Source organism: Dipodomys spectabilis, unplaced genomic scaffold (genome assembly GCF_019054845.1).
Source record: "Dipodomys spectabilis isolate Male_0828 unplaced genomic scaffold, ASM1905484v1 ptg000207l, whole genome shotgun sequence".
NCBI classification, from domain to species: Eukaryota; Metazoa; Chordata; class Mammalia; order Rodentia; family Heteromyidae; genus Dipodomys; species Dipodomys spectabilis.
In genome coordinates, this window is record NW_024870884.1 from 4,804,576 (window position 1) to 4,948,754 (window position 144,179).

Here is a 144,179-nt window from a genome sequence, read left to right on the forward strand (position 1 = left end):
TTACTCTGTAACTTATATGATTGCCTTCCTTTAGTTCATATCTTGTTTTTAGAATATGCTGAACACAGAGGTTCAACTTCATTTGTTTTGTTTACCATTTACTAACTATTCACTATGGGGGAAAATATTGTGCCCAGCAATCTCAGTGAAATCGGTTCTCATTTTCTAGAAGAATAAAGCACAGAGAGGTTGTGGATCTTTCCCCATGATAAATGCAATATGTCATGAGTGTATCCCTGTGATGAGGACCTTCATCAGTCATCCAAAAGATATATGTCTCATATTGGGATGCTATAAGATATGTCGGTTGGCATCCAAGCAGAATTCCTTATTGATCACCTGCAATGTCTCATAAATTTTGCTTTTGGGATTTGGGAACATATTTGGATTCCAAGAACTTAGTACTCCTTTCCATGGGCCACATAAAGGTAGCTCCTAATTCATCTTGAGTCTCCAGGGATCTCTGTTACAAAGATGTGCTCTGGAAACAGGGGACACTAGAGCAAATCTCTGGCCAGTTACTTTGTGTCCATTATTCTTGTTTACAGTGCATTCAAGTCTGTGGATGTGCAACTGTGTGATTAATTGGCTTTTACACAGGAATTATCTGTCCATAAATCATTCCCTTGTATTTTAGACAATATCTATAAATAACTGAAAAGCACCTGTACATTAACCTAGTTTAAAAAAAACACATAACACCACCATGTATCTAAATGTCTCAAGTAAAAATAGCCAGTGAGAAGCAATGTCAGTGAAGGGTGAATTTGCAACTTCCTCCAAGTGAAATTACATTGCTTCTCCATAGCATTGCTTTGTAGGACACCAAGTGTGCCACACAAGCATCTTCACTCACCTTTCTAATGTTAAATCTTTCCTGATGCACACATTACCTGCCTTTAATTGAAAATTCAAGAGAGCAACCTCCTTATGAGAAAATCAATTAAGTTGGGCTGAACACAACTCAGAGATCCTATCCGAAGGAACAAGCCAGGCATGGTGGTGCATGTCAGTAATCCAAGATATTGGGAGAACCACAGCTTAATGCTGGCATTAGCAGAGGGCACAAGAACCTATCTGAAAAATAACTAAAGCAAAAAGGACTCATGTGGTAGAACAGCTGTTTGTTGTGAGTTCAAAATCACTATCAAAACAAATATATCAACTCAGATACAAAGTTTGGTGATAATCTAATTTAGCACTCTGCAAAAGAATGTGGCTTAGACTTCTTAATTCAACTCCCATAGTTTTGGTCAGCATCCAATTAGGAGATCTGTCTGTCTGTCTGTCTACCTATCTGTCTTCTGTCCACCTTAAAAACTCTCAATTCAAGAAAAGACTGTTAAGCCTTCATCTTGAAGATAAGCATGCACTTAAAAATTACAAAAGATTTCAAGCTGAGGACTCAGTATCCCCCCCCTGACTAGCACAATTCATTCTATTTAGCCAATGTCATAGTGATGGAAAACTGAATTCTGCCAATGGCTATGCCAATAAAATCAACAGAAACATCGTAGGATCACTGACCTTTGGCATCTGAGCATGTATAATAAAAATATTTCAGTTCCTCTGTACCAGTAGGATTTTTGTTTTGTTTCCCCCCCATGTCAATTCAGGGGTCAATTCCAGACCCCCTAGGAGATACATAGGACCAGGAATTTCTATAGGTAAGACTACTGGCATGCCCAGGTGCCATAACTGAGGATACTCACCTTTAAAAGGTGTGGGAATGTGCTGCAAATCCCATTCTCTGCTTCATATGTCTTATTTCTTCTAGTGGTCAACCCCTTCCCAAGAGAGTACAGAGAAGTTATACAGAAAAGCTCCACCAGTAGATTTCATGACAGTCTTCTATTATCTCTGAAATTGTTTACAAATTTCCCCAGTCTTTCTCAGACTTCCTCTGAGTCTCCTAATCCGAACCTCTCAGTTGATCACTAGCAGAAAAGTCCATATCCTGACTGTACTCATTCCGCGAGGATCAGGGTGGGAAGGTGTTCCCCCTCCCCTTCACCAAGGTGGCATCCAGTCAAATGATGTAATTCTACTACCTAAGAGCAAAAAGCCACAAGCCTCATTGACCTCATGCCACTGAATTTTTGCAGACAATCAGAGATGACCATCATCCAAGCTGTTTTGTCACTGAGTACACACAGACAGGCTCCCATCACCCACGCCTCTCAGTGTTTGTAAGTTTTACAAATATTATTAAATTACTCACGCGATATGATGAAACAAAACTGGAGACATTTTGTAGCTAAACAATTTTATTGGCTTTTTTTTGTGAAATAAAAAACACGAAAACAAACCACCATAGTTAAAGGCCATAATCAGCATCAACCAAATGAACCAGCCACTTGGTTACAGTAGCTGATAACAACACTAGTGGATATTATTGCTTATACCCCACGTTCATTTATATGTCCATTGTATTTTGGCAAGATTACAATCAAATGGAAGCTTTGGTTGTATAAATTCAACTATGACTACTCATTGAAAACTCAACCTCTATCATGATAGATGCCAATTCTCCTTGAGTATTGACATATATCCTCTATTCTGTTTCCTCCTTCCATTAATGATTTACATTCTTATTGAAAAAAGTTTAGGTGGATGCATTTGTCACCATCTCTCTCCCACTGTTCCCTCCCCTTGCCACGAGAAAGTGATACATTTGTGGACTTCTCTAAGCCCTCCTATCTGGTATGTTTCCAGTGCCAGGAATAAACGTCCACCTGTAATACAGACAGATCTTCAAATGCATATGGCATTTGAAGTGGTGTCTTTTTCATCTTTTGGAAAGTTAGAAAACAAAAAACAAACAAAACAAAAATAGCCCTTAGCATCAGTAAGTTGACCTTCTTCCAACAGAATGAGACCCAGTGACAACCCACAACATCCTGTGGCAGGTATGGGGGGGAGGGCTCTGCCCTTTACAATGCTTTGTGTGTGTGTGTGTGTGTGTGTGTGTGTGTGTGTGTGTGTGTGTGTGTGTGTGTGTGGTGTGTATCCTGTAACATCTTAATGTTCAGAGAAGCAATGATCTAAACTGCCTCTTGAAACCTCACCCACTCTCTACTCTACTTTCTATTTTAACACTGAAAATTCAGGACAAAGGGTCAGTACTAACTCACAATAGCACCATTTCCTAAGCTCTTGGTATTAGATTTCTTTCTGGGTTGGAGAAGGCAGGGACCCAGCCTCTAGCTTTGTGCTTTCATAGGCCCTGCTGTATTTCAGCAGGAGTGGGTGGTCTGCCATGGCCTCTTTCTGCAGTGACATGAATTTTTCCCTGGAAAGAGTTAAAATATGCATCTTTGTAACGTTGACTGCAGGTCAGAGACTTGAGGAAGCCTGTTTCTGGTGGTGAGAGGTGATCAGCCTGTAGGATGGTGGGACAAGTTTGGGGACCTTGTCCCTTGCTCATCTCAGTTCAAGTCAATGCAAAGTCTGCATGCAGAAGCATAGCAGGACCAAGGAACATCGAGAGCTACAAACCTAACACAGCAATCCAGATACCAATGCGTTAGCTCTAGCATTTCTTATGTAGTCAGGCCCACCAGTGAGTTTGCCCTGGATAATGCTGGGATTTAATAAGCCCTTCTAATGATTATAAAGATTATCTTGAATCTAGACATGTTAAACAACAGAATATTTGCTATCACTATATTTTACATGGCACATAGAACCATATAATTACTAGCACTTACACAGCAAATATTGTAAATACACATTCTTTGAGTAGAGTTGGTAATTATACCGATGTTATCCAGCAGCACAAAGATTAAGCACTTTCAGTTTGCGCTCTGCGGGATTTCAATCCAACCCATTACATCACAAAAAAAAAAAGGATAACCTTCTAATTATGTAATGATGCTTAACAACTTCATGGTCAATTTGTGGCCTGTAAAATAAAGTAATACATAGTATTTTCATTTCAACAAAATACAAGAGACCATATAAAAATAGTTTCCAATTTGGAATCTGAAACATGAAAGCTGGATTTTTTTTTTTTTTTTGTATAAAAAGAAACAAAATAACGGATTAAAGTTTATTAAGCCTCCCTAACAGAAAAATATACCTATCAGATTAAGGAATGCAGTGAGAGTCAGTTTCCCTTTTTTTTTGTTTTGTTTTGTTTTGTTTTGTCCAGGCTCATTGATGGTGAGCTTGTGCTTTGATCCTAAGGAAGAGAAATGCACAAAAGTGGAGAAGGTCAGTGCCTGAAACCTGAACTACAGTCATATCTCTAATCAGAAGACTAATTTTACAGTAGTGCTTTTAAAAGTGGAGTATCACATTTACTGGGTGTCTTCTCTCTTCCTCTTCAGGCCACTGCTGGAGATGAATTCCAGAAGCACCACTTTCGTCTTGAGTGATGTTTATTCAATGCGATATCTTCCTTCTCCCGCTCCCTTTTTACTCGTTGGTAGTGGTCTTCCTCCTTCAGGTACCACACTGGGGGCCAGCGGTGCCGTTCGAAGTACTCCTGGTTTTCTGGCAAGGGAAAGAGACTGATGGTCATGTCTGTCCATCACTACCTGTTCTATGCGGGAGGCCTCAAGTTCTATGTCAGTCACACTGTCTCATGTGGTGTGGGATAACTAGAGTCACTTGCAGACTGTGACACTCAAGTTTGTTGAGAGGTAGAATTTCTTGCCTGTAAGTCATGTAGCCAGGCAGCAGAGACTCAGAACTCAGAGAGTCTAAACTTGCTCCTGGGCAAAATCTCTGCATGCAGGGATTCTCCACAAGTTGTCTGCTCAGCAGGCTCCTCCCTCTGCCTCTCCCCCACACCCAGGGCCACCAGGAGGGAGGGGGTAAATGCATCTGTCAGGGAGGAGGAGAATGGGACGAACGGGGATTCCAACACACAGTCTCACCTGCGGATTTAGATTTGATTTCTTTGCGGAACTTGGAGCACACACTGTTGTAGTTGGTGCAGATGTGGTGCAAACACCAGGCAGCCAATTGGTTAGCATTGTGAAACTGCAGAAAAGGGATCAAAGGCGTTAATGCCTTTTCTTCTCTCTCTTTTTTCCTTCTGATTCTGGGGCCTGAACTCAGGGCCCAGGTGCTGCTGTCTGTTTGCTTTTTTTTGTTTTGCTCAAGGCTGCTACTCTGCCAATTGACTCATACTTATGGCTTTTCAGTGGCTAACTGGAAATAACAGTCTCACAGACTTTCCTTACCAGGCAGTCTTCTCAGATCTCAGCCACATGAGTAACTAAGATTACTGGTGTGAGACACTGGTGCCTATCTACATTTTTTTTTTTAAACTGAGACTTAAACCATTGTAGGAGTGAAGAGAAATAGTTATAGAACCCATTCATTAAATCTCTTTTGACTTCGCAGTTTAACACTGGCCATAACAATCAAGGGTAGTACCTGGCATGACCTCCTCCCTCAGGATAACCCAAAATTATCATTGCATCTCATCGGGAGATTAACGGACACTGCACCCTCCCACCCTTCCCTGCCACCTGGCCTGCTAGTGATATGCCACCGGGTGCCCTCTGGAAGACACCAGGCAGTAACAGAAAGCAGCGATGTCATCTCTGTTTAAGGAAGCTTGGGCAATGGAATACTTCGGGTCACATGTCAGAGCTCAACTTGCTGGGGCCAAAGATGAGAAAGAGGAGACTGCAGAACACATGATGACTGTTCTATACCTGTCCTTTGGTTACATAAGAAGAGCTGGCTTAGGGGCAGGCTGGAAGGCATCCAAACACTCCACCCATCCTTTCTTGGCAGACAGAGGCTCAGAGACGTGGTAGTTAAGGTTGCTGTGATCAAAAAAAGACCCAGTGCTCCCCCCCCCCCCCCCAGACACGAGCCAACACCCCCTTCATTTTGAAAGATCTGGCAGGATGTGTCTTATGCCCTTCTCAGACATTTCTTAGGCCAGATGAAATCTTGGACCCTCCTATGTGGTTCCCCTGTGGCTGGCATCTCTCCTGTGAAAAGCTAGCAATGCCTGATGCTTCCGAAGCCCACTCAAGGGAGTTGTAAGGTCACAGCTCCGACATCTGGGCTAGTTTAAGGCTGATGCTTCCAATTCTTTCTGGGAAGGCTGGACCAGCCCCACAGAGCTTCCCCCCTCTTTCTTAACGCAGTGAATCCATATTGTTCAAACCAACCTTCGCAGTAGTATTTACACCACAGAGATTGGAAAATACAACAGGTCAGGTTCCCATATCATCCTCAGTGAACTGTTAAGAGCACATCCCTGAGTACTGGCTAACAAATGAGTGAGGACGTGAGAGACTACATCCGAGCTCTTCCTGTGAAGGCTTGTCAGGGCTTAAGCAAGTAATCACACTGCCTTCCAGGGTGTGGGTGTGGCGGGGGCAGTGTGGGAGGCTGGGACAGATGGGAACACAGAGTAAACAAACACAACTTCAAATCATCACCCCAAGTGAACTGGTACTATTTGCAATTGTGACTCAGTTCCCTTTTCTTTATGATGACGGATACTTATTGGGCAATGTCCAAGTCAAATTGTATGTGTGTGTGTGTGTGGGGGGGGGTGCTTCAAAAACTCCCAATTTTCTTCTTTTCATACTTTACTGAGTGAACCTTTCAACAATTGTTTAGATCTTTAGTCTCAGATATGGTAGATAATGCCCCCACATTTCAGACCATAGACCACTAGTGTTGGCCGGGGCTTGCTGATTCTACTGCAATAGGGTATCTGTCAGTTTTTACTGCAGTCTTTAGCAGACTGGTTTTCATATTGGGTGTTTAAGCATTTGGGTTTGTTTCTCTCACTGCTTATGTTGCCTCAAGGGCAGAGAATCCCATTTGTAGGTACATGTCTTCCACCCAGTACCAGGAAGGTAAGTAACAAATATTTATTGAATGTTGGGTCAGAGTGAATAAGCTGCTCCAAGTCCTCTTTCACCTTTTTCCCCTTTGAATCTGAGCCATCTCCTCTGGCCACAGTTGGATGGCCTGCCTGACACCTGCTGCGTTGCCACTTTCTTCACCCTGGAATAATCTGCATTGCCACTTTCTTCACCCTGGGATAATCTACTCCCCCTTGAGAATTACTGGTTTAAATTGCCTAAGAGTTAACCAAAGCCCTACTACAGAGAAAGAACCAAGAAAGCCAAACTCAAAAGCACAAAAAAGGACTGCAGAATTTATCCTCCTTTCTCACCATTCCTCTGTCATACCAAGGAGAGATCCTTTTGCAGGTGAACCTTGGACTATGAGAGGCTCTGCTCTTCAGGGCTCTTTCTTGAACATTCTTTCCTTTTTGTTTGTGCAAATGTTCTGCAAGGTCTCAGAGGTTGTGACTCAGTATCCTCATTTCTTATGGGTAGACACCAAGGCAGAGCTTAGCTTTGTGCCTTGACCAAGTTACTTGATAAAAGATGAGCTGGAGCTAGGAGCTTCTTTAGAAGACCCTATGTTAATGTCTTGGATTTATGGATGTTGGTATGAACAAAAACTAATATGGAAAATCTAGAAAAAGCTCCAGCAAAATGTCCATTAATATAGGAGGAGTACATTTCTGGGCTTTCATGGAATTCTAGAAATTGTCTGTTCTTGGCCAAATACATGTTCAAGAAGGAAGAGAGACACCACCTCCTTCTGTTTTACTCCAGAGGTTTTCCTGTGCTTGTAGTCAGCTCCTTAGGGAACAATGGGACTGGTGTGGGTGTGGGGGTCCTTGTATTTTCAAAGGAAGCCCAGCAGGGCAAATGGTGCCTGAAATGTAAAACTCTCAGATCTTCTCAGTATACACAGGGGGCCTCTGTGACTCAGTGGTGACATCTTTATTTAGACAGATGCAATGATGGAATGTTTTATTTAAATGAACTAGTTGAACACACTTCAGAGGTAAAGGGAAAACTGCTACAAACCTGGGCCAGTTCCAAGTAAGAGAGCACTTCGCCATCGATGCCCACACCACTCACTGCGGCCTTGGTCAGCTCCTGAACGGCATGCTGCTCTGGGAAGAGAAGGACAGGGGGCAGTTAAATAGCACTCCACAGGCTAGGACTCTTACCCAACGGGCTGGTCTGCAATTTCTTAAGAGAAAGACTATAAGGAACACGGACTGCTAAGGGCAGGTGCCTATACTGAATGTAGACTAGATTCTGATGGGGGGTGGGGGCTTTTTGTATGCTACTGCACCATCATCTTTGGGAACTCTTATCTGGGCTTCTGAAGTAGCCCATTTTCCCCAGATCTGCACTGCCCTTGGGCCAAAGAAGACTGCTTCAGATAATCAATGGTGGATGAAATTAAAGTTCAACTCCTCAGTGACACCAGGCACATTAATTACTCAAAAGTCCACATGTCTTCTACACTGGGTGATGCAGGTATGGAACTTTTATAACCATGCAAGATAGTTCTACTGGACAGTGTGGCTCCAGACTGTCCAGCAGCTTCCAGGAATTCTCTAGACATGTTCATGTTCAACAGTTTTGGTAATTATCTCTATTCAGTGAGTTAGATAGGTGAATGTATACATCTCAGTGAGTTAGATAGGTGAATGTATACCTCTGTATCAGCAGTGTATACCTCTGTATCAGAATGTATACCTCTGTATCAGGCATGGCATATTGTTCAACCTCTTAGGCTACAAAGGTGGGAGAGAGTTTCAATTAGATGTTACAAAAATCCAGTTGGGATAACTACGATTGCCGCTTGGGAATCTGTATCCAACTGTTGTAAGCTGAATGCAGAATTGTGGTTCTAAGGCTGAGATGTTTCTTGCCTGTGTTGGGGGTTGTCTCCTGCTTCTGGAATTGGCATGTATGTATCGACTCTTGATCCTGCATTTCTTTCTTTTTTCTTTTTTGCCAGTCCTGGGGCTTGAACTCAGGACCTGAGCTTCTTTTTGCTCAAGGCTAGCACTCTACTACTTGAGCCAAAGTGCCACTTCTGGCTTTTTCATGCATGCTGAGCAAACACTCTACCACTATGCCACATTCCTAGCCCAGTCTTGCATTTCTTGTTCCTCAATGCTGATGTCATCTCTAGCATAGGACTTGTTCTAATCTAATATTCACATGTTCCTCATTTTAGTGCACTTCACTGGATTGCACTTTGGAGATAATGGCAAGACTTTGTCAAGCAAGTCTGTTTGTGCCATTTTTCAATTTATGTCTTAGTTACACATGTTGGTACTTCTTGGAGTATTTCAAACACTTTCATCATTATATCACATCTGTTCTGGTGTAATTAACGTAATTGCTTTCAGGCACCAGAGACTGGACCCATGGAAGATGGTGAACTTTCATAGACACTTGTTGCATGTGTTCTAATTGCTCCACTGATGAGCTTATTTCTCTAAGTTTCTCTTCTTTCCTTATGCCTCTTTATGACATATAGCACTGAAATTAGGCTAATTAATAAGCCCCATGGATTATAAGTCTTCAAATGAAAGAAATTGTCATATATCTCTCACTGTCAGTCAAAAGCTAGAAATGATTGCTATTTAGTGGGAAAGCTATGTAAAAAGCTAGGACAGGTCTAAAGCTAGGCTTCTTCTACTACAGAGTTAAGTTATGATTGTGAAAGAGAAGTTCTTGAGAGAAATAAAAAGTGCCACTCCAGTGAGCAGCACACAAATATTAAGAAAGAGAAATAGCTGCTTTGGAGAAAGTTTTAGTGGCCTGAAATGATAATCAAACCAAGCACAATATTTCCTTAAGCCAAAGGCTATTCTAAAACAATACTCAATACCCTTTGGTTCCATGAAGGCTAAGAATGTTGAGGGAACTGTGGCTAAAAAGGTAGAAGCCAGCAGAGGCGGGTTCCTAAGGTTTAAGAAAACAGATAACTCCATAAAACGGATAAATGCTGGTGTAGAAGCTGCAGCAAGTTATCCAAAATATCTAGACAATACCCTTAGTGAATTAAAGGTAGCTATACACCACAGATTTTCAATGGAGACAAAGAGCCTGAAATGATGGGATACCATTAAGTACTTCCATAACTAGAGAGAAGTCTGTGCTTGGCTCTAAAGCTTCAATAGACAAGAAGAGTCTCTTGTTAAAAGGGCTAATATAGCTGGTAACTTTTAAGTTGAAGTCAGTACTCACTTTCTACTTGGAAAACTATTGGACCCTTAAGATCTACACTATTTGCTCTGCCTGTGCACTATGAACAGAATAGTAAAGTCTGGGTGACAGCATATCTATTTGCAACACAGCTTCCTGAGTGTTTTAAGTCTACTCTTGAGACTTACTTATCAGAGAAAAGCTACCTTTAAAAAATATATGTGCTTGCTTATTTGCAATGCACCTGGCCATCTAAGAGATCTAACAAAGACATACGATTTTAGAGGGATAATTTTACCTTTCAAATCTTATGATTTAAGAAATCTATGTAAGTAAGGCTATAGTTGTTGAAGGTAGTGATTCCTCTGATGGATCTGAGCAAAAGAAATTGAAACTTTCTGGAAAGCATTCACTCTACATGCCATTAAGAACACTTGTGAGTCATGGGGAGAGGCCAAAATATCAACCTTAAAGGCATTTGGAAGTCTTCCATGAGAACTTCCAGATGTCAGTGGGGGAAGCAACTGCAGACGTGGTGGAAATTGCAAGATAGATAGAATGAGGAGTGGGAGAACTGTCTAAGAGGACTAGAGCCTGAATTGCTTCCATCTTGGGATGCAACATTAACATATAATGTGTTGCTGCTTACTGATGAGCTAAGAAAGCAGTTGGTCCAGTCAGAAATTACTCTTGGATAAAACGCTGGAAACACTGGTGCAATGACATCATATCTGAATATTACATAAACTAAGTGTTAAAAAGGAGGCAGGGATTGGAGAAATGGGCTTCAGATTTTTTGTTTTTGTTTTTGAAAAAACAAGCTACAAGTAATCTTTTGTGAAAGGAAGGATCAATGTATGCGGCAAACTTCAGTGCCAACTTTTAAGAAATTGGCACGGCCACCGTAAACTTGGAACCACTTCTTTGCCTTGACCAGCCAGCAGGCATAAGGGAGACTCTCCGTTAGCAAAAAGATTACAACTAGTTGAGTGCTCACACAATTGTTCAGCATTTTAAAAGAGCAATCTTTATTTTATAATTGAGGTATATACTTTTATAGAAGATTCAATACACTGTCATGCTTAAGATTACAATATTATAGTGCAGATGTCACTTCAATATTTCCCATGAAACCAGAAAAAGTTCACAATTGACTTTAATGTGATATTTGCCTTTCCTTTTCTTTCTTTCTTTCTCTTTCTTTCTTTCTTTCTCCTTCCTTCCTTCCTTCCTTCCTTCCTTCCTTCCTTCCTTCCTTCCTTCCTTCCTTCCTTCCTTCCTTCCTTCCTTCCTTCCTTCCTTCCTTCCTTCCTTCCTTCCTTCCTTCCTTCCTTCCTTCCTTCCTTCCTTCCTTCCTTCCTTCCTTCCTTTTGCCAGTCTTGGGGCTTAAACTCAGGGTCTGGGCACTGTCTCTGAGCTTCTTTGGTTCATGGCTAGCACTCTACCACTTAAGCCACAGCCCTATTTCTGGACTTTTCTGTTTATGTGGTACTAAGGAATCGAACCCACGGCTTAATGCATGCTAGGCAAGCACTCTACCACTAAGCCACATTTCCAGCCCCAATAATTTTTTAGAATCCAGAGTACTGATTGCTACTTTCCTTCCTTTTTTTTGTCAATTGTGGGACTTGAACTCTGGACCTGGGCACTGTCTCTCAGCTCTTCAGCTCAAGATTAGCGCTCTACCACTTGAGTCACAGTGCCACTTCCAGTGATATTTGCTTTATTGCAAACTGAATGCTTTAGTTTTTTTTTTTCTTTTCTGTCAGTTGTGGGGCCTGAACTCTGGTCCTGGGTGCTGTCCTTCAGCTGTTCAGCTCAAGGCTAGAGCTCCACCACTTGAGCCACTTCTGGCTTTTTCTGTTTATGTGGCACTAAGGAATTGAACCCAGGGCCTCATGCATGCAAGGCAAGCACTCTACCACTGAGCCACCTTCCCAGCCCTGAATGTTCTAGTTTTATAAAACAGTTATTGTTTATGCAATACCTTGGAGGTAAGTTTGTATTGTTCAAATCAAGGCTACTTCTTGTTCTGGCTCTATGCACTTCTTAGTCTTATGTCTTCATCTGATTAGTCTGCATGGAAGCTAAAATGCTATGGTTCCTTTGCTATAACCCTCCTCAGCTGGACTGAAAACCATTTGAAACTCAATTTCCCAGAAAAGTTACCAGGGTTCTTTAATTTTAAGTAACTGCATCATCACTTGACGTTCATTTCACACTAGCTTCTAAAACGTTTTCTCTCCAGAAATTGAGGTTTAAATACTCCATAAAGATGTTCTAAATACTGTGCAGGAGACTGTGCAGTCAAATAATATAAATGATTCAAGGAATTTTCTTGGAAAGCTGTTTATTAAATAATCGTAATGGCAACAACATTTATAAAAGTAACAAAGAAACCTGGAGTTCACTCAAGAAGTTTCTTTGGGTCCGTTATTATTTTTTTTAATGGAGAACTCAATCCTATGTTATCCATGCCAGTTGTAATATTTAAGCAAAAAGTGGTACAAAACCATGACTGGTCAACAAATCCTGTTTGGCACACTTGTCAAAATTGCTTTTGGTCATTTCAAATTACCCTCAAAGGACAAACACTTGTAAAATCTGTGGATAGTTAGATGGGCTGGAACTCATACTTGGGGAAAATCTTCTAGAGTTAGTGTTTAAAACTTTGAGTAGTTTAAGTCACTTAGATCTAGGGTTCAGGTATATTGATTTAAAAGACCTAAAGAAATACAATAGTGATGCTTCAAATTTTTCTATTGAGGAAAAAGTAGGGTGAAGGACTTTGATTTCCAGTTGGTTAGTGAATAGTAGAAACCTGGAAGACAGGGGATTTCATTTTTATCTAAAATCTTGCCAGGCCATGAACTGTGCATGGGACGGGCTGGTCTGTACTATCCTTATTTCCATTTGCTTAGATATTCAGTTAGAATTTATGTAGGGAAACAAGGGAACAAGGCAGGAACTGTCTTGCTCTGCGGTCATAGTTACTAGGATCAATCCAATATAGTGAAAAACACCCACTTTGCCCATTGACCCCACTGAGGGATGAAGAGTTTATTTTTTGAAAAGATATTTAAATGCCCACCTTCTATATAGACTTGCTTCTGCTTAACCAACTGAACATATTTGGAATCACAGATAAGACTTTTGAAGTTAAGCCAAATCTTCCTTTTTCTCCTTTTTCCCCCCTCAAAATGAAGGTGACAGTGTGTCAGAACATTTTCTAAAACAGCTTTAAGCAAACCACTTACATAAGTGCTTATTATGTGCCAGACACTGTTCTCAGGGCTTTACATATAATTCATTTAATCTTCCTAAAAACTCTATGGCAGTTAATATGAGCCTCAATTTAAAACGGGGGAACCCTGAGATGCATGGCTCAGGTTAGCTAAAGACCAATGTCTTTGAATAGAAGGGTCAGATCTGGAAGCGGGCAATCTGGCTCTGTTCTAACCTAAGGCATCTCCTGGCTTAAATACCATGCCTATGTACACGTTTTGATGATACTGTTGACAGGATACTTTTATTGAAAACTCCCCAGTCCACCAATGATTTCACAGGATATAGCATGTGCCTCCAGGAGGGGGGTCTTATGTTATTCCCTTTTATATTTGCTTCACCAAACAGGGCCTGCTCCCAAATAGGTGCTTATGAATGCTGTGTTGGATTAGAGTCTGATAGATTTGATCAGCTTGTATCACCTATGTAAGACAGTTCCATTTGTGGGAGGAGGGGATGAAAACAAATTTTGCTTCCCTGGAAATCTTAGTTTTTGTTTACATGCTTTCCCCCCCCCCCTCTGATAAATGTGACAGTCAGACACTGCACAACCCAAGCCATCAGCCTTACCTGCGAGGGCAACCAAGTGTGGCAGGCAAAATCTGTTTGCCAAGGCAATTAGTTCCAGTGGATCCAGATCCAAGGTGGGGGACAACTGCTTGGTATAGAGATAATCCAACACTGCTTGCATTGACATCTTGTTTATGTTCGGGAGATATACCTGAAATATTATAGGCAAAGCTGAATTCTGCTGGAGAAAGTTTTAGACTCTGCTGCTTATAAATATCCCAACACTGTGAATCCATGCTGGCAAGTCTCAGATACCTGCTTTGAGACGACACATAGAAGCCACCCAATATTTATGGGTGTAAACACAACAGTTTGATTTGTAGATGACAATGGAGTGGCGCTGCCTGACAAAGCCTGATTTGGAATTTTTTAAATGGCTATCTGGATGTGTAAATCAGACAAATGGGTTGTAAATGTATGGTGACATTTCGGCCTTCCTTGCCAAGTAGCCGAGAACTCTCTATTGTGGAGAAAGAAATCTCCTAGCAACATGACAGGTGTTGGGGGAGCTGCAATCTGCTCTGTTGCCAACACAGGACGAAGCCTGGCTCTTTTAAGATGTCCAAATAGAGAAAGAACAACTGCTTCTGTAGCCATAGTGACTGGCTTGTTTTTGATGTCCTGTTAGTAATATTAATATCATATACACATTCTGTTATTTTGTTTTCCTGCAACCACATGGACTCAGAACTCCTGGAACATGATTAGGTCTCTGTGAATTCATAGTATCCAAAGGACATCTGGGGTTGGGTCGGTTGGTTGGGATGGTTCACCGTTTCTTATAGGATTCCTCAGGTCTTTTCCCTGAGTGTCTGGGGCACTATTGACATAAAGGTAATGGTAGGGGCAGGGAATGCCTGGGAAATTCAGTTCTAGATGGGTGGGCCTGGGTCAATTTGTGTGTACATTCTTTACTTTCCCTAATTAACCCTGTGAGACAGGCCTTGTGGTACTACAGAATAGTACCACTTGGCCTTTCTGTTGGAATGTGGATGACGACAAAAGTGAACCTTACTAGAAGACCTTCTCCACACCAGCCACTGTGCTGAGCTTTCCATATATCTCATTTGGTCCTTGTATCCACACTAGGAGGAAGGCTATTTTGATTTCACAGAAAAGGAAATTGAAGTTCAGGAACAGTAAGTCATATTTCAAAGGTCACAGAGCCAGGAAGTAGTGACTGGGATTTAAGCTCAGGAAATAAAATTCTGGTGTCTGTTCTGAGTTGCTGTGTAGTACCAGAAGTCCTTACTGGCAATGGTTTGGGTTATAGAACAATGAAGTATTGTTTCAGGAATGGTTTTTAACATTGAGACCTTTCTCCTCCCCTCTTCCTGTTCCCCCCTTCCCCCTCCCTCCCCTTCTCTCTTCCCTCTTCCCTCTTTTTCTCCCTTCTTTCCTTCCTCCAGTTTCTGGGTTTTGAAAGTTATCTGAATTTTTAGGATTGTTTGCTAAGAGTGTTTCCTAATTCATCCCTCAAAGAAAAAATAAATTCCCATTAGAAATACAAATGTGAAAATGGATATCTTAAGTGAAAAAGAAGTTATTTCTGGCAACAGGATTCCAGTGAGTGGTCCCATTCTAATACTGCCCGTGTCCTCAATGTTCTGATGTTTGTCACTACCCAAGAGACACTCTTTCCCTTTTTCCTTCATAAGTTTTTGAAAGGATGCTTCTGTTAGGCAAATAGTCGGGTACCATCAACAGTAACCATCACAGGAGAAGAATGGAAATGTCAACAGCGACTAGAATTCTTTGGGTACAACTGGCTGATGGAATTTCATGCTCAATTTTGTTACTTGGTCCTATGGGTTTCTCTTTTGAATGGCTTGAATCTTCATGCTGCAGGTCTACGAAGTGCATGACCTAGTCCTTATGAAGCAGGGATGTTGGAGCTGGCTGGTGCCATCTTGGCCATGTAGTGGATAGGGAATTGAGTTTAACTGGCACCAGCTTGTTTTCATGGTGGAAGAAGGGTAAGTCCCACCTCCCAGGTGAATTCCAAGAGGCAGGAGCAGACACTTGGACAATAGGTTACTGGGCCTGTCAGTCCTGTGCTTTGAACTCGAGAGACACTGGAATTTCCTGTGACCCTGCTCCCTGTCCTTGACTCTATGTAGGCCCCGAACAGCTCAGTTGGGATGCCATGTGCTAAGTCTCCTATATCTCCTGGCTTTCCTTTGGTCAACATGGCATCCCATTTAAGCTCTCCATTGGAGTTGATCTGATTTGTTGATATTGTTTTTCTGCTCTTTCTTTCCTCTCCTGCTCTCATGGCTCAGTTTTTTTTTTGGACAGTGTTAAGTGTATTTCCAGGGCTGCAGGTGACAAGAATCCATTTGCAGTCACCAGCTTTCTAATAAAGACTCCCAATTTGACCTCTCAAAATGTGGCTTCTGTTTTCTCTCGCTGTGCATCATTTCAGGATGGCACACTAACCAGGTGGCCACCTCTAGGAAGGTTAAAAAAAAAAAAACACACAAACACAAAATAAAAACATGTGTACGTTCACATTTGTTGCCAAGTTTTTGTTTTGGTCACCTCGAATGCGCAGTTTAATCTGGAGAAGATTACAGTCCATTCTGTGAAGGGATAAAGGCGATTAGTATTCGAGAGGTCAGTGCTGACAGTGTCTCTTTGTGCCTGGGTTCCTGACCTTGATCAACTTTGCTCTGCCCAGTTAACAGCAGGCTCTCCGCTGAACCATCAGCAGAGGCATTTCAGTATGCTGGAACATGACCAGGAGCTAGCTTCCCAGATCTTTGTCTCTGACAACTGCAGTCAATAAAATGGCAATTGGAGGAGGTTTTTACTAATCAGTGGTTACCACAAAATTTCCTCGGAAGTAAAAGGAAAGGAATATAATCCGCATCCACCATGACTGGTGGCAGGCACTCATTTACTTAAGGCTTAGAAGTGCTTGACAAGAACTGACTTGCACACTGCGTGGTATTACTGGGTCTTCCAGATGGAGATTGGAGCTCAGAAAGGTTAAGTCAGTTATCCGAGGCCATCAACTTGTAAGTGAAGGAGTTGTTATTTAAGTTCCGTAATGCTTAAGTAGTTACCCTCGCAGAGCCGGACCATCTAATAAAAGCCCTCAATCCCACTGACCACACGCGAGACTCAGCATAGTTACAAGTGAGAAGCTCCTGATTTATAGAGCTTGTCAGACACCAGAATTTGTCATTGGGATAATTCTAACATTTCTCCTCTAAAACAGCAGACAGCCTTGTGCTGGGAGCTGGCTTAGGAGAAGCTCAAGTTTGTTCTGGAAGCAGGAGGGTGCCCTAGTGACCTTCTCCACCCCAGCCATCCCAGGCTTGTGATTCTAGGATTGGTTCCCCACTTAGGGATGCAAATGCAGGGTCCCAGGTCACAATGGGACAGCTCAGATTTCCCATAAGCACCCCTTTTGAAAAGTTAGCTATTGTTTTCTGTATTTCTTTTGAAAGTTCAGAGAGATGCTGAGATAAGCAGAACAAGCTTCTTAGGACAATAAACTTGATGGGGTGTCCCCGTGCTTTCTTATTTTCTTATTTTTTAAAGAGGTTAAAAAATAGTTGCAAAACTCAACAAAAGTCCTTGTTGGCTCCTAGACTAAAGTTAGAAGTGCCTGAATACAATTGTTTTCCAACAGAGTTTAGAAAAAGATAAGGGCAGTGTTTCCGAGATACTGCTTGCTCTGTTCTAAGAGCACAAGTCCTTTTGGAACTTCTGTGGCCAAAGAACGCTTTACTTTTGTGAACTGGAAAATCATCATTGTCTCTTGTGTTCTGGACTTTTTTTTTTTTTTTGGTCAGTCGTGGGCCTTGAACTCTGGGCCTGGACGCTGTCCCTCAGCTCTTCAGCTCAAGGGTAGCGCTCTACCACTTGAGCCACAGCGCCACTTCCGGTTTTCTGGTGGTTTATTGGAGATAAGAGTTTCACGGTGTTTCCTTCCCGGGCTGGCTTTGAACTGTGATTCTCAGATCTCAGCCTCCTAAGTAACTAGGATTACAGGCGTGAGCCACCGGTGCCCGGCTCTGGATTTTTTTTTTTTTTTTTTGCACTAGGGATTGGTCTCAGAGCCTCACACTTTCAAGTACTCTACCACTTGAGTCATACCTTTGGTTCTTTTTGAGTTTTTATTTTGTTTGTTTTCTAGGCAGGGTTTTGAGCATTTGCTTAGGCCTTCCTCAGACTGAGATGCTTCTACATCTGCCTCCTGAGTAGTCAGTATTAAAGGGAGGTGTTACTATGCCCAGGTCATACATAATTTTGGTATCATATTGTGACCTTTTGTGAACAGTATAGCTGACCAGGCCTCATGGTTGAGAAAATATGTAAATATGAAAATATAAGTTGCATGTCAAGCACACATGTGCTCAATAGAATGACCAAGGAGAATATGTAGCTCCTTAAGCTACAGAATTATCCAAAGGAGATCTACAACTCAAAGATGGCTCGAGGAGCTATTTCACGGAAGTAGTTGAGAAATGAGATCAGCTGGATAAACACTTTTCCTAAGCAGACACACACATTAGTAAGGTTGCCACTAGTCATTTAATAAGACACCTACCTCACTTTTGGCACTTTCCACAAAGGATCCCCCAAACATGGCGGCCATCCACTCACAGCTACAGATCAGCAGTGGCTTGTGGGCACTGATGGCTCCATCATCCAAGGTAAATGTCACGTCTGCCAAAGAATCAACGAATGAGCCAGCTTTGCTGATAGTTCAAGCCATGACTTCTGCTCTACCCACATCCACTAACCTCTATCTGCCACTCTTCTGTATCTACTCACTGATGGTTTCAGCCTCCACTTTTGGCACAGCCATCTCTCACATTAAGAAACAGACATTTCAAATGCACTACAACCAAAATTCTCTGAACCAAATGTCACAGAGTAGGAAAAACTTCATACATGAAGAACAGTGGACCAGAAGTGTTTTGGGATTTTGAATTTGTTCAGACTTTGTTTTATCTGCATATACATAATAACATCCTATTGATGTGAAATGTTTAAATACAAAATTCACTTATGTGTCAGAGTCATGTAGCCCAAAGGCAATTAATTAGCCATTTAATTAATTTGATTGTACTAGGTTGGAAATCAGGGCCTTGTACTTGATAAGCAAGCACTCTACCACAGAGTACCATGGACTCAGCCTGTGAAGGTAATTTTAGACATTATTTTTTATGTATCTACATTTGACTGTGACCTATCAAATGAAGACACATGGAGAACTTTCCACTCTTTGCCTCTGGGAAGTTCTGGCCTTTGGTACATTTCTGATTTTGAATTTTCAGACTAGGGATATTCAGTCTATACAAGGATAGTTTATTTATCCGTTAGTAACATTTTGCAATGTTTGATTCTAGGTATATGTGTGTAGAGTTTTTAAGAGATAATATGACACTTCTAAGTACTTTATTATAAACTTTCTAAAAATAAGAATATTATCTAACATAATATAAATATATGGACATATAATTATTTCACCTAAGAAAACTGAACATAATTCCTTAATGTTATTCACTAGCTAGCTCAAATTCAAATTTCCCTAATCATCTTTAAAGTTTATTTCATTTTTTTTGTGTGTGTGCCAGTCCAAGGGCTTGAGTTCAGGGTTTGGGGGCTGTCCCTGAATTTCTTTTACTCTACTTTCTAGCACTCTAACATTTGAGCCACAGTTCCAGTTCTGGCTATTTCTGAGTAGTGTATTGGAGGTAAGAGTCTCACAGACTTTCCTGTCTGGGCTAGATTCAAACCACAATCCCAAGAGCTCAGCCTCCTGAGTAGCAAGGATTATAAGCATGAGGCACTGGCACCTGGTGCTGATTTCACATTAAAAAAATAGTACTGAGTTTCTAATCCCACATGAGTTTTTCTCTGCATTAAGGAGAGGATGATATATCCAACTAACTTAGTGAAAGTACACTGCTTAATTTCCTATAGGTTTGTACTATGTTCATTTGATTAACTTTCAAGACTGCTTCTATACCTCAATAGGAAATACTTTTAGTAAATATTACTCATAAGCTTTAAAATTAATGAAGAGATTTAGTAAGTAACCACTTACTAAATGTACCATGATGGGGATTGAATGATAAAGACAAAAATAGAAGTGTCCACATAAATAGAAGTCAGGAAGTTAATTTTTTGCAATGGCATTCACAATCACCCACACCCAGAGGACAAGTTTAGAACAAAAATACAGCAAGTGTATAAGACTGTACTGTCTCACAAGCCAGAATCAGTCACTCTGACTCTCAGTAGTCTACCAGTGTGCCTAAGCAGATGCAGAAGAGCATGTGATCGGTACATGCCATAGTTATCAAAGACAAAGGGCATAGAAACTATGGAGGAGCTGGGCCAAATTGTGGAGAACAGAAGAGGAGAGAGGTTGAAATGCACAAGGTAGTCTTCATGGGAAAGGAAGGCCAGGACTTCAGTAGCCTGAGGTCACTCTTGAAGAGCCAAAGGAGAAGAGAGCTGGTCATGAATGGACCCTGGAAGGGAGTTTTAAGGATCAAGCAGATTGGGGATGGGCTCAGGGATCTGATCTATTCCTGAGGAACAGCCATTGCGATTTTAGGGAACAGATTTCTGCAGCCACAAAAGCTTGGGTTCAACTTATTGCCTGTGTTACCATGCAGACATTAATCTCTTTGTATCTCAGCTTCTCCATATGCAAGATGGAGAGAGTAGCCTGAAGTAGGATGAAAATTAGATAAGATGGCATCTATGGCTTAGAAAGTTACATGGAGGGGGTGAGGGAAGGGCACTCCTAAGTGTTACCAGCAATATCCTTTCCTCTGCTCATTTTGGCAGTGTTTGATAAAATGCCCTTGGAAGGCTAGATGGCTCCCGCACTGGCCCTGCTCACCTGAGAAGGTCCCTTTGCTGAGACATTCTTTTATCCGGTTGGCTTTCCTGACATGAAAGGCTTTCGTAATCTCCTGGTTCATAAAGGCTTCCTTGTTCATGATGTTTTCCACCATCATCCTCAAGTCAAACATCTCTAGTACCTCTGCGATCTGGGCTAAACCCACCAAATCCTTTTCCTTTTCATCCAGTTGCCCTGTATATAAAAACTGGAGCAAGGTCCGGAAAGGGCCTGACTGTACAGACGAGTCCATCCGGACTATTGTCATGGTGCCCACACGTTTGGAGATGGGATTGACTTGCATTTCCTTGTGTATGCTGATGAACCCTTTACTCCAGTCTGACAAATTCTGCATCTCAGCAACTGTGCCTTCTGCTTCCAGTCCCAAACTGTCTGGCAAGTCCTTGCTGGAGAAGGTCCCTTCATCAGGCTGCGGTGTCCTTGGGGGGCCCTCCTGCCCTTCCTCATCTGGGTCAAGACTCAGCATCTGTTCCTGGAAATCCTTACTTTGCCTCTCTTGCTCACAAACTCCCTCACCCCAATTCGGGGATTCTTCACGTTCCATTAAAAAAAGATCGTAAAACTTGGAAGAAGAGGTAGCAAGGTAAATTCGATGCGCAAAGATGTGCTCCTGATCCTGAAGAATGAACAGGACATCAGCACACAGAGGATTGTCCAGTAAACAGGCGGCTTCATTCATCCCTGTGGAAGGACAGTCTGGAATTCTGATGACCGGTGGAGGGGCCTTTGGAGGTAGGAAAGGTGCCTGAAGTAAGGGCTTCTGGACTTTCTTTAAGTGGGATTTCCAGAACTGAAGGTGCCGGCGTGAAATTAGCGCTGCACGGATTGCATTGTCAAACACATCCTTGATTCCAAATTGGTCAAATACACTTGTCTCGTAGTATGGGATACCAAGTTCCTTGGCAACCTCTCGGCCTTTTTCTGGGGGCAAAATATCCCCTCTCTTTATGGGCCTGAAACAGAATATTTAAAAAATTATAATTGGCCTTATTTTACAAGAGAAAAAAAACTAGCCAGTACCTATCCAAGCACCTAGTTAAATTATGCATTTAAAGTCTTATTTAGACTTTAATAAGGCTCTTGAAGACGCTATTGTATTAATATAAGCAATTAAAGAAACCTATTGTGAATTACAGGTCTTCCAAATATAAATTTATAACCACAGGGGAAAAATGCTTTCAGTATTAACCACAGGAAGTTAAGTATAATCCTTTTATTGGCTCTTTGTTCTTCAGTAGTTTATCTAATGTCTTTGAGCTTTGGTTTTCCCATTTGTAAAACAGGTACAATAATAGTGAGTAGCTATACTTTAAAGAACTACTGAAAGATGTAAGTGAGAAAAAATACCTTGCCTAGTTACTTGGTCCACTGTGCTCTAATAATGATATCATCATTAATACTACCTTCACCATCATCTCCATCATTATCATCATCATCATCATCATCATCATCATCATCTTAGATTTAAACTACACCTTTTAACTTTAAAATCTCACATCTACTTATTTTATTTGAGCCTCTATACCTTATTATTTTCATTCTATACTTTGCAGAAGCAGGCAGGAAGTTAGAAGGGTTTGCTTAGAATCACATTTACAAATTATTGTAGATCTTTACTAAGCAATTTAGTGTAGATTTTCCTATACTTGATAAATGATCTATATCCAATAGCTTATTAGGTTTTTCTCTAGGGGGTTCATGAATTGGCTTTCAAATTTTTCACCTTATTTTCTTCTTCTACTTTCTTCATTAGGTTTTCATCATCTTTTGGGTAGAGTCGTGAAATTTTGCTCAAGAATACTCATTACTGCAAGAAATGTCCTTAAATAGCACAAGAATATACTGGCAATTCTGAATTAATTTCTTTTGATTTCACAAAGCCTGTTGTGGCCTTTCGTCTGATACACAATGACCGCATACCATCTCATCAAAGCCAGTAAAGCCAATACAATCAGTGTAGGGCTGGGGTTATAAAATAATCAGGTAAAGGGACAGACAGTATCCAGAGCACGGAAAAGATGTGATTTGTTATTACAACTCCTCAAAAAGCACATGCTTGATTCTGAGACATTGTCTTAGGTACTGATATTCTTAAATAAAATGTACTACCTGAAAGAGTAAGGCTTGAATAACCTGCTTCATAAAATTGTCTTAGAATTGCTATGTAGCGGAGCCTGTCTTGTTCACTCTCTTTACAGGTCTGTAATCTTCCTCCAGTCATCTACATACCCATGTGGCTTTTAATATGGATTTAAGAATAGAAAGATGGTGAAGACCGAACAAAAAATGCTTTCAGGAACTTTATTCAAAACATACTGAGAATGCTAGTGTGTTCTTTTCCACTAAGAGCATAGAAAATGGTGCCCCCAGAAAATTTTGTGACAAGTAGGCCAACATCAAAGCAAGGTATTAATATAAAAATTTTTGAAAAGTTATGTTCTCCAGAAAAAAAATATATATACACTTCGAAAAGACAAATCTGTTTTGCACAAAGGGAATTTGAGGCGCAGCAGGTTTCACAAACATTTATTTCTCCCACAAAATTAATATCCGCATTGTATAATAGCAAAACAAATCAATCTTCAAGTATTTTTTAAAACAGTATATAACACTTTATAATGACTGAAGACATTTGTTGGCTTTTTTTTGTGGAACTGTTAGGTCCAAAATGATTTTTGGATTAGACACTGTCCTCTTGCCATTGAATTTCTTTCACAGGTTAGGCTCATGAATATGAGGAAGTGCCTTGATTTTTCTTAAAGCCACACATGCCTGACTCACTGTGAGCATTAATTCACTTTATTATATTCGTGATGTCAAAATGACATTATTACAGACCGCTAACATTTTATGTACTATTTTATACATTAGAGAACATTTCTGTCACATAATTTCAAACCTAGAGGGTTCACTTAAGCACTGGCCAACCATATTACAAAGACGGATTCTGACGTGAGAAATGAAGGTGGGAATGCGAGGGGGTCAGGGTAATCGCTTCAGGTTTAACCACTTAACTGAAAGCATATGGCTGGTTGATGGGGGGGGGGGGGTCCCAGAACCAATGAAACACAGAGTGTGGGGATCCAGAGACCCTTGCTCTCTCTGATTCTTAATTTGAGCAACAAAGTATGAGCCCTTGGCTTACCTGGCTAATGGGCGTCTGGCTCGATTAACAGCCTCCAGATCAGCATAGCGGAGATCCAGCTGGCAGCCAACTAAGACAACAGGTGTGCGAGGGCAAAAGTGCTTGATTTCTTGATACCACATGGTTTTCACATGATTTAGGGAGTTGGGATTAGCGATGGAAAAACAGAGTACCACAACATCAGATCTAAAAGGAAACCACAAAAGAAGCTCGTGATGCCTTTTCTCACTTTTTTCTTTTACTATCATGGTATCTTTCCCCCCTCCCTCCATTCGCCTAATGCCAGCTCATGTCCCAGGAACCAAAAAAAAAAAAACCCAAACAAAAGGACCAGATATTCATTATTATTCATGCAAACAGCCGGATAAGCCCCCACATTCCAGCACCAACACAGCCTAATGGTCCATTTCCATATCACACAGCAAAATGCATATGCACTGAAGTTTTTTTTTTTTTTTTTTCCAGTGAAGTTACTTCTAGAAGAGATAGTTATACCAACTTAACTCAGTCCTGGAATCATGACATGCTGAACTATTTCTGCTCCCAAGAAATAGTTTCAAGAGGAAAGAAAAACAATTTAAAAAAAAACAAAAAAACGACCTTTTACTCATTTAAACACAAAAGGTGATGATGATTCAACCCGATGAGATAAAGCAAACACTTTCCACATTGCTGAAAATGTAATGAGTATTTGCTGCAAACAGTCAGCAAATACACAGAAGGATTTCTGCCCTTCTTCCCACGTACTCACACGTACAGAGCATAAGCACTCATCTGTTTCCAAAAAGAAAGGTCCTGAGTTTGCAGGAATTTTGACTTTTTACTAGGTATAAGGCAAGGAGGTAGTATTTACCAGAAGATCAGGTAAAAGAGTGATGGAAGGCTACGATGAGAAAATATTGGAAGCAGGTTTCTCAAATGTTATGTGTGATACATAGCAGGTAAAATGAGTGGAGAGAAACTGGGTCATAATCAGTTTTGACGTTAGGATCTTCTGATATTTACATAATAACAACATTCAAGAACCCAGAGAACTTTTCCATGAAACAGTTGTTTAGATACGGTGTTTGATGGACAGCTGTTAAGTAGGAATTATAAGCCATGTTTCTAGGTTAAGCTATACTGCATGATGACTTTCAAAGCAATGAGACAGATACACATTAAGATAGTTATATGCAAGAATTCAAAACGATCCTAGGGCTAAGTTCAGAAATAAACTCCTTTAATTTTTATTAGATGTTAATTTATTGCCTTTATAGTTAACGTAATGAGAAGGATCAGTGGAGGAATCAAAATACCTTCTTTTTAAATCATTTATGAGCTTTCCCTCCTACATATCAATGAAGACAAACAAATATATGCAGGCAACCATAAAATTTCTAAAAATAATCATTTGCAATGCAGAAAACTGCAGGGTGCTTACATTAAAAGTAACTCACAAGTCGAATCTTTAAATTTATACTCAAGAAAAATAACATCAGACCTCAGCAAATAAAGGGAAAGTCCTGAGTTTAAAATATTTCCAAATCATAAAGAAAACTGAGACTCTAAAGTCGATGAATATATTAGTTTGCATAGTTAAAATCTTCTGGATAAAAAGGTATTATCAAAGCTTCTTGGGTGTTGGGATAATATGTGTAAAAATATGCATAAATCTATAAATGAAAGGGGAATATGTCTTGTCTTCGGGATTCTGATGTAGCTAGTGGAAAATTCTATGTTCAGTCATCCTTCTAATCAGCATAAATAACAGTATCCAGTAAAGGCAAGAAGCTTTGAATTTTACATTTTTTTACAGGATGAGTTTCCTATTATTCAAAATTCAATTTATATTTGGTATCAGATGAAATTCTACTGAAGTCTTTGTCCTAATCATAAACAAAAGTCATCCTAAACTCTGACATAGTGAAAATAGTATGACAATAGGTGAGGTCCAATGTCACAGACAAAGAATAGAGGAAATGCATCTAGTACCTAAATATGCTATAACATGTATATTTAAAAATTTTTTGTCATCAGTGCCTTCTTTCTATTTCCATATTAAGGCACAGGATTATAAAGAAAGTCTTTTTTTAGAGCTTAATTTATACGACAGACATGCAGCTAAATGTCAATCATGCTATCGAATTTTATGATGTGACCATGTAAGGTTTTGAAATCAGAGCTGGTTTGGTTGCCAAGGTTACTGTGATAACATTCATGTCACTGAACCCAGGAGCTACTATCCAGATGACCTGTAAACAAGTACAGACAAGACCCTGGGGGTTGAAAAAGAAGAAGTCTTATGAGGATAGCAGTACAATGGCATCACACAATAGAAGTATGCAGGTCTGACCTCTAACTATGCATCAATACCTTCATGAATGAAATGCCAGAAAAAAGCTGGAAAAATAATTCAACGTTCTGTAAACACCTTGCCTCAAAACAATCATAAAGAAAACTGGAAGAAATACTATTTCTGAAGTGTAAAGAACTTACTAGTCAAAATTCTCTGTGTATTGTGCAATGATGTATATTTTGATTTTTTTTATTGTAGTTTCATCTGGTTCTTAGGAGGATATATTTCCCTTGTTTTACACAAAGGCAGTTAAAAAAATAAGATCGCATTTTAACTACCAACTAGTCTTTCATTTAATTCAGGTGTATCTAAATAAAAATGCAAGCCAAGGAAACTAGATTTGCAGATTACACACATAGTCTGCCATAGGAATATAATATCTGAAACGCAATTTCAACCTACAGGCTAAGAATCAATGGACAGAGATGGAGCTGTAGAAAGGTGTTGCTTTGATACAGTCCTTTTGTACATTCTTCCCTCACTACTTATCAGTATCCTTTCTGATATAAACACCTACACAATTAAGTACCTGTTTGAGAATGTCATTTATCCCCTCAAGATTTGAGCCATTTTTTTCCATCTAGTCACAGAAGGCACAAAACCTGCAGCTAAGAATATCTCCAGCTTTAGGCAGAATTCCAAGGAACTAGAGATATTAAATAACTTTTAATCAAAACATTCATTCCTGTGTGGAGACTGTTCAATGTCTGACATAAGCTCATGTTTTAAAATGCCATTCCTGGGACAGATAAAAAGGAAAGAGCAAGTTCTTACAATTCCCATTTCCATGGTTCTGTTACTTTCTTGTGTATGTATTTTAAAGAGTGAGTTTAACAATAATTGGGGAGGGTATGATGAGGACATTTTCACATATTAGGCAGAAGGAACAGTTTAGAAATGACCTCAGGGGTCCTATTTCAGCTGTAAAAAGATTGATAGGATTGAAATGGAATCCTACAGTTATTGGAGCAGAAAGCACAAGGATGTAAGAACAGAACGTAGCGCAGCGGCAGAGCACTGGGTGGAGACGACTCTGGACTGCAGGACTTGAATATTGAGAAGGGGGAGGAAGATGTTTAGAATGTTTATTTTACTGATTTTTACTTGGAAAAATTCACAACTGAGCTGCATGGCTTCATTAGAGAAGCACAAAGAACTAAGAGAGAGCATGGACCAATCGTGTGGACTAAATAAACATGAATTTTTTTTAAAAAAGGAAAAACAGAGGAGTTCTTGTTCCAAAGGGGGAACTATCAATATAATAGTTTCATTTCAGAACTAACATCAAATAATGCCCGTGAAATAATATTTTGATTACTTAACGAAATGATCCAAAGTAAATCAATGTGCTGGAACAATTGGGAATCTCCAGTTTCACAGGGCAACAGGAGGGAGATCAAAAAGAAACTATGTCATCCAAATATGCTGGTGCTGATAAAGCCAAGCTTGGTTGTGTCCATTTTTCTTTAGATATTAAACGAACCAAGAAAGCATTTTTAAAGTTATTTTTCAAGAGGGAACACTGGCCAAAGATAGCATGTGAATGATTGGCAAAGATACTTGGGTAACATAAGAGGGTGCATGCAAAATTGGGACTAATCTTCACTGGAGGATTAAGGAAAAAAAATACATTAGCTTGGCCTAAGCCAGACTTTGAATTGCAGATACCACATATTCTCAAAGCCTGCCTTTACAGTGTCTACAGCAAAGTACAATAAAAGTTGGTGGCAAAAGCAATCAGAAGCTAAACTGATTCTCTAGTGTGAAGCACTAGATTCATCTTTTCAAAAAAATTGATTGAGAAAAGGAAATTGTCATCACACTTTTATGGTTAGGAATGCATTTTCTAAGTTCTAGTAATGGAAATATTCTCTTCCCTTATCCAGGTCTATCTGTATTGTCTCGATTATCCAGCTGTGGGCCTTGGGTTTTCTTAACTGATTAATTGAAAGGATGCTTCTGAAATTATCCTTTATCTACGAGCATCGGATCAAGCCTGTGTGGTATGCAGTGCAAAGGGGAGCAGACTCCATCCAGCCCCCCAGAGAGTAAGAGTGGGCCAAATACCCTTCTTCAATATGCTCAGTTCTGACTGGCCTATGGCGAGACTAATATTTGGTGGTCAAGAATAAGCTAAAAGTTATACTTATTTGAGTTCTGCCTGGGATCCCCTCTTTTTTAACACATAAGTGTACTTTTAAGACTTTTTTTTTCCTCAGCAAGGCAACGCTTTACTTCTGCAGAAGAGTTTTTAAGACTTTTGTATGGTGGTAGGACTTCATTATTATGTACCTATTGCCTACTCTTAGGTTTTTAGGAAAGACTCTCACATCTGTTATATTGACAGAGATCACAGTAACATTTTCATGGGATTTTTTTCTTTGTTGATGGACAGACATTAAGTGTCCTCCTTTGGGGCTTCAAGTTCCTTCTCCTGGCTGATAACTGAGGTAGGTTCTTTACAGAAACATTTTCAAAGCCATTCATGTGGACAACACACTGTTTCATGCAGATAGTCTCTGACAGTGCTATGCAAACAGACACATCAAAACAGCACGGAACAGCTGGGGGTATGGCACAGAAAAGAAATGTATGACGTGTGGCTTGGGAAGGTTTTAGTAGGGGAGCAGCCCAGTGTGTATGAGATGCGGAGGGAGTTGTCAGTGATGGTGCACATGACTTCCTGGAGATGGATGGGTGTGTAAGCTCACACTCATGGAGGATGGAGAGGCCTGTCAGGGAGCACCTAGCAGGAGCTCAGGTTGAGCAGGGCAGAACCATGCAGTGCCCTAGGTTGTGAGCAGAGAAATCAAGTCAATACTTTACCAATAGCAGTGAGGCTTCTTAAGTACAGGTGTTATATGGGGAAAACTGTCAAAACACCCTGAAATATATCCAGATTTGGGAGTCATTAGCATGCACAACTATTTCTTCCAAGCTTGTAATTGCATTTTTAGTAGGAAGCAACATTTCATTTGATCCTGGGGCTTGAACCCGGGACCTAGGCACTGTCCCCAGGCTGCTTTTTTGCTCAAGGATAGTGCTCTACCACTTGAGCTACAGCTCCACTTACAACTTTTTTTTTATGGTAGTCTATTGGAGATAAGAGTCTCATAGGCTTTCTTGCCAGGGCTGGCTTCAAGCTGCAATCCCAGATCTCAACCTCCTAAGTAGTTAGGATTATAGAGTGAACTACTGGTGCCCAGCAATAGGAAGTAACGTTTTAAACCAATCTCCCCTCACCCTCCAAAATGGAGCCAAAGCAATGCATGCTCTTAAGTACAGGTAAGCTTCACCAACATCCCACAATGCCACCAAACTTGAAGGCAGACAATACTTGAACCTTAAAAGTGATTGCTTCTACTACCACATTTTGGCCCTACCAAAGAATATTGTGACATCAGGCTATTATCATGTAATAATACCATTAAAATCTTCCCATACCTTACACGGTCACCAGGACAAGCAGAAAATGAAGTTGGGTGAAACCCATTCAATTTCTTAAAATACTTTGAACTATCTCATTTAACTTCTGACCAAGGAACACAGGATGAATTAAAATTAAATGTTAACTAGTAGAGAGGTGAAATTGAGTGGTACTAAATTCTCTCCCAAATCTACCTTGTTCTCATTCCTCTAACTTTTCCTTCCTATGGAGCTGGTGTTCTCCAGAAAGCAGGACTAATTGCAGATAGAGAAAACCTCAATATTAGATAGAATGCCAGGTGGGAAGTCTCCAAAACCAGTCCTTCTCAATCTTATAAGAGCAAACTGTCAACCAACTAGACAATTTGATCACAATGAGAACAACTTTGCCCAGGCTCCTTAACAATGTCCTTGACTCTGTAAAGGTACCAGACTTGTCCCATTTCGTATTCAGTTTCAATCAACAGTCATCTAATCACTTCTTCCAGAAAGGAGTAAGTGATAAACCTCCACATATCAGACAAGGGGGACAGAGCTTTAATAGAAAACACAAACCATGGGTCCTCATCATGCCTACATTCTAATAGAAGACAGAAACAGCAGACAAGACACATAAAACAGGTAATACACTAGGTGTTGATAAGTGCCAAACAGGAAATAGAGCACAGGAAGTGGACAGACAAACTGGGAGGCAGAAGCTGCTGTTGAAAATAAGATCACTGGAGGGCTTCATTGAGAAGGTGTCATTTCTATAAGGCTCAGAAGGGAGATGACATACAGACATATGGAGGAAAAAAGAATATAACAACAACAACAGTGGAGAGAAAGAAGCAGCTAGTACTAAGGCTCTGGGGCCAAAGCCTGTTCAGGATATTTCCCTGATGGAGGACGGAGGTCAGGTTGCTGGAGTAGAGTGGTGAGAAAGAAAAAGGAAAATCGGAATTTATGTATAGGCATGCTGGACCTAGGAGGATAGGACTCATGGATATATGGCTTTTGCTTTGAGTGAGCTGGCAATGTGTTGGAAGTTTTGATATATTTCATGTTTTAAAAAGACTAATCCATTGGTCTCATGAGAACAGATTAAGCCGGTGAGTGGCCATGGGTCAAGGAGGAAGAAGCAGAATGAAGCAGGGGATCAGTAAGAGGTAAGGATCCCAAGAGAGGTGGTGATGCCTGTGTTTGGCCAGATTGGGTTACAAAGCTGCTGGCAAGTGCCTGTGTGTTATATGTATGTTGAAGCCACCAGAGCTTGCTGAAAGGTCATAAAGGATCTGACCAAGTAAAGTCAAGAATGATCTAAGACTTTTGACCTGAGAACTACTCTCCTCCAAGTTCCTGGAACCGATACCTTTTTGCTCAGCATTTTAAACAATGAGTCATGCTGAATTATGTTGTCGTCTTCCCCATTGTACTATGAATTCATTTTCAGGTACTTTTGTCCTGTATTTATTGGTTTTCTTGCCATGTCAAAATATAATTTGTAACAAAAGACAACTTCAATGAATACTTATCAAATAAAAGACCTTTTGAATATTAGAGGGTCAAGCTGCAGACACAAATATGCCTGCAGATGCAAGGTGTAATAGAAAGGAATTTAGACTTAAAATAAGTTGGGCAGGGATTCAGTGTGGGTTTTCACAAAGAATAAATATAGAAAGTGAGCCATTTTATTTTTTATTGCTGAGAAACTGCCATGTAATTACTCTGGTATATGACAATGGTTAACCAGTTAATGTTAGTTTCTTCTTTAGTTATTTGAATTTATCTAAAAATCCATTAACTCCCTTTTAATTGGGTATTCATATAGCACCAGAATATCAATAGATTAACAACTTCTTCCAGGAATTATATTATCTCTGGAAGCTAAGGAAATATAAAGGGACAGGCAAATTACATTGAGGATTATTTCTAGAAACTCACACAAGAATTAAACCTTAAGGAAGCTCTGGATTTCGCAGACCATCTTTTTTTTTTTTTTAACATACACTACAATCAAACAAAAGTCACTAAGGAGAGCCGGGGTGATAAATTTAAGAGAACATTCACCATTTTCTTCTTCTTTCTGCAATTCATTCTTCCGACTACACTCTCTAGGTTGGGGCAGAAAGCATTTCTGGGGGAAAAGTAAAGTGTGAGAATTCTGGAAATATAATAATAAGATAGTATTAAAATTACTGGTATGACTGCTGTGAAGATTTACTAAAAAATATCTATGGGGCTTATCTATGAACCACAAAGTACCAATTCTTGTCTAATATAATAAGTTCACATCCACCAAGAATATATCTTGTGTGTTATAATTAATGTAAATGGCAGAATGCCTTCATCAAGAGACCTTTTCCTCTCGACTGCCAGAGCCAGTGATCTAGTGAAAGAGAGGTAATAATTAATTATCCACTGAAGCTTTCAGAATTACTCAGTTTCTTTTTATCACCGAACTTAGAAGTGAAAACTATGTGTTGTAGTCTATATTTCTTCACCAGAAAGTTCCAGTATAGAAATACCACAAGCTGATGGTTTCTAATTTTAATTTATAAAGCCAATGGAGCTAAAATGTAACCCAACCTTTCAAACTTGCAGTTAAGAAGAAATAGAAAAACGAACACAGGACGTTAATGTCACGAACCATGTGCACATTCTTCATTCTCTTCACCAGGCTAGTGGGCTCTGTTCACACTCTTGCAGCCTCTGTCTGAGCTCCATCAATGCTTTTCCCACTAAAACCCTCCAAAATAATTTTTCTCATTTTCTAAACTATCTCCCTGGTAGCAGCCAAAACCTTACAGATCTTACAACATGAGTGAGTCACAGGTGTCTGTCAGGCCCTGATGCTACACCTCACTTGGCATTGCTATTCTCCAAAAACAGTTCCTTCTTGGGCACAGACGCTTGCTCAGGCAAGGGGTTCTTGGGTCTTAAGATGTTATCAATCTTACATCATTACAATTACATCTTACATCACATTTTTGCATTTTACATCTTACATGACAATTACACCTTACATGAAGGTGTTGTAATTTTCTAGTGAGAACCTGAGCTGTTCCATTGCCACAGAGGAGGGAAGGGGTGAGACAGCAGGCTGAGGGTGGCATGGATCACGGTTTGGGTAGAGTTTTGTTAGATGATCCATCCTTGCTGAAATCCTATGCTCAGAATCCACAGATTTCTACCACAGATGCAGTTTTTGGAATTATTGGTCAGTATCGGGAATTGAACTCAAGGCCTCACACTCACTAGGCAGATAACCATGTCTCCAGCTCTTATTTTTGAAATAATTTTTGAAATTATTTGTACATATTCAGTCATGGGGCTTAAACTCAGGGCCTGTGTGCTGTCCCTGAGCCTCTTTGTGCTCAAGAGGCTAGTGCTCTACCACTTGAGCCACAGCTCCGCTTGTGGTTTATGAGTCATTAATTGGAAGTAAGAGTCTCATGGGGACTTTTCGGCCCAGGCTGGCTTTGAACTGCTATCCTTAGATCTCAGCCTCCTGAGTAACCACCAGTGCCTGGCTAGTCTAATATATTTTTGTTTGTTTTGGAGTATGTATATAATGGTAATAATTCACTCCACATTCTACTATTTGATGCTCCTCTCTTTGGGCAATTTAATTTACACACACACACACACACACACATTTAAAAATTACTTTTATAAATGTCTTGGAAACGATACCGAGAGGGGGGAAATGCTATAATTGGAGAAAACATTATTACTAATACTAGTCATTCTCTCTTTAATAATATTCATTCAAACTATTACCTCTACAAATATTACAAATCCAAAAACTTGGGGTAGAAACATAGCTTTGAAGTTATGACTCAGTATAACTGTCTTCCTTTCATGCTCTTACAGCTCATCTTTCTATTTGCTAATGCATTAAGAAGTGTCCAGGCACCAGCATTTCCTATTATCGGCTCACTCAGGTTGGTACGTCCTTTGTGACTCTTACTATAAAAGTACACCTATAATTCAGTCTAATAAGATGACTTGGAATATTTTGTATGAATATTTCCTTGTTAGTACCTTAGAGGATCTTGTTCTATATAAATAGGTGATTTATCAATGGATTAATTCACTTTTCTAACTACCAAGTTTATTTTGTTATTTTTTATTTTTAATTCTGTCATGGGGCCTGAACTCGGGTCTGGGTGCTGTCCCTCAGCTCTTCAGATCAAGGCTAGTGCTCTACCACTTGAGCCACAGCACCACTTCTGGCTTTTTCTGCTTATGTGGTGCTGAGGAATAGAACCCAGGGCCTCATGCATGCATGGCAAGCACTCTAGCACTGAGCCACCTTCCCAGCCCCTGACTACCAAGTTTTAAGGCCAGACCTACGCAGGATCTGCCAGAGTGCTGTATGGGAACATAAAGAATAGATACCTCACCTGCGTTCTAAAGGTGACAAGAAAGACTAACAGAGTTCAGAGAGTTTCTGGGAGTATGTAACACTTATTCTCCTTCTTTGATGTTTGTAGTAATTAACTGGCTTAAGAATATAAAAGGTGGGGCATAACTTCTAGGTGAACAGAGTATATGTTTGTGGGTCTTCTTCACAGAACTCAGTCTTACGAACATTTCGCTGCATCTAGAGCAAGACCTGAGTCCGGAAAGGGAAGCTAGGGCCCAGTCCAGGGAGCAGAGTCTGATATACACAGTGTTACACACACTGGATTGCACCACACTCCTCACAATTCCCATTCAAGATAGCTGGGTACAAAGCGGATGTCACTTGAAAGCTTTATAGAGGTTTCTACTACATTCTAGAGAGTTTTAGAGTGCACAGCTATGAAAGACAAAATGGATACTATTTGGTGGAGAAACAGAAAGCTTTCACAGAACTTAGTGTTCTCTATTTGGCTGCCACAGAGTACTTGATGAAAGGAATCTTCTTAGAAAAAGATACAAACACAGTCATGGACAAAGGACAGGTCATATGATCTGACAATGACCCACTGAATTGAAGTCTCTTTCTCTGAGGGAAGAGTTTTTTTGTAATAATATGATAGTGTCTCCTCACTAGCTGGGAGATTTTATATATACCTACCCCAGTTCTCATCTTCAGCTAGTAAGGCTTTGCTTCCACTTATTTCCCCTGAGTTCCAGGATGATTTATGTTTTTAGTGAGAATTAACTTAAAGTTAAATAAATAATTGAAACACATAAAGTCTTCCATATAAACATTTCCTCATAATTTATAGATTACATTTTGTATGAAAATACTTCTCATCTTAAAATTTTTATTGGGATGCAGTTGAAATATATTAAACTTTGCATATTTAATGTCTTTAATTGGTTTAGTTTTGACATCTGTATTCCCACTGAAACTATCACTGCACTCAAGATAACAAATGCTTCCATTGTCCTCCAAAGTTTCCACATGTCCCTTTATACTTCATCCTTCTCTCCATCATCTGCTCTTATTATCTGAGGTTGTTATATTGCTATAGATTATGCTACATTTTTTAGAACTGTATATAAATAAGATGGCACAGTGTATGCTCTTTTTTTCTTAGTGGCCTTCATTCAGAAGATCTCAATGTAATCGTAATCTTCAAGGATGCCACCAGTGTAGTTTCAGTTTGGTTATACGCATCATAACGGTGTTGACCAGAGTGTGACTGAGCACTGTTGGCTTCATAATCATCTAGGTACTGGCTAAAATTGGCTGATTCATGTCTCTGGAAGTGTTATCACAAGCACTATGCATAAATGTACTCAGGTATGAGAACTAACTTAGTACAGCCTCCTAAAGAACCACTATTCCAGTTTCTTGGTCTAAGTAATGAGTCCTTTTATGTCTTTCTATTTTTTCAATAGCTTGAGCAACTTTTAGTTCTTTTTGTTTGGGGACTGAACATCTTTTTTTTTTTTTTTTTTTTTTTCATTCATGGGACTTCAACTCAGAGCCTGGACGCTGGCCCTCAGTTCTTCAGCTCAAGGCCAGTGCTTTAACGCTTGAGCCACAGTGCCACTTCTGGTTCTCTGGTGGTTTATTGGATATAAGAGTCTCACGGACTTTCCTGCCTGGGCTGGCTTTGACCGCAATCCTCAGATCTCAGCCCCCTGAGTAGCTAGGATTACAGGTGTGAGCCACCAGCTCCTGACTTGGCGACTGAATATCTTTAGGACACAACTTAATTAGTATTCACAGACCTGTGGGTACTAACACATTGAAAAGTGCAGTTTAGATTGCTTTCCCACAAAGTGCATGCACCACTGCTAATTTTCTTCCCTTTGCTATTTCCTATCCATTTACAAAGCCAACGGTCAGGCCTTGGGCTAGAGAGATAGTGGGAAAGTAGCAGTCTCAAGTGTAAAATGTAACAGGGACCAAAACACTCAGTAATCCAGACAAATAATGTATTTTAAAATATTAACATTAAGCCAAATATATTCATACCAAATAAAAATATCATCAACCTAAATAAAGTCAGGATCAGTAACAGTAACAAACTTAGCCTGGAGTAGAAGCAAACATGAAACAGCAATAATGATCTTGACTTTTAAAATTTGTTTTGATTTTTAAGTTCAAGGTGATAGACTCACTCATATTGCATAGTCTCTGTCCCTGGTCCACCTCCCATGTTAGAGTTTATGGTATTATCAGGCAATTTAACCATCTTGAATCATCATTAGAATGCTACTCTGGCTTTGTGTAGAATATGTAGTGTATAAAGCTGACTTGAGAAAATTCTAGGTGCTTTCATTGTTTCTTACTCCCTCGCACATTGGCATTAACCTCATCATAGGCAAAGACACAAACACGGATCACCCATGGCTTTGAATGTTTTAAAGATCTCAGTTGAGCATTCAAAAAATGGGTGTGTTCTGTATTTAATTACATGAGCCTTCCACATGAAACCAAATCCATCTTATCTAAACAGATACACAGAAACCACAGCTCTGATGAATGATATAATTTAGAACACATACTGTACTTTACATAAGAGCCAACAACATTTGAAAAAAAAATCAGTGTGAAAGAATAAACTGTAAAATAAATTGGTTTCAACCAGATAGAAAATATGCCTTTGAAAGTGTTGAGGATTAGGGCAAGCATGTTCTCATTTTTTAGCTAAATGTTTCAAAGAAAACATGCCTCCTCCCCGCCCCCCTCCGCATCCAAGATTCCAAGCCACTCAAAAGAATTTTCTGGGATTTATCATCTTTACTGAAAATGGAAAGACTAGTGTATATTTAGATACTTAAAAAATGCTGGTAAATATTAGGTTCTTTTGTTTCTTTTTGCTTTTCTTTTTCTTTTCTTTCTTTTTGGTTGGTCATGGGGCTTGAACTCTGGGCCTAGGGGCTGTCCCTCTGCTTTTCAGCTCAAGGCTAGTGCTCTACCACTTGAACCACAGTGCCACTTCTGGTTTTCTGAGTGGTTTACTGGAGATAAGAGTCTCACGGGCTTTACTGCCTGGGCTGGCTTTGAATTTTGATCCTCAGATCTCAGCCCCCTGAGTAGCTAGGTATTACAGGCGTGAGCCACCAGTGCCTGGCTTATATTAGGTTATTTTCTATGGATTAAAGAAATTAAGAAAAGCGCTGGAATATCTGAGTTGGAAAGAGAGAGAGAGAGAGAGAGAGACAGACAGACAGAGACACAGACAGAGAGAGACAGAGAGAGAATGTGTACTGGTCTTCACAGTCCACATAGGACAATATAAGGCTTAAAGTTGTACCAAAGGGAAATTTCAAGTGAGCTTGTCACCAGCCAAAATCCACATAACATCACAAGATGGGAGCAGGAGAGGAGTATAGGCTTTAAAGTTGGGCTTTCCCATTTGTCTGTCCTTGGTCTTCCCTGTGCCTCCACTGTGATCCAACCTTGTTGAGTCACCCTGAGAATGAAGAAGGGCAGGGCCACCCAACAGCAACCATGGGTAACCTTGACTAAAATGTAGCTGTTGTCCTCACCAGTAGTAACATCAGCTTTATCAGCTGTCTGGAGGTTATCTGACCCTAAGAGAGCGTGGTGAAAGGAGGTTCCAAGGAAAGAAAGCCACAAAGAGTTGTATTTATTTGTATGTGGCATGACTAGAAGAGAAAGCTTGAGGGGCCTGGCAGTCGTGTTGAAGATAGGACCCATCCTCTTTGTCTAGCTTTTCAGCCCCAGGTACCAAAGAGTAAACCTTTAAGTCTTAACAAATAAATGTTCCAGGGAAGACTGTTTGAGTGCTATGCCTTTAAGCAGAAAATGAGCAGCTGATCACAGCCGTGGTTACTGTATACAGTTTTGTTCCTGACATTTCAAAAGATCCCGAGAAGATCTTCAAAAGATCATCCAAAAGTGGATGGAGAGTAGGAGGTGGGAGGGAAGGCTATAAGAGAGTTGAGGCCTTCACTCCCAAGAAAGAGGGTCTGGCAGATCTCAGGCATGCTGAGTGCCAGAATGTTGATATTAACTCGACTCGACTCCCTTTTCAGCTCCCTCCAATGGAAGGACCCCATATGGGTATTTTTTTTTTTCTCAGCTGGCTAGGTAACTTCCATTTCCGAAGGAAAAGGGTCAACTAGATGAGGTTTGAGATCTCTAGGTTCTGAGGCTTTACACAAATATGGAAGAACAAACAGAAACCCAGCTCACTGACATGGGGTTGTTTTCAGTTGCATGCTGTTTGAAACCAGGTGGTGGTAACCTGGCACAGAGGAAGGAGTCAGGAATCTGGAGAGCTGGGTGTGAACTGGCTTCTGAGACTCACAACTGGGCCAGCCACTGTGATATACACACTCAGCTCTGTGCTCAGTTGTAGCGCTGTATCTCTGTTCCTGTTCCTGAAGAAATTAACTCATGGTGTAGCACACAGTAGGCCTTCGGTGCACTGGAGCCATCTTGATTGGATACAAAGAAGTAGGCTAACTAGCTCTCTGTAAGTTATGAAGAGAGCAATAACAATCTGGTTATATTTAAATCATGCTAGAAACATTTCAAAGTCAAGTTGGCAGGCAGCTTACCACTGATAACCCGTTTGACCCAGAGGTCTGAGCTTGCCAGTACCTAAGAATGTTTGAGGGGCAACTGCTGAGCTTCTTTTGTGCTTGGAAGCAGAGGAAGCACATGATGAGGGCTGAGGCATCTTGGTATGACTCTGGATTCTCTCACTGTCACTGAAGGAATCTAACCAAGCTATTTTAAAAGGGTACCAAGTACCTTGTAATATTTCACAGGCCAAAAGTTTATGAGTGTTATACATCCCAGTAACTTATAATTAAAAAAAAAAAAAACACCAGAGTCGGAAATTAGGCTTTTGAACCAAACTGTCAGAAACAGTAATTACGATTCGCCACCCCTTCACCAAAGCTAAAAATGGAAGCTATTAAGAAATTAAACAGCTGTCCCCCAGCAATGCAGAGAACTGGTGTACAAATGAATAAAACGAGGCACAACTGCTGCTATCAGAATTTCCCATAAATCTAATTTTGGCAGTATCTGATTGTGGGGTTACATATTTAGCATTTCCAGAAACATGTTTAGAGGTGAGCAGAGTGGCTCTGGTTTTTATTCTCTATTATAATAGTGGCAGGGTGTGTGACAGGGAGCCTGGGGGCTGTGGAGAAGGGAAAGGACTGAGGAAACACAAGGTACAAACATCACACACAAAGTGAGGCCACCAGGGGAGCAAGGCCAGAAACACAGGAATGTTTCTCAAGAGAATCAAACTTGGCTTGAGGACCGCTTCTTGTTTTCATCCAATGAGGAACGGGTTACAACGGATGGCCCCCAACATTACAGACAGGGAACCAGAACAATGCACTTTGATCTGATGGAGTCACAGGAAGGAGAAGCTTATTTTCATTGGGCGTGGACAAATACAAGCATGACATGTTGGTAAAATGACTCCAGCTATGTCAGGGAGCTGGATGAGGCCCCGCTCAGATCTGTGTGGATCATGGTGTCATTGAACAGGAATGCCATGAAAAGAATGCAGCTTTTCTGTCACCACTTTGAGTTTAAGTGGTGGGGCCATATTACAAGTTGTTGTTTCAAACACATACATTTCAAGTGGCCACAACACATTTGCAATATACTTGGTGGAGCCTAAGCCTAAATGTCTTGGTGAGCTCCTATCGTCAGATCCATCTTTGCATGACATTTTTCAGAAGTGGGGTTACAAAATGTCCTTTGACAATCTTTGCATCTATTCTCAGTTCAAAGAAAGATATTCTTCTAGAACCGGCTTCCATGAAACCATAGATAACACAAACTTGACTGCATAGTACCAACAAACAGATACATTTATTAATATTTTTTATGTAGATCAACTGGACAAAGAAAAAACAACTGCACTAAGATAACAACCAAGCACATTATGTAAAGAAAACAACAACAAACCCCCAGGATATGTAGGAGATATGATACTGGCTATTAAGTTTAAAAGTTCTGATTACAAAAGAGCCAATGAAATCATGTTTTACTGACATAGGTCTCTTTTTTTCCAGTCTCCTTGAACAAAATGGTCTGAGTCCCAGGCTCTTCCAGAACTATTTCCCAGTAGGTAAAACACTTCTAGCATTTTTTTTGTGGGGGGGGAGAGGGGTGCTCTCATTAGCCTTTTTACTCAAGGCTGACACTCTACCTCACCTCTACTTCTGGCTTTTTGCTAGTTAATTGGAGATGAGTCTCTCAGATTTGTTATCTCAATCCTCAGATCTCAGCTTCTCTAGTAGCAAGATTATGGGAGTGAGCCATAGGTACCCAGCCCCCTTTCAGAAGTTAACTCAATATTTTAGATTACTTTTGTAAATGTCTGACAATCAGTTTAGTTTACAAATTTGTTTTTTTTTAAACTAACATTTTTACTATAGTTGTGTGAACTGTATGGGTTCAGAGAGCTACCAGTTTGAAGAGATGAAGAAACTTTCTAATATTTATTTCAATATTAAAGCATAAGTAACTCATGGGCTTGTGAGATAACATGGTATTTAATGTTAAGAAGGGACAACTAAGCATGACACCTAAATTCTAAACTTAAAATATAATATATTAATTCATAATTAGTACCCCCCCCATTTCTATCTAGAGAATGAAAACCAGCTATACTGTAACCTATCCACTAAGAGATACTCTGAAATACTAAGAGATACTCTGAGGAAAAGTAGCTAATTTTAAGGCACTCTATGTCCCTACTCATGTAACTATTCTTTTACATTAATCTTCCCTTTGCTGGAGTTTTCCTTCTTTCTTTCCTTATTATTATTATTTACTGAAAAACAGACATTAGTTCATTTTGGAAACATGTCTTTGAAGGACTTCAGAGATATTTTTCTTTCTTTGTAAAAACGACTTTCAAATTAAAAAAAGAGAGTCTTTTCAGATAACACAAAGTCCAAAACAAGTAACATCAGATGCTTGCTAATATGGTCAAGAAAAAAAAAACTCAACAACAAAAAACCCACAAAGAGACCTTCTGAAATAGGGCAGCCAAAGTGCTAAGATAAGTTGAAACATTAAAAAAAAAAAAAAAAAAAGCAAATGGAAGACCATTCAAAAAAATCTCAAAGTGGCCCAAGGCTGGAGAGTGAAACAGAATCCTCACCTAGCAAACCTCCCAGCTTCAGGAGCACTGGCTGTTTTCATGAAGGACTTTCTGAGTGGCATGGTGAAGTTTTTCTAAACATCAGGAAACCCTATCTTCCTTTATATTCTTTTCTCAGAGGTAGCAGAACCCAATATATTTTCAAGGCCCTCTGATACGTTTTTTGTTGAGTTGTAAACCAGCTGCTAGTTTTGCAAAGGAAATTCAACTCAGGCTCAAACACGATGCACTTGTCTTAGTTTACCTGCCATATGCAAAACGTCTGTCTTTGTGATGATCACCAAAAGTATCCCAAAGTCTAAGAGAAACGCTTACTTCATCGACAACATCCCGGGAACGCTCTAGGACCTGACAAGAGGAGAGAGAGGGGAGAGGGAGAGGTTAACCAGAGCCTCCCCAGGGGGAAGGAAGTCCAAGTCACCACCCCTCACTACCCCTCAACCCACTTGCATTGAGTTTCCTCCCTTCTGAAAATCACAGGACTTAAACCTCATTTGGGTACCATAGCCACACTCCCAAGGATGCACTTTGCTTTTGTTTTCTCCTGTAGCACTAAAGCAGAAAAAGTCAAAAGCTATGTATATACGACCATATAAGATGATGGTAAGTGAAATGAATCCCAAGATAGAGACACAATTTTTTTTTCTTTCTTGCTATTGTTTTTTAACATATTTAAAATGCACTATGTGAATTTTCTTTTTGCTTCTTTTGTATGTGTTTCCCCCACGGTACAACCCCTGTTTTCACTGTATTTGATTTTGGTGCCCTGCATCTTGTATATACATTTTTATATTTGGGGAGGGGAAGGGAAATAACAAAATGCTGAACCAAGGATACAGGTTGACCCATTGTAACAATGAGATGTACAAGACATTATGTTGAAAACGAACTTTACAACTTGGGGGAAGGGAGGGTTTGGGAAGGTGGGGAGGGAAGGGATGGTAGGGGATAAACAGAGGAGGAGGTAACAATGCTCGATAGAAAATGTACTCATTACCTTACTCACATAACTGTAATCCCTCTGTACACTGTTTTTACCATTAAAAAAAGAAAAAAAAAAGCTTAATTTTCTTTGGTGTTTTAATTTTAGCCACCCTCTTCCAGCAGACAGCAATGATGGCCTAAGGATTCTAAAGATACCTTGAATATCTTACCTCCTGGCAAACTCGGTACTGGTCGATAGCCCACACAGTTGGTACATGGGTGGCCAGCAGCTGGTACTGCGTCAGCGTGGTATTACATGCCCTGGCACAGATCAGACGTGTCTTCCCCACAGCATTGTCCCCCACGACCACACACTTGATGGTTTCAACGTTGGGCCTTTCGTAGTCCATGTCAGTGTCCATTTATAAAACTCTGCAGAAGGAAGATGGATGCCACATTAGACACACAGAAGCTTTCAAGTGCAATCCAAAACCAGAGGCGCTCAGAACAGTTTTGCTTTTGTCCAACCACGTCCTTGGAGGTACGCAAGCCTAGGCAAAGAAGCTCAGAAGTTCGTATGAAGCCTAGTTGAAACTCAAGCTTTCTTTTTATATCTCACCAAAGAACAAAAACACCAGACTGTTATTTTGACCCCAAACAGTTTATTCCGGTTAACATGTTATTTTCTCCTTGGTTTTCTCTAAACATAACCTGCCCACTGCAGATCTGTCCAGGCACTGTAAGGACAGCTGGCACACATTTATAGCTCACTTAGTTACTCATGTCTGTGGGCTGGTAAGACTGGTCACCTATAGGTTAACCTCTGAGAGGGCACTGGCTGTGCTGACAATATTAGTGCCTACTTCACTGCCGTGATCTTTGAATTATCCAATATCTGTTGCTGAGAGGCAGTTTTCTAAAAGTGCAAAGCTCTTAGACGACTTAGAGGGGAGCCAAGAAAGAGCATAGGCTGTAAGATCGCTTGACGTTCAGAAAGAATAAACTGAACTGACACACAGAATTGAAATGCCTTTGTATAACTACTTAAAGATGTGTACCAAAAAAAGAAGAAGAAACTTCAGCCTGAATCCTGAAATATTAACCAAATTAGCTTACATTCCTTCATTTACTTACTTATTAATAAAAATATTTTAAGAAGGCTTATTATACAGCGAGATTTTTTTGTAGGCTTTTTCTTTTCCTTTTCTTCCTTCAAGAAATCTGAAACATATGGTAAAGAATGCTTTTGCCAGGAAGGAGAGCCAAAGACAGCTAAAACGGGGCTGGTGAATATGGGATGAGGAGGAGGAGGAAGAGGAAGAGGAAAAGCCACTTCAGCCTAGCTTCTCTGGAGAAAGTCTCTCTATGTACCAGGAGCAGCCTCAGTTCAGGTAACATCTGCATGTCAGACTGAGTTTGCAATCTGTAAGATTTTAATGAGCTGTAACTGCCCTTTTGAGGAAATCTATTATTAGATGGAAAAAACTGATAGATGGTCATTTTTAAGGAGCACATAATGGTTTTACCATTATGGTAAAGAAACCATGCGGAGTTGGGCGTCAATATCTATCTTGCTGTGATCATAGCTACTCAGGAGGCTGAGATCTAAGGATTGTGGTCTGGAGCCAGGAAAGTCGATGAGTCTCTTATCTCCAATTAACTACCAAAAAGAAAGAAGTGGAGCTATGGCTCAAGTGACAGAGTGGTAGCCTAGAGTGAAAAAAGTTTCAGGACCATGCCCAGGCCCTGAGTTCAAGCCACAAGACCAGCACAAAACAAAACAAAACAAAACAAAAAAACAGCCCAAAGAAACTGTTCTAAGGAGAGACTACAGCAAAACTAGGTTGAATTCCACTGGTGTGAGAAAAATGCTAATTAGTGGGCTAAGGAACTACATGAAAGGAGACAAGGAATCATATTAGGAAGAACACATTTTCACATTTAGGATGGTTAGGAGATGGAATTACCACCTGAAATGCCATCACAGGAGGTGTTAAATCCAAGGGTAGAGGGCAATTTGGCAGAGATGGGGAAGAGTGATCCCAGGAAGCAGATGTGGTTAAGGCTAGGATTTTCTCTGTGGTTCCTACATCATGAATAGGCTGAATAGATAGGCATCTGTGGCCTACCAGGCAATGCCTTTTCTGAATGTTTTGGGTGGAGTCTTCCACAAATTTCCAGTTTCGATAATCAGCCAAGTGTAGTGACTTCTAAAGTTGAACCCTTTTAATACTGTGTGTTAAAATTTTGTGGTATTTTCACTTCCCTAACAATATAAAGCAGTGAAAAGAATGAATCTGGTATTAGACTAATGTTTTTTAAATACACCCCAGGGAATATGGACACTGGAGATGTTTGGTTGTCACAATTTGAAGGGCTACATTAAAAAACTACAGGCTATTGGAAGGCAGAGGCCAAAGATGCTACTGTTTAATATACCTCAATGCCCAGACAACCCTTCTACTCAACCCCAAATCACCTAATTCCAAATGTCATAGTACTGAGGAAAACAAACAGCACTTTAGATGGCTGAGAGTTTGAATCCTAACCACCTCGCTTTCCAGCCATTTGACTTTGGATGCATTCTATTTTCAAGGCCTCAGCCTTGCCATCTGTTAAGTGGGAATTATAATACCATCCATCAACCTGAGGTTATCGGAGGATTAAAGAAACAGATCTCATAAGTCCCTCCTGCAGTATCTGACATATTGTTGGCTTCAAAAATTATAATTATGTACATAGCTGTTGACCTTTTCTGCTTGTCTCGTAAGATTATCCTAGACGTATACTAGTTATTACAAATAAGGGAAACCATGGGACCTATGTTTCTTTGGGTCTGGCTTACTTCACTTAATATAATTTTTTCCAAGTCTTTCAATTCCTAACAAATGGGGCAGTGTCATTCTTTTTGATGGAGGTGAAAGCTATGTACATAAGACCATATGAGATGAGGCTAAGCTAAATGAACCCCAAGATAGGGACTCAAGAGGTTTTATCTTTGTTGCTGTTGTTTTTAATGTACTATGTGATTTTTTTTTTTGTTTATTTTATGTGTTCTTCCCCCATGGTATAACCCTGTTTTCACTGTGTTTGATTCTGGTGTCCTGTATCTTGTATATACATTTTTCTAATTTTGGGAGGGGAGGGGAAATAACAAAATGCTGAAACAAAGATACAGGTTGACCCATTGTAACAAGGAGTTGTTCAAGACACTATGTTGAAAATGAACTTACAACTCCGGGATGGGGGTGGAGTTTGGGAGGTGGGGATGGAAAAAATGGTAGGGGAAAAACAAAGGAGGGGTAACAATGCTCAATAGGAAATGTACTCATTACCTTACTCATGTAACTGTAACCCCTCTGTACAGTATTTTATAATAAAGATTTAAAAATTATAATTTTGGTACTGAAGATGCATGTTTTTAGATGACAACAAAATTGACCCAGGTGGGAAGCCAGGATTAGATGCAAACTCAAAACACTTAATAATGACAAAGATCTATAAAAACGGTAAAGTTTAGAAGCACTAGCAAGAGTAGTTCATTGAAAATTGAAGAATACAAACACAAGATGGCACATAGATGACCTCAAGCAAGGAAAGATGAACAAGTTTCAGATGTAAAGAAAGAGGCATAATAAGTTAGAAGAAAACAGTAGGGGGCTGGGAAGGTGGCTCATTGGTACAGTACTTGCTTTGCATGCATGAGGCTCTAGGTTCGATTCCCCAGCACCACATAAGCAGAAAAAAAAGCCGGAAGTGGCATTGTGGCTCAAGTGGTAGAGCGCTAGCCTTGAGCTGAAGAGCTGAGGGACAGTGGCCAGGCCCAGAGTTCCGGCCCCACAACCGACAAAAAAAAAAAAAAAAGAAGAAGAAGAAAAAAAGAAAACAGTAGGAAAGGAAGGTGAAACATTTTTATATGGCATTTATAGATTCCAATAAAAATGGCAACAATTGCTAATACTGTTTGATAAATAGCAATTGCTATTACTATGAGGTAGCCCAAATCAGGAAAACATATTCCATTTGGAGTCTACAACTTGGAAGTTAGGTACAGCATTTTTAATGTCCAAAGTGGTTTAAAAAAAGCATGTTAGTCCTTTTGAGAGTAAATCTGATTTTTCAAAAATAGAAAACATTATAGAAAACTAATCCCTAAACCTGGAGGAATGTTCAGATTTAATAAAAACTGAGATATGATACTAAGAATACAGCATTGGTTTCCTTGTGGGCTTTCAAACTAGCTCTGATTACTAGAGAAGATCCTCTGATTGCTGGAGGAACCTCCTAAGTAATCTTCTTCACCAAAACATGGATGGAAAAGCCGTCTAGCTCTTACAGAAGATTTGGAGAGGGATAGAAACCCTTCAAGTTTGATGTTAAGGCTATGGTTATAAAAACTATCATCACCTCACTTATTTTTAGACATATTTCCTGTAGGCCTAAGAAAGAATTTTTGGGTCCAAGGTAAGACTAACACTCATGAGTCTTCTAATCCCTGATCTAGACCAAAGTAAGTGCTACAGGTGCTGAGCTGGTGCATCTGGGACAATCTGTGAGGGAGAATAAAAAGCAGAGTGGAATGAAATATTCATAGCCCACATCACTCGCTACAGATATGGAATTTCCAGGAAGCCTTGCAGAATTTCTAAATACTGAAATTCTTTTATTTGGGGGTAAAGATTTCTTTTTGTTTTGTGGCAATCAAAACATCATTTTAACAAAGTGAAATCTCAGCCAATGGGGTAAACTCATGTTCTACTTGCACTGTTGTAAATCAGTTGTTCATCTGTTATACATAAACAAGTAAACATTAAATGATGGTAGTGATTATGAAAATATGCAGTTCTCGCCTTCTCTACTCATTATGGACTCTAATTTATTCATATCTAGCTCTCTTATGGTTGAATGAGCTCTTAGGACCATCTGGATAATGACTATCTGGCTCTATGATTTTCATTTACCTAGAATGAAAGGAATAAATATTATTCATTTAACACAGTTAATAAATGTCACCACCATAAATCCTGCTGAAGGAGGCCCTGTAGGTTTTAGATACATACCCAGAGAGACAAGAAAGGTAGAAAAGAAAAAGTTTGGAAGAACAAGCACTGGCAACCTGTTATAAGGTCGGTGTTGGTATCTTCTTACTCCAAACTAACTTGAACTTCATTTGTGTGCTTGAACAAATGCTTAGCACATGGATACCAAGAGTTAAAATGTATCCCGAAAAGACCTACCTGCACATTGTCAGACCTATTCTGACATTGTGGATGTCAGAAGCATTAAGTTTATTTAGAAACCACAGGGGAAGAAGGTGGTGTGGAGCCTACTCAAGTGTCTCTGGATGGCTACTGCTCTGGATACCGGGTGTTTACAATCCACAGAGCTGCCTTAGACACATGTCATCATGATCTCCATGGTTATGCAAGGCTAAGGAACATCCAGCCCAGGTCTGTATAAGGCCAATGAAATCATTTCTTAACATCTTTGCCTAATGAGACCTATATTTCTCTTTGGCTGCCTGAGGTCTGTCCATCTGTACTGATCATTTTATATGAATTATGTAAATATCTAAGTGGCCTGTGGCAGAAAACAGGCAGACTGTACAAACTCCCATCCTGGGTGTGACTATTCCATACCTTCTGTGCCAAAATTATTGTCCTCCACTATATTTCAGGCGACTACTTCCCATTCCCTGCTACCTCAGTGTTTATAATATGTCCACAGGATGGTGTATTCCAACCCGCTGCCTCCCAGTTTCTTTATTTCTCCAGTGCTGTGATTCTCAACACTCTCTGCTCTACCCATTCATCCTTACATCCATGTACTGGGTATCAGGCAATGCCTGACCAACATTTCCCCTCTCAAATACCAAATTTTAGACTCCCACTCTCAGAGTAGAGCACTGCAGCAACTCACATGGGCTGTTGTAGTCCATTTCCCTTCTGCTTGAACTTGTTGACTGCCTGGCTAAGAAGAACATGGTGGAAGGGAGTGCTAAGTAAGTGCTAGCATGTAGGCCTCTGGAGGTCCTAGACTTCCCACCTTCTTCATGCTGTTCTAACACTACCTTAAAGCTAGCAGGCAGAGGCTGAGAATTCACATTGAGAACCAAAGCAGCCAGGATGATGGCCACCACTAAATGCCAGATAATGTGCAATTATCCTGGATGTTCAGACTAGTTGACATTCTATCTGAATGTATTTGTATTAATAAACCCAGATGAAGCCAGCAGGGATGCATCCAGATTTCTGAGGATCACAGAATATTGAGAAATAGTGTTATTGTTTGGGGGTGCCCACCTTTGAGGTGGTTTGTTAGGCAGTAGTAGTTAATAGAAACACACCCATAATACCTTACAAAAAAATCTGATTTTTAAAACATTATTTGCTAGGTTCTGGAGACTCATGCTTATAATCCTAGGTACTAAGAAGGCTGAGCTCTAACAATAGAGGTTTGAAGCTAGTCAGGGAAAAAAAGTCCCTAAAACATCTTCTCCAATTAACCAGCAAAAAACTGCTGTGGCTCAATTGGTAGAACACTAGCCTGAGCAAGAAAAAAATCTCAGGAACAGTCCTTGAGTTCAAGCCCCGTGTTGTCACATAAAACAAAACAAGCAAACAAATCATAAACATTATTAGGTGATATGCCATGCTTGGTAGATCGTCTTTTATGCCAAGGGTAAAACATATACTCAATATATATTAAATGTGTGGTAGGCAAAGTGGTGACCCTTTAATATCCATGTCTTAGTCCTTAGAATCTGAAAAGATGCTCAGGTTTCATGGCAGGGGAAACTAGTATTGCAGAAAGAAGCAAGATCTCTAATCAGATGACTTTAATATAAGGAGATTGTCCTGTTTTGTTTTGTTTTTTTCTGTTTGGGTCCAATGTAATCACAAGGTCTTTGTAAATGTGGAAGAGGCAGGCAGGAGATCAGAGTTGGAATATGAAGATGCTTTTTTGCTGGTTTTAAAGATGGAAGAAAGGTCCAGAGAATGCAGGTGACCTCTAGAAGCTAGACAAGGTAAGGGAACAGATTCTCCCTTATATCCTCCAGAAGGAAAAAAAGGAACATGCTCTGCCAATGTTTGAAGTTCAGTGACATCCACTTTAAACCTCTGATATTTAGAACTTGTAAGTTAATAAATGTGTGTTGCTTTCAAACATTAAGTTTTTGATAATTTGTTACAGCAGCAATAAGAAACTAGCACAGTATGCTTCAGGGACACAAAGGGCTGTCTTGATTCCGAATGTTTATTACACCTTTATACTTTTACAGATGCCATTCTTTTTTTTTTTTTTTGTCAATCACCCTCTATTTCTTGTTTGGCTCAGAATTAGAATCATTTTTTCAAACCTAATTCATCTATCATCTCTAAAAGCTTTTCATCTTTCTCACAGACCAAATTTACTTTCTTGCCTGACCAATGATGGTTAGAGGAGAAAACTTGTGAATTTTTTATTTTTTATTTGTGGTTGTATCTTCTGAGTGCCATCTCATACATTTAATGATTTTAAATATTTCTAGGTTACATTTATGTGCTAAATAGTTCTCTTCTATAAAGGCTTCCTGCCTACCTCCTCTGGTTCAAAGGCCAACTAATTTAATAGTGACTTTCTCTAATAGGGTCAATCACAGCTTAAAATATAGTGATGTAGCTGAATGTGCTCTTTAAATCTCTTCTCTTCCTGTGGTGGTACCTCAAGCCCACCTGGAGTCCTTCAGTTGATACTTTCAAGGTATTTGGTGTCTATTTTATATGCAGGCTCCTGGAAAAGTCCATCTATTCCTTCACACTCTACTATTACATGACCTTTAGAGTCCAGGCCCCATAATTCACTATCCAGTGACACTGTGGTTGATGAAATCTAAGATGTGCCTGTGTGTCCCAATAGGTGCACTTAAATATAAGGGCACAAATTGAATTCAGGTGATGGTAAAGGAATGCCTCTAATAGAAGGCTAGATATGAGGGCTAGGAATGTGGCCTAGTGGTAGAGTGCTTGCCTAACATGCATGGAACCTGGGTTTGATTCCTCAGTACCACATAAATAGAAAAGCCTGGGAGTGGTGCTGTGGTTCAAGTGGTAGAGTGCTAGCCTTTAGCAAAAGAAGCTCAGGGACAGTGCACAGGCCCTGAGTTTAAGCCCCCAGACTCGGGGGAAAAAGAAGATCAGATAGGAGGAATGGCAGGCAGAAGTAGTTGTCTTAAGATACTCCATTAGGGGCTTCCTGTCTGTTATGAATCACATGCCAATAGAAGATATTAACTCTTACTATGCCTTCTGCAGAATCCCTAATTTTAGTTGCTATTGTGATCAAGGCAGGGAGAGCAATCTAAGGCACATAAAAGTGCCTGTGCATTCAGTACTCCATTCAGCTGACATAGATACTCTGAGTGATACTATTGAATCTCCACTCGTTTGCTTGTTCCTTCCAAAAGCATATAACCTAAACTTCAAGACAAAGTGGAGTTTGGCTATTAAGAAATACCAGTAGAACAAATTTTGGAGTATTTGAAGGGTTAGTTATGACAGAAAAGCTGAGAATTTTATATTGTTGACAGAAACAGAAGGGAAATGTTAAGAGTTGCATAATAGCTAGCCAGCAGCCAAGCTTCAACTCTGCAGATTTCATTAGCCTGAGCTCTTAATCACCAGTCATAGGCAGGAGGGAGCTGTTTTACACATAAAGTAAACATCTTGGCTGGAATGGCAAACGAGTTCAGAGCTGGAAAAGAGATGGTAAGGCTAAGCTGGACTTCCTCAAGTCCAAATTTCACAGAACTAAATCACTAGTTTAACCTTTCTTCCTTTCAAAGGCCACAGAATTAATCATTTCAACCAATAATATCTCTTTTCAATTCAGTGTTCTGATTTTAAAAAAAGAAAGGCGAGTAACAAGATATGGCATCCAAGTTCATGTATGCAAGTAATACAGAGCCACCTTTTGATGCTCACAAGCACTGTTTTATATATCCACTCATGATCCTCTCCAGAGCCCTGTGATAACTAGATGCACACAAGGTTGTGCTCTCTATTTTTATTTAAAACTCAAGGTCAGTGGGGAAAGTGATCCAGGAATAGAAATGTGCTTTCTCGTCTACCTCTCATGACCTTAATGAATACTGCCCGAATTAAAAAAAAAATAAAACAACTTTGAGAAATAGAACCTCTGGATCAGAATAAAACCAATGGTTTTTAAACACTGAATATATGGTAACTGATGTAGAGTCAAGATACTTCCACTTCAGTGTTTGTGCTTTGAGTAATCAGCACACCTTATATGTGCTGCTGTGATTTGGGGGAACAGGAGACAGAAGTTAAATCAAGAAGAATAAGATGATTTTTTTTGTCCAGGTGTATAGATTTTGTACTTCTAACATGTTTGTGATTATATAGACCAGTTAGAGTTGTTTGTTATTTCCAGTCTTTACACTGGAAAAATAATTTACTTTATAATTTTACCTATCATTTTTTTTATTGATGAGATTTGCATTTATTATATTATAATGAGGCCAGGGGTATGTCTTGTCCTCACAGACTTCAGAGTCAGTTGGTGGAGAATAGATAGAAGGCAAATGAAAACCACAGATTTGCTAAGTTCCTTGAAGGAAAATAACAGGCTTTGGTGAGAGAAAACATCACAGGTGGAGGCATGAAGGTCAGACAAGAGAGACATCTATAAGGGGCACCCCATTTTTCTGCTCACCCAAGGCAAGAAAGGTTCAGTCTAGAGGCAGAGGAGATATCAGGCCAGGGTTGCTCAAGTGACGGTTGCTAGGAAGAGATGAGATTAGAAAAGCAAGCTAGATCATACACAAGGGCTTTATGCTGTAGTCAGATATCTGGGTTTTATTGCAGATGCAGTAGGAAGTGCTGAAGTGTTTCAATCAGGGAGTGACAGGTACTGGATTGCTTTATAAAAGTATCACTGATATTACAAGATTGCTGGGCAAAGAACATATTGGGTTAGAACATGACTATGGGCAGAAGGACCAATTTGGAAATGCATAAAGTCTCCAGTTCTCTGGGACAGAACAGATGGTGGCTATGACCAGGGTAAAATACGCAGAGGTGAAGTCAAGTGGACAAATTCATTTATATTTTGGAAGAAGTTCTACATCCTTTACACTGTCTTCTGGGGTATTTATCAAATGCTGATTTTCAAATGCTGATTTGTAAGACAGATAATTACCCATATATATATGTGCATATATACATTCCATTTCCACCTCACTGAGATGATAAATTTTTGGTGAAAAAAATTTATTTCTCAATGTTCAAATATTTTCCTGGTGCCTTGCCTCTTTTGCAGCTTTCAATAAATGTTTGTTGAACTTGAAAACAAGCAACTCCTCACTTGCGCTAGGAAGCTTGCAGCTAGGGCTGGCAGATGACTTGCACTCTCTCTTTCTCTCTCTCTGTCTCTTTCTCTCTCTCTGTCTCTGTCTGTCTGTCTGTTTCTGTGTGTCTGTCTGTGTGTCTGTCTGTCTGTCTCTCTCTCTAGTGACTGATCATCAAACTGTGACCTCCTAGAACAGCAGCATGTGGCTAAGCCTGTAGTTGGTGAGGGAAACACCTTAAGGGACATCTGTGTGGCTCATCATGACAGCGGTATTTGACAGATGGCATTACACCCATGGTTGTTCCCTAACAGGAAGTGTATCAGTAACCATGAGAACCACCAAGGACCAAGGACAGGTTCCTTCACTTTCTAGGAAGTCAGGGGGCAAGACAGCACTCCAATAAATGCAGGCAGGATGAGGCAGGGAGTCTGGTGTTAGGAAAATAAAAGAATGCATTGTTCATTGTGCTCTAATGCCTAGAACCAACGCATGACTCTCAATAATATTTGCATATAAAATGATCATGAAGTTCTCATTCATTTTTAGACTAACTCAGGGTAGTTTCCAACTATTCTTGGTGAGTCACCGTTTGGCTGGAAAAGAGAAAAGGGAGGTTCATGGAGAAACTACATATGGAGAATGATTTATAAATGATGTGAAAAGAGTTCATTATAGCTCTACAAGGCCCGTGTTGTAAAATGCAATTAGCTGGATTTCAGGGTAAGATAACAATAAATGCACAGATGCCTTGGACTCCTGTCCACAAATTACATCAATGAGATTAGCCTTCTTTTATCCAGACAGAAGACTCTAGGCGGAACCAGAAACTAAGGATTAGAACTAGCCAGAAACTGGAAGGCTGTGATCCAAATTCACTTCCATGGGGCCAAGGGAGAAACACTGAAAACCAGCACACTGCTGCTTTCACAGGAAAAGACCTGATTCAAGCCAGTCTTTGCCTCCTGACAAGTCTTTGCCACAGGTGCCCATATTCTAGAGTAACAAATGCTGCATGGACTTGGGGTGGTTGGGAAGCCAGTAGAAAGCCATTGGGAGTCTAGCAAGCTGCCTTTGGCGTGGAGTAATCTCCATAAGTGCCCCAGCTGAAGATGGACCAGTGACAGATATGACAGTATGAAACTAGCTCCTTTTGTTCTGTTTTCTCCCTGGTCTCCTCAAATAGACCCTGTTTTGACACTGTGACACAAGTGATTGACTCCTATTATCATTAATGCATTAAAGGTTGGGTGGCAGTTTGTAGTCCCTAACAGAGGACAAATATTGGGATATATTCTGTACTGGTGACATTTTTCACTAATATCCTTATGTCTCTCCCCCAACTCCACATCCACAAGCTTCACTTACTTTCCCTGGAATTGGATAGTTTCCTGACCCTATCAGCGCTTTATTTTTGACCCTGACAGAGCCTAAGGTTAGACAAACATTTAGAATATACTTTAACTCTTGGACAGCATAAATACTTTGTTTTGTATGGATGGAGTAGGCAAGTGCCATCCAATATGTGATCCACTAAAACACTGAAGCATAGAAGGGAATGAATAACTATCTAAAGGAAAGGAGGAAAGATCTTGCATTGGATGAGAAATAACAGTACCTTAAAAAATCTCTGATGTAAAAGAAGCCAATGCATAAATATAATAAATAGAAGGTGAAGTAACAGAACCATGTGTGAATGAAAATGAGGTAAAAGACCATACATGAAATACAAAGTTGTCAAGTTAAAAAGTAAACACAGTAGCAACAGCATACCACAGACTTGAGAATGTAGTGAAGTTAATTAGTGAAGAATAGTCCAGTCATGAGAAAGTCTCTTTAAATGCAGAAGTAAAAGGTCATCTGATGATGTGACAGAAATGATGAGTAGAGTAGCTGTCCAAATGCAATCTCCTGGACTGTATGTGTTCCTGAGAAACTAGGCAGGGAAGAAGGATTTAACAGCATAAAAAAATTCCCACTTCTGGGCTGGGAAGGTGGGTCAGTGGTAGAGCGCTTGCCTTGCATGCCTGAGGCCCTGGGTTCGATTCCTCAGCACCACATAAACAAAAAGAAAAAAGCCGGAAGTGGCACTGTGGCTCAAGTAGTAGAGTGCTAGCCTTGAGCTGAAGAGCTGAGGGACAGCGCCCAGGCCTAGAGTTCAGGCCCCATGAACGGACCTTCCCCCCCCCCCCCAAAAAAAAATTCCCTTCCAAAAAAAGAAAAACAAAAGAGAAAAAAAAAGGAAGGGCTTTGGAGAAAGTGAAGGAACAGGAAGAAAAATCAAAGCAAAACTCCAAATGTACAAACCTTTCTAGTAAAATGTGTAAACATTGATGGCAAAAAAATGTGAAAGGATTCTATCAGTATCTTATTGAAACATCTTCTAAAACTAAAGTCCAAAACAGTCTAAGGAAATAATAACATGGACAACCATAAATATCAGCCATACCTTGTTTTTGTTTCATTTTTTTTTTCCTTTCAAAAGATTGGTGTTTAATGTATTACTCGCCTCTTCTTTTTAAAATTTTTTTAATTATTATAAAGGTGACATACAGAGGGCTTACAGTTACATAAGTGAGGTAAAGAGTACATTTCTTTTTGGACAATGTCATCCCTCCCCTGCTCGCTCTCCAGGTGTGATTCTTTTCTTTTTTTTTGATAGTTTTGCATCCCTGTGTGTGTATTTTGCCTTTTTTTTTTTTTAAAGACCTTAAAAAAAAGACATAGCAGCAAATATCTACATTAGGTCAAATGGATATATATGTGATGGCAACCTAAATTATGTTTAGATATTTGAGACTCAAGGAAAAACCACAGGTCCTTATGAGAAATTAAGTTGCTCAAATATACGAAGCTAAATACATAGTGATAATTGGAAAAACATGAGACCAACTTATATTAGTTATTTTTCATTTGGTTACAAAACTATATAAAATTATCTGCAAAAGGTAACAAGGAATGCAAAATGGGCAGCTTTTAGTAGTAATAATGAGCCTTAATAAGTCATAGCATATGATAAACATGAAGAAAATCTTTATAAGTAGAGGGAAAAATTCATGAGAACAGTTGAGATACAGTATATGGGGTGAATGAATGTCATACTAAGAGAACAAAATGAATCATACTATATGGAGGATTTGAATAATTAATAATGGATTAAATTAACAGATACCCCATGTATTCTCAGACCAATAACAATTTTCTTTCAAGTGTTTTGCATTCACTGTATTAGAAGGACAAAAATCTCCTTAAGTATAAGTTGTATGAACCAAATTCTCAGATCACAAATCTGCTAATGAAAAACTAAAGGAAACATTTTACAAAAAAAAAAAAAAAACCCAAAACCAAAAATGAAACAAAAAAACCACTAGCAACAGCAACATCACCCTTAGATACTTTAACAATACATTCTGATATATCCATCTAAGGAAATAACTATAAATGGTTAAGCCCAAATATAGAGGACATCTGTAGGAAGAATAAGAAAAAAGAAAGAAAAGCATTTAAAACACATGGCAGGTGGGGCAGTAGTTAATTAAGGCACTTGCTATGACATCAGACAAATTACTTAACCTAAGCCTCTGTGTCTTTACCTGTAAACTGAGGATAATGACCTCCTTCAATGGGTTCCTGGGAAGGCTAAGTTAGATAATTCTTGTAAAATACTTTAATCCCTGTGCCTGGCATTAAGAGATCAGTGAGTCTGATGTACTGAGGTTGTCATTTAAGTTACGTGAAGAGTGTATAACCACAGAGAGAAATGCTATGCACTAAGGGAAATGAGTAGAAATCAAGTTGATAAGCCACGTAGGACAGCTGAACACGTGTCACTTCCATAGCTCGAGGGCCTCCTCCTTCCTTCACAGGAAGTACCAGTTCAACACAGTAACACAGCAGACAGACACAACTAGGACTCTCAAAGCTGTGAAGACAGTGTGGGTACACAGTAATGGAGGGGAGTTACCTCATGTGTCTATCACACACCTTGCAGGCCAACTCCTGAAAAGTCTCTGTGGTGTTTCCCTGACGGGGTCTCCCTCTTGTTTCGCCACCTGTTGATCTTTTCCCCCTCAGTGTGTTTCTCCATCCCCTTCTGCAGGGTGACTACTGTGCTCTGCTTGTCTTCTTCACATTCCTATTCATTATTCCATTACTCTCTGCACCAATTAAATGGATCTTCCCCGTGAGCCACTCTTTCTGAGGTTGGGGAATGGGGAGGGTACTAATACACAATTGCTTGGAAAGTAACAATGTAGCAACTGTCTCTGTCATCTAATGAAAGACATCAACATCTTTCCCTGCAACAGTAATAAGTGGGGGATGAATTTGAAGGACATACAGTAGTTGTGGATAAGAGCAATAACTTGTTCCTAACTTTGCTACTTTAGTGTCCATATCTACAATGGACGTGAATGAATTTTTTAAAGGCGAGACAACATTCACATGCTATAAAACGTACTTCTTTCAAGTGGAAACGAACCCAGTGTGATTTTCCTTTTCTTACGAGCACAAACTTGGGCAACTACACTTAGTAGATAATTGCAGAATATTTTCATCATTCCACAAAACAGCCTTGGACTCATTGCCAGTCACTCCCCAGCTTTTATCTCCTCCAGCCCTAGCAACCACTAATCTGCTTTCTGTTTCTGGACTTGCCTATTCTAGACATTTCCTACACAAGGAGTCATACATTCCGTAGTCTTCTGCATCTGTTTTCTTCCACTTAAGCATAATGTTTTCAAGTTTATTCATGTGGTAGCCTGTATCTGAACATCACTACTTTTTCTGGCGGAGAAATATTCATTTCTACAAGTGGATATTAAATTGCACCAAAGGTTTTAATTGTGATAGTTACATACATGCATATAATGTATTCAATCATACTCCATTACTACTTTATCCCTCATGTTGTTTGTTTTTTTATAAATCTTTAACGGATACGATTATTCTATTTTCAAACAAATATGTAACAAACTTCAATCACATTCACCTCCCATCACTCTTTACTCTTCACTCTCTCTCCTCCTGGTTCCCTTCTCCAACAGTCCCCCTTTTTACAATTATGTCACACAGTAATATTAATATCCCTAGATGAATTACTTTTCTAATAGGGAAACAATTTAGAGTCATAAAAAAGCAATAACTACATGCATCTAGCCACGGAATGTTAATTCTACCAAGAATATGCTCATATGGTATAGTAATAAAAATGATTTTAATGTGTAAACTATTTTTGTTTTAAACCACATATCTATTAAAATAACATAGCAAGCCTGAGAAACTTATTTTCTTTCTGACTCAAATAAAAAAGTGCAGGAATCCAAATGCCATTTTGCTGGGTATCAGATATAGAAATTGAACTGAATGAAAAGACAGCTGAGCTATGCAGGACAAATGCACACAATTCTAGTTCAAGCCAGAGGAAAAAAAAATTCTTGCCTTTAAGATTTTGAGCAGTCAAAGAAAATATTTATGGTAAACAAAATGAAACATTTTATGGCATAAGCCCAGCACATGAAATATGCTGTGGAAATCAATTGTTATTTTAATCTTAAATCAATAATATAATATATAATTCATCTGCACATTCATTAAGAAGAAAGTAGTTCTAAGGCCATGCATATATTTGTGTCCCTGAAAATCACAAAGGCATCAAGATTGGTGCACACGCATGCATGAACTTTATAGGACAATCATTGCTTGGGAGGACAGACTTCCATAAATCAAATCTAAACTGACAGAAGTTAGCTTAAGTAATGATTCAGTAAAAAAAAAAAAAAAAAAAGGAAGAAAGAAAGGGAGAAAGAAAGAAAGAAAGGAAGGAAGAAAGGAAAGAAGGAAGGAAGGAAGGAAGGAAGGAAGGAAGGAAGGAAGGAAGGAAGGACAGAAACGAAAAGAAAACTCGGATCCTGAGCAGGGTACCAGTGCCTTGCACTTGCAAACCTAGCTATTAGGTGGAGCAGATCTGGAGGATTATAGTTTGAGGCTAGCCAGGCCAGAAAAGTTTACTAGATTCCATTCACAAAATAACAAGCATAAAACAGGGCTGAACGGGTTCAAGTGGTAGAGTGCCAGCAGAGCTAGCAAGCTGAGCAAGTGTGAAGGCCAGAGTTCAACCTCAATAACTCAAAAAAAAAAAAAAAAGGCAAGGAGGCGAGTTAAATTCTGTAAATGAAGGACTCATTTCAGACATAGAACTTAGTGTTTCAATCACACCGAGTGTGCAGTAGAATTGCCATCAGAGGCAGGGTGCTGGTGGTATTCTGGCTCTTGGTTTTACTGCAAGTTCTATAGGAATGTTAAGTTTGTGAAACAATGCATCAAGCTGCATCTTTACATTCTGTAGGCATTTTTCTATGCATGTTTTACTTCAATCTTTTTTCAGTTTATTCTTCTTATATTTCCACATTTCACTGAAGGTTTTTTTTTTAATTTTTAATTTTTATTGTCAAGGTGATATACAGATGGGTGACAGTTACATTAAGTAAGGTAGTAATTACATTTCTTATCTTACTTGTTACCTCTTCCCTTACTTCAATTTTTAAAGTTATTTTTCTTTTTTTAAAATAAAGCACAAGAGGCCAGGTGTTAGTGGCTCATGCCTATAATCCTAGCTACTCAGGAGACTGAGATCTGAGGATCAAGGTTTGAAGCCAACCTGGGCAGAAAAGTCTCAGTGAGACTCTTATCTCCAATTAACTACTCAAAAACTAGAAGTGGAACTGTGGCTCAAAGTGGTAGATTGCTGGCCTTAAGCAAAAGAGTTCAGGGACAGTACCTAGGCTCTGAGTTCAAGCCCCACAAGTGACAAACATAAAAATAGAGCAGAAAAGATCCTACACATTGATTTTTGTGTCTGGATAATCTTATATAGACGGGCCTTAGTGAAGGGCCGGATCAGGAGACTTTGTCAAGTACTGGTAATAAAAGTACTGGTCAAATCTTTTTTTTTTTAATTGTGAAAATACCGTACAGAGGAGTTATAATTACATGGGCAAGGTAATGAGTACGTACATTTCTTATCAAGCATTGTAGACTCCTCCTTTGTTTCTCCTTCCCATCCTTTCCCATCTCTCCCCCCCCCCCACCCCCCCCACCCCCCAGTCAAAGTTGCAAAGTTTGTTTTTCGACATAATGACTTGTATATCTCATTGTTGCAATGGGTCCACCTGTATCCCCATTTAAACGATTTTTTTCCCTTCCCCTCCACAAATTATACCAAATCAAATACAGTGAAAGCAAGGGTTATACCGTGGGGGAGGGACATACAAAGCAACAAAGAAATATCTTATAAATATGTTAGAAACAATCACAAGAAAGAAAAAAAAAACATTTGAATCCTTATCTTGGGGTTCATTTCACCTAATATCAACTTATCTGACCTTTTCTGCTTGTCTCAGACATATACTAGTTATTGCAAATAAGGGAAACCATGGGACCTATGTTTCTTTGGGCCTGGCTTACTTCACTTAATATAATTTTTTCCCAAGTCTTTCCATTTCCTGACAAATGGGCCAATCTCATTCTTTCTGATGGAGGCATAGAATTCCATTGTGTATATATACCACATTTTCTTGATCCATTCATCTCCTGAGGGGCATCTGGGTTGGTTCCATATCTTAACTATGGTAAATAATGCTGCAATAAACATAGTTGTGCCAGTAGCTTTAGTATGGTCTTGTTTGTGATCATTTGAGATGTCAAAGTGGCCAGTGCTTGTTGAACAAAGCTAAGGTTAAGTGTGAAGAGAACGGGTGCTTAAGAACCTTCCCTGGTGACAGGAAGTCTCCACAGTGCTTTGTAGGAAGTGATTCACTGAAAGAATTCTCTGAAGATGTCAGTAGGTCAGTTTCTGTAGTATCATGGAGACCACTTGCTGTGAAATCTTTAGCTCCTTGGACAATCAAGCAATTCCATTTAAATGTTTTTGGGACTACAATGTGCCAGTAAGATTAGTTTAAGTGCTGGTTTTAGAAAATGAAGAAACTGGCATTTTCCCCCTCCTCTACCCCAAGATTTCTCCGCTTGCTTAGGCCATGAATGTTCCCTACAGACCAAGCTAATGGGGAAATTTCCCTAAACTGTCCAGCCCAAGTTATAAAACTTTGAAAGATTTCTGTTGTCATGTCAAAAGACAGTCCCTGATATACTTCAAATAGAGTTTAAAAATACTAGAAATCTGAAATTTTCTAAGAGCCCACTGGTGTTATTTGGTACACACAAAGAAAAACCATTTTCCTTACTTAAAAACCTCTTCCCAAAAGCATTAATGATGGACTGTCAAATTTAGTTCCTTGTCCACAGTATCTATTCCTTCCTCTGCTTATTGATGTAAGGCCACAGCACTTCCTACTTTAGAATGCATAGATGGAGATATATTGCAGAGAGGAGGAGTTGAGGAATTTGTACGGAAAAGAACCCAGAAAAGACAGTATAATAAATAGGGCCTCTTGCCTTATGGAACTGAGAGTATATTCACATGAACGAATCAATGGCCTAGGTCATGTAATGTGAGAAAAGAGGGGGGGGGGGTAGAGAAGTCAGTGAAGAGCTCATTAGAATCACCAGGGAATTTGTTTAGTTTCAAAAAAATATCCCCTATGTTTTTGGTAGCTCTGTTCTAACCAGCCACTGAAAACAAGCCATCAATAGTAGAATGGATGAATAAATACTAAATTGACATCTGTTTATACAATAGAAAACTATACATCACTGAAAATGGATTCAGTACTAGTACGTGCATTATGAATCACACAAACATACTATTGAGAGAAAAAAGCCTTACACAAAAGAATGCATAGGGCAGAATTTCTATAAAGTCCAAAAGCAGGCAAAATTCATCTATCTTAGCAGGGTAGTAAGAGTATAACAGGGCTTTTTGGTGCTGGTAATGTTCTATCACTATGTGGTTATATAGATGTGTTGTAAAAATGGTTATGATTTGTGAATTTTTTTAAACTAGAAGATACATTTCAATAAAGCCTAATGTTGATCTACCAAAACTATAAGGCAGTAAGTTCTTCTCAAGGAATCCCACTCAATGTACAGCCAAAGTGGAGAATGGCTTACATTGCTAGGAATATTGGAGCCAGTCCCACCAGCCTTTGGGAACAATTGCTGAATTTTTCAGGAATGGACAATCCCATCAAGTAGTGTCAGTATTTAAAATTAAATTATATAAACTTAAAAATTAAACAAACTACAGTCAAGATAGGGTAAGGGATACTCAAAACGGATTGTTTTACATTTTACTATAATCAATACCTTATAATGTTTTGCTGGTTTTGTGCAACGGGAATGTTATGCAGTGGTGAGCTATGGTGTCATCGCGTCCCTTCCTTGTATCCAGTCACACCTTGAGCTTGAATGGCCACAGAATTTGGCCACCAGGACAAATGATGGTTTGCTTAATTGTTTTGTTGATTGTGTAGACTCAGGAAAATAATTTTAAAAATTCAATAATGCAGAATATATTTCGAAATGTGATAAATAACTGTTACATTGTAAATAGTCCACTTGAAAAAAATATCCTCCTAGAGTTAAAGGAAATAAAATGATTAACCATTTTGGAAAAAAAAATTCACTCACATCATTGGTAAATAGGAAAAGATGTGGCATCTGACTATCATTCAGCTTTTGTCTTCTTACTCATCAACACAGAAGAACGTATTAGCCAACACTTCCATGGAAACTCCTTTGCCAAGTGTACCATATGTTGACTATGGGTGAGAGTTTTGGAAAAACAAATGAAAGCTTTCTGTGAGACTCAATTGGCAATTCGCAATTTATAATATGCATTGTATGCTTTGCTAGGTTTTTTTTTTAATGATATGCCACAATCTTTATGTAAGTAGCATTTGTGTATTTACTTAGGGGGGCTTGGAATTGAACCCAAGCGTCTTGTGCCTGCTAAGTACATGCTCTACCTCTGAGCTGTAGCATTTATCATGTACTTAGGCACGTATATGCATTCTTTTATTCCCACTGTTGAGCTTGCTGATCTGCCAGCACATAAATGTCTACATTCCTTCCATGTTTAAGATTCCATGACTCTCTGTTATGGCTTAAGAAACAAGCAAACAAAATAAGGTGAGAGTCTGATTAGCGCATTTACGGAGTGAGCTTTGGCATAAGATCAGTAACAACTCTACTTTGAAACTTCAGCAACTCACAGGGTCCTCAGCAGTAGAGTTGAGATCAGTCATGCACTTGTAAGAAATCCATAATCTCAGGATCTACCTCACAAGTCCTGAATCAGGATCTACCTTTTAACAAGATACTTATTCTTGCTCCCGTGCATTAATATGGTTTGTGTTTTCCTTGGTGAAAACTGAAACTTATCTAAGAATGAATCCAAAATTAGTAACAAGATTAAGGATAATCTTGGGTGGGTGCTGTTGGCTCATCTGGGTAATGCTATTAGGAAGCTGCTAGGAGAAGAAGCTGAGATGTGAGGGATCAAGGATGGAAGCCAGCCTGGGTAGGCAAATCCCAGAGACTTTCATCTCCAATTAACCAGCAAAAAAAGCTGGAAGTAGAAGCATGGCTCAAGTAGAAGAGTGCCAGCCTTGAGCGGAATGGGGAGAAAAACAATCTGAGACAATCTAGCAATGACTGATTTCTAAGCATCCTGTATAGCACCATAAAAATACCTAATGACTAGCTAGGTATTTGCCAAATGTTAACTAAGAAAGGAGCTGTGCTACTACGGAAATTTAAGCCTATTTGATACCACCTGGTTGTTAATAGAAGAAGAAACAGGTACAACTAGGAACAACAACCAGACCAGTGTCTTTCCCCCATGTCTAGGATGACAGGATACCCTGCCAAAGGCTGGCTTCCAAAAGTCCAAAAGCAGAACAGCAGAGCCACAAGACAAAGCAGGATAACTGGGGAACAGAGTGTGATGAAATGCTTCCCAGAGGTGCAATTTAGGCCAGGCCAGTTATAAAGTGCTGGGGGTGAAGGGGGAAATGGTGGTGTTTATGCTTTCCCCATCAATGCCCATGTCAGCAGCACGTTCTTCTGAGAAGAGACAGCAGACCTTGGCAGGCGGCACTTGGTTCAAATAAAGGCAGAGACATATCCTATGCTTCAAAATTGAAAACCAGAGTTTTCTACTAGCAATAACATTCTCTGGAAATATTTCTCAGTTATTTGACCGGAGATATAATAGCTCCTTCAAGATGCAAAGGTCTATGGGAAGAACACATTAGATACCTAACGAGTATCTGAAAGGAAATGAGAGGCACAAATCTTTGAGGGAAGCATGTTATTAGTTTGTGGTAGAAACTGAAGCAATAAAAGAAGCCAAGTAAAACTGGCCACCCTTGAATACAAGAAAAACAAATGGAATTGTGACTGGGCTACTGGTGCCCAGAGAGACTACTAGGCTGATTTTTCTCAAGAAAAAAAAAAAAAAAAGATTACTACATCCATGCTTGGAATATCGGAACTCAATGCCAGTAAATAGGTTACAACTTTTCCTTCTAGGATACTCTAACAAGAGAACTAACTTTATTGTGTACCTACAATGTGCTTTGCATGTGTGATTTTCACACCAGTTTCATAATGCTCTGAGGGAGGTAACGCTGTTCCCATTGCAGGTCAAGGAAATGAAATTCAAAGTAGGCCCTCCAAAATACATAGCCAATAGAAACACAGAGCTAAGCGGAAATGTCAAAGGAGGCATGGTGAATTTGTCCAAAGTATGGTTTATGCAAGCATGAATATAGAATAATGCAATCTCCTAAAAATTGTGAAAAAGTTGGAAGAAGAAATTAAAAGTAATAGAATGATGAGTTTGATCAATGCACATTATATACATGTAAGATTTCACAATTGAACCCTTCTGTATAAAAAATATATGCCAGTTAAAAACAAAATGTTTTTTTAAAACAACAACAACAACAACATTAAAGTTCCCCAGGGATCGGTCAGCTGAGAACACTTGGAAAGGATCAGAGTATGGGCTGCTATGTTTTGAAGAGGAGAAAAGACTGCTCTGTGTTCACCCACTTGAAGATAAGGAAGGTTCCTCCTAGCACCACGCTATCTCCATCCTGCTGGAATCCTCTTATCATCCTTTTTCTGGATGTGCCTTAGGTTTCAAATGTATTTCGGACTTACTTGTAATTTAGGCTATGTCTCATGGATTTTTCCTGTTTGGCTGGCTTCAAACCTCAATCCTCAGATCTCAACCTCCTGAGGAGCTAGATAGATTTACAGGTGTAAGCCACTAGTGCCCAACTACTCCTAAGTTTTACTCTGTGAGTTAGAGTATAACTTTAAATAAATTATAGATTTATAGTCATTTTTTGCTATTTTTATGACATACCATTTATAACAACTAGCTGTATATCAGTTGATGGTTAAGGTCTAGCCTACAATGAGATCTTCCTAATAAAGACAGTGCTCTTAAAGAATATAATCTATTTTGTAAGGATACAGTATATAACAACTTTTACAGGATAAAGCTCCATCAGCATTACAATCTCTTAAATGTTTTGTTTTGTTTTTGTTGGTTTTTTTTTTCTGGTCATGGGGCTTGAACTCTGGGCCTGGGCGCTGTCCCTGTGTTCTTCAGCTCAGGACGGGCACTCTATCACTTGAGCCTCAGCGCCACTTCTCCTTAAATGTTTAAAAGTACTTGTTGACTATATTTAAGTTTTCAGAGCTATTTAGTGTAAGTGGAGAACTAATGCGTTTAAAAGGTATCTTTTTAATTCTAAAAATGATGTTCCTTAGTAATTTTTTCTTTGTTCTATTTGTTGTTACTTTTACTTATTTTTTATTATTTTATGTTTTATTATTTTAATTTTTCAGACTTCCTTATAACTTATTCTACAAAAGTAAAAGAAAGAGGCAGGGAGGGAAGTAGGGTAAGAAAAGATGCCAAGTTAGATACAAAGTACAAACTGTCTTTAGCCTTTGGGTGGTGGTGATTTTCAGAACTTTGGTAAGGGGTTTTTCTACTATATTTCCAAATTTATCTAAGAGGCACCTTTCAAATTGAGGTGCCAGAAGGGATCCAGCTTTTTAGGTATTATGCCAAATTATACTACTTTCTCAAAGGTACCATGTGGACACAGAGGGCCTACAAGTTTATTGCAATACGTTTTCAGCAATGCGTCTTTGAGCTTGAGGTACTATAATTTAGTGGTTCGGGGTAACACCATGGCCTTTCCCTACTGAGTGGAAATTCTACATCCTGTCTTTCCCCAAACTCTCCTTCACTTTATCTATCCAGACAAAGGGTGTTTTTGGAAACTTTTCCCCCTTGAATATAGTGAATTGCACAGTAATCCAGTCGAGTGGAAAATGCAGAACCTTGAATACATGTAGCACTGACTGACTTCTGCCTTCTAACACGCATGAATTTGATTTATTCTAATTTTTCATGCATAAATGTTCAGCATTTTACTACCTTTTAAATCTGCTCATAAAGTTCTTAAACTCCAAAAACTCCATATAATAAAAACTTCCTTATCTTTGAAAGTGGCATGTCAGAAAGTATTTAGGAAGGTTTATTTCACTGATTTCTCAGGAGAGTAGAAATCACTCTTGTGCAGTAACTGTTCCATTGGGTGTTATATGGGATGAATGTACCGTTCAGTGTTACATAAGCTGCAATTATCAAGTTTTTTAAAAAAAATTTTGTGATGCTGAGCAGGGCCTTAAAATTGCTAGGCAAGAAATCTTCCACTGAGCTAAATCCTCAACCCCACCAAGTTATCTTAAGGAAGTCACTTAACCATTCTTGGCTTCAGTTTCCCTGTTGAAAAGGAATTTTCAGCGCGAGTTTATGTCTTGAGTTAAGACAGAATTATTCTTTTTCTTGTGGTATTGGGTTATTGAGCTCAGAGCACCATGCTTGCTATTCAATCACCCTAACACCTCAGCCATGTCCTATATCCCAACACAGACCTTTCAAAAATATCCTATTTGTGTCATTTACTGGACATACAGGTGGAACAAGTGATCTGAGGCTCTCTGAATTTTCAACTCTTCACCTGTAGTTGGAGAAATCAAGAGAGTGATTTCACTTCACAGGAATACATAATATGTGCGTATATATGCAGATATATGCACATACATATATATATATACATTTATATTCCATGTATACACATATACATCTGAATAGTATTTATGTATTCATTCTGCTTCATTTTACTATATACTCTTTCTGTCATTCTCCATACATGTGTATATACATACACTCAAAAAGCCCTGAGTTATTTATATACATTTGCATATATATGACAGAATGAATATATACATGTACAGAGCGCAGACTGTAGCACAGTACTCTGACTTTAATTCAGGCTCAGTCAACTTTCTCTCAGCTCTAGAGACTAAGATTAGGAAAGAAGTAAAACCTCAAGTTATTGAACATCAGAATCCTCACTGTACGGTACCATCTTGATCCACCAAAATAAAGAAAAATGTCATTGAAAATGTCACAGAAAGAAAAATGGTATAGAAAGATCAAGCTCATTTTGATTATCATTGTGCTCATAAGAGAACATAGAAAACTTTTTAACCATCACTGAGCTTGTAATGTTCATATAATTCAGTATAAAGATGACAAAAGCTAATGCCTTTTAAAACAAATGACGGAGAAAGCCATTCTGCAATGCATTCTCAAAAACAGATACAGGATGTCACCAATCTGTGGTCAGAGGTTTGCAGAGACACTGACCTGACTCACTGGAAGTGAAGAACAGAACACACTGCCCACGGCTGGATTCACCTAAATAGAAGAAGAAATACTTGGTAAACCCACCGCCTGTCAGGAGCCAATAGGCAGTCACTAAATATTTTCCGTTTCATCTCCTCTCATCCCCACAAAAAGGGGAGGAAAATGTTTTAGTTTTTCTATGCATCACGTTAAAAGTATAATTTCACAGGGTCAAGTGCATTCCAAAACAGGTTTGTGTTTTGAAGCATTTGTGAAAAAATACTTTTGAGCACATGGGGAGATCCCAGTCCTCTGCCTCCCCGCCCACCACCAAAAAAAAAAAAATAGAATATAGGAAAAAAACACCTGATGGACGAAATTGGCACTATGGAAATTTTATCAGCATTTTACAACACAGATCATTGAAAGAGACATGCTAATCCTCCAAAATGGCATTTTCCAGAGAATAGAACTCAACCAAAACAATGAATGGTTTTCCTATCAAATAAATTATATTATAGAAGCAGTAATATCAAAATGTCACGTGTGCTTCGATTTCCTCCTCTGTGGTCACACACAACTCCATTTCCATCAAATTTGTACTACCTTCAAAATCTTGGAAGATGACAAGAAATATGTGAATTTAGAATTCTGACCATGATTCTATTTCCTAAAGATTTTTCAAAATCTTCTTCAAGTGGATCAACTGGATGACTTTCCAAACAGGATTCATGGATCTCAAGAAACGTTTGTTCAGCACAATAATTTACTACTCACTCTACCTGTGGAGCAGTATGCAGATGCTATTTATACTGAAAAGAGCCTGTGTTTATTTTCTAACAACCGCTGACTTGCTCAGGCATCTGAAAAGGTTATTGGAAATGAAATACAGTTCCAAATTTTGAGCTGAGAGTTTGTAAACAAACTTATCCGCTGACTTATTTATTTTTTTTTTACTATCTACTGACAGCAAAAGGTCTTTTGCAAAGATGAAAACTACTAACTTGGTACCTTTTTTTTTTTTCCAGTTTAGAATATGCTTCTTATAAAATATGCAGCACTAGTCCTACTTGGGGTGTGTGAGAAGAACCACGGAGCAATAAAACCACTAGCTGAAGGGTCTGGCTGTGGTTCAACCAGACTTCCTGAACAGTACAGGTCGGGGAAGTTCAGAGTCAGGGCGACTCTTCTGGTCTCCCCTTTCTAGAGTCTGCAAGCTGTGGGTGCCTGTGTGCATGTATCATCCTTCATGCCTTTTTTCCCCTCCCAGCAAATGCGTTCAGTCAGCTCCAGTGGCACAGCTTGTGTGCTGACGTACAAAGCCAAGTCAAAACCCTGCGCTTGGCACTCCCTCCTAACTTTCTGGCTTGTCCAAGTCTAAATATTGACATTGCTCCTCCGTGGCGATGTTTGATACCGCCGGGGATGGAAACGGCAGGGCGAACACTAGGATCTACCATAGACTTTTACATAGTTGTGCCTTCCTTCCACTTCTTTTTTTTGGGGGAGGGGAGGAATGGGGGGTGGGGGTGGGGATGGGGGTGGAAGTTGAAGGTTGGATTCAGTCGGTTGCACAAATCCAAATCTCTTTTCGTCCTCACCCCCCACACCCCCACCCCAAAGCTGGGCACCGGGAGACAAGTTTTGTGTGCGAGCCCCTCGTGGCAGCTGCTACTGTTGCCATAGCAACCCACAACAGACTCCAGAGACAGCGGGGCGTGGGGAGGGGCCGCGGAGGGGGGTCGGGAGTGCCACGGTGGACAGGCTAATGAACTCCCAGCGGGGGTGCGGGCTGCCAAGGGGTGCCAGAGCCCCGCTCGCCAGTCTTTTGGCAATCCCCACTACTGTCTGGGAGAGAGAGAAAGAACCTTCTGGTGGGCGCGGCACCGCTCCCTCCCAGGGGCAGCCAGCCTGCTCCTCCGCGTGGGGGGGGGGGTGGGGGGGAAGGGGAGGGTGGAATGCCTCCTGCACAGTTGTTGGGCTCCAACTTCGGGGTGCGGCTGGTCGGGCGCTCCTAGAAATCTCTCCGCTGGTCTCTGATGGGAGGCTTGTCCCCCCTGGGGGTTGCTGGAGAGGGGTGAGCCCCCTACATACAGCCGATCGCTCCGGGGTGCTGCGGCTGCTCAGCACAGCCCCAGAGGGGTGTGTAGGAGGGGTCCCCACGCGCCAATCCGCGGGGAGGGGGGCGGGTGGGGGAGGGGGGCGGGTAGGGGAGGCCCCCCCCCCCCCGCAGGCGGCCGCTCGCAGAAGTTTCACAGCGCGCTCACGACCCGCACCACCTACCCTGAAGCCGAGTGAGACGCCAGCGCTCTCCGCCTTCAGAGGGGCCGGGAGTGGGGGTGGGGGGCGCGGGCCCCCCGCCCCTCAGCAGCAGCAGCCAGGACTGCGCGCGGTGGCGGGTGTGCGGGCCCCCCGGGCGCGGCGCGCCGCCCGCCGCCCAACTTTGCACAAAGGCAGCATGGCACAGCCCGGCCGGCAGGCAGGCAGGCCTCGCCGGGTCCCCGTGCCGCCGGCGCTCTCCCGGCCCGGGCGCGCGCCGCGGGCTCCCCCGCCCCCACCTCCCCTCCCCGGCGCGCCGTCCCCCACCCCACCCCACCCCGCGCTCCCGGGCGGGGCGGCCGGGGCGGAACCCAGCCCCCGGCACCCGGGCTCCCGACGCGGTGGCGGCGGCGGCCGCCGATCGCAACTGTGACGTTAGCAGCCTCGGCGGCTATTTATATCCACACGATTGGGTTTCATTCATGAAACCGGGGCCTGGTGGTGTCTGCGCTCCGGGGACGCGGGTGGCAGAGGTGCCGGGGCTGGACGCGGAGCCCAGCGCCCCCTCCTCCCCACCCCGGGGCGGGGGGTCCCGGACGCACATGCGCAGAGCCTGGGAAGGGGAGGGGGCAGCCCCTGGCCCTTCGGCTAAGCGGCCTCGCCGGGGGAGAGCGAGCGTCAGAGACACCTGTACCCCCCCCATCCCCACTGTCCTCCAGTCCCCCCATCCCACCCGTCCCTCCGCATGTCGGCTAGCCCTTTGTCCCAGCTTGTGGAAAAGTAAGTTGGGCCACTAACCGGCTGGGCAGCATGCTTTTCTTCCCCCTACGAACTGACCGGCCGCGGACTCCGAGGGAGGACATTGGCTTTTGTTTCAAAACCCGAGCCCAGCTGCTGACTAAGGGCTGAGTTAGCCCAGCCTCCTCCTCCCCCGGGCGGCTGCACGTGCTGGCCGGCTCCCCCACCCCACCCCCCAACCTTCGCGGTTACCTTCCCACCGCCACGGGGCTCCTGGGGACCCCCTCCCCACACCTCCAGAAGGGAAGGGGACGTAAAGGACACGCCCCTGCCCGCCCCCCCGTCCCAGTAAAGAGGTGATTGCCAAGGAGGGGAGAGGTGCCGTGGACTCCCGGCCTTTCCCGTGTGGTCTCAGGAATTCTTGGAAGCTCAAGGCAGCCCTCCCTCCTTCCCTCGAGGGCAAAATCCCCAGGGCTTGCTTGCTGGCTTTCTTGCCCTCCTGGTGACAAATGCTCCTGCAGTGACTCCAGGAGGGCACAGCCTTCTTAGCTCCAAGAAGAAAGTGACAGCCCAAGCTGTCAGTCCACCTGCTAAACTTTCTTCTGTCTTATTCCGCTCCACCCCCTTCCCGAGTGGGGTGAAGGCGTTCAAGTGTTCGGTTACTCGAAGGGAATTGATCATTTAATGCACAGTTAATTTGGAGGCTGGGTACCAAGAGCTGGAGCCACGAAAGAGGCAACAGGTCTGATGGGCCCCAAGCTGATCTCCGGTCAGCTGTTTCTGAGACTCTGAGAGGCTGGGGAAAAGAGAGTCATGTTTTATTGTGTGGTTTCTTTGTGTTCTTTCCTGCAACAGACACGTGAAAAGGGGGATAAAAATCTCTCTCCCTCAGTTCCTTCCCCTCCCCTCCCCCCAGGTTTAGTTCCCTAACTGGATGTCTGTTTCTCCCCCTACCCTTTCTTCCAGGATTTCTGGATGAATTTCAAAATGCCATGCATTTCTTCTACTCTCTTTTTACACTATCTTCTTTGGAGGCAGCAAAAGCTTGCCTGGTGCCTCCTGGACTCCACTAGAAACTCCTAAGACACAGAGAAATGCAATGCTATCTTGCATAGTCTGCTTACTTTAAGCCTTCCTCTCCGCTGTTTCCAGAAGGGAGTTATCAAGGAACTCATCTTTCATACCAGGAAAAGTTAAGTACAGGTGTCAGCTCTTAGAACTGTAAGAGGGATACTTGAGGGTGTGATCGTTCCTGTGGCACAAAACTGACTTCCCTTAGTCTATTTAAAAATATTTAAAGTAACTCCTCTTTGAAAAGGTTTAATCTATATCTATCTATCTATCTATATATATATATATTCTTTTCGGGAACATTCCCCTCCTCCCCCAGGGAAAAGTTAATTAATTCTGTTTGCTGTGAGCAATCAGATCTCTTCATCACAAGCTATTTCTTTTCACACTGCCCTGGGAGCTAAGGACTAGGATAACAACTCAAAAGAAATGAGAATCAACCTGTAGAACGGCCTTTAGATATGGCAGGCAGAGGACTAGGTAGCTTAGATCACATTTTTATTTGGTTGCTACAGCTGCAGTTATCAGAACCATTTTACAGATGAAACAAACAGACACAAAAGGAAATGGATTTTCTGATGTTGACAGTTGCATTCTTTTAGATCCGGGTCACCAGTGCAAAAGTCTAATTTTATTACTGACTTGCTTTGTAACATCCTTTGCTCATTTGCTTCCATTTCCTCAATTACTGTTAAGTGACACATTTCTCTTAAGCAACAAGCCAGTCAGTCCTGAGAGCAGGAGTGACCCCATTTGGCAGGTTTACTTTTCTGATACTACCTGTCCAAGGAGTTCTGACGCCTACAAGCTTCCAAAAGACACTTACAAAGAAAATATAGAACAAGTACTCAGAATTACTGGTCCTCTCCTAATGCCTCAATATGAAAGGAAACTGATGAGAAGAACATTGGAGAAAATGACCATCAATAGTAATTCAGATATGTCAGAGGAAAAATTGGGTTAAATACAGCAAGTTGAACAGATACAATGGCCATCAGGAAAGGAAAGGAAAGGAGCAATAACAACTTGCAGAAGAATCACTGCTATGAACCTATCTGTTTTAATTACCACTAAAGCATGCACCTTGTTGTACAAAAACCATTACTTGCTAATAAAAGTCAATAAACTCAATACCTTTCACTTTAAATAAACATAAAAAACCCTCTGGTATCTCAGTGGAATTAAGTGCACATTTTGACTTCAAACATTTTCATATTTGTATTACACAAACTGTTTTTGAAACATTTTATTAACTATGATAATATTTTACTGAAGTCACCAGATTAAAAAATCCTATAGTCTACATACAAAAGTGTTTGATAATCACAATAGAATCCTTTAATGCTACTGCTTTTTGGAATTAATACTAAGAAGGCAACTGACTAAACGTCTGTGCCTTTTACAACCCCCCCGGACAGTGTAAGTCTTCTAATGTCCTCACCAGTATTTGGTATTACCGGTATTGTAGACAATAATTGTGTGTGTGTGTGTGTATGTATGTATGTATTGTGCATTGTGCCTGTACTAGTGCTTGAATTCAAGCCTGGTTTTTTTTTTTGTTTTTTTTTTTTTAACTCATGGCTGTTGCTTTACCACATTGAGCTCCAAGTACAGCTTTTTTGGTGGTTCACTGGAGATAAAAAGTCTCATAGACTTTGCTGTTCCGGCTTGGATTCTCAGATCACATCCTCCTGAATAGCCAAGAAGCATGATCACTGGTGCCTGGCTCCTTGTGATTTTAATGTGTTTTGCCCTGTTGACAATGATGTCTAATGTCATTTCATGGGCTTATTAACCAACTCGGTCATATTTTTGCGGAAATACCTTTTGAATGACTTTATAGTTGGGATCGTCTTTTTACCGTAGTTTTTCAGATTTTTTTTTTTTTTTTTACATATTCCGGGGGGAAGGAACCACTATCTTCTAAAAACAAAATTCAGTACTAGAGTCTCAACGCAGTTAATATTGGTCAACATTTTCTTAAACTTATTCAATATTTTTTACGCCCAGCAATTGTATAGAGAATATTCTTGAGTATGGCAATTACTTACGGAAAACTCGTATAGCGAGAATCATTTCAGATTTACTGTGTAAGTTTACATTTCCATGGTCAGTAACCGACGCTGGGACGGACTCTGCACATGGAGCTGAGGCCTGGACTCCGCGCAGGCGCAGACACTCCTTCCGCCCCCCCCCCTTCCTTTCACCTCTCTTCCCTCCCCCCACTCTCTATGCGGAGTGGCTTATACCAAGGCAGGCTTGGAGTTAGATGTAGCATTTAGTGCCTCTATGCATTATTTGGAGGCTATTTATCCTGGATGAGTTCCAGGAGTTACACAGAAGTTTCATGAACAAGAATGCTCAGGGTTTTGAATATGTGAAAGGAAAAAAAGTATGTATATGTATATATGTGCGACATATATATACATATAGGCATGTGTTTTTATATGTATGTATGCATGCATATATGTATATATAAACACATATACTTGTTCCTATGTCTATTTTAAGGAATAGATGTCTTTGGTTAAAAAAAGTATTGAAAATCAGCTGTTGATCAGAGAGACAAAAAGAGCATGTTTTGTCTCATACGTGGAAGCTAGATCTAAAATACACCAGGATATAACAAATTATACAGGTCTCTAGGCATCCACACCCAGTGAGACCAAAGGAGGATGATGCTGTTAGGAGAGGAACATAAAGGCACAATACCTGTGTGCATCTGATCATACAAAATATTTATTGAAATGAACTCCAGAAAATGGAAACCGTTTTTGTATGTGTGTGTGTTTGTTTTTTTATCCTGTTTGTTTGTTTGTTCATTTATCTGTCTTTGGGAGTGTAAGAACAAAGGATAAACAAATACAGCAATGGTACTCACTGGACACTATGCTGAAAGTGAATTATATACTTGTGGGTAGGGATGGGAGGGAAAAACTGGGAGAGAGCAAAGGAAAGGGTGACATTGTCCAAAAAGAAATGTCCTCTTTACTGTTAACTATAATCCATCTGTACCTCACCTTTGTAATAACAAAAAATTGTAAAAAAGAAAAAGCTATCAGAGTAGATTTGTAGAGTTAACAACACAGCTTTTGTAATAGCCACCAACTTTTTAAAACTTTTGTTGTCAAGGTGATGTACAGAGGGGTTATAATTACATAAGTAAGGTAGTGAGTACATTTCTTGTTAAACTTGTTACCTCCTCCCTCATTTTTCTCCCTGTTTCCCTCTCCCCTCATCCTCCGAAGTTGGACAGATCATTTCCAACATGTTGTCTTGTATCCCTGTTGCATTGGTTTCCCCTTTGTCCTTTGTCTCACCATTTTGTTGTTCCCCTTCCCTTCCCTAATTCAGATAAACATATTCAATACCCAGGGTACCAACATCAAATACAGTGACAACAGGGGATATGGGGGGAAAACACAAAATAAAAAAGAAATAATATAGTATATTAAAAACAACAACAAAGAAAAACTCCGTGTGTCCATGTCTTAGAGTTCGTTTTGCTTAGCATCATCCTCTATAGTCATTTGTACATAGCTATTGAGCTATTCTGCTCATCTACTAATATTTTCCTAGATGTGTACTAATTTTTACAAATAAGGGAAACCATGGGACCTATATTTCTTTGGGTTTGGCTTACTTCACTTAACATGATTTTTTTCCAAGTCCTTCCATTTCCTTACAAATGGGGTGGTGTTATTCTTTTTTATGAAGCATAGAATTCCATTGTGTATATATACCACATTTTCTTGATCCATTCATCTACTGAGGGGCATGTTGGTTGGTTCCATATCTTAGTTACGATAAATAATGCTGCAATAAACATAGTTATGCTAGTAGCTTTGGTATCAGCTACCAATTTTGTGGTACCCAAAAGAAAATGCGGCTGGTGATATGCTGCTTGTATTCTGGCCTTTGAAAAACCTAGTTCTGGACTTTAAAGCAGGATAAGGCCAAGCACTGGATTTAAGCAGCAGCTTCCTGACAATTTCTCTTTACAGATTTAGTTGGAGGCTAGCTTTCTAGCAACCCTTTGAACAATGGGTTGAGCTCTGGTGAATCATGTAGGGACAATTGAACATGATTCCCTTCTGGGGCTCTTCAGTAATGCTAAATACTCATGGGCCAAAACAGAGCATGATCTCTAGAAACCTGTACCAGAAATATGCACCAGAAACAGAAGTGCCTCTTCTATTCCTGACTAGGCTTAGCAAGTACAAGGTTCAGCCCAACATCCCACATAGGAGGCCCCTTCCCTAGCTTTAGAGTTGCTGGTAAGTCAGCAGTATAGAATAAGTTACAGTCACTACCCTTTCTGTCCCAAGCACAACAGGTAAGCTTTGCATGAACACAGGTCTTAGTACAAATCTATCACTTGTGTAATAATGGAAATCCTCTGGTAGGAGTGATCCAGCCATGTGAAATCTGCCTAATGAAAATTTGTCACAAATGTTACTCAAACCAGCTCTGGAAATCTCCAATCCCCTATTCTCTGCATGCTCTTCTTGGGACCATCAGAGCTACTTTTGTTTTGGGAAATTAACAGAGAGCCAGGTACTTTCTCTGAAAGGTAAAAGTGGACTTCGGCCTGTATCACCAATAGTGTATCACTATTGGTCCTGATGTGACTTTTAGGATAATCAGATTTTTAAATGAAATATCCTCCCCTCCCCAGACTGTATTTATATAGTTCTTTTTTTTTTTTGCCAGTCCTGGGGCTTGAACTCAGGGCCTGGGCACTGTCCCTGAGTTTCTTTTGCTCAAGGATAGCACTCTTTCCTATGAGCCAGAGGATCATTTCCAGCTTTTTCTGTATATGTGGTACTGAGGAATCGAAGGCAGGGCTTCATGCATGCTATCACTAAGCAAGCACTCTACCACTAAGCCATATCCCCAGCCCTAATGCATCATTTTAGAAAAAGAAATATAGGTGAATACTCAGGCTAACTTAGTGATCTAATTTTTGCATTTCCATGAATTGCACATTTAAAGGTAGAAGTATTAAAGACTACTTTTTTTTACTGCTGCTTTTGTGAAGGCAACATGGTTTTTACCTGGCAGTTCCTGTTTTACCTGGCTAAAAATAGTCAAAAGGTACCGTTTATATGACCTGTTAAATTGTGTAAACTGCCATACTGTTCTGTATGGATCCATTCATTAGGTTTTCTGTTGGAATAGGATATTTGGTAAAGATGTGATTTTGCAAGCTCAGCAATTCTCACTCCATTCTTCTTCCTGTCAAAAATCTCTTCTACCAAAATGATGTTACAGTGGTCTAGCTCAGCAGGCATAAGAAGAGAGAGCAAATAGCCTTTATGGTCATCTATCTGGCTTTACTCAGGTATGGCATTATAGATTGGAAAACGTGTATGTTACAACTCTAGAAAGAAGAAAAGTGTAACAATTTAATGTTCTGGCTGTAGCTTTGGCTTTTAAAAAGTAATAATATGATTCTTAACCAGAAAAAATGATCTCTGTTTGACAGGGACATTTATTTCACTAATGGACTGATATTAATATTCATTCTTAAAATGCAAAAGGTGCTAATGATAGACTTCACTATTACCTCATTAGAAAGAAATTACATTTATGTGTCAGAGCAAGCATAAAGCTGTCTTATTTATTTCATATAATACTGCTTCTTTCATTAACAAGCACGATAACAACAATGAAAACTAAAACATATGTTAAAGTGAGAAAATGGAAAGAGAAAGAAAATGGATTTGCATTTCAGCTGTACACTGATTATTTCTGGCTGTATATTAATTCTATGCTGGGTCCTTAGGCCTTGTACTTCAACATTCCATATATTCAACAGAGGCAGGAAAGATAACTTTGTAGAAAGTTATTGAGGACTAGACGGAATGTCTGTGCTAAATGTTTTGTAAAATGTAAATTTCCAAAGTTGTGAATAGAGGCTTATTTTAAGGGCATTTACAAATGTTATACAGCCCAGGCTATTGTTTGATTTGGGAAAGCAAAGACTAATTTACATAGGAATTATATTCTTCCCACAATTCACTCAAATTCTTCTCCCAATATATAGGTTAGATAGATAGATAGATAGATAGATAGATAGATAGATAGATAGATGTGTGTATATATATTTATATATGTATGTACTGACATATATATACATACACACATACATACATACATACATACATAAATACATACATACACATATGCCTTTTACAAATTTTGGAAGGTAGAAGTTAAATATTTGAGTTTAAATATTTTTTTCTCTGTCACTGACTTGCAATTGCTGTTTTTCTCCCCTCATCTACAAAAAGGAGCTATACTGCAGGTACAAACATGCACAAAATAAGTTGGCTACAACTGTATACACACACACACACACACACACACACACAATTTTAGAAAAGAATTCTACCTGTAACATATTCACATTTCATTTTCCTCATTACTGAGCTTACTAAACACTTGATACAAGTGTCACTTAGCCTTGGTGATAGCCTTGAGGAACATGACCCTCTGACATGAAAAATGGGGAAACGATGTTTCCCAGAGTAGTTAGTAGAGGGGGAACCAGAATATTGACCAACTCAAAATTCTAAGCCTGTCCTTCTGACCAAGTAGACATACTCTTAAATAATTTAGTGTGTTGTACACTAACTTAATAAAGTTTTAGAAACACCAATGCTCTAGAAAGATGATTAACAGTCAGTCTCTAGGGAAAAATAAAAGCAAAATCATGAGACTTTTCTTAAATTGGTACCATTAGTGCATTTATAAATGTTCCTAAAGTAAACACACAAAAGACCTGAGTTCTTGCCTGGGACTCAAGAGCATCAGTTTCCACGCACAGAACCTCAGGGTCTCTTCTTAGCTCTGTAAATATTTAGGTTTTCTGTAGTGTCTCCCATGACTGATTAGCACTTGGTCAACTCCCATTTATGAACCCGTAGTTAAGTGTATCACATGTGGTTGTCATAAGCAGTTAAGCACTCTAGGATCAGCTTTGTGTCCCTCAGCTTGTAAACATAAGCCAGGAACTCATGGGATCAGGGACAAAGTCTTACTTCCCTTCTTAACACCCATCTTCCAGGACTCTAAAGTTTCAGTGAGCTTCCCACAGTGCTTCGAAAAGCATTGCGAACAGGCAAGCCCAGAGTAAATAGTTTTTAATACAGCTTGAGCATCCCTAATCTAAAAAGAAAAAGTACTCCAAACTGAAAATTTGGGAGTCCTGACATACTCTCAAGAGTGAAAACTTCCATAGCATGAAACTTTGTGCATAAAATTACTAAAAATGTTAAACACCCAAGGTTTTGTATTAGGCCTGTGAAACATAAATAAATTTCATGTTTATACTTGATCCAGCTCCTGAGATAACTCATTGCATATGCACATATTCCAAACCAATAAAACCCAAAAAGCCAAAAGACTCCTGTACAAACATTTTGGATTTGGTAATGAGAAAACCTTTTCTTTCTTTTTTTTTTTTGGTCCAGTCGTGGGGCCTGAACTCTGGGCCTGGGCACTGTCCTTCAGCTCTTCAGCTCAAGGCTAGTGCTCTACCACTTGAGCCACAGTGCCACTTCCGGCTTTTTTTCTTTTTGCTTATGTGGTGCTGAGGAATCGAACCCAGGGCCTCATGCATGCAAGGCAAGCGCTCTACCACTGAGCCACCTTCCCAGCCCGAGAAAACCTTTTCAAGACTCCTCGGTTGTCATGTTCTATAATCACTCATCCATACTGGCCATCCACCTGTGCGACTTGTGATATCGCTGCACTTTAAAGAAAGACCTTCCATTTGTCCTACAGTAATCACTACCAACATTTATCACTCATATAAAAACACTTAGAGATCCATAAGAAATATTTCCTGAAGATTAAAGTGTTATAAACAGATTTCTTACTAGTGTGCAAGAATAAAAATAAACATTAAGATCACCACATGAGTCTTTCATCTGTTGTAAAACAAGCTAAGGTTTAATGAGAACCTCCTATGTACTGGGCAAGGTCTTGAAGGCTTTTACACTTGTGAATGCCTCACAATGATTCTGGAGAGAAGATATTGTGATGAATCCCATTGTGCAAATCAGTAAGCCAAGGGTGAGAAAGGTCAAGTCACTTCTGCTAGGTTAGAGGTTGGGAGGGAACTGATATTTATTAGATAAGATATTTATTAATCTTTGACAAGCGCCAAGCATGTGCGGATTGGGTGCTGTGAGCGCTAAGCCCTCAGCGCCACCCAATAATTCAAAGAAACATAATTTGTGTGAAAAGATACAGCACAGTATTTAGTTCATTCCTTGTCATTTCCTTTAATAATTTAAGATGCTAAATTATTGTCCCATCCCTTAATGAATTAAACAAGGTAATACTACAGGCAGCATGGGTAAGACATGGAGGTAGGCTCGCAGTGAGTCTATCACTTGGTTTTAGTTATTTGAGTAAGAATATTTCTTAGTTAGGTACCAAAGGTTCATGCCTGTAATCCTAGTTATTTGGGAGGCTGAGATTGGGAAGATTGTGGTTTCAGGTCAGCCTGGACAAAAAAAGTCCTCTGAACTCCATTTCAGTGGAAAAAGCTGGGCATGGTGACACATGCCTGGCATCCCGGCTATGCTAGAAAGTCTAAAATAAGGCAGATCACTCTCCAGATACGGGCTAGGCAGGAGGTAAGAGTCTATCTAAAAAATAACCAATGGGGGACGGGGAGGGAGGAAAGGAGGAGGGCTAGAGGCATAGCTCCACATTAGAAAGCCTGCCCAGCAAGTATGAGTTCAAACCCCAAGACTCCCCAAAGTAAATACTTATTTTTTTTCCAGAAATAAATATTTCTTGATGTTTAGAACCACATGTTCATATCCTTTTAATGTGGGGAAAAGCTTTATACATGAGCCCATTTCTTTGAATGGGTTCTTAATTTGTTTTAAGTAATTGTGAAAAAGGGTTTCAATTCAACAACTCAGATTATAAGTAGAATGCATCTTAATCAATGTCATCATCCCTTTGGGTTTTTAGTTATTGACCAATATAATACCCAACATCCTTGTTGAAAACCCCAAAACCTCTCACTCTCTTCTCTAGGTTGTCCAGCACTTGAAGGAACAATGGTATTTGTATAAGATACATGCTGCATGAGACATTCACAGGAAAGAAAAAGCAAAACTTAATTGGCATTTAGCAGTTTTCAGTACTGTAATCCAAATAACATCTCTCTTTAATAGTAAAGGGAATACATTGTGTGATGGATTTATAAAGTGCTCAGCTTTCTATAAGAAGGAACTTATCAGAACTGTTGCTCTTCTGAGGATAGCCATTTATTCCTTGTGATTACTTCTGGGATGTATATTTCTTCTAGTAAAACATTTGACATGACTGTTATCCTGAATAAGAGTTTGTAAACAGAAACACTTTAAATGTACAGTATTACTTTCATACACTAATGAGGGACTGACGTTAGATGATAGTGACATGCCTTTTTTTCTAGAGAAACATTGTTATAGCCAATATAACTTAAACTCTACACTTATTTTTAATGTGTCACATTTTATTATGACTTAATCAAAATGGTGAACCTGGCTAAGTATGCCTACTAGTTTTTGAAACATGGTATTGTGTGTGTGTTTTTTTTGAGGGGGGTATAACCAAGCTTGAACTCAGGGTCTCACTCTTGCTCATCTTCAGTGCTTGGTTAGTTCTTTACCATGTGAGCCATGTCTCTAGCTGGCTTCTTGCTGGAATCTTATGGGTCTTTCTTCCTTCACTGGCCATGAACCTGATATTTTCCAGATCTTGAATAACTAGGTTTGCAATTATGAGTCCCCAGTGCCTGGCTTAAATATGGCATTTTGACCCTTCAAAAGACAGTAAACAATAGACAAAGCCTGCACAGTGAAATTCCAGGCCATTGGCCTGCAAGTTTGGCAATAGCACTCAAGTCTTCTGGAAGATTGTTCTTGGACAAGTCATGTCATGTGACTCAGGGTAGAGTTTCTTCATCTGGTTCAATGACAATGCTCAAACTAAAGAGATTATGGTAAACTAATGTTTCTAGAGTGATTTCACTATTCACTTTAAAATCTTTACAGAAAGAAGAAGATAGAAAGGTCTTAAAAAAGTGCTTCACACATTTGCTATGGAAAAATTTAAAAGCTTATTCAATGAGCACTGAGTGAATTTGCCCCAAGTTTTTATTACTAAGTTAAGCTGACAGTTTCATTAATTACTCATTGGTGGCTCATTTGACTTTGTTTTAGGATTACCAGATAAAAGAGAAGACATTCAATTATATTCCACAGCCCCATGCAATATCTGATATCTTTTTATAAGAACAATTTGCTGTTTATCTAAAATTTTAATGTCAGTTATATCCTTGACTTTTATTTGTCTAATTTAACAATCTTCTTGAGTTAGAGAAGGTGAAGACAGAGAGAGAGAGAGAGAGAGAGACAGACAGAGACAGAGACAGAGATAGAGAGACAGAGAGAAACACACAGAGAGAGAAATTGGATAGAAGTGGAAAAATCTTTAAAAAATTATCTAAGTAACAGATTTTAAATAACTGTAATTAGTCAAGTAGCATTTCTCAATGTATGTTCTTTTGGGTTTGTCTTGAAGGAAAAGTCTGATATCAAATGAGGAATAGTGCTTTATTTTAAAATAAATGGTCAAGTCAGGAAATAGTTTGTATTTTATTATCTTCTTAAGGAAAATTGTATCGTATAATAAGACTTCTTAGAACATTTATATGTGAAAGTATAAATTTAGAAGAGGGAGACAGTCTATGCCAAGATGCCCATATGTATTTGACAAGGGATCCTTCTGTGTGGTATCTAAAATGCCTATCACCAAATGGATACTAATTCAATCACTCTGTGAACCTCAGAGTAAATAATAGGGAAACAGTGTACAGTCTGGATCAATCATGTCAAACATGTAGCAAGGATGCTTCCTTCTGATTGGTTAGGCAAATGGGTCACTATGGTCAATTATTCAAGGAGAGGCTGTCCTGGGTTACCCCTAACTATCATTACATAACACAAGGGCTCATTCAAATGGCTAGTGTGGTATGTACCACTGTTGCTGGTTATAAAATATTGTAATTGTGGTAGCCTAGAAATAGCTGATTCGGTATTAGAAAGCATTTCTTTGGCCTCCATTTGTGATCTACTGAGTGACAGGGGTCCAGAGTTTGACTGCAAAGGAAACAGAAACTCAGATGTCCAGACATAGATTAAAAATGAGTATGTCACAATAATGAAAATGAAGGTTATGCCATGATGGCTAGCTTTTTCGTTTAAATACTTTTGTTACATGTATAACAATTTTCATCCTGAATGTGCTCAATGGAGACACTGAATTATGATCATATGTTGTGGTTTACAGTAGGCCTCCTTTGTTACTAGGCTGGTGATTCTGCTCTGGGTGACTTCAAATGTTCCCAAACAGTTTGGTGCAGTGATGTAGCCACCACTGTGCCTTAGAAGGTAGCCCAAATGCCTGCCTTTTCTCATCTTTAAAACCAACCAATCAAAGTCAAATGCAAAATATTAAAAATGCTAAAATGGAAAAGCCAAATGAGTAAGTAGAGAGGGGAAACAAAACCATGGTTTGAGGTTAATTTTCAAGTTTAGTAATCTGCTTCTGAATGATGTAAAAGAGATGTATAACATTGCATTCGATAACAGTAAAATAACAACATATGGATGCTTACTCCATAGCTGACACTGTGCAGTGCTTTGCATGCCTGATCACACTTAATCCTCATGACAATCCTGTTGTCATTCCCATTACAATCCTTACATATGGTTGTCATTTCTGCTGTGTAGATAAGAAAGCCTCAGTACAGAGAGGTTAAGTCACTTGTGCAAGATCAGATGTTTAGAGAGGGATGTTCAAGGATTAAAATTCTAAATCGGAACCAAATTCCCACCCACTGTACAATAGTGGTAAAAGAAGAAGGACTTACCATGAGGAGACACCACTTGGGAGTGGATATCCTATGCTTTGTCAGAATAGACAGAGATTCAACTGTTAATCTGGCTTTTTCTGTTTATGTGGTACTGAGGAATAGAACCCAGGGCTTCATGTATACTAGGCAAGCACTCTACCACTAAGCCACATTCCCAGCCCACCAACTGTTAATCTGATTAAAAAGTCAGTAATTGGGTCCTCAGGACATGTGGTTAAAAGACTCAATAAAGGCAACAACAACAACAACAACAACAACAACAACAAAATGAATCCTAAACTAAAAGAAATAGGAATGATAAGCAGCTATAAAAGAGAGAAACCACAAGCAACTTGACCTGATTCCATTTTTACATGTAGAAGGTTGAAGCAAAACATTTTATAAGGAATGCCCATGAGATACATCCTGAAGTTTATGAAGAAAAGTGTTCATTCTAAGAATGTCAATCTCTCATTTGTTTTAGAAACCTAAAGCTTCTAAACCTGTCCTCTTGAAAAAGAAGCCCAACTGATTTTAGTTTTAAAAGGTTTGAGATCATGATATTGCACAAGTCGGGGGAGCAATTAAAAAGAATTATGAGTGAGCAGAATTGGATCTATAATCAAAACCTGGAATTAAAACATCAAATGGATATGGGTTTTTAAATTGTCAACCATCAGCCACATTTTCATCACAGAGACAGAACGGGAGTTTTACATAAAATTGACATTATTTTTGCAATCAATATGGCAATGATCTCACAGCAGTAGACAGTAACTTTGGTGGCCTCCAAGGAACCATGACTTACAGTATTTGTATCCTTGTCTGGGAGAGTGCGGTCCACTGCCCTGCTTTAACCAATAAAATGTGGCTGAGGAAAAGCCATGTCAGTTCTGGACCCAATCAGCTAGAAGATCTAGTAACTCTTCTTTTACACCCTGGAGGAAGTTAGTCATGTCTTAAAAAGTTAGATTATACACAGAACTGCCATTCATGAGAAGCCTAACTCTCCTATGTATGTGGAACAGCCCTGTGGAAGAAGCCAAGTCCAGGGAAAACAGCTGGGTATGGGAAGCTCATGCCTATAATCATTGCTACTCAGGATGCTGAGATCTGAGGATCCCTGTTCAAAGCCAGCCCGGGCAGACAAACGTGAGTAACTCTTATCTTCAACTAATCAGCAAAAATACAGAAGTAGAGGTGTGGCTCAAGTGATAGGGCTCAGCTTTGGGTGGAAAAAGCCCTGCAAGAGTGTGAGGCCCTGAGTTCAAGCCCCAGTACCAGCACAAAAATGAAACAAAACATAACAGCCAACACTAAGCTCCCAGTTGACCGCCAGTTGCAACTTGCTTGCAAAGTGCATGAATCCATCTTGCCAGAGCCACTTGCCCCAGCTAGCCATCCCAACCTGATACTATGTCTGTCCTCACAGTGTCCCACAAGCCATAGAATTGTGAGCAAGGAAGTAAAATGGTTATTGTTTTAACCCACCCAATTGTGGACTAATGTGCAAGGTAGTAATACATCACCAAAACTAGGCTGGCCTTTTCCCTTTGCTATCCTTCATTTTAGAGGAAGAAGTCATTCATTCACTCATTCATTATTTGCTTTATAACAACTTTACCATGCTCCTACAAACTTCCCTTTGTATTGGACAAAGCATTCATTTCTCAATGTTTGCCAAGTAGCCCTGATGGGTATTACTGAGCTTTAATTATCCAAAGAACTCTTACCTTAACAGAAAAGACAAAAAAATGGAAACACAATAATCAATTTCATACAGCATAGCCTTGTGTGTGATCAAATTCTGGCAATGGCAGAAAAGGATTATATCCTTCTGGCAGTGACTGAAAACTATTCAGATTTTCTCAGATAATGTCTTATTATTTTAAGTTTCAATGAATGAATGAAAACCTGCTAGGTAGAACAAGACAGGTACAGAGAAGAGATATTCTATCCAGCTTCAGCAAGGTTCTGACATGGTTTGAAATAACATGGTGGGGTTTTTTTTTGGTTCCTTCTTTTTGGGTGCTGGTACTGGCATGTAAACTCAGGGCCTGGTTGCTCTTGTTTAGCTGTTTTGCTCAAGAGTAGCACCCTACCACTTAAGCTACAGCTATGCTTTTGGCCTTTGAGTGGTTAACTGAAGAAAAGACTTTCACAGATTTTTCTTCCCTGTGCTGGCTTTGAACTGAGATCCTCAGATCTCAGCCTCTTGAGTAGCTAGTATTACAGGGGTAAGCCACTGGCACCTGACTAGCATGATAGTTTTGAAGAGCTAAAAGTATTCTTATGTGGTCCTGGTGTAAGGTGAAATTATAGAAGTTGCCTATCTTCTTCTTGAGAAGGTAAAAACCTTGAATGCCATGGCCTTCAGGACAAGGTAAAGCCATCTGAATGGCTCCTTTAAAAAAATTGTACTTCAGGGGAATAATTTTCACATTGTAATTCAATTACTTTTTATATATGTAAATACTGGAGAAACTCTGTCAAGGGTATTGTGAACCCACAAATCTAAAGCAAAATATTAGCAATTAGAATCCACAGTTTGTACAAGGGACAGGGCAAGACTAAGTTGTCTCAGGAATGCATGATTAGCTTAACATTCAAACATCAATAATATAAATCACCACATCAATAGCCTAGAAAGCCATGTAATCATCCCAATAGACAATAACAAGCAATTGATGGCGCTCAACATCCATTCACGATAAAATAAGTGTTTAAAGTATGGAAAGGCATGTCAGATGTGCAGTTGAGAGTGGGGGCTTTCTATAAAATATGCATGGTTCTTGTCCTTAGGATAGGGAACTACAATATGGAATCCTCTGGAAAAAGTTTTTAGAGATAAGGAAGAAAGCAAAATCCCACAGATAGCTCATTTTTACCATTTGAGGAACCAAGCCAAATGTTGATTGCCAAGTGAGCAATAGATTTACTCCAGATCACTTTAAAAGCTATGCAGACAAGCAAAGACTCAGACACAGAGCCCATTAAAAATGTGATTGCTCTACACATCACAGGCCATGGCACTAATGGATATTGCCTACATGTCTCTCAGCCCTGCTGCTGCTATGCTGAAATGAAAGTGGGACAAACAGAAAAAGCTGACTAGCTCAAGCTTTATAGTGATGTCTCATGGCAATTAAGAGAGCAGGTAGATGTCAGGAAAGCTGAGGGCTAGCTTTGTCTCTGTCATTTCCAGTTATACATACTTTGGACTCTGGGTCTGTTTTGGCAGCTATTAAAAATAAGTAAACGGGACTGGGAATGAGTTAGGACTAGGATTAAATCCTGCCTCTCTCCTTTGCCATCCATGTGACTGGTACCTCAGTCTCCACAGCTGTGTAATGGAAATAAACTTCTAAGTGCTTTGAAGATTAAATAAGATTATGTGACTGGAACATATATTCACTGCACATATTGAACTACTTATCGTAGGTAAATGTGTTAATGTTTTAAAGAATGAGCTATTAGGATCTAAATGGCATAATGATCAACAGTAGACTAGAAATATCATTTTGTTCTGACAGGGGGACTGGTAGGTGTGGAAAGTTTTGAAATTCTCCTGTCTCCTGCCTATCATCCCAGGTGGTTCTCTAAGTAAATTGATAATTTCAGCAGGAAGGGAAACAGAAGGGTTGAGAGTCTTGTGCGATTTAATCTTGGGAAGGTACCAATGGTTTCATTACCATGTGCAACAAACTCCGATGGCATTTCTTATACTCTGATAAGTCCTAAGTGAAAAATTTAATTAAATTCTTTCAGAGTTTCCATAGAATGTAATTAATGTGACAAGTAGAACCCCCAATTGATTATGCTGGTGAATTTAATCAAATAGAATATTTATTTTAGTAATACAATGGGGCCTGACATCTGGAGTCAGACTTGTTTTTGTTTTTGTGGGGTTTTTTTTGGTTCTTTTCTTTTATTTGCCAGTTGTAAATAAGCTATGCACGCAAACAAAATACCTCTCTGGAGAATTGGAAATTTAATCATCTGCATGTCTGTTGGATCAAACACCATTTTTCTTGAAAAGAAAGTCATTTTTATAGCACCCATCTGAGATTTTGAACTATTTGGTTGGGCTGAATATTTATACTGTAAATATTCACAAGCAAGGTTTAACTTACTTTTGGACCATGTTCCTACCGTATACCTGATGCTTTCTTACGTATGGACAATCCTAGTGAAAGTCATAAAGCAGTTGTAATGACTACAATTGGGTTGTGTGTTCTGGGGCCCTTGACATTAGCACTGGCAGCTTGGCCATTCCCTGGGTGTTAGTGGGTGTTAATTCTTGGTCCTATTCCATTGTTTACTCCCTTTAAAATGTCCCTGAGCGTGTTATCTTCACTGTTAACATCAGCAGCTTCGTGGTCCTTTTCAAACTCTCCTTTTAGCTCTTCCTTTGCTTATTGACTTGGGCATGGGAGGTGACTAAGGGGGTCACTTATAATATGCTCAGAGAAATCACCTGTGCAGATAATACCCGTGGCAGTGCCCACAATAATAGCACCATTGTGAATAGTTACACTATCACATAACGAGACTATCCTGTTTTATAAAATGAATACAATGGTATTGTAGCTACAACCTCACTAAAATGTCATAAAGAGCAAGAAAACTTGTCTGGGAAACAGGTTCACAATTTTGCAGATTACATGATCTCAAGAAAGTTTCTTGATCCTGAAAGATAGACCTACTTAGCCATATCTGCCTAGGATCAGTGTGAAGTGCAAATACATTGTTGTGTATGTACCAATGCTTTATTAAGTGATAAATTCTTAACAAATGAGGTTATTATCCTATTAAAATGTTCTTAAATTGCTAATCAATGGAGTGAACATTTATAATGTTTTTGAAGGAACTGGTGATTGTTTTGTTGTACCTGAGATCCAAATGGTAGGACTGCTGTGAGTAAAAATTATGAAAAAGAGCCACAAATTAGAAAATGTCTGTTAATTAGAAAGCTTATATGCAGTTAGCCATCTGTTGTCCTTTGTTGGAACTAAAATTAAATTAATCATTTGATCATCTGTGACTTCCAATATAACTTTTCCCAACAAAAAGAGATACTTTCCTAGAAGAGATAATAAACTGATACACACATGATGATTATATATATCTTTTGAACCTAAGTGCATAGAAGTAACAGGAGAATTGAAAAGTGATTCCACATTAATCATTTCAGCTTGCAAAGTAAAATAAAATCTGGGCTATTCAGAAAACCTAAGTTGGCTTGCATACATAAAGTTATGATGCTTTTTTCATGTAAAACATTATTTTTGCAAAAAAATTGGAAAATTAGGGAAATTTCCATGTCAGGAAGAAGCAAATTGTGTGGCATCTTCCCCATATGACATAAATGTAAATGTCTAGGTTATTTTTGGTCATACTTTTTTTTGTTGGTCTTGGGGTTTGAACTCTGGACCTGCGCACTGTCCTGAGCTCTTTGGCTCAAGGCTAGCGCTCTACCACTTGAGTCACAGCGCCACTTCCTTTTTGGTCATGCTTTTTAAATTTCCTCTAAAGACATGTTGTACTTGAGAAATATCTAGAAGCTTTTGTCCTGGGTAAAATCTTATCATCTTTTCAGTGTGGTGTCCAATAATTCTGAAGATAACAGCTAATTTGGTCAATTTGGAGTCAAATACAAAATGGTTTTATTTTTTATTTTTTATTTTTTTTTGTTTTTTTTTTTAATGCTATAGTTCCTGGTCCAGTTGTAATAATTTTGTCCCCATCCCAAGTCAGTCCTGGTGCCATATGCATCGTGTATACACTGACAATACTATAATTCTCCTCCCTTTAATACTTCAAAGCAATGCCACTTCAAATACCTACCACAGTCAATGTATTTAGGTAAATATGTCATCCTAAGGTAGAATTAGACCATCATTGGTAATTCTGGGAAGGCTGATATCAATGCATGTCCTCTTTCTAACATCTCAATAGAATTTTGGTTGTAATATTGCACATGGCTATTGTTGGGATGGCAGAATTCTCCCAAGAAGTATGGCCAATATGTATAGCTTCCAGCCCAAATAAATGGCATAAACAAGTGATCACAAAGACAAGCCACTCCATTTGGTTTGATCAAATGTACAGCATGAATGCTGTCCAACCCCACACTGCTGTATAGGTGGGCAGCTTTTGTCGACTTCAGCTCCCAAATCCAAATGCCTTAACAAATACTAAGTTATAATGATGTTATCATTAATAGTTTTCTTTGCATATGTAAGGTTTTCATCTTGCTCTCAATTTCATGAGAAGAGAGTGAATAAAAAGTTCAAATAATGCAAGTACAAGAAGAGAGATGCCAGAAGATAAATTCACAGGTATTACAGGAGGCATTTAGGGCAACTTTGCAAACAAGGTTTTTTGTTTTTTTTTTTTAAATTTAAAGTTGCATCCTTTGCATAAAATATCTGAGCAGAGTGAAATATTTAAACAGCAACATTAGCTAAAAGAGAAAGCCCCAGCATAAGAAAAGCGTACACTCAGGGTCAGGCTCTTTGTCTATCGAGGAAGCTTGTTGTGACCCCTTTTACCTTTTTAATGTGAAGTCATGTGGGAACAGAAAAACAATGATCAGACCAGTGGTCCTTCAAAAAAAAAAAGCCAAACCTTTTTTTTTAAAAAGGATCTCGTGTTTTGTTACATTTCACAAAAAAGCAGATCCCCAAATTGCACATTTTCGGTCATCTTTCCTATATTGAGTAATTTAGCATCATTTTCTAAATGATAACCTCAATTTCTCACTAAGTTTCAATTTCCCTGCTAAACAACAACAATAACAACAAACTTGACTTCTTTTACCTCGGTTCTTCTTTCCACCTTTCCCTAATCACCTCACACCATTTTATACCATCAAAATATATGAAAAAAGTAAACAAAACACAGCACACACACGCCCACAGAAAACAAACAAGAACAGGGCATAACACTGGGGTATGTGTGTATTTCATACACAATGTAAACTTTATACAGTATTGTTTTCTTTTCCAATTTTTTTCCAACTTCAAGCGTGCTGTTTCTAATATTTAATGGCTTTTCAAGTCAGGTTCTTAGAAATAATCGTGTCCCAGCCAGGGGACAGGACGGGAAGCCTTGGCGCCAGAGAGGATATGAGGGCTGACAGCAAATCTTGGTCCTGTGTTTTGGGCCACTGCTGCCCTCTAGGGGACATATGGAAAATAAAAAAAGTCAAGCTGGAAATGTGAGACCTTGGGAAATCAACCCATGCCATCAACTTTTATTAAGGAAGACAAGTAAAAAAAATAATTAAATAGCTCTGTGGATATCACTATACCACTATAAAAACTTCTGGCGACATGATTTTCCAAGGGTCATCTAACAGAACCGTTCTCACGGATGAAATGTTCGTTATTTTGTCTATCCTAATTTTCCTGTTGCATTTTAAACATGTTATTTCTTGTCCTGTTAGGAAACAGCTGCTTACCGTGAGTAATGTGTTAGTCACTGTTTATATGTTTGGCTTTTAGCTTCTAATGCCCCAGAAACCAGAAACCGCAATTCCTTTCGTCTTTCTTTATCAAGTCAGTTTGTACAGAGGAAAAAAGAAATAAGCAAACATCCAAAATTGCCAAATGGTTACTTATTTCTGGGCAAAGAAGTGTCACTTATTTCAACTGGAGAGAAACCATCAACTCACGATTTTAGGTGGTATATCCAATTATAATCTACCTTAATAAAAACTTACAAAATTGGGCTGAGAAGATGGCTCAGTAGTAGAGTGCTTGCCTTGCATGCATGAGGCTCAGGGTTCGATTCCTTAGCACCACAGCAGAAAAAGCAGGAAGTGGTGCTGTGGCTCAAGTGGTAGAGCACTAGCTTTGAGCTGAAGAACTGAGGGACAGCACCCAGGCCCAGAGTTCTAGCCCCACGATGGGCAAACAAAACAAAACAAAACCAACTTACAAAATTAAGGATGATAACTATTGCATAGAATTGATACATATAGAAACTAATGTGTGTTTTTCTTCTTAAAAATCATAAAAGAGAATTCAAATGAATATAGGTGAAGTTTCTGGGACTCTGGTTTGTTTTTGGAAGAGAATTTCATAACTTCAAGGTGGGCTTGTGGAGAATGAGGTACTTATGGCCTCTACTCAACTTATCCATTTAACATCTGTTGAGATTGTCCTTAGCCAGCAGATTTTGTGATAGAGGTCACGAGCATTCAGAGACACGTAACCTTTCAGCAGAGAAGCTAATAGTGCAGATGTTCCCTGGTTTACAGTGGTTCCGCATAGGCTGTTTGGATTATTATTATAATTATTGTTGTTATTTATTTCATGATGGTGTGAAAAGCAACAAGCATTCAGCAGTCATTGGACTTTATAGATTTTGATCTTTCCTTGGGCTAATGTCATGTGCACAATGATATTCTCTTTCAGGATGTCACGCAGAAGCTCCACTCAAGCCAGGTGTATATGAAATAAACTACTTCTGTATTCCATGGCATATTGGATTGTGAAGCTATGATAGGCAAGGTGCATATCAAGTAGATTTTCAACCTGTGACATCTTTAACTTCTGATGGATTTGTAGGGACCTAACCACATCACTGAAAGCTGGTGGGTATCTGCATTCCATTTTTGCTAGCTGGTATTATATTTCATTACATTCAATATGTAGTATTGAAACAATGAGCTTTCATGTACATTCTCAACTAGACTTCAAGAACCATGAGAATAGGGAATTTATTTGTCTCCTATTTGTATCACCAGGATCTTCAGTGCTTTAATTTTCTCCACCTAATAACAGTCCCCTAGGTGGGACAGTTGACCCAGCGTGTTATACACTAGCCTGTAGTGGATATAAATCCTGGAGCACCTACATTGTTGAAGTTGATTTCTTTCTGCTTATGTGCCTGGTACATAGTAAGTTGCCAAGATGTATCTGCAAAGTAATTTTTTTTTGCCAGTCCTGGGGCTTGAACTCAGGACCTGGGCACTTTCTCTGAGTTTCTTTTGCTCAAAACTAGCTCTCTACCACTTAAGCCACAGCACCACTTCCAGCTCTTTCTGTTTATGTGGTCCTGAGGAATTGAACCCAGGGCTTCATGAATGCTAGGCAAGCACTCTACCACTAAGCCACATTCCCAGCCCCTGCAAAGGAATTATTAATGGGCCTTTCCTAAGCAGTGTGGTCTTAGCTTCTGTGTTGGTGTGGCAAGTGTCTCAAACAGCACTTGGCATAAAACAGGTTTTCAATAATTAATCACTTGAGTGAAGTCTGGAGGATTTTTCTTATTAGTTCACTTTGCATGATGCATTCATAACTGTGGAATAAAGTCATAAGACCAAATCAGACAAGTGTTTGTGGTATGAGGGCCTCTAGCCATCTGTTTTGGAATTCATTTTCAGCTAAACCTAAGTCTTCTGACAGGCCATTGACTTGTCTTATTGGCAATTTTGAAAATTTGAGGAAGTGAAAGGGGGAACTAGTATTTTTAAAATTCTCACTCCTAAGGGGGAACTTGTTGTTCATGCAGAAGGAAGAAGAATCTTACAGAACAATAAACATGTAGTTTTAAAAACCTGCAATGGGGATAGATCTGAACATGTCAGACAAATATGGCAAATTCATAAGAACAGATTTTTAAAAGTTCAGAGAACAGATTAGAATAATTCTACAGAACAAGAATTTACAAGAGAAAAATGCATTAAAATTATAGAGAAGTTTGCAAGAATTCTAAACACAAAAAACCTCATAGCAGTAGTTTTCTCTACTTTTATTATTATGAACTTTCTTATTATGAATTTATGAGTTTCTCTTAAGTTTTATCTTTATCTGTGTGTGTGAGGGGAGTGTGTGTGTGTGTGTGTTGTGTGTGTGTGTGTGTGTGTGTGTGTGTGTGTGTGTGTGTGTGCTGGTAGTGGGGCTTGAAGTCTGGGTAAGGGTGTTCTTCCTTAGCTTTTTTTGTTCAAAGCCTGGTGCTTTATAACTTGAACTCCATTTCCACTTTTGGATTTTTGCTAGTTAATTGGCGATAAGAGTCTCACAGACTTCCCTGCCTAGCTATCTTCACACTGTGATTCTCAGCTCTCAGCCTCTTAAGTAGCTAGGATTATTGACTGGAACCACCTGCATCCAGCTTTTTAATCTCTATTTTAAAGCTGCCTATAAGCTGATTTTCAGATGACCAAAGGTTTCTGGTTATAATCCAGTCACTAAAAATATTCCATGTTGGAGTTGAACAAGCTTATGAAGTGAAAGCAATTTGGAAATAATAATGAGGGAACTACTGATGGGATTATGTGATCTTACCTTCCAGTTCTTGTGCATTTCTGCTTTAAATAATCCCATTTTTGCAAGCTGTGGCAGCTCATGTCTGCAATCCCAATGACGTGAGAGGCAGAGATGGTTAGGTTCCCAGGTCAAAGTTAGTGCGTGTTGGTGGTAGGATTATGTAGACTCCATCTCAATAAAAAAGATCTGGGCTTAGGAAGGAGAATCATAGTCTTAGGTCTGCCCAGGTAAAAATAGAGACTCTACCTAAAAAAATAACTAAAGCAAAAATGGACTGGGTGCATTACTCAAGTAATAGAATGCCGGGCTTACAAGAGCAAGGCCCTGATTTCAAACCAAACCAAACCAAATTAAACAGATAAAAAGTATGTTTTGAGAAACTGCTATATAGTTGGCTCTGCTCCAGGTACTAGGAACACAAGTTTGAGCACGATAAAGCCCTATGTTCTGAGGCCGTATAGTCTGGGGGAAAGAAATATAGTAAATGCATACATGAGGTGAATCTTTGATTTTCAGTCTTCACTAGCTACCTGGTTGGTGTGAAGATCCAAAAAAGAATATTGGTTCAGGCAAGAAAACGAGAAACATGAAGAAAATCCCTATATAATCTGATATTGATAGCACAAGAAAAGAAAGCTAGGATGCATATATTGTTTGGTTTTCTTGCCTTTGTGTGTGTGTGTGTTCATCCTGGGGCTTGAATTCAGGGCCTGGATACTATTCCTGATCTTTTTTGCTCAAAGTTAGCATTCTACCACTTGAGTGACAGGTCTACTTTTGTGGTTCCTTGCTTTTTAAGTTCAAAGAACACACCTTTCCCCAAATGATGCACGCATAAGGTGGATAAGGAAGATTAAACTATAAGGTTGTAAATTTTATTGCCTATGTCAGAGAGCAGCATCTTTGGGATGCTAATATTACTGAGAGGAGAGAAAAGATGAATGGAAGAGTGAGGGAGGATGTTTCACATGTTAAATGCCTTCAAAGCCTGTGGCTGGAGGTAGGGGGCTGTGTCTCTAGGTGTCCATGTTTCATCCCTTAGAGGTGACTGGAACTGTGGGATAAAGAGACAATGTTGGTATTTTTAGTCATGTTGAGGATTTTATTAAATGTGAAATTTGACCATATGTGCTTTCTTTTATGCTTTCAGAATTTGTCCTGCCTTTCTGGCATGAATTTTTTTTTTCAGAAGGCTGGGGAAGGAATGGGGTGGGACATGTTAGGCTGGTGGAAAAGGGTCAGATCCAAAGAGAATCTGTTGCTGCAAGAAAGAAAGGGGAATAGGGAAAGCTCAGTGCTCGTGGGACAGAGGAGTGAGGTCTCCAGGGACTCACTACTGCCTCCACATCTTTGCTCTGCCTTCCTCTTATTTTATTCAATGCTCATACATCTTCCTCCTTTCTTTCTACCAACCAATTCAAAGAGAGATAGCTCCACTGGATTCTCCTCAGAAAGCTCGTGTTTAAAGTTTCTCCAGAAATACACACATAATCTTCCTGGAAATGTAGAATATGTCATTTAAAAACCACAGGAAGATAATTTTGGGGGAGGGGGCATGGTATGTGGTCATACTCAATCGATGATTCTATGTAGCCTAGAAAGAAATTTTGTCCTCCGACATACATAATTCCTGTTTCAAAGTTTTAAAGTGGGAATACCAGAATATTAAAATTGGAGTGCCTTAAATCTTAAAAATGGCAGAATAAACCTCCCATGCTTCAAACATGGTATGTGTGATAACTCAGAAGCCAAGGTCCCTGCTGATATGAAATGTACAGGTGGCCACTGCTGAATATATTTGAGGAACCACAAAAAGCAGGAGAGGTGTGCAGCAACCTAAGGGCTGGTGAACATGGGTTTGATTTTCAATAGTGGGAGGGGAAGCAATTTCTCAAAAATCTACATATCAATGTTCACAAAAATACACACCAAGTCTATGAGGAAAGTCCAAAGCCAAAGACAAAAATCCAATTATGCAGGTACAAGATGAGGCCCATGGGACTCAGATTCAATATTCATAGAAACACTTAGAAATTTCAGGTCAACATAATATAGTTCCTGAAAAGACCATTTCAGTATTAAGATAAAGAGTGGGTTAGAATGAGGCTATTATTAATTGTATTTATCCTGATGATCAGACGAATGCATCATCAAAATCAGAGGATGATCAGAAGAAAATGAGGAGGGCATTGAAAGAAGAAAACTAGAGGAAATGAGACATTTGAAAAAAAAAGCATACTGTGGTATTATAGGAGAAACCATAATCTAGTAATTCCAGAGCTTACACTTAATATTAGGAGGCAGAATGTATAGAGGGACACATTCTGCCCCAATCTAAAGACTTCCTGTATGAACCAGACTAGCCAAAACTCTGGAGACCAATAGATTCCTCTCATTTATGATGCTTTGTAGGGTCATCATCCATGAACTTCCAACCTCGAGTCATTAGTTCTTGCATTGTTTATTAATGCTGTGTTTCACAGTGCTATTGACTTAAGTGTTAGGGATCACTTTTATTCTGTGTTCTTAGGAGCTGGGGAAATGGAACAACAGAAACCTTCCAATCCCTCTCCCCTTGTCCAAGTGAACACCTAGAGAGGAATTGGGGAATTCTAGCAGACCAACCCATCCCCATTTTGATGTCCGCAAGAACTGGGGCAAGTACATGAATAACTGAAGACAGCCAACTGAGTAAAACCATCTCCTGGAAACTGGGTTTGTAGCCTTTCTAACCATATTGTAATAATACTACAAAAATGGGTAATTGAGCCGGGTTCTGGTGGCTCACGCCTGTAATCCTAGCTACTCAGGAGGCTGAGATCTGAGGATTGCGGTTCAAAGCCAGCCCGGGCAGGAAAGTCCAGGAGACTGTTATCTCCAAGAAACCATTAGAAAGCCAGAAGTGGCTGTGTGGCTCAAGCGGTAGAGTGCTCGCCTTGAGCTGAAGAGCACAGGGACAGCACCCAAGCCCAGAGTTCAAGCCCCATGACTGACCAAAAACAAAAAGGGGGGGGGGGTTACTGAGACAATGCTATTTCTATTATGTTTGATACAGAAACAAGGCTTCCTAGTTTTGAGTGCAGTGGGTAATGTACTTAGGTGAAGTGAATGGCAGTAACAGCTTATGTGATGTCTCACCAAGCCCTATCCATTTCAGATATGTCATACTCTGTACTACTTACTGCTATTGTGCACACACACACACCCCTCCTTTTTCCCCTTGTGCCAGTCCTGGGTCTTCAATCTAAGGCCTTGCACTCTTGCTTGGAATTTTTTCTCAAGGCTGGTGCTCTACCACTTGAGTCACACTTCAATTTTTGGCTTTTTTGCTGGTTAATTGGAGAGAAGAGTCTCCTGGATTTGTCTACCTGGGATAGCTTTGAACTTCGATTCTCAAATATTAGCTTCCTGAGTAGCTAGGGTTACAGGTGAACCTCTGGTACCTGGCTAGATTTCTTCTTTTTAGGACCTTATATTAAATATTTGATGATCAATTAAATTTGGATCTGAACTGAAAATTACTTCTCTCTATTATGGTAATTGTATTAAATTTAAAATCAATGCTTCACGTTTTACTTAAGGCACAATAACATTCTTGATAGAAAAAAAAACAGTTCACTATAAAGCTTCAGAAAAAATTTTGACCCTGGCAAAGTTTTTTTTTGTATTTACACTACATACAGCAACAAAGTTAACGAACAACATAAGAGTTAAATATTTTCTAACAATGCCAAGAGCAGAAAAGAGCTTACATAGCATTTTTTTCTGCTTGCTTTACATTTATATTTGTGTCACGATACAAATAGGGCTTTTACAATCCAAGATTAATGCTATGGTTTTCTATGTTCATTCTATATCATCCAAACTGCAGTTGGACCAAGCAACAAGAAAAAAAATCAACTCAATACTGAACAACTCACTGTAAAAATATTCATGGACAGTCAAAGTCAATATTAGAAAAATATGTCTGAGAATATAAGCACAAATCACCATTTGTATTTTGGTAAAGCTTCAGAAAAGGATTATAATAATGTAATAAAAATGATACATGCACAGCTTTACTAGAGATTAGCTTAGGGAAGCTAATTTTATGGAATATTCTTATCATATCCCAACTTAATAGAAATGGTATAACAAAAAAAAATCAGTACCTGAATCTTAAGCCAAACAGATCAGTAATCTGATTATTTCTAAAAATTCTCCCAAATGCAAAAATAGCTGGTTACAGCCAGGCAGCAATAGCTCATACCTGTAATCCTAGCTCCTCAAAAGGCTGAGATCTGAAGATCATAGTTCAAAGCCAGCTCAGGTAGAAAATTTACGAGATTCTTATTTCCAATTAACCACCAAATGGCCAGAAATGTAACTGTTGTCTTGAGGGGAAAAAAACAAAAACAAAAACTAAGAGACAGTGCCCAGGCCCCTGAGTTCAAGCCCCAGTATTAGCATCAAAAGAACTACAGGATTCAAAATTCTTTAACCATGCCTACAGGAGTAAAGCATTGCTAACAAAGAGCAATGAAGGCAAAAATCGAGGAATGATTGCCTATCATTAAATAAGAGTCTGCTAATTTTTCTTTTGTGGTTTTCTTTAGATTTAATGATTTAATGTGGATTGTCTCAAATATAAATGTAAGCAATTGTTAAGATTACTTCTGAGAACACAAGCAGAATCTTCTTCTATGAATAGTTTTTCATCTATTAAACATGCTCATATTTTGGGGCACAGTAGATTTTCATGAGTGTTAAAAATGAGATTTAGAAGCCAAGAGGATCCCAGCATAGAAGGATCATCAGGATCTCAGTTCATCTTCCTACCTTCATTCGAAGCAGCACCCAAGAGTGCTAACTGTCAGCTTGCTTCTCTGACATTACAAGCTCAGACTAGATTCTCACTTGTTTTTGCTTTTGTTTATAATGAATGGTTCATTTTGGAAGGAAATTAGAAAAAGTTGGAGGTTATATCCTCAAAGCATCAGAGCCTAAAAGAAGAGGATAAAAGTCTTTAGGTGTGCTTGTGGCATGTGTGTGTGTGTGTGTGTGTGTGTGTACACGCGCACGCACACACATGTACATATGTATGCATGCATACATGTGTGTGTTGGTAGAGATTAAACCCAGGACCCTGCATATGTGAGGCAGGTACTCTAGAACAGTGTTAGTCCTCCATCCCTCACTGGGTTTTATTCTCATGTGAAACTACTGGCATCAGAGAGGTTGCTGTCAGCAGTGTGAAGGGCACATGAAGAAACATCCCAATAAAAGGAACCTGAAGGTCTGAGAGAATGAGAAAAGAACATAGATTCAATCAAGCCTTAACAGATGAGAAAAAAATTGCTGGATGTAGTAGCAAACTCCTATAATTTAAGAGGCTGAGGCAAAAGGATTGAGACTGCCCTTGGCTATATAGTGAGTTCTAAGCCAGTCTGGACTAAATAGTGAGACTCTGTCTCTAAAAGCACAAAGCCAAACAACAACAAAAGGATGAGAGATTAAGAAAAGTTGAAATGATGTAGTGTTGCATGATTTTCAGGGATGGGTTCAGTTACATGTCACAAGTATTATCTTCCATATGAGGAGGCAGACTAAGAACTGAAATGAGTTCCCGATGGAGGCTGTACAAGTTCACTCTTTGATGGTGACCTTTTCTTTAAAAGAAAAAAAAAAGGTTCTGTTATTTTGAATTAGCACAGGCAAAATAGCTTACCTGAAGGCTTAAAGATGACCTTATTAGCAGGGCGCTGGTGGCTCACGCTTGTAATCCTAACTACTCAGGAGACTGAGATCTGAGTATCACAGTTTGGGGTAATCACAGGAAAGTCTGTGAGACTCTTATCTCAGAAAAAGCTCTAAGTGGCACTGTGGCTCAAGTGGGAGAGCGCTAGCTTTGAGCACAAAGAAGCTCAGGGACACACCCAAGCCCTGAGTTCAAGCTCCAGTTCCAGGCCCCCCCCCCCCAAAAAAAAGATGGCCTTATTAACTTAAACCATGGTGATCTAATAAATGCCTTTTGATGCCTATTATTTCTTAAGATGAAGAAACAGATCTATGTAACATGAAATACAAATTTCCTAATATCTAAAGACAAAGTCCAAAGACCTTTGTGAAATTATAGATAACTAAACATATACTTGGAAAAAAACCCCTATATTTCAATTAAGAAAGTAGAATAATGGGACTTAAGCTCATAAATATTTATATACTCAGGTCAAATAAAGGGATATGACTAGCTATGAAATTGATAAAACAGCTCTTTTTTTTACAAATCATATTTTTATTAACAATTTAAAGACAGGACAAACTAAGAGCGAGGGAAGGGATGACATTGTGAAAAAAGAAATGTACTCTTTACATGACTTATTTAAGTAGAACCCCTCTGTATCTCACCTTTATAATAACAATTAAATTTTTTAAAAGAAAAGAACAATTTAAAGATGTATCTTTCAAGATTAAACTAATCAATGTTTCAAATACAGTCATTGACTTCCTAATGAATACAGAATTGTAATACTATTTACTTCTGCAATTGTTAGTTGCATGTACAATAGTGTTTTTTTTCTTTTTCTTTTTTAATTTGGGAGGTTGAGAATATCAACATTATTAAGAGGATTATATTTGAAAGGAAAGATATTGAGAAAAGTCTATATTATAATATTAATCATTACTACACTGAATTGTTATCCAGGCTTTCTAAACTGCTTTTTAAGATTGAGTAGATAAGTACTCTAATGAAAGTATAATGACTTAAAACAAGTCTTTTTAAGACTGTCCCATTTGTTAGGAAATGGAAAGACTTGGAAAAAATTATATTAAGTGAAGTAAGCCAGGTCCAAAGAAACATATGTCCCATGGTTTCCCTTATTTGCAATATCTAGTATATATCTGAGTCAGGCAGAAAAGGTCAGATAAGGTGATGTTAGGGAAATGAACCCTAAGATATGTATTCAAATGTTTTTTTTCTTTCATGTGATTGTTTCTAACACATTTATAAGATTATTTCTTTGTTGCTTTGTATGTCCCTCCCCCACAGTATAACCCCTGCTTTCACTGTATTTGATGTTGGTATAATTTGTGGAGGGGAAGGGGAAAAACAAATCGTTTAAATAGGGATACAGGTGGACTCATTGCAACAATGAGATGTACAAGTCAATATGTCGAAAAATGAACTGTACAACTTTGGTGCAGGGGGAGGGGAGTAGCGGGGAGAATTGGGGGTGGGGGTGGGGGGAAGGATGGGAAGGGATGGGAAGGGGAAACAAAGGAGGAGGCTACAATGCTTGATACTCATTATCTTGCCCATGTACAGTATTTTCACAATAAAAAAAGAATCTAAAACAAATACTTAATTCACATTTAAAAAAGTACATTTTTATTGTAAAAATACTGTACAGAGGTGTTACAGTTACAGAAGCAAGGTAATGAGTACATTTTCTATCAAGCATTGTTACCTCCTCCTTTGTTTTTCCACTACCCTCCCTTACCTCCCACCTCCACAACTACACTTACCCCTTCCTCTCTCGCTCCCTCCTTCCCACCTAAATTGTAAAATTCGTTTTTCAACATAGTGTCTTGTACATCTCATTGTTACAATGAGTAAACCTGTATCCCTACTTAAGCATTTTGTTTTTTCCCCTGTTTTCACTATATTTGATGTCAGTGCCCTGCATCTTATATATACACACTTCTGGGGGGTGGGGGAGGGAAAAAACAGCTCTTATTTTTCACTTTGCTTTTCTAATCCCAAGATAAGAAATATAGAGTGATTATTAAATTTACTATGAAAAAGGCCTTTTGTTGCCATTCATAAAAAAAAATCAGACTTCAACATACATACACAACATAGGTTTATTAGATAAGGTTTTTCTACAGGTCCACAGAGACAATAAGGTCAGCCCCAGAACGTGGGCGTGATATTTAGGTCCAGTTTTGTTCAGAAGTAGCAACTGGGTTCAGTGTTTATTCTCTAGTGACCAAAAAACTAACACCTGATTCTTCTTGTCAGAGCTTTTGTTATTACTAGTTCATTTTAAGTAAAGACATAAATTTAGTAATAAGGACCTGAGTTTTAACCTCACTCCTAAAAATACTTATTTTCCCACCCAAGTGACTATTTCTCCGAAGACAGACATTCTTATAAACATGAGTCTTTTTCCTATTGTATGGAAAAGGCATTATGACTTCTTGTGACTATAATTTATAATGCAAAATGAATGAGAAGTTGTGTGTGGGTGGCTCATTCATTTTTTTAATGTATGTATGATTGAGTTAATCTAATCAATGATATCCACATTAATTAAAATGTTCTTTAGAGCAGATGCCATTATACTAGTTTACAATAAAAATATATTCTTCAAGCTAATAAACTATATTGGTGGATGGCTGTATTTCCCTCTATTGATATAGATAAAAGTATATGGAGAGGAGAATTATAATCAATGAATTTGTAATCAAATAAGTCTATGTTCAGAACAAGAGGATAAACTAGAAGGTGTAACTGGCCAATGCATTAAAACAATGACTGTTTAATGCATTCTTATCTCTCCAGAGACATTGAGTTACAGATCCCAAGAAAGATGAAAGATTCCTGTGTTAGGACAAGTTTCTCTTTCCTTTGCAAGTGTTTGAAAGACACCCATATTCGTCCTTTTGAATTTCCCCAGGGTGCCTCCACTATCTAATAAACCAACTTCAGGTGGAAAAGAATGCTTACTCAAAAGAACTTTAAATTACATCTAGACCAAATCCTGAATGTATGCTGTAATGCTGAAGTAAGGCTTCTTAGCTTCATTGGGCAATGCTGAGTAATAACTGTAAATGGTGATACCTTGAAGCAATATTGGGTCTCTGGAACACTCTTCATGTGCTTTCCAGAAAACCATGAACACATGACTAGGTATAAATTCTTTCTTTTCTAGAGAATACAGTGTTTTCATTTGTTATGAATTACCTTTTTCCATTTTTTTCATATAAGAAGTTCACTTTAATATATTTCTTTCTGGCAAACGCTACCAGGATTCTATACAAAGAGGAAAATCAATGAAAACAGAAACACTATAATAATGGGTTCTGGAATTACAAAACTGAGAACCTGGGAATCATGCCCAGTAGTACAGCATTGACAAGAATGGGATGCTCACTTGTATCTTATTCTCTGCAAATGGCTGACAATGAGGAAGTGGAAGGAATCTTATCAGGTTCTCTGCCCATTCAAGTCACTGTTGTACCTGAATATGCAAATTCACAGATCTCCTCTAAGGCTAAATAAGAACACTGCATTTTCAGAGGAAATTATCTACTCAATTTAGGAGTTTGATATGGAATTCTACGCCTCCATCAGAAAGAATGACATTGCCCCATTTGTTAGGAAATGGAAAGACTTGAAAAAAATTATATTAAGTGAAGTAAGCCAGGCCCAAAGAAACATAGGTCCCATGGTTTCCCATATTTGCAATAATTTGTATATGTCTGAGACAAGCAGAAATGGTCAGATAAGTTGATGTTAGGCGAAGTGTACCCCAAGATAAGGACTCAAATGTTTTTTCTTTCTTGCTATTGTTTCTAACATATTTATAAGATATTTCTTTGCTGCTTTGTATGTCCCTCCCCCACGGTATAACCCCTGTTTTCACTGTATTTGATGTTGGTATAATTTGTGGAGGGGAAGGGAAAAAACAAATCATTTAAATAGGGATACAGGTGGATCCATTGCAACAATGAGATGTACAAGTCATTATGTCGGAAAACAAACTTTACAACTTGGCGGGGGGGGGGGGGGGGGGGGGGGGGGGGGATGGGAGGGGGAAGGTGGGTGGGAAGCTGGGAAGGGATAAGAAGGGTAAACAAAGGAGGAGGCAACAATGTTTGATAAGAAATGTACTCATTACCTTGCTCATGTAATCGTAACCCCTCTGTAAGGTATTTTCACAATAAAAAAATGGATGAAATGTCCTTATTTGTAAATATAAGAAAGGTCTTTATTGTATGAAAAATAATCCACAAACCCCATATAAAGCCAAACCTATCTAATTGTGGAATAGGAGATGGCACTGGATTATGGATTCCTTCACTCCTGCTACAACTGATTTATAGGCAGGAAACCCGAGGAAAATAATGAAGTGACTTCCTTACTTTAAGTGACATGAATCATGAAAAAAATTCACTTTTAAAAATGTCTATGCTGTGATTGAGTAGATGTTTTCCAACAGATTTGAAAGCAAATCATACAAACTTAAATGAGTTAACTTACAGTAAGTCATCTTATTGGTAGATCTAAAGTAATAGGCTTTACATTTCAGTATGTACTAAAGTTGTAATAACAAAACTATTTTCATTAAGTTCTTATCAGAGCATTTCCTGGATTTGTAAGTACTTCCTAGTTTCAAAATACATTTAAAACTTGATAGAGAATTTCTTGATTCTGGAAGATGTTAAGTATCCAGAACAGACAATGTATTTTACATCATCTGCCTTTTGACAGTTAACATGCCAATATTTACACTTTATGAGAAACTTAGGCATGTGAAATTAGGACAGGGACTCTTTGCCATGAATTTTTAAAAATCCCAGTTTTATTGGCACAAGTTAAAGAGTCTGAAGATCTCTAAGTTGAAGAAAGTTATATATTGCAAATTATCATGAAGAGAAAACCCATTTCTAATTAATTTAAAACATTTGACAGCAGAGAACGACTGAAGTACTTTCCCCCTCTAAATTGAGGGATTAAAACTGAAGGCTGATGGTATACTAGCTGAGACATGCTTAGGGCACTGTTGGAGACCCTTGGACTCTGAAAGCCATGTACACTGGGAGAAACAGCTTGACTCATAGCTCCATACAATGCAATATGGAGAAGCAATGCCCCAGCAAGTGGCAGAGATGTTGCCCTTTAATGAAGCCTGAAGATGTCACTTATAAGTGCTTAGTTACACTTTTTTTACAAGCAGCCAAGCAACTGTATTATTGATGCAAAAGATAAATGAAAGGAAGAAAGGAAGGCAGAAGAGAGAAAGCAGGATTTTTAGCTGGCAAGAGTCTCACAATCACAAGTCATCTCACACACAGACTGGGATACATTTCTGTACTCTTCCAGGCTCATCAAATGCAATTAGTTGCACTGACTGGTTGCTTTTACAGTTAATATTTTAAACTCTGAAAACTTCCATACATCTTTTCTGTGTCCCTACCCAGATGTCGCATGGTCATGTTATAGAGGAACAGTTTCTCACCCACGGGAACCAGAAGCAGAGACAAGGGAATGGTTGATTTAAATACCCTAACTCAGAATTTACTACAGATTTAACATCTTTGACTTAATGTTGCATTAACTACTGGTGGCTGCTTTACTGCCTTTAAAACATGCATATATAATTGAATACTGTAATGCTCTGTGGGTAAAATAAATACTGACTCACACTAATATAAATACTCTGCAAGATGAAGTTCATGTAGACATAAATTAATCATTTACCAGTTAACCAATATGCACAGGAAAGAAATAGATGACTTATTAAAGGTTGTCTCATCTATAAAGTGCAAAATATAAAATGCTGATATATTTTTTCCGGTGCTGTGGTGAGAAAGAGCGTATGAAATTATTGCTAAGCAGTTTATAAACCATAAAATGCAGTATGAACATTAAATTAATAATATTTGTACTAATTCAGATTCAACACCTTCTGCATTAAATACATCTTTCTGCCTATTGAAGCATACATGAAACTAAGCAGAGGCTTTTTATTTAATATTTAATGGTGTCTTCAGAATTCTTGAAAGCATCACAAAAGTTATTGCTTATGTTAAAAACTTTTCCCTGGTTCCTTCCCTCCTCCCCCTCTCCCCATTTTTAAGACAAAGTTCTTGGCTGCTTATATCTCTAAGTCCTATTTTTATTTTATTTTATTTTGTGCAGGTACTGGGGCATGAACTCAGGGACTAGGTGCTGTCTCTTAGCTTTTTTCACTCAAGGTTGGTGCTCTACCACTTGATCTACAGCTCAGCTTTCTAGTGTTTTGCTGGTTAATTGGAGGTAAGAGTCTTTATGGACTTTCTCGCCTTGGTCTGGTTTTGAACTGTAACCCTCCGATCTCAGCCTCCTGAGTAGCTAGGATTGCAGGTGTGAGCCACTAGTGCCTGGCTTCCAGCCCTATTTTTAAAACCTTCTTTCAAAGGATTTATGTCTTTCTCTTGCAGATACATAGTAATTACAAAGGGAACACAGTTTTTTTTTCTTCCAATCCTGTGGAAGTTATTAACATGTCTGGTTTTTTCTTAGTATAAGTTATGGATTTAGATGGGGAGGGGATGTTCAATGGCATGGGGATTTCTGTCTCTATACTTCATCAGACTGATCAGCAGTACAAACCTACTGTGATGGACCAGCAGTACGGTCATGAATCAGTGGAATCTCAAGGCCTGCACATGGCTCAAAATATTCTGGGCTTTGGAGATAAATCATGCTTCTCTTTCTTAGCTCTCTTCTAGAAACGCATTCAAAGGCACAAGGGAGGACTAAGCTATATAGAACATAGCTCCTTTATTCGTCTACTTCTTTTGCCTCTTGTTTGAATGGAGAATTATTATTTAGAAGACTTACTTGTAATCTACTCAGCACATTTTTAACATCATCGATGTTCCTTTGACTCTCAATGACAAAACGCATCAGACGTTTCTCCACTTACTTCCCTTTATAGAGGCCATTTATAGAGAAATACCTCCTCTTCTTCCACTATGAAATGATAAATGGCTGGCTGGAGATGTCTGAAATATTGCCAAATCTCCCCTATGTGTCATGTGTCACCAGTGGTAATAAACAGTGACTAATCTCTGGTCATGAACTATATTTATGAATTTCTTGTCATGAGGAGGTAGGTGTTTTCTTGATTCCGGTTTAGGGGCCTAATATTTATGCTAGGAACATGTGTGCTAGGAACAATATTCTCAGGTTCAAAGGCAACTAATCTTTACAGTTTTCTTTCACTTCAATATTTATGGAGTTTGGCATTTCATTGTCTACCTCATTGTGCATTAAGGTTTACCCAGGACTATTCTGACTTGGAAGCTATTTTATCTCAGCCAACAACTCACTATTTTGGTGAGTCCAAAGAGTATCTTTGTCTAGTAGGGAAGATAGTACTCAGGAAAGGAATATGGTTAAAATGTAGGACTTATCCCAGTTAAAGCTCCACCAACTCCTGAGAGCAACTGAGGAATTGTGATAAGGAAAAATGCCAGAACATACAACCAAGAGGAGCGAGTGAAGGCTTTATGCAAAAAGATATAAGGTTAATATGGAAAAATCCTACTTTGACTCAATTTCAATTAATGTCTGTTAGGTGGGCGCCAGGCACTAGAGAAGGAACTTGGGATATGGCATTCCAAACCAATCAAGTTGCCAGCCCTCATAGACCTTACCTTCAAAGGAAAGGGGATAAACTAACCATGAATAGATGATACAACTTACCAGAAGATGGCAAGTGTCATGTAGACAAGAGTAGATCAGGTAAGAGGAAGGAGGAGAAGGGGCTGCATTTTGAGGAAAATGGTCACTTTAGCATCTTTCTGAGATGATCACATTTGAACCAAAACTAGAAGGTTGAGAACAAGCCATGTAGACTCCTGGAGAAGAGAGTCCCAGATGCTAGAACTAGCAAGAGCAAAGATCTATGCAAGCAGAACTAACTCTAAGGAATCCAGAGTGGGGCTGGTGTAGGATAAAATGGGGTTGGGAGATAGAATGAAAATGAGATTGCTCAGGTCATAGTTACTCTGTAGGAAATAGGAAGCCACTAGGGGGTTACAACCAAAAGAACAAACAAATGTTAACAACCAAAAGATCTTTTCACTTTACTGAAAATCCACTGTAGGAGCAAAGATGAGGACAAATAAATCAATTAATTAAAATCAATAGTTCAATGCTCCTCTATAGAAGTTTAATCAATATGATTCAGAAATTAATAAGAATGCAAAATCAGATACAAAATACACTAAAATTACTATATTATATACCCAGGTAGAATTGCTTGGAAGAGAGAATTTAAAACAAATCAATACATTTCCACAGAACCAATTGGGAAGTTTAAATAAATTTTAACTAAATTTATGCATATATTAAAAAATAGCCTCTAAGCTATGGGAAGTTGAACATCTATTGCTAAAGAATAGATTTTAAATTTCTCTCGACATAATCGGGGGGGGGGGTATACAATTTTAAAAAGTGCCTCTAATTTGGCATGGTAGCACACATCTTTAAGCCCAGCTACTAGAAGAGCAAATCAATGTCCCAGGCCAACCCTGTTAAAAGTGTGAGACCCTATCTGAAAATAAACTAGTGAGGTGGGGGAGGGGCGGCATAGCTCAACTGGTAGATTGCCTGCCTAGAACACTCGAGGCCCCAAATAATCAAAGCCTAGTACTTAAAAAAAAGAAGAAAAGTGATTCGATTGCCAAATGGACTTCTCTCTCATCCTCCTAGGCTCTTTAGCTTTAGAACAAGGTTTGGATCTGCAAAATGTAAAAATTAACAGCAGAAGTGCCCATTCTCTCTGAAGTAGGTTACTATATTCACCTAGGGAAATTTCGATTGAATTATAATTAGGTGACTAATTAAAAAGGGGATTATCAACTATATTAAAATATGCAGAAAGACATGTGCATCATTTATTCTTTAATTTTGGCAATCCAACTTTTCTTTAGAAATTCTCACTGGGAAATTTCATGTTTAATATGAAAGCTTTCTTCTTTCTTCTTAGATCAATTTTATTGAACTGGGTGGAAGATTGTTGTTTATTGAGGTGATGGGTGTAATTTGAGCTTCTTTTGTTAATATGAGACTAAGCATTACGGTTATTCTATACAGTAAGAACAGAATGCTGTAACTAAAACCTAGAAGTAATGCCAGGTCCTTGGAAGAATTGCTTTTGATTCAGAGAAATAATGATTAAAATAATAACTACTACTATTTTTCATTGCTAATACACATTACATGATGTGTGTTTCATTTAAGTCTCCCAACAACAAACCTATGCACTAATTTAGGCCCAGTAAACAGATGAAACAGATGAGAAACTGAGCTCAGAGAAGATGAGCAAATTATTCAAGGTCAAAGAGTTTTGAAGGGCATATATCTGATCTCAAAACTCTTGTGTAAAGCAAGGATCTTTTGTCTAGTTAAGAGTCTTTTGTTGTAGTCAGCTTGTTTTGAAATTGGTAATATTCACATATCATAAAATCAGCTAATCAGGATCTTATATTAACCCCCAAACCATATTTCCTACCTGAGTTGTTCAAACATTAGTTAATAAAACAAAAGCATGATCATCAGGAGACTCCAGATTTACTATTAACAGCTAAAGTTAAAAAGTGACCATCACCTGGCATCGAAGTTACTGTTTTATTTGTCTTTTCCTATTTTGACTAATTTATGAGAAGATACACATGAAGTGATGGTCCCTGAACTTTGCACCATTCTAGCTTTGGGCTTGATGGTTTAGTTATGTTTTAAGTGGGTCAGTCTATTCCGAAAAGCACCTAAAATTGACAACTTCATATAGATACTTTAGCAGCTAGGCAAGACTTAGGAAGACTGAGAAGACTTGGTGACCTGCTCATGGTGATTAGTACTAACACCATGTGGGTGACATGGAGTTCCTGCTCTAACACATCCTTATTATATATTATTATTATTACTGAAGACTCACTGGAAAAAGGGACTGTGCTTATTACAAAGCTTTATTACAGTGTCTCTCCATCTTCATATGCTAATTTTTATTTATTTTTCTTTTTTCTTTTTTTTTGGGCCCGGTCATGGGGCCTGAACTCTGGGCCTGGGCGCTGTCCCTCAGCTCTTCAGCTCAAGGCAAGCGCTCTACCACTGAGCCACCTTCCCAGCCCCAAATGCTAATTTTTAAATGCTACAGTTTAGTTTATAGATGTAACAACTTTGCTGATGACTCTTTGGTGTTGGGGAGGGGCTATCCTGTACATCTCTGGAGGGAAGGGGCAGGTGAGGCTCAGCAACATCCCTGGTCACTAATTGCGACAGACTAGGAGCACATCCATTTCTTCTAACTGTGACAGGCAAAACTATTTTTAAGTTACTGAATATCTAAGGTAGGAGGCAAAATCACCTGCTTCCCTCCCATTGCCTGTTTTCCTTTCTCAACAACTTTAGGAGGTTGATATTGTTTAACTATTATAACTGAAACTGTGTTTCAAAATGGAAAAGTGAGCTGGGAAAGCATTGTTGGTTACATGCAGATAGCATGACTTCTGAAGAGTTACTCTGGGCCGGAAATACAAATGGACCTTTCGCTTGCCCCTTTTCCCTGAGTCTCTCCACCCCTCACTCATGTGTCTCCTGACAAATGGAGCAGTGGGAAGGAAGAGGTGTACGTGGTGTATTGCACAGAAACTTTTTATTGTACCATGGTCTTTTGTTTAATAGATTAATTCCATTTTAATTGGAATTCTGGAAACTAATGGAAAAAAATTACAAGTGTTAGATGGTCTATTCTTAGGGTTCTTGAATTCGTCTGATTTAATTCTAACCAATTAGCATGCCATTATGGAAGAATATTATGCTGAGAATCAATATTAAGCTAAACACTAATATTTTATTCAGTATTAAAAATTTATACAAATGGTAACACAAGTACTTTATCCTACTTTCTCTAAATGAGAAGAGATGCTTCCTTAAGGCAATTCTAGCAACAAAGAAAATTATTATCTTCTTAGGAGACTATTGGAATTACACTTTACATAGATCATTGCTTAAATGAATCAATAAGATTTAATTGAATGGAATTTGTCTAGTTTCTTTTAAGGTGTCAAAGTTTTTCAGGGTATCAAAAATGTTTTTTTTTCCCCTCATACCCATAGTATAATCCTAAAATGATACAACTAGATTATTGTCTAATATTGCTAAAAAGAACAGTAATTGCAATGTTCTTTGTGATTTTAGGATATTATTCATTTCTTTTTTCCTCCCCTCCCTCCTTCCCTTCCTTCCTTCCTTCTTTTTCTTTTTTCTTACTATGTAGTCCTGTCAGACCTCAAATTTCCAATCCTCTTGCTTTAGTCTCCCAAGTGTTAGGATTCTAGGCATTTTGCCACCACACCTAGCTTGCCTTATTCTCTTTTCCACATGGGTCCTAAGCTTGTTTTTGTTTTCTGTTTTTTGTTTTTGATTCAGATAAAATCTTAGGCTAGATATAGTTTAATTAGTCACAATTTCAAATCTGCTTCCACACCGTGACTCAGTACACCTTTACCAGAGCCTTTGATTTTCTGTTCCAGGGCAAGTGCACAAGACCCAGTGCACCTGCCTGGCTCCTCTCCTGTTACTTGTTCCTTTGTTTCTTCTATTTTCCGACTTTCAGTATTTCAAAGTCGGGTTGACTGAAAGATCTCTAAAAAAGACATTTATAATTTCTGTTACTTGCACATTTTAATTCTCAAATATTTGAAAAGTCTTTGGAAACTGTACCTTTTAAATCATCTCTAACTGTAAATTATTGGACTCTGATCTCCCAATTGGGTAGTCAAGATCAATCTGCTAAAATGTACATCTCTTGAAAAGATTGCTTGTAATTCTAAGAGCATATTAGAAGTTAAATCTGATGTGCAGAATAAAGGCGAAAAGAAATCACTGAATAAATTAAGCCAACTGAAACATTCAAAATTTGAGGCTTGTTCAGTAATCACCACTACAAATAGAAAATGTAAGCTAAAATGATTTAATAGGTTGACTTTTCTAATACTCTGGTGGGATTTCATTTATAAGTGTTTAATGTATATATCTTCTCTGAAAGTAACTTAAAAAATGAAAGACTTAATGCCTTAATGAGAGGTATTATTATGTGAACATGTTTGAATTTGGCTTATGAAAAATAGGGCTTGAAAATATAAAATGTGTGCATAAAATGCAAATGGATTTAATTAACTGAAAACCCACAAGACAGAACCTCTTCAAATATGCAATTACTTTGGGGACTAATCGTGTAAATAGGATTCTGATTCATTAGCACAAATACCCAAAAGAGAGAGGGATCAGCAATTTTATTCTTTAAGTTATGTATGCACACATGGTAATATCTCATTAATTTGGTGCTTCAGTAAATTTTAAACCTTTTGATAATTTGTTCATGGGCTGAGTTGGTGTTTACCTTTGCTTCAAAATACTTTATTTATAGGTAAATAATGTACAGTATTTTAAACATTCATTTTCAACCTTATATGCACTTTTTAGATGTAGAATAAACAATTTCTGAGGAACCTCAGGCATTTTACAAGCTCTTACATATATCCAATCTATATGCTAATAATAAAATGTTCACATGATTTATTATAATAGGTCGCCTTAAGGGCTTCTACTTTGTAATGTTTTGTTGGAGTTACTCTATTGTAGTTCAAGGTAATAAAAGCCACATTTGCTTAAAAGTTATCTATAACTCAGCCTTCCCACACATTCATATATATTTACTCCCTAATTCATTGAAATAAATGAAAATTTACAGTATTCATAGTTATACACAGGAATTTTTCTTTTAAATATTCCTTAGAACCTAAAAACATATGAAGAAAAATAAAATAAGTAGCGAAAATAACAAGTGACTTTGTCTACTATGAGTAGACAAAAGAGAGTAAACTATCCATTGCAAATCATTTTAAGCCCTTTATGTACCATGTCCTGGGGAAAATCCTCAATAACGTGGTCTTTCAAAAAATGATTGTGTTCACTTGGGATGACTCTGGTCCTAATCACTTGAAGCCTAATAATAAGTTTTCCCAATAGCAGAGAGTCAGTGCAGAGGCCAAAATGGATGGATGTACCAAGCTTGAGCATATAAAATGAAAAAATAAATTCCTCTATACCACAATCTGGCCATTTCCAAATCATCCTTGTACGTGACCATGAACTTTCAGAATTCACATGTCAAAACACAACTTACTGGCTAGGCATTGGTGGTTCATGCCTATAATTCTAGCAACTCAGGATGCTGAGGTTTGAGGATCACAGTTTGAAGCCAGCCTGGGCAGGAAAGTTTATGAGACTCTTATCTCCAATAAACTACAAAGAAAGAGAAAAAAGCCAGGAGGGGAGCTGTGGCTGAAGTGGTATAGGGACAGACTAGGCCTTGAGTTCAAGACCCAGTACTGACAACAAACAAACACCCTACTGAAGAATATTAGATGAGTATAAAAATGTTTAGGAGGGCTCTGTACAGTATTTTCACAATAAAAAATTTCTATGCAGGTCAGAATGATTCAAATTCTTTACCAGACAAAACACATACAACTAGTATTTGTAAAACTCCAAACTGAATTTAACTTCATAAAACACCCTAAAAAGAAATCTAGATACTATCCATCAGGCATGGCATCTTTGCACAAGAACTACGTCTACTTTTTTTTTTGTTAAAGCCTAAGAAAAATTATCCAAAGAGAAAAGATAATTGTACTCAAATCAGTAGTTACTTACCATACAAAAGGGCACAACAGCCTTCAATTCCATTTTTATAGCTTAATCCGGAATGCTTGATGAAGAGCCCTCTTTCATTTGCTTCTTGGTTGTTGTATAACCTGAAGGAGATAGAAACATGGCCTATTTCACCATCAACAAGAAAACGATTCCATGTAAGATTGTTATGTTAGCAATTAATTCTCCTCAGAACAGAAACTATCCCGACTAGTTAGATAAATCTCCCAGTTTGATATTCTGTCAAGAATCAAATCCCACTCACACTGTCTGAGTGAACTTCAAGTCTGTAACTTCACTGTTTCCAACCCTCACCATTCATCTGGAAGTAATAATATTCTCTATTTAACAGGACTGTTCTCATTATCAAATGAGATGGTGTGTGCAAACTATTCACCTAACAGTAAAGGCACTGTTGAATTAAAATGAATTTGGTCTACAGTAGCCTCTGTATTATTTTCACATACATTTGGCTCAAAGCAACCTTTATAGGTAGTGAACTGAATCCTAGGTTGATCTGTAAATAGACTAATCTAAGAGCAAACTCTTAAGTAACCAAGTCTTGCCTAATCACAGTAGTTAAGCCTCCAGCCAACCAGAAACTGAAAACTGCCAAAATATGACCATATAAGGCAAATGTCAATTTTAGCCAATCAGATTATTTCTGTATGTCAATTCCTTATTTTCTGGTTATAAATATAACCCATTCAGGTAAAGCATGCTGATCCATCTTTGGTCTGGGATGTTGCCTGGTTTTTGAACCTTTTTGTTTGATTAAAGAAGCTTAAAATTCAATAAAGCTATAATTAACATTTGAGTATTTTCATACTTTCAGTAAAATGAAAATATAATTTGTAAAAATAATTTCAACTTTTATGGGAAAATATATCACTTCTTCCAACAAAACCAAGTGTTTTATCTTCCTAATCTGATCTGAAATTCATGGAGAAAATTTTAATGTGCAAAATAACTCAGGAACGTGGAGGCAAAATGGACTATGTTATGAATGGTGGTGGGGGGGGTTGATTAGAATGATGACAAAGAGCCCAAACTAGTAATTTTTCTCAGAGTTAGTTATTATTTACATAAATGTGTATTATTTCTAGAGACAGACTTGAAGGTTGAGTTAGGAAAATCCAAATACAATCCAGTAACACCCACTTAGCAAATCATCTGGTTCTCTTTCCTTTCTGTGACTCCTTAACAAATACATAGTAGCTCTGATAAATCATTTCCTGCATACTGAGAAGGAGTTTCTGAAGAAAGCTGGTGACTGCCAGAAACCCGGTCAGTGGTTGCTCATTAGTAAATAGGGGGTAGGAGCTGTGAAGATAAAACGTGGACCCAAGTGAGGGATAGTACAGACAACGGTTCATTCTAAATGGGAAAGGAAAGGAAGAAAGGGGAAACCATAACGCCAGATGATTCTGGCAATGAATGTCCCAGCACAAGGACTTCTCTGTGAAATTCATGCTTTTCCTCGGCTCCCATGAAATTTCATGTCCCAGTAAATTTCCCACCCCCGGTTTCCTATCTCCCAGAAAACTCCTGAAAAATTTCTCCTTGTCTCTTGCCTTAAATGTCGGTTTTATATAATGTAATCCACTTGGCAGTAACTTCCATTCTAGTCAAGGCATCTTACACATCTTCTGGATGTTTCTCTAGACTAGAAACTTCACCCTTATCCCCTATTTTCTTTCCATATCAGGCTCCCTGATTCAAAGGCTTGATGTTTTCATTTTTCTTTTCCTTCACAAGGCAAAAAAAAAAAAAAAACAAAAAAAAAACAACCCCAACTGATAATGGTTACTTTGCACACAAAAAGATCTATTTCCATTTATACATCCACGGCCCTTGTCAGAAGCTCATCTACCATCTCCCATTCCAGCAAATGTCTCCATATAATGTACTCCTTGTTCAGGTCTCCATCCTTTCCCAGTCATCTGGATGATTTCAGTTTTCCTCCTTTTGCTTCCCTTCTCCTTCTGTTTAAACATTCTAACAGCTCTCCATTTAAGACAGCTGTCTTAAATGCTCATCTTTTAACCTCTAGTTTAAAGAACACTTCCTTCTGGGATCTTCTCCAGTCCTTGAGGAAGAATCATTACAACTTCCTTACAAACCAAGTATCCTTTTCTGCTGTGAAAATTATACTCATGCTACTGTGGTCTAATTTTGGTCAGTTCTGCATCCAGCAGTGTCCTTGCTCTTAGAACATTTATAATCTAACAATGATTCACATTTCTAATTTCATGTCCATATTCAATGCTTAGGCATTGTAGGTGCTCTCTTAAGTAATAGATGACTAGATGACTTTCAGAAGTCAAATAGTACCATGAAAGGCCTAATAGAGGATTAAGGACACTATTTTAGAAAGTCACTGGCAACAGTAGTAAGACTGCCCAAATTTTGAAGGCAAGAGAAATGAAATGAGAGAGGTTAAAAAACAAACAAAATAAGTACAGGAGAATGTGGTATTTTTCTCACTTTTTTAAAAAAAGTACAGACTTGTTTTGCCATTTTATAAAAATCAAGTTAGATCTTTATATCTGAGGAAAAATGATGCATTTGCTCCAATTAACCAATCGTAAAACAAATTTGCGATCCACCAAATGCATAAAATCTGTGGCATCAGTAGCTCTGTCTTATGATAGATCTTCCACGAGGAAGAGAAAATATCTTCCTGGGCTGGGGAGGTGGCTCAGTGGTAGAGCGCTTGCCTTGCATGCATGAGGCCCTGGGTTCGATTCCCCAGCACCACATAAGCAAAAAGAAAAAAAGCCAGAAGTGGCGCTGTGGCTCAAGTGGTAGAGCGCTAGCCTTGAGCTGAAGAGCTGAGGGACAGAACCCAGGCCCAGAGTTCAGGCCCCACGACCAGACCCCCCACCCCCACAAAAAAGTGTGCATCAGCACACCAGGCTATTGAGAAAATATCTTCCTGGAGTTTATGCTAATGGCTGGCACATATAAAATAGCATTTTATTTGTTGAATGAACAAATGCTCACTTAGCCACTTAGATTTCCACCTGCTGTCCAGTCTCTCACTTCCCTTTTATAACCAAAGTCCTGAAGGTAATTTCCCAAGCTCTCATCTTTCCCTTCTTACCTCCCATTCTCAGCTCACACTGCCTCAGTCTAACGTCTGTACTATCACCTTGTTCAACATAGTGATTCCACTCCACTTCTTCTCTGGGAGCATCCAGGCATCTGTGTGGCATCAAGAGCAGGGAGGGAAACTGAGGCTGTAGTTCATTCCAGAGAAGTCACTGAGTATGTGCTCTGGGACATCCCAACTCCTAAGCTCCTTCCTATGGCAATGCCAACCAGTGGGAGAGGTAAGTCAATAGTGCTTCAGGAGCAGAGCTCGATTTATTTATCCTGGCCACAAAAATGCCTCTGATAGGAGAAACAGGTGGGGCTTGACTCACAGAATTCCCTGGCATACAGGCTTAAATTTTCTCTCTGATTCAGATCCCAGAACTTCAGATTGTACTCGTTCAGACTCCACCCTTGTTCTACTCCATTTTTGTGGTCATCAACACATCAGCATGTCTTTCCAATATGCCTGCTCTCATGTATTTTCTTAAAAGCATATATAACATAGGAACCTCTACAATACTCTCAAACAGGCAGAACCATAGACAGAATCAAATCTAAGGCACATTTTTGGTGCAGGATGCTTGGCAATTTATTTTAATTAAAAATGATCTCTTGATCAGCAGTCACCATCTTTACTTATAAAAAGAAACAAAAGCAACAAACAATCAACCTACCAAACAAAAACAATCCCTAGCCAAGTTTCTCAGCTGGTACAAACCACTCTTTTTGTTGTTATGGTTGGTTCATTTTTTGAGATGGCCTCATGCTGTGTAGCTCAGACTGGCGTGGAACTCAAAAATCCTCCTGCCTGCTGCCGTCTAGTGCTGAGATTCCACTATGCACTACCATGCCCAGCAAAATCCAGTGTTTCTAATTTCTTCCTTGAGCACGCACAACCATACCTACCTTCCTGGAATCCTTACCCTCTTGTTCCATCATGACCCAGGAGTCTCCTGTTCTCATTCTTCTCCATTCCTTCTTTCCTCCTCAATGGAGTGACCCTTGACTGCTGGGCTGTTACAGGTTTGATTTTCTGAAACATTTGGTTTTACTGTTCTTTTTTTTTTTTTAAACCACCTACTTCCTATAAACAATCAATCTATATTCAGACTGATGAATGGCAAAAGGAGCCACAGGTTCATGTCCAAACCCCAGTACTCTTTGACAATCTCTGCAGCCATAATCCCTAGGAGGGCCAGGGATATCTCAAGCTTAAACTCAGTATGTCCAAACCGGAGCTTAGCATCAGTCTGTGCAAGCATGCTGTGCCTCTCATGTTCTCTGATACCTCTTGATGATTTCCATCTTAATACTTTAGAAGACAGTCTGTCACTTTTATTTCCTACATATCTTTTGAATCTGTTCACATTTCCCAAATCACAGACTCCACATCCTTCCTCTTTTGGATCTACTGCCCACTCTACTGAAAATATTCATCTGGTCTACATGAATTTTGACCCTTGCCAGTTTCAAGTTATAGCCAGAAATAGTTTTTCAAAATATAAAATGAATATAACTCACTAAAGTTTTCCTATTAAACAAAACCAGAACCAAAAATATAAGCAAAATCCAAATTTCCTCACTGGCTCTAAGATTTAAAAAAATCATGTTCCTTGATGTAGATTAAAAATGGCTTTAATGCTGGGTGAGTAGTGGATCAAGCCTATAATTCTAGCTTCTTAGGAGGCAGAGATCAGAGGATCACTGTTAAAGGCCAGTCCAGGCAGAAAAGTTCATGGGACTCCATCTCAACTAATGCCTGGGCCTGGTGGCACAAACCAGATACAGAGGAAGCCCCATGTCTGGGCATAGTGACACATATCTGCTATCCTCAGCCACACAGGGAATGAAAGAAGGAGGATTGCAATCCAGACTGGTAGCATAACACAAGACTCTACCTTCACAATAAGCACACCTTTTTTTCTGGCCTGTAATCTAGTAGAGAAAACAGATGACAGAAAGTAAAAGGACACAGCTGTGAAATAAAAACAATTCGAAGAGCCACACAAGACGGAATAAGAGTCCATAACATGAAATCCGAATGAAACAAGCCCACTAGGCCAGGAGTAAAGGAAGAGGGCATGATGCATGGGAAAAATACTCTATCAGGAGAAGAGCGTGGGCAATATGGCTATCCTGAAAATAACCACTAGACCATAAGCCAGATCAAGGAGGAGCACATCTAATGAAATTCCTGGCATTCTTACAGTGTCTGGCACATAATAGTTGATCAAAAAAGAAATAATTTTACTGAAAATACAGTGTATGAAAATAAACAGGCTTTATTTTTATTTTTGTAGTGGGTATGAAAATAAACACAGTTATAAATGTTCAGTGAGAAAAATTTACTCATAGCCTAAGGTTTAAAAATCCTGAAGACCGCACAGTGTTGAGATTAGTCACATGAACAAAAGCTATGGATGGACTTAAGAAATTAAAAAACGAGAGCTTCCTTTCCATTCTTATTTTGTCATAGGTGGTAGTGAATGGATAGGAATGATAGGAAATTTGTCTCTTTTTTGTGGTCATGAGTTTTGAACTCAGGGCTTTGTGCTTGTTAGGCAGATGCTCCACCACCTGACCCATGCCCCCAGCCAGTGATAGAGATTTTTTTAAATAACAATTTCTCCTGGACAGAAACAACTTTTTTGATTATATACGAGATATGTTAAGAAACAAAACTAGTATTTCCAAAGTTTTTTCCACTGCTTCTATGGAACAAGGACTCTTGCAAAGGGAGAAAGAAAGGACTGGGCCCAGAAATCTGATGAGGAGACAAAGAAGCAAAGAGTTTTAAAAATATGTTTAGTGTCTGGATTGTGAATATTCTGCTGTGGATGCCTTTTTATATCTTAGGATTTAGAATGCATGCCATCAAATGCTATATAATTGTCTCACCTTCCATATGGTGACAGAATTCTAACAACTATATCAGGATCTCAAATAAGTAGGCAAAACTAAACTGTTGCATAAGTTGTTTTCCCTCTGCTCCATTTCGAATACAGAATCGCCCAAGTCCCCAGTTCATGAAAGACAATTTTTGCAAATTAGAATAGTATTCACTATGAATGCATTTTTGCAATGATGAGAGTAACAACATTCCATGTTGAAATAAGAAATTCCATCTGATCTCGATTTAACACAAAGGAGGGTGGGGGGAGAGAAACACATTCCACTTAAGAATGACAAATAAAGCTGTCAATGTGATCCATTTATAAGCCCCTTGGAGAATGCTGTCAATCAACATAATGTTCTGAGAGACTAGTTATTGTATTTGCTCCCTGAGAAAGGGAAGGTTTGGAAGTCTCCAATGAGTTTCTATTTCAGGGAACTAAAGGTTAGCTGAACTTATAAATTGCAATAATCCATGTCCTAGGTGCATGCGCCTTTAAAAGAAGAGTGAGAACTCCAAATGTTTTATTAAGTAGTGTGGAACAATGAAAGGATGCGTGTTTGAATGGAATTGCCCATACTGGGTAAAAAGAATGACTGTAAGAAGAGCTGTTGTTTTTGATTACTGGCCCCATGACTGATGGAAGACTTTTTCCAGATATCTACTACTGAAAAAAAATTACTGTAATTTATAAAGCTTTAGTTATAATCTTGTTTTTTTTTAAATTTTAATGGCTTATTTCAGGTTCAGGTATACAACCATATGCCCCAAGCAAAATGTTAGAAGTATTATCTCCCTATTCCTTTTTACTATACTCATGCTTCCTTCTTTTATGAAGTATTTTTCTATTAAATTACATATACATATATTCATGCACAAGTACTTATAAAATATGACCCTCTGCAAGGCATAAGTGATTTTTTTTCTCCTTTGCATTAGTTGCTAAGAACTGAGAATAAAATTTGCTACTATCTTCTAGCAAGGGTATTGAATTTCATGACATAAATTTTGAGTATGAATTTCTCTTGGCCCTATATTTTGTTGGGAGCCTTATTTTTTTACACTTTTTTTCTTACCTATTTGGAATATATTTTATATTGCTATACAGTATGTATTTTTATTAGCTTTCTCTGTAAGCTTTAAATCCTTTCCAGCATACAAATAAAATATATAACATTTATAGATACTCCTTTTTCTCCTATGGAAAGCTGCAACAGATAATTGATTAGTCTAAATAAATGAACATTAAGACACTGGTATTTATGGTAAATTAATTTTTATCATGTCTCATTCAGTATTACAATTGGACTTAATAAATTCATACACACACTTGTAGCTCTAGGATTCTTAGCCAAAACTCCATAAACTCTTTCAAATTATATGTTCAAAACTATGTATATGATTTTTGGGTTAAAATTTTAAATGTTGTGAAAGGTGAATGTGAACCAAAAGATGAAAAAAATCACTGCTGTGCAATATAATAATCCTGAAAGAGTATCAGATCTTGGTCTTTAGTCATTCAACTCACTGATACAATATATGCTGAATTACTTACTAAGTGTCTGATACTTAACAGATGTGATGGAGGAAACGAGACTTCAGTTGTGATCTCTAGTCCAGAAGGAACAAGTGTAGACCAAAACCATTTGGAAATACGATCGCATATTATAGTAAGACAGATAATATTTTATAATGATCATACAGAGAATAATGGAAGAGTGAATGAGATTAGATGGTCAGGGAAGATCTCTCTAGGAGGTGACACCTTGACTAGCATGTGAGATTGATGAGAGCACAGAAATTTCTAGGGTGAAGAAATGCATAATTCAAAAACTATAGTGAAGAGATAGCTTTGTAATACACAGCTCATCTAGAAGATATGAATGGTAGATTTCCAAACTGAATTTTCAATACTTTATTCTTGAAATATTTTCATGATTTTTTTGTTACACATGAAATTCATTCTTTGAGCCTGCCCTCATTAAGGCATTATGGAAGGTGTCCCAAACTTATCTCCACATACCCAATTAAAAAAAAAACAAACAGCTGCCATATATGTAAAACATCATGTACCTTGGGTCAACTCTGTATTGTTCTGAATCATTAGTTTATGAATGGGTCAGGTAAAATCTAGGACCTGGATGGTTTCATGCACAGTTTGAAACTCAAAGCTCTTTAGAAAGGCACAAGATTAGCCATTAGCCATACTAAAGTAGAAGATGGATGTGTCTGAGAAAGGAACCCAGTATGAAAATTGGAACTAAAAATTTCTTCAGAATAAGATCATCATACAACTCTGGCTCAGAAAATGTTCTAAATAGCTCTGTGGTATAAATCAATAAAGCAAAGTGTGACTGAAGATTGTATCTTCCACATTATTAGATGCTTTCCTGAATTAAATTATTCCTGAGGATATTAAAGGAATAATGCATCAGTTAGATGCTGCTGCTGCCACTGAAGTCAGAATTCTCTGCCATGCTGACTCTGCACCTCATAGAAGCCTGTGCACACAGACTTTCAGTTAGGGAGTATCATTCATTCTATTTCAGATAGGGATAGTCTATGGTTGTGTGAAGCAGAATGATTGGCTTGAGTCACAAAGAATTCCTGCAGGATTTGGAATTTAAGTTGTCTGACTTTCCCAGATACCATCTCCTGCCCTGTGCATCAATCAGACCTGTCATTTATACCTGGTTGTTTTGTGAATTTCCTCCTCTCCTCTCCCTCTTCTCTTCCTCTTCCTTCCCTTGCCCTTCCCTCTTCCCTTCTTTCCCCCTCCCCTCCTCTCTCCTTTTTTTTTCTTCTCACCTCTCATTTTCTCTCCTTTCCCTCTCCTTCCTTCTCCTTACTGGTGCACAAATACTGGGGATTTGAACTCCGGGCATCACAGGAGATCTTACTCTGCAACTAGTGCTTTACCACTTGAGCCACACCTCTAGTCTGACATTGTATTGGTTAATTGGGGATTGAGTTATGCAGATTTTTCTGCCCAGCCTGGCTTTGAAACTCAATCCTTATATCTCAGCCTCCTCAGGAGCTAGATTATAGGGGTGAGACATTGGTGTTTGGGTTCATTTTTTTTCCTTTTGATGTTTGATAATAAAATTTCAATTTGGAAAAGGAGATTTTAAGACTATACCCAAATGTAAAAACCGAACAGTGATTTTTTTTTTCTACTCCTCTGAAAGTGTTTGTGCAGGCTGCTTGGAAATGAATCCCTTTTGAATAACAATAGAGGCAGTAATATCATATCATATCATTAATTGAATATTTCGGTAATATTACACATTCTGCAAAGCACTGTATAACTTCATTTTATCCTCACAATGATCCTTTTAATAGCTTCTGTTGTTTTTCTCATTTAGCACCATAAGATGGAGACCCAAAGAATTAGCCTACAGGTCACAGACTTCCTGGCTCCTAAATAGAGGAGGAATTGGTATCTTGGCTTACTGACCTAAGCTGGGCTGCCTATGATTTCCCCATACTCTTTCCTTTTGCTCTCTCCCATAACTGACACAACAGTGTAGATTGCCTAACATGGACATTCTAAACTTTTTAGAATTTAAGGCCGACAACCATCTGGACTCTTTTTTTTTTCATCTGCCCACATGAATTTCTCCATATTTTGCTCTAAATACTACCTACCCTCCAGGCCTAAGGGAACAGACCTCCTCTCAGAGCTTCAGATGTCTCCTTCCACCCACAATCCAGCTACATTCTACGGCTCTTAAAAGCCCAGTTCAAATTCCACTTTTCCAAGTTAGCTCCCAACCTCCCAGCTGAGGAGATGCCTTTGCTTATTCACTCCTGTGTTAGGAGCCCAGTGTCCCAAGAAGTTCAGCAGTCTGAAGCTCACAGAGGAGTTCAAGAGTTGTGTCAGAATGTGCCACTGGCCATTTTAGTCAGGAACACGTCTAGAGGGTTGTTGTTGTTATTTGTTTTTTGTTTATTTGCTTTAAATTCAGTTTATCTCTAGACATTCACGCAGTGAGACCAGAGGAAGATATTCTTTGGAGAGGACCACAAAGACGCAATAGCTATGATCATGTAAAATGATGTTTATAAAAATGAACTTCAAGAAATGGAAACAAAAGGTTTTTAAAAAAATTTTCTTCCTTTGTTGCTGTTTTTTTCTTTGTCTTGTATATAAATTTATCTGTTTTGAGGAGGGTAAGGGGGGCACAGAAATGGTGGGACAAAAGGTGAACAAATTCACTAGATATTCACTAGATACTATGTTGAAAATGAACTATACATCTTGTGGGGAGACACTGTTCAAAAAAGAAATGCACTCATTACCTGACTTATGTAACTGTAGCCCCTCTGTACATCCTTTACAATAACAATAAAAAAAAGCAGTTTGTCCATCCTCTTAAAACCTACTCAGCACCCTACTCCCCTGTTCCAGAAATTAATGACATTGAAATGCTAATATTCCCTGAGCAGATTTGCCACATTTAGCAAATTAACATTATTACATGAGACATCGAAAGCCATGAATTGTGCATTTGAAATCCATATTTATTTGGACGTCTTTTACCTGATCTGCAAATTGAATTATTTCTTAGATTCAACTTTCTTAGCTATGCTGAGTATAAACTTTGCGGGGTGGGGGGGCGGTGCAAAGAGGTTCATTATCTCCTTAGAGAACTTAACTCATCACTAATCATTGATTTGTGTACATCCAACAAAAACACTGGGAGGTAGGATTCTGGTGGAGGACACTTGCAATCCTAGCTACTCTAAGGAGGCTGAGAGCTGCAGCCAAGGTTCAAAGCCAGCCCAAGAAGACAAATCTGTGTGATCTTATCTCCAATTAACTAGCAAAAAGCCAGAGAGTGGTTCAAGTGTTAGAGTGGCAGTCCTGACAAAGAAAATGATTCAAGCAAGTGCTTCAACCACTGAGTGCAAGCCCAAGTACCAGCATCAAACAAACAAATCTCACTGTGCAACAGTCTTCATTTGGAGCAATATTGAACCTACTGTCTGTGTAATATATACATTAAAATGTATTATATACATACATGTGTAAATATAGGTATGTGTATATACATGTGTTATGTGTGGGTATAGGCTTATTACTGGGTAATAGATGCTCTTTGTTTTCCAGTAACTCAGTCTACTAATTTCTAGGTTGAAACTCAACCTTTGAACTCAACATTGAAACTTTTCCATACTTTCTATACATCACACACACACACACACACACACACACACACACACACACACACACACACACACACACACACACACCTCTCTTAGGAGGAATCTAGGGAAATTAGAAACATACCAAAATTGGTACTGGAACTCAAAGGGATATCATCAGACCACTTAATTGAGAGATCACTAAAGGTGCTTGTTAAAAATGTAATTATCTGGGTGTAATTTCAGATCTCTTAATTCAGAGCAGTGCAAAATGGCTCTGTGCAACCTACGTTCTTAAAAAGCCTTCCAGGTGATTGTTTCATCTTCTATAGTTTAAGAGCTGCTTGGTTATAGATGCAATACTCTAGAAAGGATTGCTCTCTAAGTTAGAGGAAAAACGTTACCATTTTTCTTCTTAAGTTAAGGCACTGGCATCATCTTTCAAATATATCTTGAGTCTCTTATTTAAATGCTCTGTATGTCCATGGAATTTCTAAGCATTTACAGAGAAGTGGTAAACTAATGTTTGGTATTAGTAAGCTGCTTGATGGTTCATTAAAATAGGATCTGAGTTCATAGAGGACAGAGGAAACTTTAAAATAGACCATTCAGCTTGGATGCTGGTTGGCTCATGCCTGTAATCCTAACTACAAGGCAGGCTGACAATATTGGGATAATGGTTTGAGGCAAGCTAGCCCAGGCATAAAGAAAGTTCACAATACTTCTCAACAAAGAGCTGGATGCAGTAGCACATTCCTGTTACCCTGGCTACTGGGAAGGCTAACATAGGTAGATCACATACAAGGGTGTACCCAGACAGGAACTGAGACCATATCTCAAAAATAATGAGCAAAAATCAGTCTGGAGCTGTGGCTCAGTGATAGTAGTGCCACTTAGCAAAGGCCAGGGCTTGAGTTCAAACCTTAGTTTGATCTTTTTTTTAAAATCTCATCCACATCAAAATGTTCTAATGCTGCTACCCAGGATTGCTCAGGGCAACCTCAATCCCTTTGAAAGTTCTGAAAGCATGTCATTGGCTGAAGTTACCTACCCTCAGTGATTGAATGATCCCTAAGATTTTTGGCCTCTTGGTAGAAGGAACAATGGTATAGAAGTTAGAAGGCTTGGATTATATTATTCAGGTCTATGTGTTCAGTTGTCTCATTAATAAAACAATGGCTTACCTCATTAGCAGATTTATATAAATAAATAAATGTATATATACATTTATTTATATACATATATACATTTATATACATATTGGGCTGGGAACGTGGCTTAGTGGTACAGTGCTTGCCTAGCATGCACGAGGTCCTGGGTTCAATTCCTCAGTACCACATAAACAAAAAATAATAATAAAATATAGTATATATAAAATATATACTAGAACTACATTTCCATTATAACCCGAGGCTTTGTTTGCTCTGCTGTCTGTTTCTGTGATTGGCCATGGTGCAGTGTATCCAGTTGTCCTACCTGTCTGAGGGAAGCCCTCTCACCTGCATTTCTATGCTTGCTTCTCTATTCGTATATTAGGCGCACTGTCTCTAACAGTGTAAGATAGAGGATGCTTCCAAGAAAGGGACAGCACGGGCCATTCACACATTTCTTTTATATGAGACAACTATTCATTCAAATACACTTAATCAATTAACAACTACGTGCCATTGATTACCATGCTGAACCCTGCAGAAACCCATAATGAAAACAGTCAGACATCTAAATTCTAAGGCAGGAGAATACCATGGGAGAAAATAATTCAGCCAATCACATGTAAGCTAAGACAGAGGTAAAAAGCTTCCATTAGGAATAAGCCCTAGGAGACCATGAAGGCCTGCAATATAAAACACAGGAAGGAAGGAAGTCCAGAAAGCCTCTGGGAGGAGGCAAGATTTACTTAGACAGAAAGGAAGAGAAGATGATAAATGGGGGTAAAGGATCAGAGTACAGAAAAGGGCAGGGCAGGGAAGAGCTTGCTCCAGTATCTGGTGGGAAGACTAGCTTATGTGCTTGGCAGCTAGAATTCTGTAACAGTCCCTTTCCTCTGAGAGATCATTTAATTCAAAACTAGAGAAAGGAAATTCTCTAGTTTCCAAGAAAGTTTAAGGGGTTGGCCTAAGGCCAAACCACCAGGGAATTGATGGGCGAACTCACCCACGCTTCAGGGTGGGATAAGAATTATTATTATTATTTTCCCCTGGGCAGTACCAGACTACCTTGATTCAACTTTTGGGACTTTTACTCAAAAATTGTTTTCGTCTGAGCATGAGAGCTTTTTGAGCCTCAGTTTTCTTTAGTACAAGTAGGGTCAATGTCTGCTGCATAGTGTGTTTGAGATTTAATGAGGTAATGTGGCCCAATGCCTGTTACATCATAACGGCCCAATAAACATAAGCTCTTTTATCTCCCACCTGGTGCCCTTTGCCCTTGCAAAGCTGATGGGAAGTCCAAAGCATGGCAAAGGTTAAGGGGCTGCAGTGAAGGAAGCGTAGCTGAGGCTTAGTTAGGGGTTATACATCTAAGCTATCCCACTGGAAGGAATAAGAAAAATAAGGGCCACTAAAAGTGGTCAAGGACAAACTTCCTCAACTTTCACAGTTTTGTTCCCAGCTTAATCTGCTAGTAGGGAATCTAGAATTGTTCATAAAACAGAAATATAAAACTCAAGGAATGACTTCTGTCAATATTTATACTCAAAATTAGCATAGAAGACACAAGCTTTACTCTAGGATACCAGTAAACACTTTGTTGTTAACAACATGCAAAGAGAAAATGTTTAACATGTCATTCAATCAACTAGGAACAAGGCAATTATCCTCGGGATATTAAAATAATAGCTGGTATTAAAGATGCTTAGAAACCAAGCCCAGGCTCCTGGAAGAATGAATAATTCATCCAAGTAACTATGAAAGGTTTTCTTCCTTGTATATGGACACAACCACAGACTGAACGGCTTTAAAATACCAAGAGACATATTTCATGGATTAAATTGGATACCTATTAGGCTGTCCCACAAACCTGATATCCTCCCTGTAGTTTTACCCCAAATATGAGGGCTTGTTTATGGTTCAGGCATGCATGAATCAAGACTGAGTATGTCTTTGTTTCAGGAGTTCACAGGGTCCCTTTTCCCCCAGCCATAAGGTTAGTGTCTTTCCATAAATAGCTTTTTGAAATGAAGCTGACTTTTATGATTCTCTACCCATGCTGCCTTATGGGAGAAATTTTATTTCCAACGTTCATAGAATGTGAATTGGACTCATTATTGTCTTCCAACTCATTGTTTAATTGACAGGAAAGTTGCATCTAAATTATCCTGGAAGCATTGGCAGAAGTGGCAAACATAAATTTAACAATGGGTGGATTATTACTATTTAGCATATTTATGGAATTTTAGATTCAGGGAGCATTTTACAAATCTTTTATTAGTTAATCCCTTTCCTTCAGAGTGAGTCTGACAGGTGGTAACCAATGCTTTGGGTTTCAAATTGCCAACATGTGAATATTTTAATGGGGGAGAAATTCTACTTCATTTCTCCTGGCTCCCAAATATACCTACTTTTTTCTTCTCATCACAGACTAAGGTCAGAGGCCTGCAAAGGGAGATCACACACATCTGAAAAAATCAGTAATAAAAAAGCCATATACTAGGTTCTGTCCCATGTCATCTGGTAATGTCAAGGGAGACCTCACCAATTCAGGGTGAAGTGACGGGTTTCTCAACACAAACACAGAACTTATTAGGAAGTAGTTAACTTCCGTACAACCGTGCAGCTAGCCTGAGCTCTTAAATCCTACCAACGTCACACCTTCTGGACTCATCATTTAATGATGCCAGGGGGTGGTCATTACCTATTTTAAAATGCATGCCAGTATTTTTGTCTTTTGTACAAGGGACACCTAATTCAAACTAGAGAGTTCGTATTTTCTGGGTTTTGCTTTTGAAAACTCACAAGTTTAAAAAAAAACACACAAAAACCGCAAGTTCCCTTAAATACCACTTGAAACTTTTTCTTTTAAATGAGAGAGAGAGAGAGAGAGAGAGAGAGAGAGAGAGAGCGCAGGGCAAAGAAAGCTGCAATGAATCAAAGTCTAACCCTTGACTCAAACCTTCACACAGCCCGAGGCTTCCCAAAGTGACAAACCCGGACAAAATCAACCCAACCCCGCATCACCTGAGGCCGGACGCGCCTGGCCGCAGACGCCGAACCTCCTTTCCGAAGGGCCTGGTGGGGGACGCAATCTGCCCAGGTTCTGATCCCTTCGGTCTGCCAGTGACTTTATCCCTCTAATCCCTGCGGGCCGCCCGCCACCCCCTGCGGGCGTGCGCGTGGGTGCGAGTGCGTCTTAGTGTTGCGGGAGGGGGAGGGCGGTGGGCAGGAGGGCGGGGGTCCTAAGGTGGAGGGGGGGTCTGGAAACAAGCTCCCCACCCCAGCCCTCCCCACCCCACCCCACCCCCGGCGGCCCCGGACTGTCAGCCCAGCTGGAGAGCTGTGGAGGTCAGCAGGAGGAAACCAGGTCACCCTGTCTTTTTAGGGTGCGAAGGCTTGCGGTCAGCCCTATGTCCCGTAGGCTAGGAAGAGGGTGGGCAGAGATCCCATGGCCACGCCCACCCGGGGAAGCCCCGCCCCGCCCCGCCCCGCGCTACCTGGCGACGTGGAGACACGCAGGTGGCCGCTGCAGGTCGGGCTTGGGGAGGCTTAGCCTGGCGCATCGCCTTTGCGCAACGGGGTGGGGGTGGGGGTGGGGGGTGGGTGGGGGAGGGGTGCCCCCCCCCCCCCGGCCGAGGAGGGGTGGCAGGACGGGGGAGGACGGGCCCCGCCAGGCCGACGCCCTCTCCTCTCACCCTGGCTCCCCGCGGCTCCCCGCTTTGCCTCCTCCCTCCCGCGCGGGGCGGGGGTTCCGGATCCCCACCCCATCCTCGCCGCCCGCGGGGACAGTCATCAGGGCGGGGCCCGGAGTCCGGTCCCGGGGAGCCCTGGGCCGACTCCCGGTCCTTCCCGATCTCGTCCCGGGTCTCTTCCCGGGCGCCCAGTCACGGTGGAACCCGGCTGCAGTCGGTCAGGTGCCGTGACCGCCCATCCCGGCGCGGGTCCGGGGGTCACCTCCACACAGCACCCCCCTTCGGCCCCCCCCCCACTTCCCATCCTCACCACCCACCTCTGGGCGGGGGCGCCAGACTGGACCCCACAGCTCCTTCCACGAGCGCAGACTAAGTATGGGGAAAGTTTTGGGCGGAGCCAGGGGTCGGGCGGGTCTCTGGTCCGGAGGTGGAAGGTGGAGGGGCCATCGGCAGGTTCTGCTGACATCACAGACCGCACAGGGCTCGCTGCCGTCCCGTGTCCTTTACATGGGGACTCTCGTGGGCACCGCAGCCTGCTGCGCGTGCTTTAGTCGGCAGAGCAGGGGATGGGTGTCAGGAACTTCACTGTGTTTTAACAATTGACATCAGAGCAGAACGGGTGCATTGATACCTTTTCACTATTCACCAAGATGTGGACGGTCACTTCTGAATAACTCAAGAAGTTTCTTTCTAGTGATCTGGATGATCTAGCCTGACAGTAATCACGTGCCTCCTTATTTCCAGAACTTTCAGTCTTTCTATACTCCCCCCTTTCTCCAGTGAGATGAAAGAGGGGTGAAAATAAGATGCAACAGGATCAATTTGAAGAGCTTTTAACAGCTGGTATAAAACTACCAGAGAGACACTTCACCAAAGACCTGAAAATTATCTGTAAGCAGGGCTTTCCCATCTTACCTTTTTTTTTTTTGTTTGTTTGAGCTTGCTAGATACCACTGGCATCTATTATTTTTTTTAAGCAGCAGTAACTTGTTTCTAAGAATTATTAAGTAGATTATGTATGTAATATGGTTAGGATTTTCAGATCATCATGAAACCCTGTTGGCAAAAAAAAAAAAAAAAAAAAAAAGTAGTAACTAAACACACGGAGGGTATAGGAGAGCAACTTCCGGTGTCACAGACCGAGTAGGTCTATGACCTACCTCCCAGAGGCACACGTTTGAGACAAATTTGAGACAAGTGCAAGATTAATTAATGGCATCTGAAAAGTTGCCTGCACACAAAACTATAAAGTACTAAGGAAAGGTCACATTCCAAGGGGCTTGACTTTGGGATTCCTCTTCTGATTTGAACCCTAGAATTATTTCAAGCCTGAAAATATTTTCTGTGGTTGCAATTGTTCCTTGGGGAGCCCATGTTCAATCCATTAGGAAATCCTGATGACTCCATCTTAAGATGTCTCAAATCTGACCGCCAACACTATCACACCCCTCCCCACTGGTGTCTGTATTTCTCTTCTGATCTGTTACCTATACGGCATTTAGAGCGACCCTTTGAAAATATGGGTATTAACTGGTGTCAACTTTCTCTGGTACTCAGTGACTCTCACTGTTCTCAAATACAATACAAACTTAACCATGGCCTCTAAGGCCTTGTGTGCTTGTCACCTTTCAACACCTTGCCAAGGCCTCATTGATATTTCTGCTATGGTTTCAATCCTCATATCAAACAAATTCTTGTGCTCGCAAATGCATGAGTACGCACCTATACACACAGTTACTACCTTCGGTGCATCTCCAGAAGGAGAGTAGCAAGTTGAACATGGGCTAGTTACAGAGAAGTACTCGGATACCTCAGATACCTCGTCGCTAAATTGCTGCGGGATATAAACTATGTTGCAGACTGAATGATTGTGTATCTCTTCTCCCCTCATATTCCTATGTCAAGTACTAACCCATAAGTGAGACTGTACTTGGAGACAGGACCTTTATGGCTGTAATAAAAGTTAAATAAGGTCATAAAAAGAGGGTCTTAATCTGATAGCATTAATGACCTCATAAGAAGCGACACTAGAAAGGAACTCTCTTGCTTTGTCCACTGCATGCAATGAAGGAGTTTTGTGAGCAGAGAGTAAGAAAGCAGCCTTTGGCAAGCCAAGTGGGAGCTGTCACAAGAGTCACGTGAGAGAAACAAATTTGTGTCACAAAAGGAACCCAGTCTAGGGCATTTTGTTATGTTAGTGCTGGCCATCTAAAACAGACTACAAGATAATCCCCAAAAGCTCAAATACCCAGTACCACTAATTGTCACAGTACCACTAATTGTTACATGATCACTAATGATCAGTTTAATGAAACTGAAAGATGACCTCATAGATTATTCAATAGTTCTCCTCAGGATTTTCAGAAATTAACACCAACCTAAAGCACTGTCATCTACTGTTTTCACAATCAGAACTTAAACCTTATAAAATATTATTTTTGTAAGAAATGAAAAAAGAGGTAATAAAAATACCAAAGATATAGACAGATAATTTAAACTAGTTGATGGGCATTATTGGTTACTACTTAGCAATAATATTTAATGGTATGGTAGAAAAATTTCAAAGAGAGGAATGGAAATCTAATTTCCTGAGGTTCTTAAAATAAGACCAAATAAAATTGTGAGGAGTGTATGGTAGAGATAATCTAGTTGTCCAGATGGCCTTTCTGTAGTTACAGCTTTTATGGTTCTTGAAATGTGTGTGTTCTTTATTCTTTTATGAGAAAATAAAGATTTTCTTCTTCCCAGGGGCATGAAGTCACCCTGCAGTTTAGTTGTTAAAATATACTGATTATTTTTCTTTGTTACTTCTTGGACACTCATACTTCTTCTAGAAGTTACCTTAGTGCCTGTGTTTCCCCTCTGCATGTATATTTCTGGCTCTAGATTCCAGAGTGTAATCTTGTTACTTACATTTCTTACAATATTCCTGGTAAGATAGTAAATATCAGATTTCATGACATGAAGTAGAGAGGGAACACTGTTGATATTTGGCTATAGTTTTATATCTTTAATGTTGATACTTCTCTCCCCTCCTCTCTCCCTCCCCTCTCCCCCGCCCTCAATCTTGGCAGCTGCAGTTGAATGAACTATTGCCAAAAGGAATCTGGAAATGTATTTATAGATTCTGCAAAGGTGGCTTGTAAATTCTCTAACTAAATTCTCATGTATTGTGCAAAAGATTGATTTCATTTTCATATTAACAAAGTCTCAAAGTTAGAAAGATTTGTGTTTTTACAGTACTGTGCTTCTGGTTTTTATTACAAAAGAAAACACGGGATAGAAAAAATTGTTTCTCCATTAAAAGATTGCCTGGATGGATTTTTGTACATGTGGGTGCCATCTTTTTTTTTTCCTTCCATAAAAGAGGACAAGACTTTGATTATAAAGATTCTGTCTCTTCTGCTTTCTGAATACACAGTGCACATGGTGCACAATATATTATTTTATGCTGTGAAAGTATTTATTTCCACTATAATATGCTTTGTAAGTAGAAACTATGGAGCCTGGGATTTATTGCACAGGTTTCCTGAAATTCTGAAACTTTAACATTAAAGTCAATATTTGACCTTGGGAGGATATTCCAAGCCTGAAGTGATGATACCTATAAATATCAAGTACCATTAAGTTATGATCTTGCCTTCTTCTCCCAAGTATTCCATTATTTCCTGGATAGAATAATTGCTGAGGGCAGAAAAATTTGTATGCTTTTAGGCTCTGTGTACTTTGGCCTTCTTCCCTAATGTATTCATATCTTTCTAACCTTTCTCTTGATCTTCATTATGAGAGGGTATACATTGTTTGTGCTTTAAAAATTTATGCCATTGTAATCATGTCACTTCTATACTTAAAAATGTGGCTGCTCTCACACCTAGAATGAATTCTCTCAATATGGGGAACAAGGCCTGTTAGGAAAGCCTATACTTAATTCTCTTACCTCTTTTGCAACCTTTTGGGTTGTTGCAGTGGAGAAAGCTCTGATAACTGATTTTCATCATTCCTCCTCACAATTCATTGAATAGAATTCATCTCATGGTCCAAGTGTATTTAGAAGAGAGATTTTCCATATAGTGTGCAAGTGGTAAACTCCTCCATATTAGTATAGATTAGCTATGCCTATCTTTATCTGAAATGGGTTTTTTTTTTAACAATGGATTTATCTCAGAGCTCATAATTATTCAAAAGGGTTTGACACTTAAGTAAGTTTATGACCAGTGAAATTAAGTTATTGTCCACTAAAGGATAATTGGTAGCTCAAGGATACTCAAGGATTGCTTTAAATAAAATGGATTCTTGGGGCAGGGAAGGTGGCTCAGTGGTAGAGTGCTTGCCTTGCATGCATGAGGCCCTGGGTTCAATTCCTCAGTTCCACATAAGCAAAAAGGAAAAAGCCGGAAGTGGCGCTGTGGCTCAAGTGGTAGAGCACTAGCCTTGAGCTGAAGAGCTGAGGGACAGCGCCCTGGCCCAGAGTTCAGGCCCCACGACCGGACCCCCCCCCCCAAAAATAAAATAGATTCTTTTGGCAAGGGGGACATAGTTGAATATATTTTCATAATGCCTGTCAGCTTCCTTCAGAAAACGTTACTTTGCTATTTTGTCTAACCTCTCAACTTTGGCAAGTGGAGCAAGAGAGCAAGAAAACTTCTCTCAGAACTCTATTGCATTATAAAATCAGTCTCTGCTTAATGTCAGTGCCTCATACCTGTAATTTCTACCTAAATGGGAGATAGAGATGTGGAGTGTGACAATTCAAGGTCAATTTGGGAAAAAAAAGTTCACCATAGTTCATCTTAAACAACAACAACAAAAAACGGACATGATACAGCTTTCTTCAGCAGGAAGCACAAATAGGAGGATCACAGCCTAGCCTGGTATGGGGAAAATGGAGATCCTATCTCAGAATAACCAGAACAGTAAGGGATGGAAGCATGACTCAAGTGGTAGAGTGCCTGCTTAGGAAGCACAGAGTGGATTCTGAGTTCAAACAAGAATGCCACCAACAACAAAATTACAGCCAAGCTAGAGGGCTGAATGTTATGATATTATTGATATTTAACTATTTTTTACTTAACTAAAACAATTTTCTATAGTGTATCCTTAGAATTAATATTAGGTAGAAAAATAACTATATTGACATTTCTCTTATTTTTTCTAACATTAACTTAGGTCTTCCAATGGGAACTTTGAGCTCATTTCAAGTAAGGAATACATGACATAGAATTTTGCATTGTAGTAAAAGTATTTGGCAGGATTCAATATCCCTTGGCTGAAAACTCTCAAAAATTATGTATAGAAGAAATGTATCTGTGTACAAGAAACAGCATACATGACAAATTTACAGTTAATAATACTCAAAGTTGAAAAGCTAGACTTCTTTCTTCTAGAATCAGAAGTAGGAAACTTCTCATTTTCCTTAGTTCTGTTCAACATAGAAAACAAGTAAAAGGCAATCAAACTGGTAAATGAATAAAAAAAAAACTATGAGGTAAAATTGTCTCTGTATAAAATTCTGATTTTACACGGAAAATTCTGGAACCCTTAAACACCTAGAATTAATAAGTAAATTCATTCATGTTGTAGGGTACAATATCAAAATGCAACTATCAATCATATATGTTAATGATAAATTATAAAAAAGGAAGTGAACTGTATTTAAAAAACCCAACAGTCCCATTGTAGCATCAAACAGAATAAAATGCTTATAAAAATATTTATCAATAAGTTTATCAAGGAAGTAAAAGATCTGTACACTGAAAACTATAACTTTATGAAATAAGCTGAAGAAGATACAAATAAATGCAAAGATAGTCCATGTTCATGGATGGGGAGAATAAATATGAAATATCCACATAACTATCAGTGATCTGTAGAGTCAACACAATCTATCAAAATTGCAAGAGTATATTTTACAGAAGTAGAAAAGGCTCTTTCACAACTTATGGAATCATGAAAAAAATCTAAATGGCTAAAGAAATTTTACAAATAAAGAACAAAGCAGGAGGCAGCAAATTTCTTCATTTTGAATTATGTTTTAAAAGCATATAATCTAAACACATGTTGCAGACATTAAAACAGTTACATCAACCAATGGAATGAAATAGAGAGCCCAGAAATCAAACATACACACAGATGGCCAACGTGGGAGGCAAACTAATAAACTAAGGAAATGGTGTTGGGAAAATGGAATAGCTACCTGCAGAAAAAGTAAAACTGGACTCTTTATTTTAAACCATACACAAAACCAACTTGCAATTGATTAAAGAATTAATGAAAGACTCAATGCTGTGAAAGTCTGGGAAGAATCCACAAGGAAAAAGCAATTTAACATTGCTCTTGGCAATATTTTTTTGGATACAATACCTAAAGGTCTGGAACAAAAGAAAAATGCAACAAGTGGGATCACAGAAACTGAAAAGCAACTGCATAGCAAAAGAAATAATGAATGAAATGAAAAAGCAGCCTGCAGAATGGGAAAATATTTGCAAATTATTTATATGATAAGCTAATATCCAAAATACATATGACTCAATAGCAAAAAAACCCAAAAAACGAAAATCCTTATCCATTTGAAAAGGACCCAAAGAGACATTTTCCAAAGAAGCTATAACACTGATTAAGAGATGCATAACTTTCCTAATAACCAAAGAATTTTGTGTTGGTAACATTAGTCCTCAAAAGATTTGGTAATACAGAACTCAAAGTGAAGAATTTCATGGAGATGTACATTTGGAGTGTGTGTGTGTCTGTGTGTGTGTGTGTGTGTGTGTGCGCGTGTGTGTGTGTGTGTGTGTGTGTGCAGGCTCCTGCCCCTGGGCTTGAGCTCAGGACATTGTTCTTGCAAGGCTTGCTTATTCATGGCCAGCATATTACCACCTGACCCATGCCTCCAGTTGGGTAATCTGGCAGTTATTTGGAAATGGAGTCTCAGACTTTTCTGCCTAAGCTGGCTTTCAACTGTTTTCTGGTTCTCAGATAACTGAGCATCTACAGTTGCAAGTGTGAACCACAAGTTCTCAGCCCATTTGAATTTTTATATAATACAAATAGACTAAGAATTATTTAGCCTTTCTTACATCTAAGTATTGTGATTCAGGCATAATGTACTATTATTATAATTAACAATAAATAAAACAGCCTAACATCTAAGTTGTTAGGCCATATTCAGCAGAGTATATCTCTCAGGTCAGATTGTGATAACACCTCAATAATTTTTGATAAAAAACATAACAGTGGTTTTGTTTAGAGCAATGATTTGCTCTAAAGACTATCTTGGCAAAACTCATGTCTTCACAGATCATTTATTTCTCCATATAAATATTTAAACTTTTATAGTTTCATGAAACAAATTTAAAAGCAGCAAGAATTTACATTCATAAATTTCATATAGTCTTAGTTTCAGATAATAAAACCAATAACTAATTTTGATTTGTAATCTATCCTAATGAAGATAGTATGCTAGGCATATTTCCTAAAAGACTTCTATATTCTTTCAGGGAGAACATAGCTATGTACATAGTGTTCTTATGAGTATAGACTAATTGGATGACAGCAAATGGATAATAATAAAGGAAACCATGAATATCAGATTTTATATATTTGCTTTTCTATATAAATCAATTCACAAATGGATGCAATGTAATGTGATTCTATCAAAACCTCTGTAGTTAGATTCAGTTTTAATCATTTTTTGCTTTATTATGCTTTGGCATCTGGAAAATCTTTGATTAATCTTTGTGAAAAGAAATTAAACTCTAAACCTTGAACAGTAAAGAAAAAAAGCTGCTAAGGTACACAGAGAATAAGGTTATTAACTCTAAGATTAATCAGTCAACAATAGCAAATTCACAGTTAGGAAACTGTGCTGATAATTATACAGTACTTACATTATGCTCCTTCATTGATTTACTCCATTTGCTAATTTCTCACTTGTAATGATTCATTATGTTTTTGATAGCTTATAATTCTTCTTGCTGATATTTCAATTCATACTCTTTCTTTGCATACTTTTGGTGAAACAAAATTTAAAAATACTATGTAACACGAAGTATCAATGGCTCACGTCCGTAATCCTAGTTACTTAGAAGGCTGGACTCTGAGGAGTGTGGTTCAAAACTAGCCTGGACTGGAAAGTCTGAGACTCATCTTCAACTAATCACCAAAAAGCTCAAGTGGTAGAACATCAGCCTTGAGTGAAAAAGCTAAGGGACAAGGCATAGTCCCCAATTTCAAGTCCTAGTACAAGCACCCCCCCCCCCCCGCACAAAATCACATACACAATGATATGCAAATAAGTTTGGAGAACTAAATACTCAGGTATAAAAAGTGTGGTTATAATAAGACAAAACGAAACTGCTTTCTAGGCTCTATTTCTACCCCTCTCAACTTTTAACTCTAAACATTTGTATAATTATTTTATCTAAGCCTTGATTTTCCTATCTGCAAAATGGGGATAATTAAAGATTGTATCTCATAGCATCATTATGTGCATTATAAATCACATAACTATCTACAGCATTTGGTGCTGACACAGTCATAGGGAAGTGTGCAATAAACTTCAGCTATTATTTTATGAACATGACAGCAAGCTTCAGGCATCAATAATTGTTTAGTTCCTTTGCTGATTATATACACATAAACATATTCCTGCTTATTATGTGGGACATGATGGAAGAAATGGTAACTACATTAAGGATGCTTTTAACAACTATGGTTTATTGGCAGCATTTATAACAGTAATATAAAATAATGCTTGTAATAATGAAGATCCCCATGAACAAATCATATTTGTAATAATGAGTATAATTACAATGGATTAATAGCATAATTAGAATTGTGATGACTACTTAAAAAGTGAGTTGTAAAATATTAACATTATGTATGTGTTAATATAGATTGTTTATGCCGATCACAATTGTGAATATGTGAAAGTTGCAAAATAGCAATCAAGAAACTTTTATTGCCCAAGAAGAACACTGCATGTAAGGAAATCATCCTCCAACCAGGAAAATGGACATGTCTAGAATAAACAGGCATCTTCCTAAAGCAAATATATCCTGGAATTGCATCATAATAAGCCCAAAGAGAGCAAGACATCCCACTGGGAGTCAACATTCTGGTTTCCTTCTGTATCACGCAGAGTAGTGGACTATTAACATTTGACAAAGAAACTATTGAAGCAACACAGAGATAATTTGCATCCAGGCAGGGAAACACTTCATGCCACACTGTTTCATTTTTTTAATATGTATTTTTATTGTAAAGATACTGTACAGAGGAGTTACAGTTACATGAGTAAGGTAATGAGTACATTTCCTCTTGAGCATTGTTACCCCCTCCATTGTTTTTCCCCTATCATCCCTTCCCTCTCCACCTCCCCAACTCCTCCCTCCATTCCAAGTTGTAAAGTTCATTTTCAACATAGTGTCTTGTACATCTCATTGTTACAATGGGTCAACCTGTATCTTTATTTCAGCATTTTGTTATTTCCCTTCCCTTCCCCAAATCAGAAAAATGTATATACAATAGGCGGGGCATGGGAATCAAATACAGTGAAAACAGGGGTTTACACCCTGGCACACCGCTACATTTTATATTAACTGAAACCATGACAATACAATTTTGCTACCACTGGTGTTTGCCATCTCCATGGAAGTGTGAAGGACTCATTGTGCTCTCTCTCAGTGAGATCCTATTTGATACATTAATTATGACCTGATGTCGATGAAGAAAAATAAAGCTACCAGGGATAAGTGAGCCTTCCATGGAGGAATTCTGAGTTTAATAAAGGGTAAAATGATATGAAGTCAAGAATTAATCATTACAGATACTTTGTGTCAAGCCATTGTGTCTGAAACATTTCATTTGTAATGAGGTAGGAATGTTGAGGTAGGAGGATTGTAAGCTTTAAGATCACCTGGTTACTTTGTGAGTTTGGGGTTATAGAGTAAGGCCCTGTCTGAACCCTCACAACTCCTCAAATTTTTTTGCTTTGCACTAGATACTATGTTGGAAAATGAACTGTACAACTTGGGGGTCAGGAAGGAAAAAAATGGGAGAAAATGAGGAGAGGTGACATTGTTCAAAAAGAAATGTACTCGATACCTGACTTATGTAACAGCAACCCCTCTGTACATCACCTTTACAATAAAAACTTTAAAAAAATTAAAAATTAAAAAAGTTATCTTATGAAAATATATCATTTCTTTTATTTGGCTAGCATTTTAGACTCCTTCAGTTTAAGTGGACAGGAGATCACATCTGTACAATGGTATGTGAAGGAATGAGGGGTGTGATCAGGCATACAGATCTGCGCTTGGAGATAGTATGGTCAAAAGGTTAAGAGTATAAAATTAGGCAGGAAACTTAGTTTAGGAAAGATGTGCTGTGAAGTTCATTATGGTATGAACAGGCAAAAGTTACAAATAAATGCTAGCTTTTTTGATGAATTTCAGGATAATAATCTCTGGGCTAGTTAAGAGACAATGTAAACTCATACACTTAAAACTCTTCTTACTATCATGCAAGGCAATGATCCATCCATCCATCCATGTATATATCAAACATTTATAGGTTGTCAACTCTGCCAGGCATCAAGCCTATAAAAATGAGTTAACCTTTTATCGAGTTCACAATGTAGTAAGAAAGATATCAGGTTTTATTGAAATTTATTTATTTGTCTTAGTGCTAGGACTAAAATATGTTGGTGAACATTAAATGGGAGTTTAGGGTACACGCATAATAATTATTGTTAAGGTTGGCTTAAAATTGTTCAATTTAGAAGCAGAGTTTTGGATCTTGACAGTCATGAAAATTGAGTTCCTTCATTTCACAGTGAAGAAAGATTCTGAGTAGATGGATGATTTGCTCAAGGTTACATGGCTTATTGGTGATTGAACTGAGAGTTAGATCTACCCCTGGGTATTTCAGCTCCAATTTGTTCCTCCTCTGATCAAGCCCACTGCCTCAGGAGGGTTAATGGTTAATATAAATGTTTTATGTAGAGTCTGGGCCAAAGAAAACATTCCTAAATTGCCATTTAAAAGGTAAATAAATTGATGATATGAACAGTTTAAAGTCAGGTACAAGATTAGAGGTTGGATTTGCTTTGTAAAGATCAACAAAGGAATTAATACAGTTTTATGAAGATATTGCCTTACAAATTAAGGAGTCAATATTCCACATGACTGATGTGAACACAGATATTTTGTAGAACATTAAAAACTGTAAAAGCTAAGGGCAGATTCATCAAAACCAAAAGGAAAATATCCGTGACCAGTTAGGGATGGATATAAATGTAATTTGATCCACTTGAAAATCCTTGTGATGAGGCTCAATGAAGACTCCTCTTTGGCTGTTCTCCCCATCCCATTATTGATTGATTGATTTGTTTGTTTTTATTATTTGCCATGTAGTTTTAGAACAGGTTACTAAACATCACTGAGCCTTAGTTTTCACATTTTATAAGGTGAAATACGTCATGTGAACTTGTTGAGAGTACCTTTCAGCTTTGAAATTCTGTCTATGCAATAGGTATTTTCCTGTTCAAAAAATGTCACCACTCTTGGTTAGCTGAAATTGTGTCCTATTTAATAGGTTCTGTTAAATAAACTTGCTGATAAGTAGGAACAGAAATAAAAATGAGAACTCCCTCATCTTAATGAGAATGCTGAAAGCATTGGCAGTGGCTTATTATTAAACTGTTCCACTAGTAGAGAAATTGGAAATATCACAATAAAATTTTTTCAATTTTCCATTTGAGTAACTTTATTGAATTGCCAAGGCATATAACAACAGCCAAAGTTGATACATTAAATGTGGTTGTTGAAGAACAAAGTTAATATGTGATATTATTGTTTCTCATTTCAGTTCCTTTCTCTGAGCCCCTCCAACATTACACAAATCTTCCTCCCTTATTGTCATAAAGCATCTTACTATTTCTGATAGTTTGAGTATTTTTTTCAGCTAATTATGCATTCCTATGTCAAGGTAGTAAATCATATGTATTTCTGTTTCTTTATCCAAGTGTAATACAATGTCAGTATTTCCTAGGTTTCAGAGTCTGTCTTCCGGTTTCTATATTCAGTTTATGACCCGGTGTCTATATTTGGTAAAAACTCTGCTTATATTTTTCAGATATGATGTAAGACAATTTTATATCAAAATATTTCAGAACAAAACCTAAAGAAACCTAAGTTATAATTTTAGACATATGCTTCCCAAGAAAGTAATATTTTTTAAAGTAAAGAGATACTATTTGATTTCAAATATTGTTACATTTCTTTTGTATTGAAACTGTGTTTGACAGGATTTGAAACCTTTTTTTCCCCCTGCTTGTCCTGGGGCTTGAACTCAGGGTCTGTGTGCTGTTCAAAGCTTTTATGTTCAAGGCTAGTGCTCTACCATGTGAGTTGCACCTCCATATTGGCTTTTTGGTGGTTAATTGGACATAAGAGTCTCATGGACTCTCCTGCCTAGATTGGCTTCAAACCTGGATTCTCAGATCCTAGCTTAGTGAGCAGCTAGGATTGCAGCCATGTGTTATTGGAGATGTCTGCTCATAGTTGTTTGGATACTAATGTCACTATGAGGAGCTGCTGCCTCCTGGTTCAGGTTCTTTGTGTTTCCATGCCAGGACAGAAGAAATTTCTCTCCTAGGCCTGTTGATAATTGTTTTTCATCAGTTCTGAACCTTCTTACTGACTACTAGGAGTCTTTGGCTTTAATCATATCCCCCAAATTTTGAAAATTAATTAGTAGGAACAACTTAATTAGAGTCAGGTAGAGTTAGTCTTATTATAACCCGTGTTCTTTTACTTAAAAATTTCTGAGTAGATTATGACTCACAGGATACACGATGACTTGAGACCAATGATGACCTGAACAGAGGGATCATGTGCTTCTGATGAGAGTCTATAACTCTTAACCCTGTTCTTATCTGTTCTGAAGTTTAGTTCGTTAATTCTATGAGAACCGAATATTTACCTAGAGACATATTAAATAATTAGATTTTATATCTTTACAGCCTAAGAGTGCCTAGCTATTTTGGCTCAGACTGCTATAACAAATTACCATCGACTGGGAATACTTAGATGACAAACATTTATGTATTTCTGGAACCTGGAAATCCAGGATCTAGGTTGTCTGCTTGGCTGGGTTCTTTGAGGCTCTTCCTTTTGGCTACACAGGTATCCTGTCTCCCAAGAGGGTACTGATCCCATCCCAAGGGCCCTGTGCTTATAGCCTAAGTACTTTCCAAGGCCTCACCTCCAAATACCAACATGTGGATTCAACATTCTGCATATGAACTTTTGGGGAATGAAAAAAAATTTGCTCTGCAAGTTAGTATATTGTATTGTTCTATTTGTACAATAAAGAACACACTACCTGTTATCTGAACAGATATCCCAACATTTATTTTGATGTCATTAATTGCAAATGCTAAGAGAAATGCATATGAATTCTTCAAAGTCTAGGTCTTCAGGGGATGATAGCAGAATTTTTTTTTAATTTTAATTTTAATTTTTTGTGAACATACTGTACAGAGGGGTTACAATTACATGGGCAAGATAATGAGTACATTTCTTATCAAGCATTGCAGCCTCCTCCTTTGTTTACCCTTCACATCCCTTCCCAGCCTTCCCCCACCTCCAACCCAATCTTCCCCCCCCCCCCCCCCACCTCGCACCAAAGTTGTAAAGTTCGTTTTTGACATGACAACGTGTATTTCTCATAGTTGCATCGGGTCCACCTGTATCCTTAAACGACTTGTTTTCCCCATCTCCTCCACAAATTATACCGACATCAAATACAGTGAAAGCAGGGGTTATATTGTGGGGGAGGGACATACAAAGCAACAAAGAAATAATCTTATAAATGCGTTAGAAACAAATGCATGAAAGAAAAAAAAAACATTTAAATACATATCTAAGGGTTCATTTTCCTAACATCACATTCTCTGACCTTTTCGATAGCAGAATTTTTAACTTTCCAGTTCTTAGGTCCAGAATGTAACTTGAAGAGAGACATGGTGACAGGGGCCTTTCAGAGACTATTCTGCTTACTACTTTGTATAAAGGGCTCTTAAAGATTATATATAAAATACACAATAAATAAAAACGTATATGCATTAGATGGAGATATATATTGTATGGATTATATATAGTTGTACAAAGGACTTTCAATTCCACAAGTCAGGTTATGAGTGCAATGAATACAATTGTCAATGTCATCCCTTCCATTGCTCTCATTCCATCCTTCCCATCCCATTCATACCCTCAAGTTACATGGTTGAACTCTTACATAGGCATTGAATATAATGACTGTATTTGCTAACTGTATAAAGGGTTCTTACTCAAAGTTTTTGGACATCCAGGATTCCTGTTGTTTGTTTCTGAAGCTGATTTGGATGTGATGTTTATCTTAGTTGGGCCAAGAGTTCCATATGTAGAAACTCCTTATTGGGCCAATTAAGACCTTGCCCATTTACTAGGAAACATCTTCTTCTCAACTTTTCTGACATCTCTTGTATTGATAGCCTATTCCTTACAAAATGGTGACTATAGATTTTGGTATGGCTTATCTCAAACACATTGCCTCTTGAATGAGTCTTTTCACTTTTATTTTCGTACTGCATCCTTTGGTAAGCTTCTCCTTTGCTTAATCCAGACAGTGAGATATCACAGCCTAACTACAGTGCAGTGCCATAGACTGACAGTTATAGAGTACTTTTATTTAAACCATATTTAAACCACCCAACTGGAAACATTCTAACTATATACATCCTTTACATCCCACCAAGAACAACAACACAGGAGCCATAGTTGTGTTATGTGATTTAAATTTTTATAGGCGTTATAAACACCATTATGGTTAAAAAATACAACTTGAGGTTATTTCTCCATATTACATTCTATGTGAAGATGCACTATAGAAAGTAAAAGGCCAAAACCAAAGTGAAAACAAAACACAAAAATTATCCTGGTGGAGGTGGAAGCGAGGGTGTTAGGTTAGGTAGAGGCCTCACTGATTGGGTAATCCTTTTTCTGCTACAGTTTTGAAAGCGATCTATGCTAAGCCTATCACACCTATAGCCCTCTGGAGCAGAGCTTTCAAATCACTAATCTTAGTATCATTCATTTAGCTCTTAATCAAGTACTATCCTTTGACATTTCTTCATTCACATTTTGCGTAGTTATTTAACTTTTCCAGAAGATATTCTGACTTTCCCATTGCATTGTAATCACCTTGTGAGTAAGAAAAGTGCTTTATAT

General features: G+C 39.0%; 1 protein-coding gene and 1 non-coding gene across 5 annotated transcripts; one reads left to right on the plus strand and one right to left on the minus strand.

Moving 5' to 3' along the window:
- Positions 1-2,249: 2,249 nt before the first annotated feature.
- On the minus strand, positions 2,250-113,031 carry Rhobtb1 (Rho related BTB domain containing 1). Of its 4 annotated transcripts, none has more exons than XM_042696456.1 (11): positions 112,931-113,031; positions 67,198-67,248; positions 42,376-42,577; positions 41,466-41,569; positions 23,915-24,100; positions 20,749-21,722; positions 18,436-18,554; positions 13,875-14,025; positions 7,872-7,960; positions 4,884-4,989; positions 2,250-4,497 (listed from the first exon to the last, which is right to left on the minus strand). In XM_042696456.1, the coding sequence occupies exons 3-11, from the start codon at positions 42,565-42,567 to the stop codon at positions 4,328-4,330; spliced, it is 2,091 nt and encodes a 696-aa protein (XP_042552390.1). In that variant the 5' UTR covers positions 42,568-42,577; positions 67,198-67,248; positions 112,931-113,031; the 3' UTR covers positions 2,250-4,327. The 4 variants fall into 4 exon arrangements, with proteins under 4 accessions (XP_042552390.1, XP_042552388.1, XP_042552389.1 ...); XM_042696454.1 differs by lacking the exon at positions 112,931-113,031 and adding an exon at positions 70,234-70,303; XM_042696455.1 differs by lacking the exon at positions 112,931-113,031 and adding an exon at positions 69,460-69,555.
- A 2,587-nt stretch (positions 113,032-115,618) lies between these two features.
- Trnaa-ugc lies at positions 115,619-115,687 on the plus strand. Its single transcript has one exon. It is a non-coding gene; the product is annotated as a tRNA-Ala (tRNA).
- The last annotated feature ends 28,492 nt before the right edge of the window (positions 115,688-144,179 follow it).

Bases quoted from the DNA above. Each gene is read 5' to 3' on its own strand.
- Rhobtb1 (XM_042696457.1), bottom strand. From the start codon at position 42,567: ATGGACACTGACATGGACTACGAAAGGCCCAACGTTGAAACCATCAAG. The intron at 21,723-23,914 runs GTAAGCCAAGGG...ATTCTGTTTCAG, and splicing joins GCCAGACGCCCATTAGCCAG to GCCCATAAAGAGAGGGGATA. The intron at 4,990-7,871 runs GTTTGTAGCAGT...CCTTTTCTGCAG, and splicing joins CTTACTTGGAACTGGCCCAG to TTTCACAATGCTAACCAATT.